This window comes from Sturnus vulgaris, chromosome 1 (genome assembly GCF_052056855.1).
Source record: "Sturnus vulgaris isolate bStuVul1 chromosome 1, bStuVul1.hap1, whole genome shotgun sequence".
Classification (NCBI taxonomy): domain Eukaryota; kingdom Metazoa; phylum Chordata; class Aves; order Passeriformes; family Sturnidae; genus Sturnus; species Sturnus vulgaris.
Window position 1 is genome coordinate 18,228,560 of NC_142243.1, and position 121,896 is coordinate 18,350,455.

The 121,896-nt window shown below is 36.7% G+C and overlaps 1 protein-coding gene across 1 annotated transcript; it reads left to right on the plus strand.

The window, feature by feature from the left end:
* Positions 1–13,101: 13,101 nt before the first annotated feature.
* On the plus strand, positions 13,102–121,652 carry DNAJC1 (DnaJ heat shock protein family (Hsp40) member C1). Its single transcript, XM_014882147.2, has 12 exons — positions 13,102–13,437; positions 50,780–50,881; positions 51,626–51,672; positions 57,746–57,911; positions 58,784–58,881; positions 59,932–60,025; positions 69,402–69,492; positions 79,128–79,294; positions 106,351–106,470; positions 119,306–119,354; positions 119,803–120,281; positions 121,428–121,652. The coding sequence occupies exons 1-12, from the start codon at positions 13,273–13,275 to the stop codon at positions 121,494–121,496; spliced, it is 1,647 nt and encodes a 548-aa protein (XP_014737633.2). The 5' UTR covers positions 13,102–13,272; the 3' UTR covers positions 121,497–121,652.
* Positions 121,653–121,896: the final 244 nt, after the last annotated feature.

Sequence of the window (121,896 nt, forward strand, 5' to 3'; positions counted from 1 at the left end):
AGTAGGCACATGCAGCAAGTATGCTGATGTGTGATGATGATTTATAGGACAGATTGTTTTGATCAAGTTGTTTGAAATGGCCCTCATAGTCGTACCCACGTTCTGTCAGCAAGTGAAGGATTTTCCACTTGGATTTGCTTTTGAAACTCCACAAAGTTTCTTCCTATCAGGGTCTTGGTCCTTCTTGCCAGGTGAGATGGTTTTATACCTTCCAACCTTTCTCCATTCTTCGTTTTTCAGTGAAATAAACTTCACAGTTATTTCAGTCAGGAGGGTAGAAAGATAGTAGCCTTTATTTACAGACAGGCATGTACATCTTTTAGATGAGTCTTTTTCATGCTTTTTATTCATCCTAAATACCTTCCCAAGCAGTGTCAGCATTCTCTCTCAGATGGGAGAGGAACTTCTACCAGCTATTCCCAAGTTACATGCTCCCAGGACAGAGCTGTCTGGAATACCTTCGATACTGTGTCCCTTGCACTAACACATACATTATCTGGCTAACTCGCCTTGAGTACAGTTATACTGACACTCTTTGACACATCTCAAAGAAAAGGATACAGATAAGCTGCCTCTCCTATGTTACTACTCTATTCGATTTCAATATGTTCTGCTTTCACTTTATGTTTTTGCTTTCTGGACTTCATAATTTGCATTATCATCTAGTATCTGACATTTCCAGTCCTAAAAAAGATACAGTATTTCATTTTTTGAAACCACTGCAAATATTCGATTTTCTAAATTTTGTCTTGTCTAGGCTTGCAGTTCACATTCCCCACAGCACAACTCCTATGAGATGAGCTTTTCTTGTTTATACTCAATATAATTAGAAATTAATTTCAAAAGTATTTCTTGGACTTCAAATATAGTATAACTCGTTTATGGTGTCCAAATATAAATCGTATGTAGTCTTTTCATATCCAAAGTTATAATCTAGTCTTTACTCTTGCAAAATTTCTGCTACAGAAATTCTTTCTAGCTCTTCTTTGCCTCTCTTCCACCCTTGTCCACAGACTTTTGAAGAATTGTTTTACTTCTTACAAATATAATGGATTTGCCCACAGGCTGCTTGGGTCTATATTTTATTTCAAGCCTTTGTGCAGTCTTCTATGTGACTTCTTGCAAATCTACTCTGACTGCATTTTGTGGACTTCTCTGTAGAGCCTTCAGTTTTGTTTCACAATTGCATCTCTTTATGGATTTACAGTTTAATACATATAAAGCTTCACACGTCTCCTTTTTGATTTCTTAGGGGAAACCGATCCCTCTGCAGCTTTACCTTTCTGTAACTGAAGAATAGTCTTCATTTATTTAGTGCTGTGTAACAGCTGTCTTGCTCTTTCTCACCTGCACACGGGCTATTGGTCTAATCTGGTGCATCTGAGCCCCAGCATGTTTTAGGCCACTTTTTAATCTTTTCAGGAATAGAAAAGAATTGTCCTGCTTTGATCAGTTCTCTAGGGTTTTTCTGAAAAGTTAGATGCATAGTGCAGTTTTTACTGGTTTCTCTAAGATATCCTTTACTATTTTTTCTCCTACTTGTGTGTCTGTTTTGTTGCTGGTACTGCATTATCTTCTGAAGTGGCAGTGAAACAGGGCTCCAAATCAAGACTCAGAGGTATAATAATTATCATAACTGAAGAGAAACTAATGCTGGGGAAAGATCCGTACGTTTTACTCCATCAGGTGCTCAGCACTGACTGAGTGTAGCAAAAGCTAATTCAGACCAAAATTCTTCTTAAGGTGCCTTTTACTGTGAGTGCTATTTAATGTTCGGAGGTGTTACGTGCTTAAGACTGTCTCTGAAGTTAAATGTAGAAGGAGTGAAATGGTATATTTATGCACCAAATTTAAAAGACCAAGATTAAAAATTGGCTTGTAATGCCTTACTGTTTAGAAGTTCTTGCATCCAGTTAAGTTATTCAATGTTGTTTTTTATGGAGATATTCCAGAAAACTGCTTTTAGTTCTGGAATGACTGATCTCTTTCTAACTGAGTGAAAATTGGCAAGCTTCAGATCTACAAGAAACAAAAAGAGTGCAGGTACAACACTTTGCTATAAAAAGATTTAATTAAATACTGTGTTTCTAAAATCATAATAGCTGAGAAACCACCATTTTGTTTTACTTACTGTGAAAAGGCAAAATGTAACCAGAAAACAGTAAGATCCAATTTGTTTATTCCTCAGCTACAAAATCTGCTTTCCAAAATAAATCTTTATGCTACTTCTTTCTCCTTCTAACAAATGTTTTGGTCTCTTGCTGGCAAAAATGAAAACAGAAAGAAAGACAATAGTTTGTGAAGAGTCTTTTCACTTGGGAAATACTACTTTATAGTAACTGTAGTATAATCTGTCATAACTCCAAATATAACAGACTAGTACAAAAAGAAAGCAACAATGGTAAGTGCCTCCCTGGGCGTTTAATGGTAATTACAGCTCTCTGGCTGAGCGAGCTGATGGCTAAAGGCAATTTAGACATTTAAACTGACCAGTCTGATTCCTTTCTTTTTAGGTTGAGATCATTCTGTAAAAAGACATGTAGATTGATGGTATTTCCAAGGTTTTCTGGAGTGGAGTGCAGTTTCAGGAGACAGCCTTCAAAAATATGGGTAAAAGAGTGAAAAAATCAACCACACAATAACTGAGGCATAATTAAGTTATAGCCAGGAGAGCATCATGACCACCATTTTACAGTTTACTGCCATTGCTATTTTTTACAGTCTTTAATATGGAAGATATTGTGTGTCTGTACATGGTGCTGTCCTGTACATACTATTGTTAATGTTCACTGATTATTCTTTTCCATAAGACAAATACATTTTTAATGCAAATTAACAGGTTATTATCTTCAATAGTGAGCCATGGAACAACAACAGCAGTAGGTTTCTGTTTATAAGAGTATTTAACATTTTCTACAAAGACACACAGAAATTCCAGTTCAGAAGGGACCTATTGCTGCACTTGTGCTTTTTTTCCAGATTGGTTTTGTTTTCAATATTCCTGTACTTTAAAATGACTGCAGAGATGATGGGATTTTGGCACAGCAGGAAGTACTGTAGTTATGGCAGTACTGTCATTTTGGTGAATTTTAGTCCTGTGCCCAGTGGGAACAGGAAAAGCAGTGTGGAGAGTGGGGGAAGAGTTTGCTACTGGGCCTGAACACGGCACACAGCTGTGGCAAGTCCGCTTGCTTGTAATTGCAGAAAGGCCTAGGTTACATTTTTTAATACTCCTGGGAAACCAGACAACACTAACAATCACATATGTACCCAAAGGGGTAAGGAAAAATTATTCCAAATCAAAACAGAGATGAAAAACCCCCACAGTTAATATTTTTAAACAGAAAACCTATATTTTCTTTATCTTTTATGTTTCAACATACTGCATTCTTCAATGTCATATTTCAGAAAAATACAAGGACAAGTTTCTTCTTTTTCCTGCCAGGAGCTACAGCATCCAGAGAGTTCTTCATTGCCTCTGTCAGGTCTTCAGAGGGCAGATGGTCACAGATGCACCTCCTGTTCCACTGACCTCTTTTGGCTTTTTTTTCATGTCCAGAGTGCTTGATCCATTCTCAGTTGGATCTGCTGACAGAATAGGCTAAGTTTGACCCAAAGTAATTTAAAAGAAAAGGTAACTTGTTAAAGAAAGGTTGGGAAAGTTGGAATATATGATTTTTGGCTAGAACTTGTCCATCATGACTAGCTTTTGAAAAGTTACCTAATACTTGTGCCCAAGCTGCATGGTCTAAATCATTGTTTTTCTCCACGAAAAGTCAGCAGGAGTTGCTGTTGGCACACAACAGCAGTGAGCAAAAGGGGCCTCAGCTCTGGGAGTTGCTCTGCAGGTGTATGTGCCAGAGGAGGACAGATATGCTCAGGTCCCTTCTCCATAGCCAAGGCTGAGGCTGGCACAGATGCTGGAGCAGGGGCTGGAGCAACATCCCTTGGAACACAGAGCATCCAGCATAAAAGTTCTTCATCTTGTACATGGTCATGTACAATCAGCCACATGAGACCAGCTCAGTTTGCAGCTTCACCTGCCGTGTGTTTGATTTGCTGTGCCTGTGCTCTGCACAGCGTGCACATGCACTGCTGTCAGCTGGGACCCTCCCGGTTTACACCGACCATCTCCAGCCCTGGCTTCCACAGGACGGCAGTCACGGATGCCTGGTGGCATGGATGATCTGCCACTGGCCTGCGAGTTGTGGGAGGGCAGCCTGTGACCAGCAGGAGGTACCACGGGGAGAATTCCTTCTGCCCTTTCCTCTAACGTGCTGCAAGTATAAATCACCGACTCAGCTTAAATGATGCTTAAGTGATATAGTGGAGCCCTTGGCTGGCCTGGAGGCACGGGTAACAGCACTTGGATCTAGCACTGATTAAAATTCTGCTAGCCTGGTGTTTGTTTAGTGTTTTAAAAAATATTTTGCAGCAAAAATAAAGATGAAAAATATAATTTAACTATAAAAGCAAATCAGGGATGAGTGGAATAAGGACAAGTGGGCTGTTCTTTGACATTAATATTTATATTCAAGGATATCCTAAAGGTGTGCAAGGGACATCAAATTCCTTATTATTTGCAGGATATAAGAGAGTTTTGAAGCTTGCATTATGGGATTAGAAAGGAGAGGATATTCGTTTGGCCTCTGCAACACAAGGGGAACAAATTAGTGGATCTGTAATTTAACTAAGCATTTCCATCAGCACAGCTGTTAAGGGTGGTTACTTTTCCCAGTTTTCATAGATAGTTTTGATGTTGGGAGGATTGCCATGCTATTGGGAGGTTTTTGCCTTGTAACTTTTTGATACTTTGTGTTGAAGGTATGACTCATTTGTACTACCTACATAGACGTGGATTTAGATAATACCACTGTGTATGTTCCTACTCCGTGCTCTGCAAGCCACCTCCTCAGCCTGCCAGTGACCAAGAAATGTACCAAGAGCATCCACTAAGTGATTTCTTCCTGTACATGCCACATGGAGGAGAAGTCAATATTTATACCTCTCACTTGATGGAATTCATTAAATATATTTTGCTAAATAACACTCTATATTACATATTCCTTGTCTAATATTTGCCCACAGAAGAAGTATTTGTTATGTGAGTTGAATGCCTAGTTAAGACCTAAATGAGTACAACATATTTAATATTTATTTGCTAGCACAATACAGTAGATACAGGGTAGATTAGAGAGAATGCAAATAGAGGAGGAAGAAGAAGTGATTAAAGGGCACAGATGGAACATGAAATATTTCTACATGGCTACAGTGGTTCTGAAAAAAGTAAGCAGCAAGAGAAGTCCAGTTATTTAGGTTTTAGAATTTGAAAGTCAATAATTTATAGAAAAAAATAATGTTTAAGGAGACTGTAAATTACTATTAGCAGCAACCATACTTTGTCTAAAAATGTGTTGCTTCAAAAGAGCTCCAGAAATGAGCCACTTCTCATCAGATCTGGACCACTTGGGATCTCCACGTTTAGGGTATCTTTTGTCTTCAACGACAGATTCTTAGTACGAGAAATCTTTATTTTTACTTTTCTATTGTTTTAGTCTGTGATGTAGTGAGTAAAACTCATACTACAGCAAAATCTAGTCACAACAACGGCAACAAAATCCCCATGTGGTTGAGAGCTGTTAAAGCTCTGTTAAAGACTGCTTACTAGAGAGATTGTATTGGCTAATGGGATTTTGTGAGAAATTACCTTGCAGAATTTTTGGCAAAGAAAGTGCTTTGGACAATAATTTGTTTTTCAGAAAATAATGTTTTGTAATAAGAGTAACATGCCCTGCTCTATTTTCTGAAATATGTTCCTTGAGAGCAAATGGAAATTACAACTATGCAGGCAGAGGAAGGATTTTGGCCATTTACGTGGTTTGAAGAAATCACAAATATAATCCACCACCAGCAAGATGTTGTGACATGTTTAACACTGAACTTTTAATTTAATAAAAGCAAGTGAATCATGAAGTAAATATATCTTTACTTGACACGATACAAATGTAAGAAAAGCTATATCAGACATTATAATGCTTATTTTAGCAGATATATGTTTGCATTTGTAGCTGTGGGCAGGATTTCAAAGGTGCCCTTTGGTAAATATAACCATGGAATAATCAATCCTCATTTCTTTTGGTTTCTACCAATGTACTTTTTCTGCTGTGTAGTTGTGATTATTCAATCCAGACTGGTATTCCTAGGAACTTCTTTTCCATGTCTGCATATACTGGAATTTTGTGGATTTCAATTGATTTTTTTTTCAGTCACAATTAAGTGCACTGTTACATTTAAAGGGGAATGTGAAGAATTTACTAGGCTTTTTCTTAGAAAGACATTTGTACACATATATCATATTAATGGTCTTCCTATATTTAGTTAGTTCTGCTGTTTTTGCACTGTGTAATCAGAGTACAACTACTTTGTTAATGCTTGTTAATCCTGAAGTGTGAAAACTGTTTTAACTTGAAATTTAACTTCATTTTATGAAGAAAATATTTTGAACATCCTGAGCAAATTTCAAAGTATTATCCTCAATTTTGAACAGGACAGCGATTTACCACCTAAAAACCCCCTATGGTACAGAAACAGCAATTTTGAGTAAATAGTGTATTCTATGTTCATCCATCACAGCTTTCAGTTTTCTCTCCGAATGGATTCAATCATTTTATTGAAAAGATATCCCACAAACCAAATGCTGTCCATGATTAATTCCTACATGTGTTTGCTGTAACAGGCTCTTCTGTTACCCTGCTGGCATGTTGTGCTGCTGGTTGCACAGTCTCTCTATGCATGGTCATACCAGTTTATCTTATGGTGATGTGGTTTGGGGTTTGGATTTACCTGATTCTTTTTCTTTTCTCCAATATTTTATGCTATTAGGTACTTTCTTGGGAGGGTGCCTTAGCAAATGTCACTAACATACCTACCTACCACATTAATAAATGGGAAATGAGTGTTATATACTGACAAATGGAATTGTATGATCTTCATAGAAAATTTCCAGGTGATATTTAATTTTTTTTTCATTTGCAAAATGAAATTCTATTTTTATTTATTCCTAACATCACCTCATGTCTGGTAAAGCAACAAATAGGAGGGACCAAGCAGAAACAAAACAGCACTGACATCATTGAGCAAGGAATTAAAATCAGCTGAAATAGAATGATTCCATGATTCTGTGGTAAGTGTTATGATACTGTTTACAATACTGGGTTACTTTGTTACCTGCTTTAATGCCTAGATGGTTGTCATTTGTTTCTGCACAAGACACAGCACCACGTGTTCCTGACAGAGGTGCAGAACAGCCGCTCTCACAGAGGACCAAAGCAGCGCTCACATCACAGCCATCTTGTACCACCTCTTCTCGTCCTCCAGACTGCTCTCCCTCCCAACAATTCTCAAATATTAGAGCAGTCAAAGTTGGGAAAAATGGTAAATATGTCCCTCTGATGTATTTTTAGGTCGGCACACTTTTTGGTTTTAATTACATCTGCAATTACTGTGAAGTAGAAAAGGACCTCGGAAGGGTCATGCACCTATGAAAGCAATATAAATATGTTCCCTCCGGAGAAATAGTTCTTTGCCCCCTGGTGGTGAATTAATTTTGAAAAATATTACAAAACACTTTTAGGAAAATTTATTTGAAATGAAAAATAAATGCTAATTGCTTCATTGAATACAAGTAATAATGAACTGCTAAGCAACATTTAATGTTCAAACATAATTAGGAAAAATCCTATTATGTGTAAGCTCCATCAATCTTTGATAGTCACTGCAGAATAGATTAAAAATAGTTTGAAAACTGCATGAAACCTTCAATACTTCAAAATCATGTCTCTTATTTTGGGTTTTTATTGGGAGGGTTAACACAAATGTCTTGAGAATGTAAGATAGTCTTGCCATTCGTACTGGTAATGAGTTACAGAAATTATATTCATCTGAACAGCGTCTTTACATCTGTCCTTTTCTGTATGTTGTCCATACATTGAGAGCTCCCATTCTGGGCCACTAGAATAACATTTCCTGGATTAAACTTTTAAAATAGCTGTACATATCTCTAGAAGTTGTCTAGAGGTTTTCAGCTTACATATGCTGAGCATCTCCATATGTGAATAGACTACCAGGATGTCATTCTTGGAATAGTAATAATAAAATTAACACTGGTAGTCACTCACTTACAATTTTAGCCACAGATCATTTTGAAAGGTGTCAAGAATTCATTGTTTAAAGTGATGCCATTAGCCTTCTAATCACTGTTTTTGTTCTATCTTTTAATTATTGTGCCTCCAAAACTTCTGCCTGACAGTGCTTCCCCACGTTGATGTTCTTCAGAAAAAAATACATTAAAATTTAATGACAGACTATTGTCATGTTATGCAGCAAAACATATATTTATGCTGGAAAAAGGCCATTTATAACGATCAGGGCTTTCATATGTTGGCTTTACACTGTTAGGATATGGCTTCATTCTGAAGATGATCTTGCTTTTCCTATTGCACACTCGGAGTATATGACCATATCTTGTGTGATGGCAATGTGGCTTCAGGTAGTTTTTGAGTTTGGAAAACAGCATCAAAGGTATGGCATGCTCAGCAGGCACTATTGGCTGTTGGCACTAATAATGCAACATGAAGAAAAAGGAAAAAAAAAAAAAGAGTAACGTAGCTAAAAGAGATGACTGCGCTGCCCAGACTAGGCACAAATGAGCTATTTCCTAAATAATATTCTTTCATGCCTGATGGACTGCAATAGCTTTCTGTTTTTAGCTCTGTTGCTTTTGCTTCTCTTCCCATTCCCAAATTTCTTTCTCATTACTTCGGCTTATGTCTGGCCTAAGGTAGCAGCTGGTGTACACAAATGGCATATTCCCTACAAATCTTTCGGTGGACAGGGTTGCTGTAAAGTGGTCCTGTTCCCACTGCCACACTGGATGTCATCTTCTCCCGCTATCCATTCCATTCGCCTGTTCGCGTGGCTAAACGCTAAACTGCATCTGCAAAAGGATGTGACTTCAGGAAAAAATCCCTTAAAAAGGCAATAAGCAGGCCGCTCGCCGATGGGGATGGAGCAGCGCGGCGCTGCTCGGAGCGGGGCTGCCGCAGCCTCCCCGCTCGGGCAGAGCCTTCTCTTCCGGGGCGAGTGCTCCGGCGCCGGGAGACAATTCCTGCCTCCGCTCTGCCCAGCCCTGCTGCCGGGGAGCAGCTCGCCTTCAGCGCTCCGGCTCTAGCTGTACAGAGGGGGTTTTTTCACGGTGGAAAAGCCAGTTTAAGTCGGGCTGTTTCGTGCCTGCTCTGCCCTCTTGTTCTTGCTCCCTGGTCGGGGCTCGCTGTCCCAGTGATTGTGCGAGTGCAGCTGTTCGTGGCTTGAGCCATTGCATCAGTGAAACATCTGAGTGTTCCTGCGCGTGTGCTCGTGTGTCTGCGCGAGTAGTTTTGTGGAGGTTTTTTAAAATTTGTTTGTGTTTTTTGTTTGTTTTGGGTTTTTTTTCTTTTAAAGCTGGATCATCTCAGTAATTTGATTTATAATGTGGCCCACAAAGAGTCGAATTAGCACAGCTGAGGAGGCAGCAAACAGCGGCGCAGAGGTGGGAGCCAGCGCCTGGGCTGGGGGGAGGGAGCAGGAAACCCTTAAGCCAGCTTTGTGAGCAGAGAGAAGTGCGCTGTGGCTGTACAAATCCATGCCGAACACCTACACTCACCAGCCAGGAGACAGAACTGGAACAGACCGCAGAGCAGCCAGGCTCTTCAATTGCTGGAGATAAGGCTTTATCTTTAGGAAGAAAAGGGGTAGTCCCTTAATAAGCTCTTTCCCCCAGACGTCTGCTATTCTTTGAGACACCGAAATCGCAGGCTGTTTAGCTATTCAGAATATGATCGAGTGAATCCTACTGGGCTTACGAAGCATGTTGGTCTTTCAGAGCTGTTAAAAACGCTAATAATAACTGGTTCATGCCTCGGGTCTTTGGTGCTACTGTCAATTAGTGTCAGAAGAGAGATTTAAACAAATTATTTCTATATATGCTTCTTTCCCTTACGTTTTGTAAAGTAGACCTTCATGTCCAAGTGGACCTGTTTCAGAGACACCTGTCTGCATGTGTGGGCGAACTTGGGGCACAGGAAGAAAATGCTATCCTTGCCTTCATAGCTCTCTATATTCTTAAGTTAAAGGAGCTGCCCAGCTGCAGAGACTACATACAGGATTAAAAACTGTTCTCTGATCCTCTAGAAATTTTAATGTCATGGCTGAGTCACAGGAAAAAACACTAATACTTCCCAACAGGAGTAATTTTAGCCAATGATGAAAAAGCCATGTGTAATCTTCTACCTTCCCCTCTACCTTTGTGTCAGAGTTTGCAATAGTGAGATTTAAATCGTCATCACCAGTCTCCCAACTCACCAGCCTGTGATGTCTCATGTGTAGTTGGCCTCATAGAGAGGCCGAGCATTGCTGAATTTGATTATGTTTGTTTTATATTTTAAGTCTTTCTGTGAAGGCAAGAGACAGAACTGACCTGTAATTTAACAGATTTTTTTGTAATTTTTTTTTTTTTAATATTGGGGAGGCCTAATGTGACTTGGATTAACTGAAGCACTGGAAAGGGGGAAGTACTCTACACTATTCATTCTCATGACTTTAAAGAATAAAACTGAAGAATGAGGAGATGTCATTATTATGGAGGCACTTATAGCATTTTAATAGTATTTTCAGCATTTTCTTACCAAAATTTCAGTATTTATTCTTGGAGTACAGAAAAATTTTAATGGAAACATTTAAACTCATCTCATATTGCAGAATTTTTAAAAAATCCCTTTTGGAAATGTTCCATGCAGTATTAGGCCTTCTGTTCCAATGGTTTAAGGAGCAGAATAAAAATGAGTTTCAAATTTCTCACATTGTTAAAACCAACTGGAATAATTTAACTATTCTGACTTAAATTAAGAGATCTCTTAAATATGTATTTTAGATAATCATAATCCCATTAACATTACCACATCTTTTTTCTCCTATTATTCTTTCCAAATTCACATTCCTCTTGTCTAAAAGAAGTCCATAATTTATGTCAACAATTCTGAGGTATATCTTTCAAAATAGCTATTATCTGTTTTCAGAAGCATGGGTGCTACAAGGCACCTGCAATTTGTTATCAGTGTTAGGACTGGTTTCCCTGGTCTCAGTAGAATGGAATAAGTGGCCTGTTTTTATCAGGGTTTTGGAAGGCTTTTTTAACAGTTTCAACAAGAGCAGCTAGAGGTGGGTTTTGAAAGGAATAATTTTTCATAACAAATTCCAAATGCTAAAAAATAAGGTGAAAATAACAAATGCTTCTCTTCAAGGTTCATCATCGCACTAGAGCAACTTAACTAAGGAGACTTAGAAGCTAATGAGGCAAGAAGGAGTAGATATGAAAAATATAGAACGAGTCAGAAGGAAAGGAGAATTTGGAAGTATTTATTTAGGGGAATGAAATACCACTAATCTCACATTTTAAAAAATCTTCCACCTGGTTTAAAAATAATGCTACCTTATTAAACTGTTTATTTACGCCTGGTTTGTGAGGATACTTTGCATCTTTACATTTTGTTCTACAACCTTACAAGCAGGTAATGTTTTGAATTCAAAGTTGTTATTTTTGTGCAATAAAGCTTCAGACTTGAAAAGAAGGATAATGTAAATATACATGGCAACAAATTTATAATGTGGATACTAGCATGGAAAACAGAACAGATTAACAAAGTCAGGACGTGGGAAGAAACTGATCTGTACCAGGTTCAGTTGCTCTGGCCAAACAAAGCAGCTGATAAATTAACTGGCCCATGACTTTCTCTTTGCTTTGTCATTCTCTTGAAAACGACTTTTTTTTTTTTGGCTTTGTGATCAAGTCGAAGGAATCTTTTTTAAGATGGTAAGAACGAACAGTGCACCTTTTCGTGAAGGGTAAGTTAAAAGATTCTACGTTAGACGCTGTTAGCTAAATTATAATTTCCTAGCAAATGGATTTAGGACTCTTTTCAGAAAGTGGAGCCGGAGGCAGAATTGTGATCCTAAAAGCCCAGTGGGCATGCATATGGGATATGGAAACATGAGTTTAAATATCAATCTAATTAATATTTAAGTAGTTTATACAAAAGGGAACAGTTTAAATAGTAGAGAATACCTAAGACTACTCTATACTTTATGAGTTGGAAAATTGATAATGGCTACGTTGGTTCAAATCCCTACTCAGAATTGAGCACAGTGTATTTTAAAGCCACATCTTGATATTCCCATGGAGTATCCAAGGAAGCGCTCTACTGTACAGTGTTTCTGTAAATGGTAGCTAGCTCCTCTTAGGTAAATACAGGTGCAGATAAGATTGGCATTTGGGATTTCTTTTTCTTAAATTGCAAACCCTATTTTTAAAAATTTAGTTCATGGATGTTTTTGAGATGAGTGAATCTGTCTTTTCTTAAAAAGATTCCCATAAGTGAGTTATTAACCAGGCCTAGTTTCGAGAGAAATGAAACAGATGGGGTGTGCCGAGGAGTCCGCTCGTGCTAGAGAAGTGATTTAATGACGATAATTTGTATTGTTCGGCCATTAAGTTTCCATCTAATTTCTCATCTAGCGTCCCAGGTGAAACATTTCACATTAATTTAAGCAAGGAAAGAACAAAAGGTCGGGGAAAAACACTTTAAAAATCGGGTTGATTTTGGTTTTCTAACAACAGGGTGGAGAGATTTTAGGGTAAAATAGGTTACAGGAATCAAACACGCCCGTAAGGAGTTAATGAAGACAGAAAATCAAAAGACGATTTAGCGCGCGGGGGACCCGCTAGCCCCGCAGATACCGGGCTTACACGGCCACCGCGGCAGCCGCGAGGGACCGCAGCCATGCCCGTGTCCCGCGTCCCGTGTCCCGCATCGCGTGTCCCATGAACCGTGTCCCGCGTCCCCGCTCCCGCTGTTCCTGGCGGGAAGAGCGCGGGCGGGGGGAAGGGCGGGGCGCGCTGTCCGCGCGCACGGCTCGCGCCCTTCCCCCTCCGGCCTCTCCACTGCGCGAGCGCCGCCGGTTGCCGGGGCGCGTGACGTCACGAGCCGCGGAGGCGGCGATTGGCCGGGCGGGGAGCGCCCCCCCCACCCCTCCCCCGCCGTGGGACCGCCGGGGCCGGGCCGGGCCTCGCGCGTCTCCTCAGTGCGGTGCGGCCGCCGCGGTGAGCGCGGCCTCCGCGGAGCCTCCCGGGCACGTTCCCGCTCCGCCGCCGCTCCGCTGCCGCCACCGCGGGCGGGGGTCATGGCCCGCCTGCGGCCCGCGCCGCGCCCTCGGCTGCTGCCGCTCCTGGCGCTGCTGGTGCTGCTTGCGCCCCGCGCCCGCGCCTGGGACAGCGGCGACCTGGAGCTCTTCGACTTGGTGGAGGAGGTGCCGCGGAACTTCTACGATTTCCTGGGGGTGCAGCAGGTGAGCGAGGGGCCGAGCCCGCCCGTCGCCGTCCCCTGCCCTAGCCCGTTCCCGCGGGCCCTGCCGGGCCGGTCGCCGCCGCCCGGCTCCCCCGGCACAGCTGCCCGGCTCCCCCGCCGGCCCTCGGCCGCTGGCCTGGCGCTGTCACCCTCCTCCTGCCCTGGGCCCCCGGGGATCGGGGCCACGCGTCTCTCCCTTTCCAGCCTCCCCTTCCCACCGCGGAGGCTCTGCTTTGCTTCAGGTACTGCTCTGTTGCTTCTCCTTCCTGCCCCACCATGAATCACCTCTCCCACTGTACCTTTGTGTGTTCCTACTGCCTGTTGCTTTTCTGAACATATCTCATTTTCTCCAAATGCATCTACAGCTAGATAAAAGTAGCTTCTGGGCTTTTCACACTTCCCATTCATATCGCCGGTGTGGCAGTTTCTCACCTTTCCCTCATTCTGCATAGCTGCTAGTTCCTTATCTTAAGATTGTGCATCACCATGTGTTGTGGCTCATATTTTCTCTCACTCGTGCCATGTGGTAGACTGTGACCCTTTGCTGTGTTAATGGCTTGTAGATTGTTACATTTGTTTACTTTCCATGTATCTTGGTTATTGTGCATGGTTTTCGCCTCTCTTTCGTAAGTAATACCTAAGGCTATCTTAAATAATTTTTAGAGTAATTTTTCATGCCAGTGTGGTCAAGACAGGAACTCCTGTCAGGAACATTGTTATCCCATGGTTCTTGTGTACATATTTGATGTGGTTGCTGGTTTCACTGCCACTTGGCATCTTCAACTTGTATCACTTGTCTGGGCTCCCCTGTGGTGCCCTTTCTTATCTCTAGATGCTCTGCTCTGTGTGTGACCTTGCTCAGTGTCTCTACGTGCATCTTAACAATTTTTTTTTTTACTTTCTTCCAGTCAGTATTCTTCTCCTCAATAATGAAATACACAATTCTTTATATGCTATTACTTCACCCAGAGTCTCTAAGACACACTTTGCTCTTTCTCTGTCTCCTAGTACATTCTGTACCCCTAGTACCTTCTCTCTCCAGTGCTACATTCTGGTGAGCGATCCTATTTAAATGCATTTCCCTGCCGCTTTGAAGTTTATTCTGATGTAGTTCTTGTAGATTTTGAGAGTAATGACTGTATTTTCAGGTGCATTTCATTAAGGCCATGTCTAAAAAGAGAGGGAAGATATCTGCAATATATAAGGGTCCAGTTTTGGAAACTACTGGCTGTGGTTGTTCTGACTCTGTTTCATCTCTTTCTTTCCTTCAGTCCTTCTTAAGCATCCAATGTTTTATACTATGGAATACCGTCATCTATACAACACAGCAAGCACTTTTATTCATGTTTCATTTTCAAGACCCTAAAAATCTAGATGTTAATTCTCAAAGACAATTTTAGTGTTAGATGATGTAGGATGCAAAACTCTGCTTCTGTTAAGTGATGTTCAGGTCTGGTATGCAACTGTTCGTTAATGTCTTCCACAATCTGTACCTTGCCCTGTGTGTTTAGCAAAATGTTAATTTTAACAAGCAAGTATTCTTCTAGTTCACATTTCTACTCCTAGTCATAATGGAAAACTTGTATCACTTGCAGTGTGAGAGCAAGGAGAAAGTTGGTTGAAGTGCAACACAAATGAAACCAAGTGTTTTTTTGTTTAAAGTGTACTTTTGTTTAAAGCCATCGCTCATAGTGTCATTATAGCCAAGATTGGAAGTGTACATAGTGCTGATACTTTACGCATGGAGCAGAATAAACCTGTGAGCGGAATAAGGGAGTATGCAGTATTGGAAGTTGAGCTTCAATAGCAATTTTTCAGATTGGAAAATGCTGTGTGGATTTACAGGTTCTTTCACACTGTATTCTTTTTTCCTGCTGTTTGCTTCTCAGGCTCTGACCTGTATCTGAAACTTCCAGCACGGTCCTCCTGTCGTTCTGAAGGGATGTTGTCTTGCAGTGGCTCGCTAGGCAGCTGCTGCTGTGTAAGTTACCTTATGAGAAGGGTAATTGGTCTTGTGCCAGCATCAAGGGATGTGCACAAATCTCAAGTGTGTTGTATCCTGCCCTGGATGTCTCAACACAAAGCTGTCTTTTGCCACAATGTCTCTGTGTAATGTTTGCACGTTTCTTTAGGTCTTGTTCTATTTTTTAATATTATGGTTTAATGGAACTTGTTCATTTTGTACGTCATTATTGTTTTAGTTGGGATGCTTTTACTATTGTGCTGTAATTTCACTTTTTGTCATTCTGATACGAGAGGTTTCCTTCCCTGAGTTCAGGTGGTTTTCTTGTCAACAAGAGTTGACTGTGTGTGTGACAATAGCCTTTTATGGCCACGCCTTTGAACTGTTCAATTATCTTTCATTCATCAAAGCTTGCTTTTCCTCCCACTCATTCCTATTTAATTGCCTTGTATCATGTCCTGATAATCCCTTCTTCCTTCATGTACTTCTGGGAGAGGGACTACTTCTCCATTATGCAGGATCTAACTTCTGCATCTGAGATATGGATGCTCAACTGTGTTTGTTAACAGTAGTGTATCAGGGCTGCTAGATTTCTTCTAAACATGTCATCTTGTGTTTTGAAAAAATATAGGGAATGACTCCAATGCTTCCTTAACGCATTAAAGCAGCTTAGGTTTTGATGGGAGAATTGTGGCACTGATTGTTGAACCCATACACTATGTCAGAAGCTGATGTTGACCACAACTGACAAGATGCAGAAGGCATTGTGGGAAGTGCTGTAGCTCTCAAACATGCTTTAGTGAAGTCTCTGGTGTGTGGATTTTTTCACTCCAATTGGAGAGAGAAATTATTGGGGTTTTGTTTTGTTGCTGCTCTATGCTTGCAGGAATATGGATTTTGTGTTTTGTCATTTTGAGGGCCTTGTGGAAACTTCCTGACATTGTCAGGTAACTCATCCAGCTCAAGTAATGTGTTAGGTTTGAGCTGCCTGTAGTGTTTTCTGATATCAATGGCAGAGATAGAGGATGATCTAATCAAAGTGATTGTGTGGTTCTGAATGTGGAATGACTAAGAGTAAGACTGTGACTGTTTTGGCTGTTGAATAACTGACTTTTGCTCCTGATTTCAAATGGGCATTGACTGAGCAATCTACAAATACTCATGGAAATAGCTGAGGTTGGAAGGTCCCTTCTTGTCCAACCTCCAAGTGTTAGGGCTAAGCACCTAGATTAAAAAGTATCTGATTTTTATACAAGGACACAATCTATCTATTTGGGTTTTTCTCAGATCTAATAGTAACATAGCATGAGGAAGTCTTGCATTGTTATATTATTACTATTGCTGTTCTGATCAATGTGGGAATTGTTCTACCTTCCCTTTCTTTGGTGGTTCTTAAATTGATGATGTATTTAACTTAAATGACTCATTTAAAACATTGCTGTTTTCAAGAAGTTTGACCTAGCAGAATGGGGATGTAACCTTTGGCTTGAGAAAAGATTGCATTTCCCTATCCCCCAAGTGATTACTGAAGAAAATAGAATCATAACCTCTTGACAGATCTGATGTAATACTAATTTCAGTAATCACTTCAATATAGCCGGTTTCAAACCAATAAAGGAATCAGGACCAAATAGCATTCATCTGAAAACTCAGATGAAGGAGCAGAATTAAACCAGAGGCTATGCAGACTCAGTAATATGATGGCCTGTTACCTGAGAATGAGAACATAAAAATGCAGTGTTAATGTTTTGGAAAAATTCCAGGAAGATCTGAGGAGCTACAAGCTTGTATGGTGGACAAAGGAATGGATCAAGTTAATGTTGTCTTACACCTTTTAATCGTTGATACCTTCACGAATATGATATGCTTTGGATAAATCAACCTTGCATCAGCTAAACCTGTGGATCTCCTTCTCAAAATATGCTTCTGACTATAACTTGTTAATATGGCTTCAAGGGAATTATTTGTTTTTCCACTTTTTTTGCTTGTAGCCAGGAAGGCACTACAAGCCTCTGAATGTCTTTTGAAACTTTGTGATACAGTTCTTGGATACAAAGGATATGAAAAATAAATTTTTAGGTAATGTTTGTGAAGATGTATTAGAGTGCATGAGCTGTATTGCTGGAATTGAGCTGTGTGGAGCCGTGTGTTGTGTGTCAGGACCAAGGAAGGTCTGCATAAGGCTTTGGCTTTCACTGGTAATCACATAAGGAAAGGGGTTGATGTTGAAAGTTCTGCTAGGCCTGTGCAGTGTAGGGAAACAAACACAGAAAGGTTCTCTGAGCACTCTTTGAGGTAATGGAGGAGGCCCTGAGAACTCAGGTTCTTGAGGGAAAGTTAACAAAGTAGGACTTGCTGGCCAGCATGGTAGATAAATATATAACCTGAAAAATGTTGAGAGGGATATTTTCTTCAGTACTGGCTTATGCCTTTCTTATGGCACATGAGCTTTATATTGAACCAGGCTCTCATGTGTTCACGTGGCTTTACTGTAGAGAACTAAGAGCATCATATCCACTGCAAGATGATGGTTTGCTAGATGATGCTGCAGCACAAAGTCAGAACTGTGTGTACAGAACCTCATTTTGGTCTGACAGCCTGTGAGACATTGGTATGTTGGCAACTCCAAGAAAGTGCATGACATGAAAACCAAGGAGTTGGATTTCCATGGCTGTGGGAAGCCACAACCTCTCCAGATGATGTGGATGTGTTGGGCTAATAGGCTTCTTTCAAGAACGCTGGAACAGATGAGCTGTTGTGTACTGTGTCAAGTAGCAGGATCTGACAGGGTTATGTCTGTAGAATGCAGTGTTTGGTGCTGCAGAATTGATGTCCATACTGTTTGCATTTCAGGGATTTTTAATTTTTTTTTCTTGTTGTTGAACTAATTCCAGGCTGGCTGCATAGACTCAATGCCTGTTTGTGTTGAACTCTTGGTTTCACATCTGATGGTTCAGTTCTCTCTGAAAGGAATCCTGTTAACCCACTCCAGGACTGCTTAATGTGCAGTCAGTAGGTACAATAAAGAAGTTTGCTTTACACATGCACTCTTGGGCTGCACTAAAAATATGAGGTAGCTGCACCTTTAAGACTATAGTTTCTAGTAAATGGCTGACACTGAATTTTACCTCTTGGTATTGCTCTGGAAGAAGAGGGATGAACACCACAACGACTGTGTGGCTTTTATGGTATTATCAAGTGTTACTGGAGATGGAAGAAAATTCTCAGTAGGATGTTTCTATGTGGTCTATTTTATGCAAGTGCATTGTCTGATGGCATGCAATGAATACCTCACCACAGTTCAAAAGTTGTGAATTTCTATGTTATATAAGTAAAGTGCTTGGATGTAGATTTAGTAACCTATTTTCCGGAAATAATGGCAATCTTGGAAGTTGTCAGTGTGGCTTTGTCTGGCCCTGCTGCAGTTCTGGCTTTGAATGGGTTATTGTCCAGAAAAAATCTACATGAAACTATTTTTCCTATATAACTTCTGGGGAACTTCGAGTGTATAGATTGGTCCCCTCATGTGGGAAGAAACAGCCCTCCCTCATGTGCATCTGTCCAAGGAATACTCTTAAGTCCTCATCAAGAACAGCCTGTACCCATGCAGTTCTGTCTTTCCTGGCAGGCAAGGTACACATAATAAAAGCAAGGAAGGAGGGAAATAAGGAGAGGTAGCCTGGAAACTCAGCAGTTTGTTCTTCCCAATGACAAGCTGCATCGCTCTCCATAGACATATATTGGTTGCTCTTCTAACACTTCAGACTGTTCTCCTCCCTGCTGCTTTTTAAGGTTAATGTATGTGGGTGCAGTGCTGCTAAAATCATGGAGTGTGCATCATCTGCAAACGTTTTAGCAAAAATCTGGGTTAGTGACAGTGGTTCAGTCTTCCAAATTTTGGAGGTATCTGATCAAGTGAGACAAAACTTCGCTTGCATGTGATTATAACATCACTTTTTCAGATGATTGTGTCAAAACTATGAGCTGTAAGCTATTCTTGCTTTGTTTTGTAAGATTATTTTGTCTTGCATGGCAAGTAAGATATTCACTGTGACCTTCAAAAGTGTTGTGCTGTGAAATGACATGGACCCATGTAGCACCTTTGTCTCACTCACTTCTGACAAAGCAAAGTTGTTTGGCTAGTAATTAAACATCGTGTCTAATGTCTCAGCCTGTTTCAAGGTTGCTTTCTACTTCTTGTTCAACGTATACGTTAAGGAGATCTAAATTGGAAGGCATTAGATTTTAACGCACTGTCAGTTGCAACATCAGCGTTCTCAGTTAGAAAGATGAAATGTTTCCATTTTCTTGCTCCAAGCTTTCAAAAATAATTAACTTCCATAATACACAACTGGGTGATAGTAGTAGCAGACCTTTATTTGGACACTGAGGGATTTTAGTAATTCTTGAAACTGTATTTCTTTTAACCACATGAATATGCTGTTGGCATTGAGGCAGTAATTGTCCATTGCACTGGTTCAAACAAAAATAGCATCAATAGAAAATCCAGTTTTGTTTCTGGTGGCTTTAGCTGTAATGTCAGTTGATTCCATAAAAGTAATTGTGTGTTTTCTCTCAGTATGTTACTGGGACACAGTTCTGCATGCCTAGATGATTTAAAACTTCCTTTCTGAATCTCTTACTTGTAAATTATACATGGAACTGAGATTTTCAGCAGTTCTGGAAACTCTGCTTGTCCCAAAAGATGTTAATTATTAAGGTTGTGTGAAGTCATCATTGAGATTATTCACTTGGATCCTGTAGAACAAAGTTGTTTTGATTTTGAGTAGTTTAATGGCTTGTAAGAGTCACCATAGGGAAGTGCTAATGATAACTGCAGCATTTGTAACTGGAAATGGTGCAGGATACAGGTTTCTGTGTGTTTTGGGGTTTTTAAAAATTGCTGAACTTACAGGTAAACTGCTGACAGATAATGTATTCTATTCTGTAAGTGCCCTGCCCTTATCTCTTTGTTCACTCTTGTTGCATATAAAAATGATTGAGACATCTAGACATGTAAAGCTTGTATTTTCCATAAAAATGGCTTTTCTGCATTGTTGCCTATTAAATTTCTGCTTGGATTTTGTCCAAAATTTTTTTTCTTTCATTGTTGTCTCCTTTTTCCAAGACACTAAAGTGCTTTGGAATCTACCAATTTAAGTAGTTTTAAAGACACTTACTCTTAACTTTCCCTGACAATTCATTCATGTAGTACTTTCCTGATTTCTTACAGGTTATCTTTTTCTTCTCTCTTTCTGTTTAGGAGGACATACAGCAATAGGAAATTACTATGTTTGGGACCCAAGGGAACTGACAGTATGTAAAGTGCAGTAAAAAGGATAAAACAAGCAGTCTTGAATTTGTTTGGTTTTGGGTTTTTTTGTTTTTTTTTTTTCTGTCTGCAGCAGCAATAATGTTTCAACTCTTTTTCTCTGTACTTCTTGCTTCAGTCATCCTTTAAGGATGTATCTGTAATAGTTTGATCTTCAAATTGCAGAAATAAAAAATGTTTGGTTTTTTTTTCCAAGTAGTTCTGTGTTTGATCTGTAATTCATTGAAGGGATTGACCAATTTCTTAGTGTACAAGTGTAGGTAACCTGTGCTGGTGGCCTTTAGTGCTTACAAAAGGCTCTACATTTTATGCTTGTTCGAAATTCATCTCCTTTGCTGAAGTTCTAAGTATGTGCCCATGTTGGTATCTTAAGCAGCTACGTAATTGATCTAACATGGAATTTGTAAACAACTTCCCAGTGGGCCTTTTACTACCTGACTGCTGTGGATTGTCTGTAAAGCTATGTAAAAAAATCGTAGAGGCAGCCCTAATTTCATTCTGTTGAATGATAAAGCTTTTATGCTCCATCTAGAATCATTTTACAATTAAGATTAACATGGTTTTCTAATCAGATCTAGAGAAAACTGTAGCTTTAAGGGAGATATTTGGAGGTATCTATGGTGCTATTTTAACTTTTAGTATGTGGTAAAATTTAAAAAAATAAAATGAGAATTCAGCATATAAGATGTTCCTTAATTGGCTTGGTGCTCCTTGTGCTCTCAGCAGAGCTGGTAACAAAGAGTCTGTGGTGCTGTTGCACAGCTGAGCCAGTAAGAATGAGAGTATAAGTGATAACAAAGGGGTTTTTTTTTGTCTCTAAGAATGGGACTGATAGACATTAATTTCCTCCTTTTATTCATTTTAATATCTGAAATGTTTTGGTGTTCCACAGAATCCTAGTGGGCTAACAAAATTCATGCAGCTTATGAAAAGCTGCAGTTTTGCTTTTGATTTGCTTCTTAGTCTTTGTGCTTTTGCTTAGCTGGATGCTGTGCAAGTTCGAAGTTTGCTTCTCTTTTGTTTTTTTTTCCTTTGCAAAATTATTGAGTTGTAATTTTTACAACAATTGTAAAATTGTTGAGTTTCCCTAAATTATGAGGTTTGGGGTTTCTGGGTTTCTTTTGCTTATTGTTTGTATACCAGTCTTGTTTGGATGTAACTAAGTCTGTATAAAAGTGATTTGTAAACAGTCTCACATACGTGGCAATGTGTTGTACACGTGGCTTGTGTTACACAGTAACAATTTAAAGCAGGATTGTGTGTTCCTGGGCTCTCATCTGAGGGTTTGCTTAAGTGCAGACTTCTTAAATGACCTGGTTGCAGGCCTTGCAAACTGTTCTTACTGATGTCAAATGAACAGTGGGTGAGAAATGAAGAAAGTTCATATGCAGTCTCTGATAGATCTGAAACTCATTTTATCAATGTTAATCTGGAAAATCTGTGGAGGAAACCAGAGGATGCATAGGAGCTGTTGAAATAAAGTCACTTGGGAAATCCTCTTATGACTGAAGAGAGAAGGAAGAACTAGAGAAGTCCTGCCATAAGTGCTGTAATTATGAAATACTGCTGTCTCAAATACTGTACTTTCACTTGTTGAAGGAAGCATTCAGTGCTGTTGAGGACAGGACAAAGTTGTGAAACAGCCTTATTGCACTGATTTGGGTTGAATCGCTTCTCCATTAAGGGACAATGATTGTTTTTACCTACCCCTAAAACTATTGCAATTTATTTTTTAGTGTGATTGATCAATGCTTTATTAAATTTTATTTTTTCACTAAATTGGTTTTGTCAAATTGATCAGTTTTAATTCCATTTTATCAAACTGATTTAGACTAGCTTTTTTATTCAATAATCACCATTTCAAACTCAGTGACTTCTCAAGTGTTCTTCTATGGGTTATAAAGGTTGTGATGGGAGAGTAAAAGAATTTGTCTGCCCTTGAACTTTGTGACAGTCTAAGTCATATTATGAATTGCTTTACTGGATGTTGTGTCTAACAGCAGCTGCTAAAATGTTATAGTACAACAAGGTCTGTAAAATTTAATCCTATATGGAAGCCTCTTCCCATTTCCTATTAAGATTTCTTAAAAATCATATTTAATTAATGTATTTCTTTCAATTTATTAGAAGCTTGAAATAAATGTGTTTTCCAGTCTGGGTCTACCTATCTATTGAATAAAAAGTATTTATTCTGTATATTGTAACTCGTGTGGCTTGTAGTTTCTGTTCTACTTCAGAATTTTCTATTTCCACTTTAGTAGCCTTTCCACACTCCATCTAAGCCAACAACATTCAAAACAGAGCAATAAATTCGAATGTTGGCTTGTGTCTGAGAATGGAGTTTCCATAGTTGAAATACACATTGAAGGGATCAGCCAATCAGTTGTTTTTTTGCAGCTTATGGTGGTGAAAGAACTAACTTCCTCCGTACATAAGTTTTGTACTGTATTTGAAAATAAATAGTAGCTGACTTACATTCATTCTCACTTATATAGTAGAGTTCCCATGCTGGAGCACACCATTAGTCCATTTAGTAAATATTTTTGGTCTTTGTGTTTTCTGGTTGAGTAATACTAGGTGCTTAATTAGAAAGCAGTTGTGTGAGCTTTTGGTTTTGTTTTAAAGGAAATAAAAATGAAACTAGTTGTCTGCTGGAGAGACAGAGCCTTAAGCTATCAAGGAGTTACTGACTTAAGAATTTAATCAATCATGAGTTTAGCCTTTCATACACTTATATTTACTTTTCCTACCTACAAACGGATATGATCTGTAGACACCTTAATTTTCTGGAGGAGGTGCAGATCTCTGTTTAGTGAGCTTAGATTAAAGGACAGTAGCTGGTGTATCAGTTAAAAATAATGTGATTTTAAATCACTTAAGAATACTAAACACGCTTGCCTTGTCTGGGTTGTAGATGTTTAATAATAGTCTGGAGTTGTCTTGAGCAGTGCATCCTGATGTCTGTGAGAGCCTGTTTCCATTATTCCATCATCCTCTTGCTCTCCAGTTAGAGCAGTCCTCCATGTCATCCATAAGCTCCTTGGATACTTTCAAGCAATGCTGAATGCTATCAATGTGCTGTCTGGTTTCTACTCTTGTTTCTTATTATTTATGCACTTCTCTATTATCCTTGCACTTCTTTCTTTAGTAAAAGCAGTAAAGCCAGTGGCAATAGATGGTGTCACTAGGGAGCACATGTAACCTAACCATGTTTTGCAGTCCATTTGCCCCCTGTACCTTTCAGCTGCCACAGTTTTTGATTAACAATGATCAAAGGTACATTCCTGGTGGTACCTTTCAGTCTGGTGCTGTACAGTGGATTTGTAGAACTGTCAGCAATGTGTCTTGGATCACTCAGTGATTTATAATTGCCAGCTGCAAGCTCTGCTCTGTGTAGGAAAGGTATAGTTTAAGGCAACAGTCTTACCTACACTAAATCTGATCTCTCACTTTTTTGCTAGATCACTTGGTTTGGTATTCCCTTGCTTGTGTCTGGTACCTACCCAAAACATTTAGTATCACTGCATGCTTGGCTCTTCACGTTGTCTTTGAAAACGCTGAATGAAGCCAGTCCCAGCACCAATCCCCCAGCAGGAGACCTTTCAGCTGCCTCTTCTCTGCCCTGAAGACTGGCCATTAGACCTTGCTTTTTGTATCCTGTTCATTAATTTTCTATTTGTAAGACTTTTTCCTCCCATCTTGTGTTAAGTTAGTCACTTTAATAGCCTTTGGTATGGAACCTTGTCAAAAGCTTTTTCAAAATTGCTGGGTCCCTGGTGGCATTTTCTTTGCAGCACTGGCTTATCTTCCTCACTTGCAGGTGTGCAGTTTTTTATATAAATTTCTTTCAACAATCTCAGGTGATAGCTATGGTCCTGACTTATTATCTAGTTTGTCTGTTTGGGGTAATAGGTCTAATATATAGGTCTAATATAATTCAAGTTGAATTAGCTTCTTTTTGACCTGCAAAGAATGTGTTGGTGTGGGAATCTCTTGAAGATCTCCAACAGGGAAGATTCATTAAGTGAATTATTAAATTACTTTGCTGTAGATTTGTTTCTGAATGAAACTTTTCATAGTTTTGTCATCAAGCAGTCTCTAACGCCCTAGTTTTGATTACATCTGAAGAAATAAAAGGGTTTTGAAAAGCAAATAAATTGCCACTCTAGTTTTCTTGGACAAATGCATAAGTCCTCAGTAACATGCTGGAAAGAAGTAGGCAACACATTTTTTAGCCATGCATTCCATGAATTCTAATGGAACTGGCACAAAAATCCACCATGTTACTGTTGAGGTTATTTATCACTAGAAGGAAGAATAACTGCTGTTACGCCGTTTTTCCTGTTTGATTAACTGCTACACATGAATGATTGAGCACATTTTCATAGGAACTCAGGCTTTTAACTGAGATATCCATAGGGAGTTCAGGAACATATTATCTGCTTCTGGTCACTGCTTTGGTTACTGGCCTCAACCCTGTAACATCTCAGTGATGGACTTCTCTTTTCAGGCAGTAAGACAGAGGGCTGGGGCTTGTATTACTACTCTGGTTAAGACTTCAGCAGAGTTGGTTTGTGTCCTGTTATCCTTGCTCCTCCTTCCTTTTTGACTTACAGTTCCCTTATACCATAGCAAATCTGTGGATTTATTAATCCTGCAGCTAAGTACTTACTGTGATGTACTTAAGTATATTGTTTTGGAAACAATAAGATGATTTTAATCCAGTTACTAGAATTGTGATGGTACCACTTACTTGCTATATCTTTGCTTATTCCTACTGTCTAGGCAAGATTTTGGTATTTGTTGTATAAATCACAGTGAAAACTTCAATTTTGTGTTTTCTGTCAGATGTTGGCATTTTTGTGAGGAGAAATATGACAGGGTTTTATGAAATACCCTCACTTCTAGAAGTTTTTAAAATGTAGAGACTTGCTGAAATAACTTTTGCAGCAGGGAACTTGTTTGAAATAGAGGAGCTTTAATTGAACATACTAAAGCTAAAAGTTGTATCAGATAAAGGGTATTGAATTTCAAGGTTTTAGTACAGTTATTTATTGTACAATCAATTTTCTTTTTCTTCTAAATACAGTTGATCTGTTTATTGTTCAGGGACATAATAAAGTTATAGTTCTAGGTCCTATTTAAAGGCATTAAACCCTGTCTCTAATCCTATGCGTTGCTTCCATGCTGTGCATGCACCTTTGACTATCATCAAGAGATGAGAATTTCAGGTAGTCTGTGCTGTTTGCTAGCATCTGCATGTCTGATGTGGTCCATTGAGAAGTCAAGTTTGAGAACACAGAGAAACACTATCTAGAAAAAAGTGTGGGATCATGAAAGATGAAATCAAACTGTTTTCTGGGAACAGTAGTTTTGTAGCTACAATGTAGTGGGTGCAGATGGAGAGTTTAGTAGCAGAGGTGTTGGTGGTAAATACTTCCTGGTTCGAGTTCCATTTGGGATTATCTCTTAAAGGCTACAGTTTGTCTTAGTGTGACAGCAAATTGCAAGATATAGTTAGCTTTATCTTGATTTTTAGGTAAAACTGTAATATTTAATTATCTCAGTCCCTGAAGATGTATGTTTGAGTGGACTGTATTTACATACAAAATGTTTACATTCTCCAACAAAAAGGAATAGAGTTGGAGAGAAAAGCATTTGAATTAAAAATCATGCCCTAACAATAAAGAACTCTAATCTTGATATTATATTTCCTATTTTAAATCATGCTGTTTTAACGTTTTCAGTACAAAACATTTGTTGGCATTCATTTCATAATATCCGAAGTCTTAAAAATACATTGGGACACCTTTTTTAAACGTGCTCTTGCATAGGTTGCCATTTTGCATTGCAGAATGTTGACTTCCCTTGTAAATATATTTGTGAAAATAAACACTGCTTAACATTGAATGTGGATATCCATGTTTTTATCTAAGAAACATTCTTTCTTCTTCTGTATGACTTCTTCAAAGTTCAGATTTTTAGCACAAAAAATACTTCTTTTGTAAGAGAAAATGACTGGTATTTAGACAACTGTTAACAGGAGCATATCTTCTTAAATTTCTGACCTAGAAGAAGCAGAAGGCTGTAAAATTTGAATGTCTTTACTTCTGGAATATGTAAGATGCATTCCTGTAGCTTCTGTGGTCTTTTCTAACAGATTAACTCAAAGACACTGTCACTGAATTAATGGTATCCCATTATTATCAGGGTATTGGTTATCCTGTCTGCTGTCATGAGATATGAGAGCCTTACATGACAGCTGGTTAGATGTGATTGGATTGATACTATGGCCAGGAAAGACAGTACTGGACTAGGTTGCTTTCTGAAATTGATTTCTCGGTCAAGATAGAATTGTATCTTGATCAAGTATTCAATATTTTGCAATTCAGCTAAGACAAATATACAAACTATTTCCCATTCCAGCTGCAAGGGTAGAACTTGCTGTTGTCATACAATCAAACACCTGCCCTGCCCCCAGTTTGCTTGTGTAGTCTCAGAGTGTTTGGCTGCAAGCCTGAAAGGAGTACATACATTATAATCATTGCTATGCTTCACCTGAGTACAAGATTCACAGGATTATTTAGTAAGATTAATATTTTGACTGTTCTTAAGGGGTAGCTTACTCGACTAGGGTTTCCTCTTGGACTCTCCATTGGCAAGGGGTGGATGGATAAAAAGACTCACACAAAAACTCTGTGTTCCCTTTGACCCCCCCCTCCCAGTCTATTAATGGATTTAGGTATGAAGGTAAGAATGGCTAAAAAAATGGAATCTTGTATGAGTTGGCAAAGCTGAAAAATAACAAATCGTCATGATAAAAATCTAGTCTTTTGTCCAGTTATATAGTGAAACCAGTATTGCCAGTTAAAGATGAGATGGCATGAGTCCCGTAGTGGTGGTAAAAAGAAAAATTAAGACTCCATGAAGGACATTGATCTCAGGTACTCTAAAAATATGGAAAAATCCAGTGAAATGTGGGAATTAACAGATCTTTCCCCCTCCCTTCCTGCTTAACTGTTTGATTCTTAATTCTTTTTTCGTGTGACTGAATTAATACAAAAGGTATTAACTTCTGTGCTAGGCTATGGTAAGCATATTTGAGATAATGTTTTGGTCTAGAAAATGCTGTTCAGACTCTCAGCCCAAGACTTGTGCTCTGGGATTTTAGTAGTAGCAGATTCATATACTGGTCATAGGTGCCTTGAAAACAGGATTTGTTTTCACAAGGATTCTGCCTTGCAATGACTTGGTTAAGGAAAAACATCATTGCATGAGGTGAAATAATACTCTAGATGAGCTATACTAGTGTAAAATCTATCTGTAAAGCTGATGCACCATGCAGGATAGCACTTTGCTGAGGCCCAACGCTCTGGCAAGAGGAAGGAGAGCAGAAGAATAGAGTGAGCCTGCATGTGCTTAGAATAGCAAGTTACTCCAAGTTTCTTATGGTCAGTCTTGGTGACCTATCTAACAGACTTGAGGTCTTCAGTATTAAATTTTTAAGATAAATATCTGATTGGTGATTTTAGCAAGACTTATTGCATGTGCCCTGGTATAACTGTTCTAAAATTGTGTTTCTTTTCAAGCATCGGGAAAAGTGCTGCAGTTTCTAATATGACCCAAGGAAAGGAGCTAATCTTCAAGAGATTAATTGCTGATCTTTTGATGACATTTTGAAGTTGCATCTTGCTTATTATGCTGTCCTTTGGTTTCTGTTTAAGTTGGACCTTGGTGGTTTTATTTGGATAAAATATGAATGCCTACCCCATTTTCTGACAAAACCTGGTTCAGATGATATTTTGCATGAGTTGATCTTCAATTTCTAGACCACAGCCTTTCTTCTAGAGTCCCAGTGGTAGTCCCATCTTGACAGAGAAGAGCTAAGGCAGGTTTTCTTCTGGTTACCACGATAAGACCTGTGGCCCCAAAAAGGAAGATGATGCTTCCATGTAGACTTCCTGCATGTATTGTTTTAGTTGAGCTTTGTTATATTCTTTACCCAGAAAAGATGCAAACAAAAACTCAAAATGACCTACACTGATAATTTTTCATTTCTGCAGTCTCTTAATTTCTCTCTAGATTTTAAACAGATCTTCCTACGAGGACTTCATTTTCTAGATTAATATTTGGCAACAGGTTTACAGTTTTTGCCGCCCTTTGCTTTCTGGACTTTCTGGTGGTTTTGTTGATGTGTTGTTATTTTGCTCTTTCCCTTTTTTGCATCCTTTCCCCCCCCCAAATGAAATCCCTGTCTTCAAACTGTTAATCCTAGAATAATGATGGGTACGAGACAATTAAGTAAACGGTTTATTTTTCTTTAGTATGCCTAAAGCTTTGTTTTTCACCCAGCCACTACTGAGTGTTTCTTTAATGAGGGCGGTGTCCGAGGTCCCTTGTGGCCGCAGCTGAGAACTGCTGTGCTGGTTGTGATGCTCTTAGTGTTACAGCTTTGTAAGTACATCCTAGGAACCTTCTGCAATGCAGTTCTGGAGCTAATGATAATTCCATATTCTTTGATGGCATTTTCCATGGTTTCTGTGCTAGTTGTTTTTTGCTTTTCTTTCTGCTGTAATTTTTCGAAGCCACAAGAATGAGCAGTCTGATAGTCCTCTCTGTTCTGCTGGAGTTATACTGTACTTTGCTTTCTGAATTCCTTTCCCTTTTTAAAAATTTGTCCTCTCGTTAAGAACCAGAGTTATCAATCAGGGATACTTTACAGGGATAGCTCTAACTTTTAAAGTATCTTTTTTCTGGTTACTTTTTCTTATCAATGTATTTGATTCTTCTGAGATATGTGTAATCAGTTCAAACTACATGTAATCATGTTTGGGAGGAAAAACTAAGGGGTTTAAAATTTCTTTTTAATCTCCAATGTCTTCTATTTGTCACTCCTAATCTTTGAGGTCATCTTTTCTCTTTATTGTGTGGTTGGTTGATTTGTTTTTAAATGTATTCCTGCTGCCATCAAATTTTACTGTGACTTTCACTGCTCATCATAAATTCAGACTGCCCTTTCAGCTTGGAGCTAAAGTGGTTGCATGCACCCTGGTTAACTTACATTTCAATTACTTCAGGAACACCCTCTTTGTCTAATCCCTATGCTTTCTGTAACTAAAATGACTGTCTAAAATTGGTTTTGGCTTTTCAGCTGGACCTGGAGATGAATTGCCAAGCAACAGGCACTTAATGTTGCCTTGATATTAAAGCTACATGTGGCTTTAGGCTGCATGTTACAGTTGCCCATTTTTAAAATCCTGCTATTTTTTTTAATCCTCAGGTTGTTTGGCATTGTTAGTGGTGCTTTTTTATTTGTTTGTTTTTTGTCTTTGACAGTTCACTGATTTCTGTTCAGTTTTTAGTCTCTTCTTATTCATGTAATTCCTGAAGATCTGTTTTTACTTCTGCCTGCCAGTGTCAGTTCTGTCCCTCCTTTCCCAGCATTGTAGAAGTTTCCCAATATATACTTGTATTATTTGTGGCTTTTAAAAGTAATTCTCAAATAACTACTTGATGTGTTCTAAATTTCAATACGTAGGTGTGGTATCAATTATTCTTTTGAAGGAGGATTTTTTACAACTGTGTTCGAAAATTGCTGGTCTAGAAACTAAGTATCTTTGGATGAGCAGGCTGGGTTCCAGGGACAAGCAAACACAGAAGTCAGACCTTTCAGACTGACCTCTTCCAGCTGGAAAGTTTGATTGTCTGGAGGTTGCTTTTTAAATGGCAAAGTTTTAGCAGACTACTTTGTGTGAGCCTTCTTTTCAGCAGAGATCGCTCTGCTCAGAAGTAGGTAAGCGGCCACCCAGTACTTACACGTATCAGGTTGAATCTGTGGACTGGTGGACAGAGGGTTTGATAGAAGTAGATCAATAGTTCTTTCTTTACCAATTAAATAATGCTAAGGCATAGAATATCTCTGCTATTGAAACTGGGTTTTCGTTTCTCCCCCCCTGCCCCGTTCATTTTAATTTGATGCCTATTCCTTTTTCTGTTTTTAAACTTCTGTAACAGAAATTGAATTTCTGAATTTTTGTTGAATTTGTTTTGCATGTGCTGGTCACTATTCTGTCTAACATGAAAATGCCAAGAAGTCTTTGTACTTTATCTTCTGCTATGGGCAAAATACCCAATTAGAATAACTGCTGAGAAGAAAAGGTAGTGAAATAAGATTGTGTGCATGCAGGAGCACATAGAGCTTTTAGTGCAGTGACACTGAATGTGTGCTAGGAGGTTTATTTCAGTGGTATTCCTGGTCATGGTGGAGAGCTTGTGGGCTTTCTGTAACTCAGAACGCTATATGTGGGAGTGATGGGCAACCATGGGAGTAGTTGTACCATAAGTCATCGAGGGGTTGAAATTGAAATTGTCAAGGTCTTGCAGCCTGGCTCCATTCTGCTGTTACTTTGTTAGTTCTTTTTCCTATTTATTTGATCTGGACAAACCCTCCCAGTTTTTTGGTGTGTTGTGTGCTTGTTTCCCAGCAGGTAACTTGGGATTGTAGAGCATTAAGGCTTCTCCTGACATAACAAATGTCCACAGTTGATTATAGCTGTGGTGCACAAAGAGACTGACATAGCTGCATACTTGCTGCATTAGACACTGCTGGAGAGATGAGCTGCTGTTTCGCTCTTTCTTTTGAGACACTGCCAGCAGGCAACACAAAGTCTGAGGAGATGTTCGTGCTGTTCCTTCTAATTATGTTATGAAATTCTTCCTAATTGACAAATTAAATATTTTTAAAGTGTTAAATGTTATGTATATTATTTATTTTAAGTAAATAAATTCTTTTATTGTAATGCTTTTTTCTAAATTTAATGTTGAGGAATATGGATGTAGATTTTTATTCTGTGCAATTTGAAATAAAAATAAAGCTTACCAAAAGAGATTTGAAACCATTGTTGAATTTATTGTGTGAGGCACTGTTGTGCTCTGGAGTAGATATATCAGAACTTCAATGTAAAGAATACAAGAAGATTTTCAGTATTCAGTAATTATAGTTATCTCTCTACCATACTGATCATTTAATCTGATGATTGAGATTTTACATTTTTAAGTTCAGTGTGGGTTTCTTACCACTTGATGGCAGTGAAGGAGCTAGTGTTGCCGGGCAAAGGTTCAGGGCAAGAACCCGTTATGAATAACAAAAGAGGAGGTACAAAGGAAGCCTCTGACATTTAATATTGTTCACATTTCTAGGTGATATTACATATACCACAAATGACAGTAGATGGAGAAAAGCCTCTAGATGGAGCTTCAGTACTTTCAATGGGGGAGAGATTTTTATACTCAAGTGGTTTCCTCCTGTTTATAATAATTGTTTCTAACAACAACTTTCCCATGTAGACCTGGAATGATACCAGACATTATCAATAAGTAATGTCAGTGCTTCTGCTATTATATGCATACTATGTGAAGAACATGTAATTCAGGCGTTTTTCTCACACCTTCTGCTCAAATCCTACAATCTCTCAAGATTCTTAGGAATTCTCAAATACTGTTAGAATTGTGTGTTGTAGATTAAGGATCGACATAATTCTTCAAGGTTTTGTAAAAAAAAGATCGTTGGATTTCACTGGTAACCAAAAAGACAAACTTGAAATACCGTTCACTGGAAACTACCCTGCAATATTTACTGTTGTGCATAGTCTGGTCCCATTGAAGAAGTGTTTGTTGTAACATTAAATATTACAATGCACGAATGTGTGTTTGAGGCGCTTTATTAGTGAAGGTTCTTTTGCACTTCCTACACCCATGTACACCTCTTGCCAAGCTGGTATGGGGAAATGAACCATATAATGGCCCTGCTGTAGTAATTGGCTCCACATGGGTGGACTCTAGTGCACAGACAAAACCTTATTTGAAGTAATTGGTGCTTTGTGTAGGTACAAGGGTCTGTACATGCAGATTTATTTTGGATCCTGGGTCAAACCTTGGCATTAGTAAAGGTTTCAATTTCATGCAGTGTCTTTGACGTGTAAGTGATTTTGAATGAGTATCAAAAACATCCATGCAGATTCAACTTGAACTTTTTTGTTAAAATACACATTGCTAATGTTTTGCTGTTATATTTTTGATTGGATGCTAAGTAAAGAACTTGGTTTGTTAAGTTTCTGTGTGTGCAGCCTGTTATTAATTTAAGAGAACATCAAAAAGCAAACTCTAAATTTGCATAATTATTGAATGTTTTAATCATTATCAGCATTATTCTAGTTCTATAATAGTACTATATAAACTCACAGTTGAAAATAAGTTAAAATTTCCAGAGCTATCAAATACTTATTTTGGTTTCAGATGCCATTCTTATTTTTAAAAAGCATTAAAGCACATTATTCCTCATAATTAGTATTATTCCTCAGATTAGTGTTAGCAATTCAAATTGATGGATTGCTGTGCTGGTTTAACGTAATGGCAGCCAGTGCATACTTACTGGGAAAAATTCAAGTTTATCTTATCAAATAAGTAGCAAATACAAATTCTGTCTAGTGGTAGAAAGAAAAGGTTAGAAGATGGAGGCAAAGATAGTGCAGTATTTGGAATGATGGTTTTGGTCAGGGGAGACTCATTTGCTGGCAATGCCCTTGTGAGACCGTAGCATTTCATCTATGGCATTCGTTTGTTGTGTGGCATAAAACGGTATTGGAATGGGTTTCTTGTCAATGCTGTTTTCAGTAAGATTTGTTAGAAAACCATGTAATTTTACTTTGCTGCATAGTATGGCTTCATTTATTTAATGTCATTGGAAAATCTTAGCTACTGTGGGGCAATACAATTTTATAAGGTGGTGCAAGCTTTTCTAGCTGCTACTGTTCAATTTAGGGGAATCTGAAATTTGAAAGATACAAGAAAATTAGGGCAGCATTTGGAACATGAAATCTGTTTTAAGAAGTTAGTGTTAATCTTACTGTATTTTACTTGCCAGGATGAACAATATAAATGCCAAAAATCAGATATGGGAAGAATACATGTATTTGTGCAAAATAAATTTTCTTTTTCTAGGTGATTGTTAAGAATTTTAGCAAATGTAACTATAAAAAAAAATCTGGTTTGTTTGTTTGGGGTTTTTTTCATCCTAGAGATAAACTTTATCTAGCTGATGGTCAGCTTATTCAGGAGTGCATGTTACATGACTGCATGCAATTTTTAAATATTGTGTGGAAGAAATCACATTTATAAAAGGAGAAAAAAGGGTGTGAGTATAATGCAACTCTCATGCTTCCTAGAGGGTAACTAGTTTGTGCTAAATAGTTTCTATATTAATCAGTGCAGTAGTAGCAATTCCCCAGAAGCAATGTGTTACTTTTATTTCTCCTTATCTGGTAAAGAGTTGCAGATAATAGTAAAGGTCTCAATTTCTAGGTTTTATCTCTGTGGAAGTCAGCAAATTCATATTGATCTTTTTAAAATCCTCTGGCCTTTTTCTTTTACTGTGCTAACACTTGGGATAATTTTTGCCCTAAAACTGTCTCTTAGTTATATCTTTATATTAACTTTATCATTAAAACTTTGCAGTTTGTTGATGGCATTTTTATTTATCCTTGACTGCTGAGCAAATCCCAAATGGTCACTTCCTGTGTGGGCAGAAGGAACAAGTCAGTTCTTGGAAAAGGCATAAAATTGATCAAATTACCAACCAATATATGGAGTTAATATCCTTGAATATTCCTATGTTTACTCTGATGTATTTTGAACAAATAATTAATTCCCTTTATGTAGGCAATACTTTACTTTGTAATTTATTAATAAAAATGCCTTACCAGAACTGAAGACTATTGTGGAGTTGGTTTTCACATTTACTTGCTTTTTAATAGTGCTAGAGGAGATTTGCTATTCAAAGCCACTGAATTACTGAAAAGAATCGGAAGTTTCCCTTCAGTGAAGAGATCTTCTAAACAATTCTATTTTACTTTGTTATAGTTATAGAATTATAGAAAAAAACCTGATGAAACTGATTATAGAAAACTGTAATGATTAGCATTTCTTGTTGAAGTGTTTAGTGAGAACAGATTAAATATGAAAAATTTAAAATTGCTCATAGAATTAAATCTTCATGTTTTGTTTTATTTTGCCATAAGAGAGCCTTTCAGAATTTGAATTTCTGTTGCAACTTATTTATGCAGTGAACAGCAAGTTTTTTGTGAGCCCTTTTTCAATACCCACTTATATTTCAGACCCAGCTAAAGATATCTGTAGACTTATTTTGTAAAGAAAGCAAAATTTTTCAGTTCATAGATATGAGTCTGAATGAAGATCTGTAAATATTATTGAATTAAAGTTTAGCATGCCTATCAGTTTGAGAGCATAATTCCATCATTATTTAGCCAGCAGCCACATTTGACTCCCATGTAAGTACATGCATGAATCCTAGGATTCCTGAAAACTTGTGTAGTTGGAATTTCAGTATTTAAAACAGTGTTGGTTTCATTGCATACAAATTCTGATTGCCCCATATGGGAATAGTATAGTTCTGTATTTTAAGTTGTTCTTTTATACAGTGAAGAAAAACTGCATCAAATATAAAATACATGAAATATTGTTTCAAAAATATTACTACAATACTTAGAGTCTTGGGGCTCTTTTAAGGAAAGGCTTGGATTAGTCATGTTTATTCAGCTTAGTGGAATTTGTCTTCCAGGGTATATAAAGCTTTTCAACTCTTAGTCAAATATTTTACATTTAATGTGATAAATTGAGATGGAAGCAATATAAAGTATTGTATGTCTTGTATTGATAAATGCTAACAATGCCATTCACATAAGTAAAATGTTTTGGATTATTTATAACTTCTCAAATGTGCCTCACAAATTATATTTCAGTAAGATTCCAAATAATTTGGTTAAAAAATTGTTACAGTTATTTGTGATCTAAAAGTAGACATCTCCATTTGTTTTTCTGGAGCATCGTCTCGTGTAGGGAACTTGTGTTGAATTATTAAGGAAGAACTTTGTTGTACCATAAGAGAATTAGTAATTAAAACACTTTACCACTTTCTCCTGTGGCTGCCATTATTTTTAGAATCTCATTACTTTCATTATACTTGAGAGATTTTGCAAGGTGCTGGGTCTTGGGCTGCTTTGTCATAGATGATAAAAATACATAAGCCTTGCAGAAAGTGCTTGGTAAATACTTCTGGATCTTTTGAGACAAAAAGTACATTTTCCTGTAAGAGAATCATCAGTTGCATGGACACTGTTTCAGACCTGTCTGTCTACACCCAGGCTCATCTGCTTCAAATGCAGTCTCCTTTTCCTAATTGATGCCCTTGCTTTACTGATTTCTCCAAGCCTTTCTACAATGCTATTCTGGATTTTAGTTCTGTGCAGGCACCAGTACTACTGCACATCTCCCAGAAACCTTACACTTTTAAAGAAAAACCCATTTTATGTTGTGTTTGTGTTGAGATTTGTAATTTGAAATAGGCAAGTTGTTAACTAGCCAGATTGTTCTGCATTTTAGTGGAGCCTGTTAGAATCAAAATGATTCTTCAGAGAGCTGAGGTTTATTTAGAGGAAGGGGGGAAAACACTGCTTGTGAGTTAGTATTATAAAGCAGGTCTGCATTGGTTATGCAAATTTTTTTCCTCTCCGAATCTGCTCGTTTCTCTCTGTCTTTTTGTACAGCAGCTATGTACCTTAATATCACTTTTAAAAGACTAGTAACAAATTTCTGGGGCTGCATACTCTAAAATTAGGGAATGTCAGTTTTCAGAATGTCTCAAATCTTAATTTGGTTTCTTTGTGCTTGTTCATTGTGATGATTTTTAATTCACTACATTATATTCTACAGGGTCTTTACTTATTCAGGCTCAGGGAGAGATCTGGCCCCAGTGCAGCTTCAGGCTTATGTATTGAAAGAGACTGTTGTCTGTAAAAACTGTTTAACCTGTAGATGTTGAGGGTATGTAGAGAGTGGGAGAGAAGATTGCGAGGGGCGGGGGGGAAATGGTTTCATGGGTAAGCTAGTCAGACGAAAAGTGCCCTTGAGGATTGAATTCTGTTCCTCTCTCTGCCACAGAATTCCTATGTGATGCTCGGCAAGTCGTTTAAACGAAACTTTTCCCAAGTGGTGACTAATTGATTTGAGTGCTCTGCAATTCTGGTTGCATAATTTGAGGTACTAGGGCCTTATATGCAGAAATGCTGAGGGTTTGCAGCTGCAGCTGAAGTCGATTAAAGTCTGTGCCCTGAATGTATGAAATGTTGTTTGATACTGAGCACTTGGAAAAATATCTGAGATAAAATTAGCACCTGAGATTACTGAGGATTTTACCTTAATCTGTGCCTCATTTTATGATATATTAGAAAAGGCAAGTCTCTTATCTCTTAAGATACTACAATGGTGAATAATATTGATGAACTCTGATGCCATTGAGATGAGCTTCAAAACAAATAACCACAGCTTCCAAACGTGTTTGAACAGCATGCAGCTACGAGCAGATGAGGCCACACATGAATAAATGCGTGGAGAAAAATCCTGAATAGCTGCTCGCTGGGTAAGCAGTCATCTTCTGTGTGTCACATAAAGACAGAGTGGCAGGAGTAACGACAACAGATTGGAGTTCCTTTTCAGGGAGTCACTGAGTTCTTCCCAAATCCCCTTTACTTGTTTGGAATATTCATTATTGTTTGTAGCATGTATTATCTTTATCTTATTGCTGTTATCTCCTCATTTGTAAACTGTAAGTTTACATTTTAGATGGAATTAAATTCAAATTAATCTCTTATCTTTAGTAATCTCATTATTTTTAAATCATCTCTTGCTAGTTAAAAAGTTTCACCCTTTCTCTTGATTCAAAGAACAAAAATAGAACTCGACCAAATATTTTTATCCTTTAGGTCTGTTTGCTCTTTGTTGACATTGCCACAGGGTATTCAGCTTCCACTGCTGGCATCTGCTTAAAGTTGGCTCAGGGTTTGTGTGGTACTAATTGGGAGAGGGGAGCTGGATGAGGAAACAGATTAATTTTAGTCCTTTCTTCCTGCTTCCTGGTTTCTTTACTTTGAAGTAGGTATTTCTGTTTTGTTGTCCAGTGGTACTTACTGGGACAGATTTTTTTTCAGAACTAGTTTTGCAGTATTTCTGACACACTGTTTTGTGTTTGAGTTTTCTTCCTTCTAAAAAAGACAAGTTATGAGAAGAAGAAATTGCATCCGGTGGGAAAAAGCTCTCCATGGATTAGATTCCATGGCTGGGATTACGACACAGAGGGAAATGCAGTTTTGGTGTATTATTATTAGTTGCAGGATTGTCAGTAACCGAATGTTTATTTCCATTGAGTAGCTGTGCACTTGCAGTCTTTTCCTCTCCCCTGTGTGAAAAGTTACCTACTGATTATATTTTTGCTTGTATGTTGATTTTTCTTTTAGTTTTGACTTCGCAACTTGAAAACTTGGATGAGAACCTCCGCTAGAATTTATCCTTGCTTCATTTAGATCTTACCTCATGCATTTGAAATATTCTACATTTGCCAGTGTTTCTAACTTTAGGCAGCAGGACCACAGTTTTATCTCCCAACTTTCACTGTTATCTTTGATGCTGATAATCTTGTAATCCCATGTTGAGAGGCGAGTAATGAATTGGTAGTAGCCACTATCTTCTACAGTCAGTTGGCTGAAACAGATTTCTGGTAGCACAGTTAATGGGATGTAACCTGTGCCAAGTTTTTATTGCTGCTCACTCAACTGCTGATTCTTCTTTTTCACAGGCATAGAAAAAGGTTTTGGTTTTTTTTGCCTTTTGCAGTGTTTGTCTTGCTACCAGCTCTGCTCACCCAACTTTGTAGATCCTGCAGTTGGCTATTGCTCTCTTTTCTGCTCTATCTGTAATCCTTCCAGGATTACAAGGAGGTATCCTTGAAATACAGGTGTCAGATTAAAATGCCTCTTATCTGCTGCTTCTGTTTATGATGGTAGGGAAATGAAAATGAAAATGGAGGAGGCAAGAGATTTCTTTAGTAGTTCAGTTTCAACTCTGCTTTTATGACTTGAGGACAGGTCTCTATGGGTGGACAACACATGATGGAAGGTAAATACAATCCATACAACTGCTACCTGTGAATATCAGTGGCTGAAAAACTGACCTTACATTAGCTCCTTAACTTATTTTTCTCTCAGGAGCAGGGAGCATTCCAGTCATGACTTCAGGGCGAGTATTGAGTAAAGGCTGTTACTGTGCCTTTCTCAGTGCTCTGAGGGTGGTGGTGAGCTATCTATCTTACCAGCACAAAAGGTTTGTTTTTGCTGAATTATTTTTATGTAGCAGGAGAGAAGCAGGCACATACATGTGGTTGATACCCACTGCCTTTTGTAGTGGTGAGGCTGTTGGGTCTTGCACTCAGCTGACTGAAGAACGCTTGAAGCAGATCAGAAGTTTTTCCTACATGCTCATCTTCTCTGCTTCTGTTCCTTGTGCGGACCTGTGCTCTGTCTGTCTTTTTGTCTTTGTCTGTGTTTCAGAGTCTGGTTCAGCTCTTGCAGACCAAGAGAGGAGGCAGTTTATGGATCAGCAGGAATTACCCCTCCCTCCTTCCCTGATGCAAAAGATGCCTCCAAAGTACAGGAGGAGAAGAGCAATAGCAGCTTGCAGGGAGTGGCTTTATGAAAAGCAGGGAAGGGATCTTTCTACCCCTTGCCTGGACCTGTGTGGTTCAGTTAAAACATTTTGATTTGAAAAACACAGAGGGCAATTCAGGGAACAGCGTGCCACTGTGTGTAACAGTATCTGCCCACAGCTGCCATAAATCTTGAGAGGTAATTATCTTCCTTAAGGATTATTTGGCTCATTCACACTAGAAATAATGTCAGAAAAGCATTTTTAGAGACCATAATACCAGTTTTCCATACACAACTGCTACTGAATGGGAAAGGCTGTCTTCAAGTCAGTCCCATTGTAAGTCATTGCATATATGTGGCTTTTAAAATATGTCTGCAATTTAAAAATTTTAACATTATTTAGACTTCAGTTTCTTATAAATTAATTTTCTGTGTGAATTTTAATTGATGGTTTCTAATGCTAAACTTGATTTCTTTATTCATGTACCTTTGGACATCAGCTGCCTAATTTATGACTCATACAGATTCTGGCAGATTTTGCCAATAGCCTTTTGTGATGATAGTGTCCCCTGCCTCCTACCCTGGCCCTTGATCAGATTTGCAGTATTTTATGCCATCAAACTGCAAGCTGAAGTGATCAGACAATGCTCATGATTTCAGCTCATTTAGTTAGGAGTGTGCAAACACTTAGCAACGTGGTGGGCTATAGTTGTAGTAATCTGTGAAGCTTATTGGAGTTTAACTAAGATGCTTTTTAAGTTTTAGGCTGGGATGTGTCTTACATGCAGAAATTTTGCTGATGCTGGCATCTGAACTAAAGAGAGCGATGGAGGGCATTCCTATATTCTTTCAAGGAGGCTATGTACTAACTCAGCAGTGAACTACTATATAGGTAGTGGCATGTTACAACCTCCCTGAGGTCTTCTGAGTCCCGAGGTAGTAATAGCTCATTAAAATGGTAGTTAATGAGTATAAAGGGATCATTATACGACTCTCCTACATGACGGGTAGGGCTAAATCCTAACTAGTTCAGTAGAAAGTATTCTGAATAAAGAAGGAAAGAATTTAACAAATGCTGCTGGTGGTTCTTTATAAACCTAGCTGTTTAAAGCAATGTTTTTGAGAAAAATATTCATAGAAATACATTTTGAATAAATTAATACTGTTTTAAAAATGTATTTTAGGGCTTTCAGAAGTATTAGTATCCTGTATAATCTCTAAGTTAACTTAACATAGTGTAATGAAGCATCTTTGATTAAAAATATGCAGCGTTTTGCCACTTCTGATTAGTTGGGTTTGAAGTTAAAAAAAAAAAGAGAAAGATTATTTTGCCTCGTAAATGCTTATGTTTGATGGTTTTTAAGATCACAGAATATTCTCAATTGGAAGGGACCCTCAAGCATCAAGTCCAACTCTTAAATGAGTGGCCCATAGCTCAGGATTTGTAGGCATTTTCTGTCTTATATGCCAAAAATAAATAGTGGAACAATATTGCCTTGTGATGGGAGAGTGCCATTCCCCTAATATGGTTTTGTTCATGGAAAATATAACCATCTCACACATGAGGCGGTATCTTGTATTTTTTTCATTTAACTATGGTTATTTTCTGGAAAAAGGTACTAAGAATTAATCCAAACTGAACAATTTGGATTTTGCAGCAGCGAGATAAAAAACTTATTGATCTCAGTAAACGTTTCATGTCTTCTTTCAGGCTCTAGGAGGATAAACAAACAGATGAAAGACTCTGGACCCGGGTACACCTGGATCTCACAGCTCAAGTTCAGTGGACAGAGCTATTTCTAAGTGTCCTTAACCTAAGCAAAATAACATTGCTTCTACAAAATGAGCCTTTCAGTGGTATTATAGGAAAAGGAGGGTGGAAATATGATATGAAATATGAAAGACATTAAATGAAAAATACGTAAATATATTGTAAACATATATAATATGCATAAGATTTAGAGAGAGGCGCTCCTGCTTTCTGTCTTAAATGAAGAAATTATGCCTACTGTGCATGGATGTGGTTTACTACAGCAGCTCTACCTTATCCTAATTTATGTATTTTTGTTGTAGCCTTTAAGGATGTATTTATAATAAACCAAACACAGATCTTTTTAAAGGAGTAGTTTAATTTTTTTAAAAAAACGTTTTCCTTGTAGAAATTTTTCTTGTTTTTCTTATTCAGCTTAGTCCTTATTTTCATCTGACATTGTCAAGATGAAAATATAGAACGTATCTGTTCTGTATTGCCAACTTTCAAGGTTAAAGCTGGTAATGGATGGAAAAGTATTCTAAACTCAAATTATATGGATGCTTTACTCGTAATCATCTGCTGCAGGATGACTTTCTTAGTTTGGAGCAGCTGCGGTGTAGCAGGAAAAATAAGCCTAATGCCTAGTGGTGCAAGTCATGGAGTGGGATCCCATGGGTTTTCACAGCAAAGAAGTGTTTCCTGCCACCCCTTTTTATTTGCCACTCCTTTCGAGGCCCTTTTAGGTTTTGTGAAAATCTCATGGACTCTTCCGGCATGAACATCTGTCATCTTCAGTGTGACAAGAATACTGTCTTTCAGCTAGGACCTTTTAAACTACATAAACAGATGCAGTAAATCCAGTTAGAATATTTTCAGAGTAATTACTAAATGGATCATCAAAAGGGTATTTAGATTCTAAAATATGAGACTGATAGTGACCTACTATACCCTGCTGTGACAGAGCTGGTTAAATCTAAGTCCCGCCTGATAAATGTATGCACGTCTTGCTTGAAAAGGAGACTTCAGCAGTCTGTTCCAGTGATATGCTAGTGTTGCTTATGGGATGTTTTCCTGGTACCTAGCTTGAATCTTCCTGTATGCCAGCTGACTGATAGTGCTTAGCCCTGGGTAGATCAGACAAAGCAATAATTAAAGTTTTCCTTTAAAGCTACCTTTTACATATTTAAAGATGTTATTTTCTTGTGTCAGCTGCCTTGTCTGTAAGCTTAAGTCATCCTAGTTCTTTTGGTTTCTCTGAACAAGTCACTATTATTCTAGACCTCTTATTAGTAAGATTTTTTTTTATGTTTATCTGAACATGTTTCTTGCTGTCTTTAATTGTATTGTTTGAACTGGACGCAGCAATCTGCTGAGGTCTTACGACTGCTGCGTGACATGGCACGGCTGCTTGTTGCCATACTGCTCGTGTCACAGTGCTGTGCGGCACAGAAAGGCAGCATCATGCCTCTGACTCACGCTCAGCTTGTGATTTACTGATCATTTCTGCCTAACTGCTTTTTTCTGTCCCATGTTTTTGTAGTTGATGAATTCTGTCCAGATGTAGACCATTAGTCTTTCACTTAGGAAATAATGTTATATTTTGTACAGCAATTCTCAATTTTGTCCAGATATTTTAAAATTCTAGTTCTCTTTGACTGCATCATGTAGGTTTTTCAGGTTGGTGTTAACTACCCTATTAATCTTGATTCTGTAATTCACCTGTCAGTTAAAATACTGAGTGTGGACTTGGAGCAAGCTTCATAAAATCCTGTTTGATACACCTTTTCATTTTTGACTGTTAGAGTCTTTGACTATTCAAGGTATGATTTATTTTCTTTCCATTTTGTTTTGCACTTGCAAGAGAAGCTTTGATATCCATGTTTTTATCATTTCTTTAAAAAAGATTGTACATTAAAAGCATTACTAAAGTCAGTGTACAAAAATGGTCACACTACTCTTTCCAAGCTGATTTAACTGTGTTCTTAAAATGTTTCATGAAGTTGAGCAACAATTGCAAGTATAAATTAGAGCATTGTATAAACATTGACTGCTGGGGACATAAGGTTATTTACACCTGTTTTTAAACTAGTGTATGTGTGTGTGTATATATGTGAAAATATATACGATGGATGTGTCTGAGTGTACGGGCATATAAATTGGTGTCCTTCACTGCTGATAGGCTGAAGAAGTTGCTAATAAATAGTTAATGTTTGTTCTAGAAATTAATGCCTGTGGGGATTACTCACCTTGTAAATGTTTGTTGATGCATAAGATAATGGGTAGGTTTTTGAAAACTTGTGTGGAAGGTAATTGTGCTCTGTTCACTTCTTGTGACACTTCTTTATCATGTTTTCAGTCATACCTCCTATATCTTGTCCCTCAAATGCTGTTTCTTCATTTCTTGGCCATTAGAAGGAGGGTAATAAACACCTTACAAAAATATGAAAAGTTTTAGCAATTGAAGTTGTAGTCACAGAACTGACAGTAACTGTTTAGGTGACACAGGAATTCAGAATTCAGTAATTAGAAGCTTAAACAATTTTAGGAGCATTATTAATTTATTTTTTTTTTTTAGTAGTTATTTAGTTTTTGTTAAGACCTAAGTCTGTAGTTGTTAGAAATCTCCCTCCAAACATTACCCTTGAACTGAAATCAGGGAAGTGTTTTTTGAGAAAATATCTAGGTGTGTCAGAGTGCATGGTTCAGTTCTGGTGGAAAGATGTAATGAGAACAGGAATAGCAAAAGGAGGAAGAGGTAAAGGTATGGTATGGATGTAGCTTTGCTGATTTTCTATTTCTCTTTAATTCCCTACCCTAAGAAAAGAAGTTGGAAACATTCTGAAGCAGAAATGTGGCAAGAAAACTATATAAACAGTCAATCAGCAGCATATTTTTGGCATTACATCATGGGAAGGGTTGGAACTTGTCAGATGCAACACCCCAAAATCTTTGCTCATGCTCCACAGTGGTGAATGTGGACTGCACGCAGCTGTCCTTGGGTATAGTGTCACCTCTTGTCAATCAAGGGGCTCTGCTATCTGAGAGCAAAGGCATTAAGCATGAAATGCACTGCAGGAGTCACCACATTTTGCTTTCCCTGGCAACCTGGGCTGCAAATGCAGTAGTCTTTCTTTGTAGCAACTTAGTTCCTCTGAAAATGTTGCAGGATCTGGAATTTTGTACGTAATGTTTTTATGTGAGAGATGTAGGCTGGAAATCTTGGATGAAATAGGCAGATTTTTAAGAGAACTCAGTAGAAACAACCTTCTTTAGACTGTAAGGTGTTAATGCACACATGTATATATAAATATATACAACTATCTATATTATAAAAATATGTAACACATGTAAGTATGTAAACAATAAATGTAATATATCAAATAATATTGTTTGAGGAAAAGCATGTGAATTAAGTAAAGAATATGTTCTAATTCATTATTTTTGAACTATCAGAATAAAAAACTAAATGGAAATAAAATACAACAGTAGGAAGAATTTTTAATAAGTCAATATTGTCTTGAGTTGTCCTAGGTGTTGTTTGGTAGCCTCTATCCATTGTGAATTTGAAGAGTAATTTTAAAACTGTTGAGAATTTATGAGTTTTCTCTGCATCTTTGAGACAAAGTTTATGTCAAAATATAAACTTACGGTTGTACATGACACTATTCTCTTGGACAATCTAATTTTCCCCTAAGTAATCAGTTTCTGAAAAAATGCAGAAGGTAAAATGGTTGAAAGGAAGAAAAAGAAAGTATACATAGATACTGTTGTTCAAGAAAACCTAAACCCATATAATTGTGCACATATGCTGAGGAGAATACTTTTTTTTGGTTCTCAAGCATGAGACAGCAGAATTTTCATTCATTTGGCATGCTAGGCTGAAAACAGAGTCTTCTTTCATTTGACACACTCCCCTGGAAACAAACATGCCGGTGAAGGGATTGTGCTAGTTATCAGAAGCTTAAAGGAATACATTGTGCTGGTTTGTATTCATTTTCATTTCATGGATTGCTTTAAAACTTAGCAGCATAAAAAAGCATTAAAACACCTTTTTAGCTTTATTTTTAGTTCCTGTGTATTTCCCTGCTGTGCTGTCATTCAGTTTAAATCAATGGAATGTTGTCATTTGGGTTTGCAGCAGAGCAGATCTCTCCTCCTGCCTGTGTATGCTCCGAGTATTCATCTGTAGATAAGCAGCAAATCTGAGTTTAACTCATTTTACATCCTTGGAAAAGATGAGTGTCTTAGAAAAAAGCTCAGTAAAAATAAAGGGTAATTGAACAAAGGTTATGCAGTGAGAAATTTAAGCCAAAACTCAGCTGGTATCTATTAACTATGAAAGTTCTCCGATAATGCTTGGTCTTCTGGGAGACACTTGTTTTCCTTTCCTGGACTTATATTCTTCAGGATTGCCAGCAGGTCCTTCCCACCTCTGGAATTTTCTACAAGATTCTATTTCCCTCATAAATGTTTTTCCACATGTGAAGTTGGCAAATTCAGGTGTACTTCTTGGAACTAATCTGGTCATGGGAGCTTAAACTAGTACCAGGCTGCAGTGAGTATATGTGAAGTACATCTGCGAGTGGTATTGAGGGTCTGTGTCAGTCTGTGCTAAACCAAAAAGGGGGTAAAGAATAAGGAAGAAGAGTCACAGCTTTATGGTTTCCATCCTAAGAGTTACCTTGAGAGGGGTTGTGGAGTCACAGCCGTCACTGTTCTGTCCCCATATAATAAAGAAACACTAAGGAGGTGATCACCTTGAGTTCCTTAATGCTGCTTAAGGAATGAGGACAGTGGATATTTAATCGTTGACCTACAGTTGCATTTGTTTGTTCTCTGACACTTCAGGATATTGGTTTTCTGTGGACTTCACATGAAGACAAACAAATAGATAGTATCAGTGTTGACACAACATTTAATAGACGGTGGTAGCTTCTGTCCAGTTATCTGCGTCTGCTTGTTTGTGAGTTTGGTGGGACAGGCTGTACATCCTGCAGTTTGAAATCATAGTAGAAAACCGGGTGATTCTGAATTTACAAAGTTTACTTTGTTTCTTTTTCTGTATTGTTCTGCTTCATCTTGTACAGCTGATGCTCACCAGAAAGAAAGTAGTGACTTACACCCTCTCTTCTGCACAGAAGTACTGAATGAAATATTTTTATTGAAGGAACCCAGTATATTTGAATTGCTCTAGAATTTTAAAAAAAGAAGAATTATAGAATACAAATGCAAAAGTTTCATAGGTTTGATTTATAATTTGGGAAAGCTAAAAAAGGCCTCATGAAAGCTTCCCTCCACTAATGTTACTTACAAGTTCAGACTTGAAATACAGTCAGTTGGTGCTCTATACAATTGTCACTTTTTGCTTCAGTATATATATATATAGCTATATAGTATATAGCTTCAATAACACGGCTGTGGAAAATTCTACAGTCATTCAGCAGCACTGCAATGAATAGATATACTGATGTCATTTTCCTTTCACCCATTAACCAGTGATTGGACAAACTGCAAGTGAATACAAACGTGATTTCTATCTGCATAGTTGGTTCCTGGACCATGTGCCTTCCCATTGCTAATAAAGATACTGCCACCTATTTGAAGACATTGGCAGGCATATTTAAAACCCAAGATGAATTGTGCACATTTACTGCGTTAGAAGCAGTTGCTAAATTGTGAGTAACTAAGTCTTGTTGTGTAACTGCATTGCACTCAAGGGAACAATTTAGGTTTTGAATTGTGTATGTTGGTAAGTGAAAACTATGTAGACATTGATTATTTTTTCCCCTTGACCTAATCACTGTTTGCCTATGGCAATATCTGATATGTTATGTGTTCACCAAGAATTGTCTTGGGAACACAATGAGGCTTTTTTTTAGCTTCATTAGTAATCATAGTTTCATTAGGAATAGAAGGCAATGGCGTAATATGCTTGTACTGTGTACTACACCAGTTGTTTGATTTATTGTAAAGGTGGACTCTGTGGTACTCTGAATTTGTATAGTCAGAGGAGGAGACCAGATTTAAAACTTCATACATCTTGAACAGGAATTTAATTTTTAAAAAATGGAAGGCAAATGTACATTTGTATATTTTATTTATTTTTTGTTGTGAAAAATTCCTTTCTGCATTCCTACTTATATATTTGTAGTATGAGAGAACTTTCCTTGGTCATACTAAAGAACATGGAAATGATGCTGAGTAAAATAAATTTTAGTAATGTGTTTTTCATTGTTAGAATTCAACAAGCTGCCAAAAGAACATTATAAATAGGGTGAAGAATGTTTCCTCTTCTATTCCACTCTTTGAATATGACATATATTGTACTTTAGACAAAAATGTGAAAGTCCAACAGAGAACCTTAAGAAATGTGTTTAATTTTTGACATTCTGTTGATTCCTTCAAATGTTAATTTTGTTTCTCTACTAAAATACTTGCTTGAAATATAAGGGATTATTAAAAAAAAAGTACAAGATTGAACTTCTAACTTCTGCCTAGAGGTCATGTAACTAGATACATGGACACTCTGATGAAGTGTTGGGCATTAAAAAACAAATACGTGCATATTTCCATGCATAAGAAGCCAGATTGTGGCCTACCTAAGTGTAGACTTGTGGTTTTGTATTTCTGAGAACTAATTCTAGCACAAAACAAAGAGATGTTCAACCTTGGAAGTATGATGGGACAATATTGCTTTGAAAGAATAGTTACCATGAAAGAAGGTGATACTCGTGATGTTTGTATCCACGAGGGTGACAGTGTGACAGGCTTATTTGCCATAATTGGTGGCACAACCTCCCAACCTAAAGCAGTATTGGAGAAATCAGTGAATGCACTTGCTGGCTAACAACACCAGCTCCTTCTGCTATTAACTGAGATGCCTCTACAGATTTTACTTTTCCCTCCTTAGATGCAATTGAGATTTCAGTTGTAAACAAAGCAATCTAACATGTTGTTTCTTTAAAACAAACAAAGCCTTAGTGTGGTCATGGCTTTCTCAAGTCTCCAGACTTCTGCTGTAAGATGTAAAATAATGTCTTACTCTGCAGTAAACACTGACTCCTAACTGTGTGTTTAAAATCCTTAGCTTTTATAGAAATGTTACTGAAGGTGGCCAGCAGAGTCAGGTCTCTTAGAACAGCTGACATCAGTGTGGGAGGTACTTCTTTATTGGTTGGAAAATAATCATTCTTTATAGTTTATTTTGAGTCATACGGTGGTAGGAAGCTCTGTAGAGATTAGATTCTTTTCTCAAAAACCAACAACTTTTGTTCAGGGAAGATCCTAGAGGATCTGGAACACTGCCTGAAGATGCCTAACATTACCCATAAGTAGCATTAATTGGCAAAATGTTTGGAATATACAACGGTCCCATGTTGTGTTTGGGGTTATTGTGGGGAATGGGTTAGCAGGCAGACTTACTGCTTTAGAAATTAATATGTGCCAGTTGTAATGAAATAATTGACAGTAATATCCCATTATTTATTTGATGATATTATAGTATGCTCTTCAACTTTTTAGAGGCTTAATTACAATAAGCTGATATGCTGATAAAGATCACTTTCATGGTTTAGATAAAACCATGGCCTGTAAACTATTTCCTGTTTTTTATTTGGGGTAGTAGTGTTTAAATATTTTGTTAGAAGACAAGCTCTTGTTGTTTTTGAAGTGGCTGACTGGGTTGGTAGATGAGGGGAAACAAAGCACTCTCTACATTATTTCTGGTAACTAAGATGAACAATCTGGGTTTGTAAATTTATACATTTTTATTTCAACTTCTCAAGGTGAAACAACATAAATATTTAAGCAACTTTATTATTTCAGAGTTGTCTTGGGATCTTTTGCTTTGCTTAAGCATTGAAAAGAAGAACTATCTTTTGTCTTGATCTCTTACACAAATAATCCCGCTGCTCCCAAATAAAACTAAAGTTTCAATACTTCAGATAAAACTGAAAACGCAGTTTCTTCTTTTTTGCTTGTTTGTTGTTTGAAGTAATTGGAAGGATATTGCAGAACAGCTTTTAATATGCTTTTATCAGGTTTTTAATTGTTAATCATGAGTGCTCCAAAAATAATACCAAGCACATGTAAATGTATGGCAGAGAAGGAATAAGTTGTAATTTATCCAAAATGCAAATCTAGAGGTATTATTTGTCAAGATTATCATGGTCTCAGTCCCTGATTTTTAAAAGGTACTTTTACATCTCATTTCCACATGTATTTCATATAATTCTATTAAGTCTACGTCTCAAGGATTTAATGTTCTTTGAGCTTATAATAGATATTTAGTCACTGTATCTTCCTTCCCCTTAGCTGAGAGTTAAAAATAAACCTATAAAACAATGGCAATATGAAACAACTCATTGGCAGTAATCAAGCTGGAAGCAAGCTGCTGTTTGAGCAGAGGACTTCTGCTTCGGTGTGCACATGCCTTAGAAGTAGATACTGGAAAAGGAAAATTTTAAAAATTATATGTGGTCTTTTCAGGGGAAATCTTCTTTCAGTATTAAAAACATTTTCCTTTGACAGAGTAGAGACTACGGAAACTTCGGCCTTTTATTAGGGGAAAATGCAAACTTCCTTAAAATATAGTTTCCACGCTGACTTTCCACAAATTCTGCATTTTCCTCTGCTTTTCTCCTTCCCTTCGTTCAGTCTTTTTCTATTTATTCACTCTGGGCCCAAACTTGTACACAGCGTTTAAATAGCCTTATGTTATAAAACCGAAAATTTTAAAATTAAAGTAATGATCTGTAATAAAAAGCCTGGCAGACTAATTACAGTATTGCATTAATTATTATCTTATTTCACTCTGTTCCACAGCTATTTCAGGTCTGTGTTTTTAATCCCTGTTTACACTGTAATTTTGAGAGTGAGAATATATTTAGGAAAATATATATAAAATCAAGAAATAAAAATTGTCAGATAAGCAGTTAATTTCTAAAGTGCTGCCCTGGCCATGTTAGCAGTAAAATTCAAGTAGTTCTGTTTAACTGCTATGCTTTCTGTATCTTCTGGTGAGGATAACACCTATATGACAGAGTACAAGTCTTGATATCTTCATTTCTGGATATCTTTACAGCATGTACCAAATAGCAGTCATTAATTCAGAAATTTGCATTTTTGCAGCTTAGTTGGTACATAATTTTGTGTTTTGAGTTTCATCTTTCTCCCAAAATGTGTGCAATTCTTATAATGGTTAAGGTAAAGATTGATGTCAGTCCTACAGTATAGCTCCAAGACTGCAATTTGAAGCTACTTTAGAAAAATACAATTCTTTAGACATGGTGAAGCTGAAGTTGAATGGAAGTCCTATTAGGAGTGAATTGCATGTAAATATTAATAAGGGAAGAGTTCCTAGCAAGTCCTGAGTTTGGGAAATTGAGCATGATAATTTGCTGAAATTATGTCTGTCTTGAAGATATGCAGATGCAATAATTTTCAGTTTTCAGCTGAACTTTTAAATGGTGCAGAAGGTGCCCAGGCTCGGTTTTAAGCAAGAAAGTGTTTGGAAGTATTGGCAAATGTCGTTGTAATGGGTGTATGGTAATGAAAGGAGTTAAGATGAAAGATGAATTGGGCTGAATGGCTGTTAAGTCATTTAGACTGGACTGGTTGCAGGTTTGGTTGTTAGCTGTCTCAGATTACATTGCCTTAGTTCCTACACTTGGTTGGCTGTCTTCAGATCCTCAACAAGTTCAGGGAATCGGTTTCTCACAATTTGTTTTGTTTTCCTTTTTTCAGGATGCTTCATCTGCAGACATTCGGAAAGCATATCGAAAGCTTTCTCTAATTTTACACCCAGACAAGAATAAAGATGAAAATGCAGAAATACAGTTTAGGCAAGTAAGTGCAATGTGTGTCAAGAAAACAGGGGAAAAAAGAATTTTTATGTTGATGTTGTTTTAGTGAGAACAGTGGTACACCTTTGAAATTAGTAAGTTAAACATTGAATTACATATTTGCTGATGTAGCTAGACTAAAACCAAGTAAGTTTTTTAAAGTTAATTTGTTCAATAATGTGTATTTCATATTTACCTATATATTAAAAATAATTTGAGCATAATACTTATACTCTTAGGAGGAAAATATATTTTGCACTTCCAAAAGCAGTGGGGAAAATTTCTGATCAGTTCTCAACACAAGTCCTAGATAGGCACAATTTAATGAAAATAACTCATTTTAGTTATTTTTAAATATTTATAGAGTGAAATAATATGACTGTAATTAGCTCTACCTTTAAAAATGTACCTCGGGCTAAATTCAACTTACTTAATTTTAGTAAGATCTTCAGGATGAAACAAGGGATACCTTCCTGAGACAAGACTCAATTTGACAGATGTGAGGACAGGAAGAAAGTCTTGTATAAGAGTTGTTTGTTTGTGTCTGATGACACTTTTTATATTAATATATTATTGTTTCTTTTGCATGCTGGGTTTGCTACTTAGTGGTATAGGGAAAAATGAAAATTAGTAAAGGTCATTTGTTGGTAAATGTAAATATGATACTGCTGTTCAAATTTTATAAATTCAATCATGAAGTAAAATCTTTCTGTGTTTTCTTTTTTGGTGTTTTGTTTGTTTGTTTTAGTTGGTGGCCATCTATGAGGTTTTAAAGGATGAAGAAAGAAGGCAGAGGTGAGTTAAATTGCACAGGTTTTTAAATAAAGCATTCATACTAGTGCTATGTTCAAGCCCTATTTGACTTAGTTGTAAGACTTCAGATTATTTTTTTGCATAATTTTAGTTAGTAAATTCTATGTAATTGTTTAATTAAAGATTGTATGTGGCTTAAAGGGAAAAGTGGTATTTTTGCATGACATACTATTTTTTCTCCTTTAAAACTAGTACCGAAAGACATTTGAAAGCTAATTGTTATTTCAAGCAGTTAAAAAAAATACTTAACAACTGTATCAGTTTTTTGCTCAGTTGTCAATTTAAAAAAACTGATTAAAAATATTGGCCACATATTCAAACGCCAGTCATACCTCCTTGTATCAGCAAAAGGATTGTTGCATGATATTTAGGGATTACTTCTGTTGTATGTTGTCTTCAGCATTGTTTTCTGTTGCTTAGTTCATAGGAGATTTTTTTTTTTCTTTGAGATGTATCATCTATAATAGTGAAAAATTTAAATATTTTTTAAATTATTGTTAGTTGTCCTTTCTGCTTCAGGAACAGTTCCAGCAGTACTTGAAGGGATAGATTAAAGAACTGGAAACCTGGGGCTAATTTGCTTTCTGGAAGATTATTCTGAACTTTTTTTTCTGTTTTTAAACAAATAGGAATTTCAACCAATGATTATCTGAAAAACTGAGACACTGAAAGACTTTTGCTTTTGGGTTGGTGTTTTAGTAGATCATCTTTCAGCTTACAAGTCTTTAAACGGGGTTTTATGAGACATTTCTTGAAGGGATTTTGGCTTTGTAGATGTCTTGGCAGGAGTCCAGGGTTTATAGAACAGATTATCTACTTTTTTGATAATCCCCTTTTCAAGTGTCATGAAAATGTACTTCATAGAAGCACTTTTGGAAATTTGTGGAGTTTTTTATTTCATCCGTCGAAGGAGAATTTAATTGTGAAATTATACTTAACAGAAGTTTAAAAAAATGTTAGCTAAATTATTTCAGGCCACTTAAAGTGAGCTATCCCCCAGATCTTCTTAATTTTTTGTTGCTTGCATACACTTCAGAGTGTTGCTTCTCTGGAACTTAGTTCCATCATGGAACTTGTAGGAATCTCTTTGCAACAGTAGTACAAGGTTTTTGCACTAAACTGTGATGCAGTAGCTTGCAAAAATTATGGTTTAAGCCTTGTATACATTACGAATGTGACTAGCTTACTCAAATAGTGTTAATTAGTGCATCAGTGATTATAAATGAGAAGTTAAAGCCAGTAGTAGATTGTTCTATCTTAGATTGATTTAATTGTCACTAACTTATTTTGTACATATTTTTCTTGCACAATGTGGATGTATGGCTGATACTGATTTTATAGTTCAATAAATAGAAATGTGGTGGATTAAACAGTGTTTACTTTCAGAGAATTTTCTGGAAATAATATGCAGAGTTTAGAAATAACCTGTAGAGCAGAGCTATATGGTCTCATTGCTTTGAGAAGCCCTGTATTGATCAGGTTTGTTGCACAGTGTAATGATAATCTCTCGGCTGAGCTGGTAAACGGAGGGTGGCCTGTAAGGCATTGTTGTAGCGCGTCTCTAATACAAGCCTTCAGTAAGTGTGATAGGAGCTGCTCTCCCTGTTACATGGGTTCTGTTGTAAGGTAACTTGAGGCTTCCTTGCAGTTGTACAGCAAAGGAAAGGGTGGGAGTTACTACTTTTTAGAATCTTTGTACTTTAAATATTGATATTTGGCTTTGAATTGTGTGAGGTGATGGGCATAGTGGAATAGGCTCAAAGCTTACTCAGTGCTCCTGCACTGGCAGAAACTGCATGCAACCTTACACTGGCAGCTGAGCTGGGAATCCCTTCACAACTGGACACCTGGATGATGCAGGGCTTTATACCACGAGAGGAGAGTGAGCTGCAGGCTTCTACTCCGTGCAGTGAAGTCAGCTGTACCTGGCTCTTACTGTTCCTCTCAAAAGTGATGTAATCAATCCTGGTGAGTGTACAAAGAGCGGAGCCAGCAAAGGCAGGAATAAGGTCCTGCACTGTACGAGAGAGTGATGAACTCATTTTGAAACAATAAAACCCCTTCTCTGTGAATGTCATTCTTGGTGAATGTCAGTGGTGTTGTTCATTTGTGTGAGTACAGAAACAGTTTTTTAAAAAGCCAGATCTGTTGGCCAGCTACATGTAACTATTTTTCTAAAACCTCTTCATTTTCTTATTTATCAGTGAATTTTTACTTTATCTGATGGCAGAAGCCTTTCTTAAAATATTACAGTTCCTCTACTGACAATGATATGACTGGGCTTTAAAATACGGTTTTCTATTTTGAGAAAGTTGGATAGTTGCTCATGAAGTATACCAGTATCATTAGTAGTACTACATAATATAGTAATACTACCATGTTAATACTTCTCTCCTACACACTTTTGACTGAAACATGATCAGAATATTCTGACAATAAACATACATGCAGCATCATTTAATGTAGCACTGTTTAAATTAAACATACGTGCAGCAGAACACAATATTTTATGTTTTGTATACACATTCCAATGTGAAATTCTACATAAAATTTTATCTTTAGGGTATGTAGAGATAGGTTCATTTCCTGAAATACACTTCACCTTTAGGGTATTTATTGGTAAATCAACTTGACCGTGATAAATTTTATTAGCCTTTGATTATATTAGTTTATGAACAAATAGATAATTTTATGCACTTCTGTTAATTGTAATTAGACAAAAAAAAAAAATCTTAGATCTTAATTTCATTGTTTGTTACCTTTTTAAGGAGCTTTTTTTCCTATCAGGCCTATCCTCTGTAACAATGTCGACTTGATTACTGGAAACATTTGCAAAGGGATCAAAATACACTTGTGTTGAGTAAGAAAGGTGTCTATCTTAGTTCTCATTAATAATTAAATATCTGTATTCATAGGTATAAATTGTTCTGACTGATGTTGTGCTGGATGTCTTTGAAGCTTGAGGAAAATAGGCCCCCTAAAATAAAAACCACCAGTGCAATCTTTCATTAATTCAAGGTTATAGTATATAAACTGTATTAGATCTCTGAAATGATTTGAAATATGAAATGCAGTGGTTCTCTTAAAGGGAAAAGTAAATTATAATTTTATTAAGATTGATGATACTGTAATTAGCTACTGCAGTTAATGGGTTTTTTTACTTGCAATGTAATTGATTCACAAAGAACTCTAAAAACTATTTTACAAAATTTTACGGAAAAAAAGAGAAATATTAATAATCTTGTAATTTGTTACTTACTGTATAGGACTACCAAGTCTTTTATAGACTGCTGAGTTTTAAAATAAATACTCAACATAGTTCTAAATGGGAAATGTTTTTGGCTTTCTGTTTCTGTACTGGTGCTTTGGGGTTTTTGTAGCTTGTTGACTGCTACATTTCGGAGACAACTGGTAGGCATACTCATCTGTGAAAAATTTGCTATTTTCTGTGTGCATATATTTGTGGAAAAACAATGCAGATGTATCTTTTCTTTTCAGGTTTGTTTTTTTTCTTTTCCTACATAGAGTTACAATTAATATAGGTTGCCAAAAGAATGCTTTGTAATTAAATTCCAAATGTAGTTCTTGATGCACACGGATTAACTGTCTTTCATAGTCAATATAAGTGTCTATACAGGAATTCTTTAATGAGAAACTTGCTTTTAATTAAATCACATTCTAAATTTGAAAATTAAGATTTAAAAATTATAGAAGCTTCTGAGTTTCAGTAGGATCATTTTCCAGTTGAAAACCTAAAAATCATTGATATCTTTATTTTTCAAATACAGAGCTTAATTACTATTGAAAGCAGTGATTTATCTTTTAACAGTATATATTCTAAAAAGTGGGTTATAATAGAAGCTATCTTCCCTTAAAATGGCCAGTCGTGTGAGCCATAATGCTCATTGATAGTAAAATCAATAGAGCATTGATTCTGAGACTTAATCCGTGGAGACTGTTGTTCAGAGCAGCGGACATAGCCTGGTAAATACCGAGTGCTGTTTAAAGCACTTAATGCAAGAAGCTCTGCTGTCTTCATTTATTTTTTCTTAACAGATAATGTATAATAGAATGTGGTTGCCAAATGTTAGTTTGAAATCTTGGTTTGCATATTACTGTATTGTTACCATCAGCATATATGGATTTTATTTAATCAGTTGCCACTTTTTCAGTATATCAGTTAACAACCCTTAGTATTTAAGAAGGCGACTGCTTAAGAAATGTATAGTATTAAATTATTAGTATTAAATTAGATTCTATGTGTATTTCTCTGAAGATTTCAAAGGAAGAACATCTTATGTAAAACCTTTTTATCAATTTGTTTTAAAGATGGTTCTGTTTCTAAAATATTCTGTTATCACTAAAATCTTGTAAATGTGTTAATATTTTTAAAGGCTAAAACTTCTACTTATTTCTTACACAAAATTTAAGCAGGAATTTTAATTTTAAAATAACATCATAAGCCATTTTTCTGAACAGTTTGTATTAAGGTATCAGTATTTAATTTGTTCTGACGTACTGGGAAAGGAAAAAAGTTATTAGTTCAAATTTTACAATAATAGATGTTAACCGTAGTATTCTCATAGGTGTAATGGAAGATAGAATTTTGTAATATGAATTTTACTTCTGGTATCATTCAGAACACAGCAGAATCTTGAGGTGTTAAATCTTTTATGCAGACATAATGATGCCAACTTGAACAAATGTTTTATCAGAAGTTAGCTTTTCAGATTTGCACTATATTAAGGTATATTTTTAATTGAAAACCACTGCTTCTTTTTCTGCTTAAAATGAATTTGCTTATAGAAATTTTTTTTTAGTACATCTCCAAGGTATCAATTTAATAACTATCAAAGTAGCTAGTGCAGTTGTTGCATTTAAATTGATTTACATGTCAAGACTGGCAGTTTAGCAGCTGCGCTATTATTCCTGGATTGGTCAATTTACTTGAGAAAAACCTACTACTGAGTTCTACTGACCTGCATGACAATATAGGCCCTATTTCTATTCCTGTAATTAGGCCTGCGACTAACTCAGAATATTTTTAATTAAAATATTTTGGTCAATGTGTTGCACCAAATTAGGCCTTTCAGTGCAGATTTAATTCTGGAAATGGTGTGATTAGAATATGTAATGAGTTGTGTTCAATTTGAGATTAACAGGTTGTGCATCTTGAACATACACGTTTTTGAGTTTACTGTAGAGATTTTTGTTTGAAACTTCACTCTGAAAAGTTAATTTTAAAAAATCTGGTTCACACGTCTGTGGTTTATTTTTAAATTGATCGAATACTGTAAATAACAGACCTCAGACATGCTAAGATATTTCAAGACATTTGTGTGAAGGAAAAGGGATTGTCATAAAAGAGTTTCTGTACAGTTGGTAGGGTTAGTAGTGAAACAGTTTTAAAATAGATTGATTTTGAAGGCAGTGTTTCAAATAGAAAATCAAAAACTGGTGAACTTTGTTTTCAAACATCAATATCAGGCCTCTAATTTAAACTCTTATCTTACAAAGAAGGTATGATAAGTCTGGCATGTTCTTACCTAATGGATTTTGTGGCACTAAAGGACAAAACGAAAAAGCAGAGGTACCTCTCCCCTCCCCCCAGCACTTGTGCGTTTAATTTGTAAAAGAAAAAAGGGTTTCTAGTGTTTGGGACATTTGTTCTTGACTACCTATTTAGTTGTTAGTGGGTTGTTACTTCCATCACGAAGACCTGCCCACTGATTACTGAGCACGTAGAACAAATCGACATTTCTTGAAGTCTCTTACTCCAAGAGTGAATGAACTTGGAGGGGGAGGGGGGTAAGTGTTGCAGGAACATTTGAATTTTTTTTTTCCCTGCCACAGTGTTTGGAGCCTGTTTGTTTCCACATGCAAGCCTATCTGCTGACAAAACAAGGCACTGCTCTCTAAAAAAAAAAAATTACTAAATGATCTTTTGTGTGTATTATTCAAGCACTCTGTGGATTATCTTTTGTTTTATAATTGGATGGTTTGGCTTATTTCATTTTTAGCTCTCCATGAAAGCCTGTTATGTTTGCTACTGTAGGTATGATGATATTCTGATCAATGGACTACCAGATTGGCGACAGCCTGTGTTCTACTACAGGCGGGTGAGAAAAATGAGCAATGCTGAGCTGGCATTACTCTTGTTCATTATACTCACAGTGGGTCATTATGCTGTGGTTTGGTCAATCTACCTGGAAAAACAGCTGGTAAGTATTGGTAATAAATCAAACTTGCTTCAATTATTAGTACTGAATTTCCTGTAGAAGTTTGCGTATTATAGAGATCTCTGTCACTTCCCCTGATTTGAATTTGGATTTTTCATATTTTAAAGTTATTATATTTAAAATTATGATAATTACAGAATGAGATATTTAACATCTCAGAAATAGTAATCTAAAAACAATTTATTTTTTCTAGATTTGGTAATAACTTGCAAGAGCTGGTCCTGTGTTTTTAGCTGGAAGGAAGAAGAAAAACATTTATAATTTGTTGATGAAGAATCATATGCTACTGTAGTCATATCTAGGGTTTAAAAATAATCAGGTTTTATTTATCTAAAAGTCATACTTGCTTTGCCTTTGTTCTAAGATAAATGCTTTTTTGTTTTGGGTTTTTCTTAACAGGATGGGAATTAGTAAGCTGTATGAATCACATTATTATTTGATAATTTTATTTTTTGTTATATAAAAGTCTGTTGCACTTAGTAGACTAAGAAAAAAAACTGAGCATAACTTGCAAATATTCATACATTAGCATCTATTTACTTTTTTTATTTTCCACTGCATTATTGAAGTTGATGAATGAGAAAGGAGGCAACTTGAATGCTTTCTCCTCTTAGAAAACTTTGATTGCTATGGAGATACACATGAGTGACAGAACTGGACTTCATGTGTGTTTAAAGACTGGATACCATGGCAACAGTTATTGTTAAGATAGATCATTTTACTTAATCATGTAGGACCCCAGATACATTTGCATAAATGCTACTCTACTGTTTACCCTTCACAGAAGAGTCCCAGTAACATTTGTGGTTTACATGCTAATGATAACCTGTAACCATAGTTCTTTCTACATCAAGGATGAACTGCTTAGCAGAAAAAAAAGGGAGAAGAAGAAAAAAACAGGCGGCAGAAGTACAGATGAAGCCAAACTTGCTGCTCTAGACAAAAATGAAAGGTGGGAAAGAAGTCTCTTGTTTTCTGTATTTTAAAACATTCTGTCAGCTACTGATTTAGTTCTCTTATTTTCTTTTTGCATCTTTGAAATACTCTGTGAGAAAAATAACTTTATTTGTAGTAACAGCCATTGCTGATACAAAGTGTGCCAGTGCAGATGTGTTTTCAGGTTTAGTTTTGTAAATAAACACGTGGTGTTTATTCAGCGGATCAATAATCATTGAAAGATTAAGGCTGAATTAAAAGCATATGTCTTACAAAATGGTATTATTTCTACAAGTTGATTTAAAAAGATTTTTAGTACTTTTTCCCTCTTTAAGGGTTTATGCCTTTGATTACAGTTAACAAATTTCAATTTATTTGAACTTTAATTTATTACTATTCCAAGCAAGGTGTTTTTATGGGGTTTTTATGCTTGTCTAAATAAATGCTTTTTATCTGATTAACTTAAAAATGAGCATGTTGGTAAAGGCTTCTAACACATTGTTTGTCAAGGAACACACAGGGAAATAGTGACTTTCAGGACACTCCAAAAGATACCACTATTTCTTCTATTGATTCATAGAAAGAAATAAAGGGTTTAAATAGTTCACACAGCAGGGGCATGAACTGGATCAATGAGGGATGGAGATCAGAGACCATTCTGCCTGTCGTCTTTCCTGATGACATCAGTGAGTAATGCTCCAGTGAACTGCAAATGACATTAATTTTTATGTATTGTTTTGTTTATGCTACGGTCTTCATATCTGGTTGTCAGCACTTGTGAACACTTGGCTGAGGCTTGAGTGGTTTTTTGGTTTGTTTTTTACTTAAAGTGATTATGTGGATTATGAATTTATTTTCTTGTAGAAAAGTCCTTTTAGGAAATGAAAATACAGAAATTAGAAATTAGCTGTTACATATTTTGCGTTAAATATTTAAAATGTATCTTTATAGTTAGATGTTTTTATGAGAGTTGACAAGTGCTAATCATTTTAAAGGATAATGGGAAAGTTCTGGCTTGGAGATTGTGTGACAATAATGAAAAACCTACAATTTTATTTGACTGCAGGGTACTGGACAAACCACAATGGCATGACTTACTTCCGTGCAAGCTGGGAATATGGTTCTGTCTCACAGTGAAAGCTTTACCTCAGTTATTCCAGGTAACAGTAATAATGTTAAATTGTGTTACTTAATTTTTCTTGATGGTGTTATTATGGCTAATCAGATGTGTAGCACTTGTTCTTAATTAATTTTTGTCTCAAACAGGTAGCATATATATGTGTGCATATATATGTAAAGAAACTACTCTTTAGAGGCAAATTTGATATCATAAGTTCATGGAAATATGAATGTGTTTTAAATGCATATTAATCTTAATGAGCTAGGAAAGCAGTTTCTGTTAGGCAAAACTACAGGATTAAATGATGGGAGAGGGGTGATATATATCCATCTCATTAGGAACAGCAATGTTTTATAAGTGATGCTAACAAAAGTACTTTAATCTCAAATCAGGAAATGCTGTACTTTCATAGCAAATTTTAATATTCCATTTAAATTTGGGGTAACAGTGAAATTACTTTTTATGATGGAGTTTCTTTCTCCAATTCCTGGATAATGATACAAATTGATACCTGAAATTCCTGAGGTAAAATAACAAAGGTATGGTTGCAATTTATAAATATCAATGTGGCAGGCTTGCTCACAGTTATTGTGTTTTAATCTAATACTATAAACTGTAAAATCTAGCTGGTATTCAACCAATGGAAGTATTGTCAGATCAGTTACCAGAAGAGTTTTTTAATATCACCTCTCTTTCTTTGCATCTTCCTTAAATACACTGTTTTGTTTTTAATACCTTTGTCACTGGTAATATAGGTCAGGCAATGTGAGGTGGATTTTACTTTGGTTTACAGAAATATTGAATATTAATTTAAAAGTATAAGTAGTAGAACTTGCCTCAGTGTTTGGGTTTTGTCTGTGTTCAAGCTAAAAAACCACTATAGTTATAAAACTTATCTTATTTAAACCCTTGTTATAGTTATAAATGCAATAATGCCTGATCTTCCAGTATCCATTTTTATAGCCTTTAACTTTTCCTACAAACAGAGGCAAAAGTTAATCTCCCTATCTCTTAAAATTTTAATCAGAACTTTGGGGCTGTTTTATTAAAAAAACCCTTTTTTTTCAAGTTTTTAAAGCAAGTTGATTATGCTTAATCAACTATTGTGTCCAAATTAAGCTTTGATGTTCATTCCTCATCAAGGTGAGTCAGATAGAAAATAATTAATGTCAGCAAACTCTGTTGCTGCATTTTTGAAACTTTATTCATAATTATACTACTTTACCTTTTGCTTTAATTGCAAAATTTTTAAAAATCACAACAATATAGTAAGATTAGTGAATAATTTAAAATTAGGACTTCTTATGGGCTTCTTATAATTTTTATGATATTAAGATAGTGTTATGTCAATATAAGAGGTTTCAGGTTTCCTACTCAAAAAGCAGCTTCTATGCCTGTCAGAATTGGCAGAAAAAAAATACAACAAAAGTGATGTTTCATGCTTTGTAGAACTTAGCCCTTGTTTGGATTCCTATTACATTAAATTAGTAGTACTGGAAAAAAAGCTGCCCAGTAACTCCTGGAAAATTGGACACCATCAAGCAGGGGTTTGGTGGCAGAGGAAGCATGTTGTAGAGGAATTCAGAGCAGGAAGGCTTTGAAGCGAAGAGCAAGGAAAGAGATTGGGGTTCTAGAGCAAATTGGCCCGTGTATAAATGACACTGCTGCTTAGCTGCAGGGTTTGTTTTGTTGTTTTTTAACATGACCCGCTAGTTACATGAATTAAAATGCAATAAACCGTAAATAATCTTCAATGGTAAAACTATTCAGGACTTCAGATGACTGAAATAAATTATTGTAGCTTATTATTTATTAATTAACAATGCTTAAAGAAGTATCACCTCTTCTGAAGAGCATAAGAGCAGCAGTGACCTTATGTTGGAGCTGTGTTCTGAAATGACAGTTGAAAAGATACCTGGTATGTTGTAACTACCTTGACAGAGAGACCTCTGGATTCTTTTTGATTTTGATATATATTTAACATTTTGTGATAGTGAACAGCATGGAGCAAAAAGTTATCTGTACTTGTAAGATTATGTCCTGGTACAGAGGTCCTGTTTTAAATCTGAGTGCTTTTTTCTTCAGTACACAGGTTTGAGATTTCAAGGTACTTAATGCTTTTAATATAAGTAAAATCACTAAGGCAGAAGATAAAGGATCCTACAGATACTGAGTCGTTTTACAAGTGGTTGACATCAGGATGGATGCTACAGATTTTAGTTGTTTATTGTTTTAATCTAAATTATTTCTTCGCTCATTTAAGAGCCAACAAATTGTTTTCAGATCTCTCTCTCGTTTAGCTGCATCTCTTCCAATTGTAGATGAATTTCTAAAAATGCATCCATATTTATACAAACCGTGTTTGGGACAGGAAAGAGGAAGAGTTAGCAATACTTTTAACTGAATGTTGCTCTGCCATTGAGTTTTTCAAAGCCCTGCCAAGTAAAACAGCTTAACTATTTCCTCACACTAATGAAACAGAAGCACCTGCCTGTAGCAGACAAGTTCTTCCTCAGAGGAGACTGCATTAAAAAACCCCCAAACAAATCAAACATAACAGCATAACAACAATAGCAACAAATAAAACTTTTTAGCCCTTCTTCTATTGATTTTTTTTTTAACCTAACATCCATCTCTCCCCTATTAGTTAATGTGAATATTCTTCTTGCAACAGCTGTGTCTGAGGATTCAGGTTGCTGAGCTTCTGCTCATGCCTGGCTCTCATTTATCCAATTGAGTGTCTTTCTCTTACTTCCCTTCCTCCTTCAAAATGTCAGATTTCAGAAGGAGGCACTTAAAATAATTAAGGTGGGCCTTTACTGAAGAAAAATGCTTTGTTTGCATGCCCTTGTGATGGCCTATGCCATTTTATTGTAGCCTGCATTTTATGTCAAGAAACTGGAAGAAAAATGTGAGTGGAAAATGAGAGAAACTAAGAAAATGAACAGGTTTTTTAAACTGTTGACAATTGTATTTTGATAGAAACTACATAGGTTTTTATACCCACACATTGAGTTTAGTTAAATTTAGGAGTGAAAAAAGCATTTTTAAGTTTGTTTGAAGACGCAAAGGAAGAAAAATACATAAAATGTATCATAAATCAAATATGTGTGCTGTGAAAGAAACATTAAGTGGAGTGTAAATTACATTGCCTATTACCAAGTTTAATTCTTGTAATGCAAGATAAGAAAAAAATGGAGAAATAAATTGTTTCTAAGGCCATTTTAGTTAATGCTTTCACGAGAATGACCTGGAAAAAGGCAATAGAAAAAAAGCAAGGGGGGAAAAGAGCTCCCAAAAACTCAATTAAAATGCTTATTGAAACTGAAATTTCTTCTTAGAATGAAATAAACTAGCTATATGTAGTGTGCAAGAATTTCTGTTCAAGTTCTGTAGTAATATAGAATAGACAGTTGTGTTACGTATTTTTATGTTTTGAGGGAGAACTGCCATAAGTAAATTGCAGTTTATTCCAAAACCAGCTGACTAAAGGGTGGTTTTTTTTGGATGTTCGGACATATAACTTAAGAAAAGTGGTCTTTTTGAAAAATGTTTTTTAATTGTTCTTCACAAAATTTTTCCTTCAGAAAACAGAAGATAGGCGTGTTTCTTAGTGGTGCTGTCAACTTTCCCTCCACACTGATGTGGTGAAGTTTAGCAGTGAATGTCTTTATTTTAATACCGACTGAATTATGAGCCTGCTGTTGTCCTGAGGGTAATGGAGCAGAAAGCATTTTTGTTTATTTCAGACAGAAATGGTTTCTTGTTAAGAAAAATAAATTTTCCTCCTCCTATCTGTAATCCTATAGGTGTAGAGCACACACACTTACAGTGAGCTGTTGGGGGAACTGGTGGCTCACCAGTAATGAGAGGGCAGTTTGAGCTCAGTACATAGTTGCACTGGGTATAACCTGGTGAAATTATCAACAAAGCTTTCAATTACAATTGAAACTTGTGTTTATAAAGACCTCTGTATAGCACAAAGTGAATTAAAACAAAAAAGCCAGTAATTTATTTTTATGTAGACTACCAGATGGTAATTACTGTAGCTGATTTAGTAGTCTGGAATAGATTCAAACTAGTGACCCAGAGGTGTTTAATTTCTTGGCATTTTTTCCTCAGGTTTTCTTTTAATCCATGATCACAATTCAACACCTGTTTAGAGATGGTTCAGCTTTGGCCTTAAACGGATTGGCAATGTGTCATTAAACTCAAGAGGCTTTGCCAGCAGGGCATCTCCTTTGGCAAGTTAGCTTCCAAGCAAGATTTGATTAGGTCAGCAAGTGTATTTGTGAGTTGTTTCTGTTTTCACATGTGGCTTTATATAAAATTGTGCGAGATTAAAACAAAATTTATTGCATTTAATAACGTATGCCTTAAAAATATTTTTAAAAAAATTATTAAAGTCTGTAAGGTTAAATATCTCTTTCCCAACTTTACAGGGTTTTGAGGGTTTTGACATGTTCCAATTTACTGTACAGCACCAACGTTGGTATAATTTGTGGGGAGTTAGCAATTGCAGGATGTGTGGCACGAGTGATTGCCCATTTACTCTGTTTCTTGCTATTTCGCAGCTGTTGGGAGAACCAAAGTAAGGATGAAGCTCTTGACCCTGAGGTCAATTAGAAGCTTAGAAGCAGGTCAGAGGAGAGTGGATTGTAAAACAAGTATTCTGGCTGTATGCAAGTGAGCAAAAATAATTTGTGTCTAACAGGATACTGCTTGAGGCTCCGGAGGAAAAATGTGCTGCAAAAATACTAAAAGTTTTAAATAACTGTAAGACAATAAAGAAATTTGCTGTTAGTTGCCTGCTGTGCTATGGCAGCTTCTTTATATCACTTACTGTAAGTCTACATGTCCTACCACATGAGTGTGAGTAACTCGTGTGTACGAGTCAATACTGGCTCTCAATTATTGCTACTGGCCTGCTGTGGTATGAGGCTTCATGGGGTGTGAAATGGGCCCCAGAAAGGCCTTGCAGCACTGACCTCTGTTTCCCCTTCTGGCTGCCTTTGTCTCGCCACTGGGCACGTGGAATTCCCAGCAGAGACTGCAGTGGCACAGCCAGCTGCTGGTCACACTGAGGCTTGGGAGCCACGCCACAACTGCCCACGGGCTGTACACAGCTGAAGAGCCTCCCCACACCTGGGATTATTCTACAGGCAAAGCACGATTTTTTGATTATAAAGGAGAAAGTAATGCAATTCCTATTTGTCTACTAGATTGCTTTTGGGCAAAGAGGTAAAAATGCCAAAAAGAAGTATAAATCATAATGTTCAACTCTTTTTGAAACGTTATTTCTTAATATAACACATTGATATCACTAGTTCAGAATCCTATTCAAAGAGTATTTTTGCTGTGGTGTAATGGCTGGAATTTTTATTCCATAGAAATACCAAATTGAAGGTTGTCTGGTGGAGTAAATTTAATTTACCTCTTTTTTCTCTCTTTTTAATATAAACTGGATACAATAATTCTATGCTCAAAAAGACCAAAATTGGTTCAATACTCCATAAAAGTTTGTTAGGGTTTTTTTTGGATGTAATAAAAATTAGTCCAAGGAAAATTATTTCAGTATACTGATTTTAAGTATGCTTGTGAGAAAGTTTTCAGTTAACTGTGAATTTTGTTTGTATCAGTCCCTTACCCAAAGAACTAAAATGTAAGCTATTTCTATCACAAAATCTGAAATGAAGATTCTCATACAGCAAGTTGTTTCAAGTTGTTTGCTCTCTTTCTCCTAATCTCCAGTTTCTTTTGAGGTAGACCAGAAAGCCAGAAGGATTTAATATTTACTGGAGAGGAAAATACCCAAACAACGAAAACCCAAAACCCACAAAGCAAACAAACCAACAAAGCCTCCTCGCCCTCCCTAAAAATCAAGGAGAAGCCCAAATTACTCTTACTCAGAATGGGAGTTTTTACTTCTAGAATTAGTAGTTTGACTAAATGGTGTTGATTTAAAAGCAACAAACAAAAAACACCTAAAACCCGAACAAAACCTCAAACCCTAAAACAAAGAAAGGAAATAAACCCTTGAAAGTTCAGTATCAGGAATTTCTGTATTTCTGCATAACTCAGGCTCAGCTTTGTCTGGGCAATCTCAATTTAATAACATGAGATGATACTGATATAAAGAGAGAAACTATATTTTCAAGATTTTTTCAGTATTCTTCATTCTTATTTGTGATTAAATATGAGGGCAATCACAGGATTTTCCTATATATGGCAGTTTAGATATAATTTAGAAATACCAGTAGCAGAATTTTGCATTTCTAATACATTATTTTTTCGTTCTGTTCCTTTTTGGAAAGTATATATTTGACTTTATATTATATATCAGCCCTCATCTTTATGCTTAACTAATTACATGTTATGCAGCTTTAATGGTGAGAAGAAATAATATATCTGTTTTGATGTTTTTTTTTAAAACTTCTTAAACTCCTGTAAATGAGAACATATTTCTGATTAAGTAAGGTGGAGTTTTAGTGAGAACTGTTCCAGGCTTTGTATTTGTGTCTCTTTTCTCTGTTTCTTTCCACCCCAGATGTACAAAAATACAAAAATACTTTTCTTATGTTTATTACCTCTTGAAGGTGAAGTATACATTAAGTATAAATTGTTGATGTTTTGAGCTATAAAATCATTACTGAATTGTGGGGAAGGAGCATTAGATTGGAAGAGACTGTATCTATATTGTCGGTGTCTTTAGGGCCCTAAAATGCTTGTATTGATACAAAATGACTGCTTAAATTTATCACTTTGGAAAAGTAAAAAATCTGAGCATAAATCTATTTTGAAATACTTACACTACCAAAACTGAATTTTCTTGAAAACAAATATTCCTGTTTAGAGTGATTTAAAGCTAATGAAGAATAAATTGAAAGGAACTTGTTTACATTAAGGCAGAAGTTTTCTTCAAAGAAATTCCTATGTTAAATGGTTTTCTAGTGTTTTTTCGTTTTGACCTATAATACACATAAAATTTGTGTCTGTGGTTAAAGTCTTTACTCAAGTATGCCTTTTAATTTTCTTTACAACCTGTAGAGCCATTCTTATTTTTCTGTGGGCAGGATTTGAGTTTCAAATCTTCAAAATCCATTTTGAGTAAAGCTTTTTGTTGGGTTTTTTCTTTGCTTTTCTTTATATGTATACATTTATGTATACTTCAAAATGTGCAGTTTCCCCTTTTTTTGTCATTATGGTACTAGCCATAATAATCTTACTGGTAAGGTAAAAAACTGATGCTGCCTTTGTTACCTGCATATTACTCCACTTGTAGTGATAATCCATTCTATATCTATAAAGCAACAATACAACCAAATTTCATTTACGTGCTTCTGACTAGTTTTCTTTGTTGTTCAGCTATTGTGTCTCATTTTCATCTGAGCCACATTTCCAATTGTTCTGTGATTGACGTGCTGGAGAGATTGACAGTTACCCCCTAGTGCCTGCTGTCTGGAGATCCCACAAGCAATAATGGATTTTACACCAGAATTTAGCATCAAATATTGGCTTTCAGTGTCAAATGGGTTAAATTTAGATGCCAGTTAATTGTAGCCATTTTGAAATCATAGCATTAAACAAAAGCGTTTTTTGGATATCCATAAATCTGAGTCCTGTGTATGCCACACAACCCAAATGTCTCAAACTCAGCAGAAATTAACTATTGCATTTATGGCTGTTTCAGTTTCTTAATTTTGCAAGTAGGCCAAACCTTGAGAGTATAAGGAAAGTTTCCAGTGTGGTAAGAATTCTTATTTCAAGTTAACCAAAAAGAGAACCAGTGCTGATCCTAATTTTGTAATTTGAATATCTCTCCTCTATGTACATATCTGCTGTTAATCTTAGTCCTCTTGTAACTACACTTTTTTTTTTTAAGCCACTACTCTACTTAAAGAATCCCCCTTTTCCCAATCCTAAAACTATTAGCATGTGAGATGCTCTCCTGTCACGTTTCAGAAGCAAAAAGTTATGTAAACCCTTTAAAATTAGTTTTGCGTGCAGAGATTTCCTACATAAAACTGGCAAAAACCCCCCAAACGTTCTATTTCCTGTACCAGTTTAAAAAATATAATAAAAGAGTAAGAATGAGTGTTTTGGAAGAAGGTAGAACTTTACTGATCTTTTGTGGGAATTTGTCAGAGTTTTTTCAAGCATGCTGGCATGTATCTATGAGATGTCTCCAGATCACTACAAAGTTCTACTCGGAGCTTGGTCACTGTTCCTGTCATGTGCTTTCCAACCTCCTTCAAGTAGCTTTGAGAGGGTAGATGCAGGTATAACATGAAGAACAACTGTTGTATCTTTGCAGGGAGAATGGGATGATTTTTTACCATTAGAGTCAGCAATAATGACCGCTTAACTCAGATTTTTCTTTTCAAGATTTCTTAAGGTGTCTTATTTCATGTTGGTGATACCAGGTTTTGTTTGCAAATATAGTTGAAATGATAAAAAATATTTACTACCATTTAACAATACATTCTGCATTCAAATTTAACTTACCCTTTATCTGTAAAACGCAGGACTGTTAGTGTAATAATGTCAAAAAGTATTTTTGGGTAAAAAGATCTAAGATTAGGTCTCTAATACTGTAATTATTTTTTATGTAATACAGTAGATATTCTGCATGCTTGATAAAGATAAATAACAATTTCTGTTTCAGCATTTCTATTATGGATTCCTTGTTTTTGAATGAGTAAAGAAGTCTCTTAAACTGCTGAGAGTACAAAAGCTCTCCATATTTCTTGCTTTAGCAGTCTGGTTGTTCATATTGGAAAGCTTTCAACAGAAATCTCTAATTACTCGTTCATCAGACTTTGGAAAGGTGTACCTTATTGTGATATATGTGTGACAGGACTTCTAGTTTTACATGTACATTTGCTTTATAGATTTCAGATTAGAATCTATTCCTTGGAGGAAAAGAAAGTATATTTTCAACACTTTAATAGCAATATAGAAGTTGGTAAAAAAAAAAAAAAAGGGAGAACAAGTTGGCACATGCAGTTAGTGTTACCTTAATGAGTTCACATTAAGGTGATTGCTGCCTAGCAGTTGCCTTTGTTTGTCCCTGTGCACACTACTCTAATTAAAAACATCTCTTTCTGCCTTGAACTTCCAGATTGCTGATTTGAGCAAAGTGGGTGCATGGTCTCTGCAAAGCTGTAGGTACTTTGTCTAACCATTTTGCTTTTCAGGTTGTCAATGAGCATCATAGTCTATAAGATCAACGCTATTACATTTGAGCCTTTATTACATGGATTCTATGTTTTAGACTGAAAATTGCTGTAATTCAAGGAAACAAATCTTTTTTTTTTTTTTTTTTTTTTGTGAGGTTAAGTGAGAACTTAAAACAGAGCCATTGCAATTACTTGTTTGTATAAGGATGCTAATGCCATTGCAACATTTTCTTAAAGGATGCCAGACAATTATATGTAGAATATAAAGAAACAAAAATGAAGGCGAAAGAAGATGCCCTGGCTAAGGCTGAACTTGAAACACTTCAGAGTGAGTTTTTACCACTGTCTTAATAAACAAAGATGTAATACAATATACCTTCTACATTGGATGTATATGAACAGACATTTTTCTAATCTTCTAAAATACGTTCTTTATATATTTCTCTACTGCTATTAAATTTAAATAAGCTTTTAATTTCGTGGCTAATTTTGCAGTAGGCTGCTGGTTTGTTCCTATAGAAACATACAAATCAAGTGATCAGTTAGATTGTAGCAAGAAGAATGCTGGAAATGTTATTTTACTGGAGGGGAAGATCTCAAATGTACTATATATTTTCAGAAGTGACCTCTTGGGTTTTGGAGCATTTTTGTATTCTCGTTGTTTGTAATTTTTTTTTTAAATAATGTGTTTTAAAATTCTTTTGTGCATATAGAATTGATTTTTGTGATAGAAAGTGACAATAATTTGAATTTCCAAGAGCATGGATGCAGACTTGAGAGATGGATTCATGCTGTTGTTGAAATAAATGCTTTAAAGTTTTTATACTCTTATAAAAGACCAGAGAAAGCAATTAACATTTCCTTTAATAAAGTATTCGGAATAATTATAGGTAACTTTTCCTTTCCTTCTTTCAGTTTTTTGCTTTTGACAATGATTAAACCTACCCTCTTCTGAAGACAATTTTAATAGTTTTTTGACCGTGTTTGTATGTGCATGCTTGCTTTATTTACTGTACTGAAGTGCATGTTTTTAAGTTCCTTTATTCTGACAAGTGCATTTAGTGCTTTGTGATAATTTACTAGCTTGGAGTAAGCATAAGCCTTTAAGCACTTAAAATACAGCTGCATTATTTATATTTACAAAATAGCTTAGTTTTGTAAAATCAGCTAAGAGATCCAGTTCCAGAAATAATTCCCAACTTATCTGTAGCTGAATCTATTTTGGGAAAATGGGTAACATTCAGCATCTCAGTGAGCATCATGGACCCAGGCCAAATCTAGCAAAATAGTGCATTTAATGCTTGTTAGGAAGGCCTGCCATTATGTTTGAGATACCTACCACAAAATGAGCCCTTGAAAAGGGTCTTGAGTCAGGTTATTAAAAACTTGTTAAATTGTCAGATGGTAATGTATTACCATTGTTCAAAATAGCTGGCATGCATTCCTCATTGAAATCTGTGAACTACTGTTTTAAAAGAACTGGTTTTTGAAAACAGAAGTGCAGATGAAAGTATCAAGTTATTAAAATCATAATGTGTACCTTCCTGTGTGTCACTGAAAGGCCACATGTGAACTTTTAAGTATTTCCCTGCTGCCAGGTGTGTTGTGAGAGTCGCCTTTTTTGTTGTCACCCCCAGTAGCAGTGCCCACCCCGACAGGCACAAGTTTGGTGAGTTTGACCTTCCAGGTCACCCCGACCTCTCACAGAAGCACCACCCTGTCCCCTGTCATGCTTCTGGGTGTGCCACGGCGTGACTCCCATGTCTGCCGGGTGACACAGTGTCACTGACGTGAGCCGGGGCCAGCTCCTCACCAGTCGCACTGGCTGACATCCTGCCCTCGCCTCGTAGGCTTGCTGGCAGGGAGCAAGGACGCTTGAGAATCAGCACCTGTAATTAGCAGTTTGAGATTTGGCGTGGAATTATTTGGTCAGCCATAGTAGTGCTATAGCTGGGCAGCAGAATGAGCTGTCAGTTACCTTTTTTTCTAATAAATAAGACCCCCAAGAGAGGAACAAGAGATGCATCCATGTTACTGTAGGCAAAAAAAAATCATTTTTTCCTGAAGCTTGCATGCAAAGCATCTGCTAAATTTGCTTATTTCATTATGTTGCTCTGCATTGTCACATCACAATTAGCATAGAAAGGTTGTAAATCACCAAATGTACATTTTGTTTGCCCCCATTCTTCTTAATTTTAGACACGATCCGTGGGATGCAAGGTCATAATAAAGGTTCCATCTATTTAATTGAGTAAACATATCTCATTCTGATTAGCAATAGCTGGTTTACAGTGCTTGTTTTTTCATGCCCTAATTGCTAGTTTGCCCCCTTGCCTGTCTGCTTTCCCACTGAAACTGTGCAGTATTCTGTAGGCAGCTTGAACTAAAAGTAGGGTATTGGAGAGGAAAATACAGTTTGCTAAGCAGGAAAGAGAGGACAGTATTGAGATGTCATTAAAGTTCTATTTTTGGGAAGGAGTGTGAAAAAATAATTTCTTGGTAAGTCAATATTATGCAGTTTTGATTTATTTTTCTGGTACTTTTGCAGCACTTCTCAATCTGTCCAAAACTGTCATTATTACATTAATAAAATATAGCAACTTTACCTTACAAAAATAGAGCAACTTACAATACAGTCTTAGGTTTCTAGGAAATATGGTTTTGTAGGCATTACAGAGAGCTGTGTATTTTAGGGACAAAAGTAGAAGTGGTACAGATGGTTTACATTACATTTTTTGATGCATTTTTCACATTTAGATGTAAGAACACAAAGTTTTATTTTTAAATGGAAGTGCTTTAAATAATAAACTTTCTTCCAACTTCTCTCTCTCCTGTTGTGTCACACGTGTCTGATCTTTGCATCAGGGAATGGTTCTTTCTTTCACAATGGACACTTATGGGATATAAAGTACAGTAGGTATTAGCTGCACTGAATAGGCATTATTAAACTAAGATGACATAGGCACACAATCAGGACAGATCACTCAGTTTTTAAATTTAAATTGCAAGGTTTGAGTAGTTATGAGTAGAAATTCTAGCAGCTCTCAGGCTGTTTTTGCATGGAGTACTTCTTTCAATTATGTCCATTTTTGGGGCAGACACATCGATTTTTCTTTCTTATGCTTAGCCTTGGCAGTTCTCTTACTTTCTTTTTAGTTTGTTTTCCCTGAGATTCAATATGAAAACTTAAATTTATTTTAAAAATATACCTTTTTAAAAAATGCTGCCTGCTAAGTATTGCAGGTGAACTCTTCATTGGCATCCCAGTTACAAAATATATTTGCATTGTATATCCAGAACTCTTGCCATGATGTACAAGGCATCTGGAGCAATCTATGCCAAGAAACTTTTGTTTCTAGTTATAAACCATGTTGAATAGTATGTGGGTTTTTCTGCTTTTTCCTTTTCCTGCTTTAACTGAAGTACAAAACTGAGCCCTGGCTGCTTGATGAGCTGCCTTTCTGTGTTGGGCTTTTCTGTGTTTCTTTGTGTCTCTCCATAGGGTCTTGGAGCACTCTTACCCAAGTGCCTGCCACCAAACATCCAGAGCTGTAGTGAAACCTTTAATACATTTGATGAGGTTTAGTTAGGCTTGGTTGGTCACCCTTTCCTGGCAGCTTGAAATACAGCATGCTACTTGGGTAGCTTTCCATGAAACCTAGGGATAGGAGACATCATTAGGTCTTGTAGTATAATGGGTTTATTTCAGACTCTTACAGGTGAAAATCAGTGAAAAATACTGATTCTCTTGACTTGTCTTGTTTGACTTGCACCAGTGGTGCTCTTCAGGTTTGCACTTCCTTGTTACTCAAAATATAACATTGATCAGTAAATCTTGAGATGTCTTCTGTTCTTCATATTTGTTCAGATAATTAATTTTCAGATAAATAATTAATTTTGCTGTTACATAGTTGCATCCTAATTTCAGTATGAATTTCTCCAGGTTTTGCTTTAACTTCTTCTTTATTAGCATGCCTGTGCCTAAAAAAATTTTATTTATCTGCAGGTTTTCTTAATATAAAGCCTTTCTTAGGCCCTTAGTTTCTGTGGATCTTCTGTACTTGATTTAATTTTGTAATGTATCTAGAAGTATTGGGCCTTGGGTTTGTATATAATGTTCTAAAATTTGTCATCTTCTGATCATAAAATCACGTGTCTTCTGTGGTTATTACAGAATCACAGATACATTAGTTCCCAGTGCTCTGATAATTCATTTCCGATTGCTTGTTCACCATTAATGCAAGCCCTGCTATCAAAGGTTCCTTGCCCAAAGTCCCTTCTAAGTGCAGATGTGGCGTAATGCCTTAAACTGTGTAATTTTCAAAAATGCTTTTGATTTGATTGGTCCCAGACTACCAGCCAGTCCATGTTCCTAATTCTCCTTGTGCTTTCCTCTTCACTGTAAACCATTTGGACCAAATATATGGAATATAGCACTATACTGAAAGTTACTTAACTTTTACTTCCAAGTAATTGATAAATATCTTGGGTAATTGTGTCTAGTATTAATCTCTGCCAAAATGCAGTGTTGACATGGCTGCTCAGTAATGATTTGCTGACAGGAGGGTTCAGAGAAAATTAATTTATGCAGTGCATGCTTTTTTGGTTGGTATGAATGTGAATGTTCTGATCACTTAATTGTTACCTCTGAAGCCTAATTATGGCAAGCTATGTATCATCCATTTTACTGATTGTTTTGGCAGGACTGCTGAAAGAATTTTGAACTTTCAAGCTTGTGTACTTTTCCCAGTTGTTTCAACTAGGCTTGTATGGTACCTCGCCCCACAAAACTTCCCTTAGACTTTATGGAAAATATTCCACAAAAATACAATGCATGAGTCTCATTTGAGAGAGACATGCATGCTTCATTACATGTTTGTTGGAACACAAATTAGTGCTTAAATATTGGAGCCTTAATAATAAAGTTTCTAACCCTTTTGTATTTTGGGGGAAATTGGAAGTTTTGGGAAGGGTAGTTCTTCAGAAAAAAAGATGGAAGTCATCAAAAGCTGTAGCTTGAGACTTTTTTGTAGTTGAGGATACATTCATCCCTGAACATGTCTTTAGTCAGTTTGCTCAAAAATAAACTAGCTTGTATGTCCCAGTATAGAAGATGTATATATCTGTGTCTAATTCTTCATACATTCATATAATCCCCTTGACTTGAAAATAGAAATGTGTACTCTTTTTTTTGTGTGTTTGCCCCATATTTGCATTGAACATAAATTGCTCCATTTTTTCAATAGACTGTCAAAACCTTAGTACAATTTTTTTCCAGACTTCTGGGTTCTTTGTGTTCTGTCTAACTGTGTTACTGTACATGTAAGTGAATTTTTCTGTTGTCATGTCTTCAACAATTTTAATGCTACAAATGCTTTGGTTGTCTTTCATAGTTACATAGGTAAGTGAACTATGTTGAAAAAAGAGATACTGATTTGCCAAAAAGATGTTTGCTGTCTACTTTTTTGTGTGGTCATATTTATTGTTTACTAATGCATGAGATATCAGGCAGTTTGTCCCTTTGATTTTCAAGATATCACTGTCTTTTTAAACTGTATTTTCTGTGAATTCTTGTTCATGCTTAATGCTTAGAAGCCTTGCACAGAGAGAGAGCTACAACTTGATTTGCCAGAATTTCTTTGCAGAAGTTCAGTGCTTAGTTTTGGTTTTATTTCTTTCTATGAAGGATTTACACTTTTTTTGGTGGAAAAATTCTCTGAGTTCTTTGTTTAGATCAGCTAATGCGTAAAATCAATACAAATTTTTCTGAAAACTTTAAAATGCAGGACCTCTGATACTTGTTATGGAAAAAAAATCATGATTTTATTACATGCCACTTGATCCATAAAGTCTAGCTGATTCCTTATCTGACACCTGATGTATCTTAAAGCAAATAACCATTAGCTAGATACTATTAATTCTGCCAATGGTAAAATTAGTGTAGTAACAAGGTGGAAGAACTAATGAGGAAGATCAAAGTGTCTGATTATGTGCAAGTAATTCATCAGACTTCAAAACCCAGATCATGGCACCATAAACTAGTGAAATGTACAGCTAATAGAAGAACAGTATTGGATGCCTTTAGAAACATAAAATTTTATACTTTAGGGGAGTTAGCTAATTGTTATCTGTAAAGTCTGGGCATCCCAGTGATAGGTGTGTTCATATGCTGTTCAAACATAGGGGACGTAGCTGCATCTCTCTTTTTTTAACTCTTAAATTGTTAAATACACAGTAGATTTTATTCTTCTGGTAAAGAACTTGATAGTTCAAATCTTTAAAGTACTTTTAGAAAATTAGTATTTTTGCCATATGAATTTGGGAAATGATAAAACAAAATTCCTTCTGCTAAAAAAGACTAGAACTTCTTAAAAATTATAAGTCATGTAAAATACTGATCTGTTGACTGGATTGGTTGATAGGAAACAATTTCCATTGTGCTTATGATCTTGGATTCCATATACACAAAAAAGTCTATTTTTAAAAATTCTATTTAATAGACTAAAATAGTTGCTACACTGTAATTTGGCAATGAAAGTACATAATCTTCCCAGAAAATATTAATGAGAGTAAGCTATTAGTTTACCCTGTTGAAGGCAGGCTCTGTTTTACCAAGATTGTCTTCTCTCCACAGTGTTTAGTTGTATGAGTGCCAAACTCTGCTTATAGTGAAGGTTTGCTGGATATTGGTGCCCACATAGGGCACTGTGGTCTGACTGGGTCTCCAGCAGACACTGAGCTCACTGTCACAGAACTGAGGAACCTAGGAAATCTTTTCTGTATGTTTTTCCTGCATTTTAGATAGGTTTGTATGTAACAATATTAAAACAATATTTGAGACTGGAGGAGAAAAATGTCTTTTTAAAGCCTGTTCTGTTACAATGGATGGCCTAAAACGAGCACCATTGGAAAACAACACTAAATATTAAGAGAACACTTGTGTTTCAAAATTCGGAATCACAACTGCTGTTGTCAGTACTGTCAGCACGATCAAACACATCCTTACTTTAGGTCATAGTGGTGAGCAGCTGCACCAACTTCCTGGCTGTCTGTCAAGCCTTAGCAGATACAGGATTCAGCTGTCCAGGCATCATCTACGATTTGGGAAACCTGATCCATATTCTCTTCAGGGCAAAGTGCCTGGTCAGGTCGGAAGTGTCTTTTAGGCTGCCAGTTGACTTGCTGATAGTGAAAAGATAACATGAAAGAGGGAGGTATTCTTCCTGAGTATCTCCTGTGGACTTCTGTTTGGGTCAAATAGTTCCAGTGGTCTGTTTTGCTTTCTCCATATTAACCTGAAAGAGCACCAGTACTTGGCTGCCTTAAGCTGAGGCTTCATATGGCTAAACGTAACTTCTGAACTTCCTCTGTCTAAAATGCTTTAAGATGTTACCATTAAACTGCTTTTTATGTGTTTTCCTGTTCTGAAAAGTGGCTTTGAAAATTTTGAGGTGCAACTCTTCTTGACGGGTTATTGGGAGCCCTATGTCAAAGCAGCTGTGACTTCAATTCTATTTATTTTTTTTTTAATCCAATATGACAGCCATTGTGGTATCAAGAGATACACTGAACTCCTTCATCTTTTTGTATATGCATGGAAGACAGTAGAGATAAGGTTTTTTTTCATTCTGGTTGAGTGCTTGTTTGAGGTTGTACAGCCATCTTCTCTAGATGGGATTTCTCGTTCCTTTGATAGTCAGCAAACAGCAGGGTGTCTTATCTATGTTAGGTCTTCCTCTGTCACTTAACTGCCTGAAGAAAGCCTAGATACTGTCTTTGATACCTCATTTTAAAGTGGAGCACAGTGTCCTCTGGAAATAGTTACAGAAATACTTCCAAAACTACAACAAGAGCCTAGATGACCTATTTCAGGATATGCTCTTCATTTTTAAATGTTAGTTAGAAGCGTTCAGGCTTTAACTATTTGCATATTTTTTAGAGGTAAAATTAATAAGCAATAGCTAATGGGGTGCAAGATACAGGAAAAGCCAACTGTCATGGGTTATCTCCGCTGTTAAATAATTCCAAGTGAACACACACAGTGTGCTTGATTATATTGAGAGATTGAAATAAGGTGGTGAAAATTGTCATTGAAGTTAACTTCCTAGAATATTTTTGCCAGTATTGGTGTTTGCTCTAGAGAGCTGGTAAAGTTATTGCTACTTTCCCATACAAAAGATTCTAGAGATTATGCAATTAAATTTTAAGATTCTAAGAGATTAAGAGATTCTAGAAGCTGTTATACATGGCGGTTTTGGAGAAAAATAAGATAATATTTAATAGATGTGATTTGATTGTAAAATTCACCTTTTGAAATAGACAAAAAAATTGTATCTGTGTTGTCTGTACTAATATCTGCATAGTGAGACAAATGCTGGTATTACATTTTTGGGTTTTCACTTAATTTTGAGGAGTATCTGTAATTTCATTATAATTTCTACACTTCCCTACAGAAGGATGTTAAAAAATTAAAATACAAATTTTAACTTTTTATTTCATTTATTGAAATTTGACAGGTAAAGTTAAAGATTCTTTACAAAGACAGGTCTCTGAACAACGTGCAGGGAAGCTCTGAACAGGGAAAAGTTTAAAAGTTCATTAGTCATCCTGTTAACTTTCAAGATCTGTATGACTTTTCTGTTAATTTTGGACTTGAAACAGTTCTCTATCTCTTTGTTGTTTTCTTAAATACTCAGTTCCTAGGGTTTGTCAAATCTGTGGAGTCTTTTTCAGTGTACTGTTTCTGCACATATGCTTTTAGGAAAAGAAATTCTGCTGGAGAGTCTGTAGGGAACAGTCCTCTCTCCTCTTTAGGAATTTTTTAAAGAGATTTTTCTCCTCTGAAGTATTCGGGCGTGGTTGCAAAGGCAGATAAACTGATCACACAAGTGTGGTTCTTCTTTTCTTTCCCTACCACCTTTAAATGACTTGGATTTTTTTTCTATTTGTTTGAGTATTAAGAGTAGTTTTCTACTTGCTTAATAAATTGAAGTAGTTTGCTGAGTGATTGGATGGTTGTAGAAACACAATAGAGAGGAGCACAAAGACAAGAATTGGAGAGTGAAAAGGTGGAGTGTAGAACTTCCCTCTTGATTGCAGTGGAGTATTAGATCAGCTCTTTCAGTTTTAGGAGCATTTAGTCATTGTGAATACAGCATATTTTGAATACAAGAGGAAAAAGCAGAAGATTCCCACTGGGCACACCTGAGGTTTCTGGATGCTTTCTGAATGTTCAAGCTTCTTTCTGCTACTCATCTTCTTGTCTTTCATAAAGTTCTGTCAATTGTCCATTTTAAATCTTACTTTTGAAATCATCTTATATAGTGGATGCATTTTCAGGTGCTGGGGTTTAGGTTATTGTGGTCCTTCCTTCCTTTCCCATGAGTTTGCTGTTCCCATTTAATACCATTTGAAGTGCAGAGAGAGCAGAAAACAGAAATCAGTGTTAGAAATGAGGCCCAACATTTACATCTTCCTAAATGTGTAAGTGCTAGAACAGAACTATTTGTGGTTGGAGAAATCTGAGAATAGAGAAGCCATCTGTTGACTCAGAAGCTTCTATTTAGCATAGCTGACCATAAATTGTCTAAAATTCACCTTTCTACCTTTGCCAAGTTCTCTGAAGCTAGCTGGACTTCAGAATCTTTTAAACAGCTCCTGTGCTTTTGCCTGTACTAATCTTCTTTGCCAAGTGGTATAGCAGTAACAAGAGCTAACTTATCTGACATAGTTCAAATGGAAGAGGGGCTAAGTGGATGCATTGCTATTTACTTCTAATAAAAATAAAATTATTATGCAAAACTCTAATTGTATTTCTAACAAAGAAATTGAAGCCACTTCCTCAGTGGAAGTTTTAAGATAGGATTAAGAGTTGAGGAGTTAAACCTGCTTCTGAATTATTACCTGCAGTAATGCCTACAGTACTTGTAGCATTACTTTTTCTTCTTTTTTGCTTTTATATAGAAGAGAAGAAGCCTAAAGTCAAGAAACCAAAATTAGAATTCCCTGTATACACAGCTCTGGAATCAAGTGCGTATATACCATCTTATGATCATGGAACTTCAATTGAAGAGATTGAGGAACAGATGGATGATTGGTTGGGAGGCAGGAACAGAACTCAGAAAAAGAAGGTAGGTTCAAAATCTTTCATGTTGTTACATATTTTAAATGTTGATTCATTTGCTTGCCTCTCAGGAAAACAGAATATTGTGTGTATACCACCACAGTATTCATTTACCATTAAAGTGTAGAGAAGTATTAATTATCTGGCAGAGATATAACAGAAAAAATTATATTAATGTTCAGTGTAATTTGTGTAATGATACTGGAAATGTTGTTATAATAGGATGTCGTTGATTAAGCCATATGAAAGCTCTCTATGGTTTCTAATACAAACACTATTCTTGTTCACTAGAAATTAGTAGAACATAATGCTGTCACGTTGTATGAGTCTTGGTTCTTTCTCTTAATTGCAGTTAATAACATTTTGCTTGCAAGAATAGATTCTTCTCTATTAAAAGAAAAGCAAAGGAAAAAGAAGAAACCTTCTCTTTGTAATATGCAGATGTATTATCTTTTGATGATAGAACCGATTACGTACTTTGTGCATTTTATCTGATGCATGGAACAGTTCTAACAATTCAGTTTCGGCCTGTTGTTAAGGTTCTTTCTACTCAGAGATAAGGGTTCTTAGTGGCAGTTAGTATAATTGAGTTCTGGTAAATTTTATTGAATCATACTAACTTGAAAATGTATTATTTTCATGTTGGAACTGAGAATAAACACTGTAAATTAGTCTGCTGTCTTGAAAATCTGCCTCCCTTGGAAGACAGGTGTGTTTGAAGTAAAGTTGGGTTGGTTGTGTGCTTGGTCATCTGAACCTCAAACACATCTTCCCCTCCCCAAAGACAGAAATTGAGTCAGTCTTTTAATTTACATGAAAATGGAGAAACCGAATAAGACTAGGCCTATTCCATCTATAAATTTACAGCTTCTCACAAAATACATAGAAGTTGTGTCTTCAGAGATACTGCTAGGAGAGCTAGTTGTAGGTCCATCCTTCCAGATATCCTCAACAAAACTTGATTTTCTACACTTCCATCTGGATGTTCAGTATTGTCTCATTGCTTTGATAAATTAGTGTATTTTTAAAATCATATTCTGTTACAAAAGGGGTTTATCTTTTAGGGACAACCAGGCAGTTTGTAGGTATGCTGCCTGGGTAAAGTGTTTGACCTGAACAAACTGATGAGTTGTGCTTCCTTTGTTTGACAGCTAATATGTTATTAGGGTGCAACATCAACATTTAATACAGTTGTGGAGGGAAACAGATTCATAAACTGCACAAGGAAACAGAGAATATATGTCACGGGCTCTAGGAGCCTAGAGGAGCCATTTGTATCTAATAGGAGAAGGGCTGTGTCATATGATTTGTAATAAGCTCACTGGGAAAATGGTTGTACCACAAGTGAATTGTTCCTAACAGTCATTTGACACATTTTCCATTTTAGAAATAGATATTTTTCATGACATCATGGAACTGGATCAGCATCCCACTTCTGCTTCATGCACAGATGTGAAACCAAGTGGTGTGTAACGTCCACCTCTCAGTTCTGCTTGTTTTAGCAAAATGTTGCTCTGTCATAAATCATTTTGCCATCAGACCTTTTCTTGGGATTGTCATTCTTCACTCATAAGGAAGCCTGTTAGCTTCTTTTTTCCCTGTCTTCTGTGGTAGCTCAGGGATGTGGACTGTGTACCAGCCAACAGACATCGAAGTAGCTTGATAAAGTAGTACATTACTTTGTCATCCTTCCAGGAGTAACAAGTGGAGTTGCTTTCCCTGCTATTGGTATCCCAAGTGTAGGTGATTACAGTAATTTAATATTGTTCTTCAGCTGCTCTGCACCATTGATATTTGTACTTTGGAGGTGCCTATTAATCCATGAACTAGTGTTTTGGAAATGCTGTACTGTGCAAAGTGCCTAATTTGATAGAAAGGTTAGATTAGGTTCAGTTCTTAGGTTGATTTAATATTTTTGAATACTTTGAGTTCTTTTTTTCCTTGTGATTTATTCTTTTTGATTACTGCTTCCATAGAATTTAAGTATCAAAGTAGATAATGAACAGGTTGTAGAGAAGAAAACAGCTTCCTTCTTAGGCATTGTAAGATGATCTACCAAGGGAAGGAGAAAGAGGAATGTTTTTTCTTTCCATGAGATTATATAGCTGGATGAAAAGATGCTTACAGCATTGTAAAGTTATTTTTCTGCCCAAGTTTGAGAATGCACTGAGCTTATGTCCATAAGGAGCTAGTCTTGGCATGTTGTTACTTTTTAGTTAGAACTGAAAATTAAATGAAATAATAAAAGAAAGCAAGCCGTTGGGAAATGCATAGTATCAGTATTGCAAAATGGAGAGGTAATTTTTCTGTATTTCTTTGTAGCAGTGATCCATTCACCTTTAGTACCTTTTTAGTGTAGTTTTAATTGCTGTACTTTTCGGGAAAGAAAAAAAAAGAATACTTAAAGGAAAGATTAGGTCAACAGTAATAGTAAATTCAGAAAATCATATTTATGAGGGAAGGTTAAATAGTTGGAATTTTAGACCACAAAAAAAGGGAGGCTGTGTGGGAATAACGGGATACAGTCCGTTCCAGTTTTGTTCTAGGTAAAATTATAATAATTTATTATGACTTACTGCCTTTCATAAATTCTGAGAGAAAGAAATACTCAATTTTCTTTGCAACCAGGATGCTTAAATTGAGATTTGGGAGCACATGTAGGTGCAGGCACATACCAAGAGCATGTTACCTGTATCATTTATGAAACCTTCCATCTGTCCTGTTCTTGAACTCAATCTGTTGGAAATAGTGTGAGCTGACTCAGTTGTATTTGAGAGCATGGAAATGAAGTATTGGGACTCTAGAGAGGGTTTTTTTTTTGGTTGGGTTGGTTTTTTTGTTTTTTTGCTATATAGGAAATCATATACTTACCTAAGACTAAATTGCATATTCATATAGTGCTGGCTCTACTATTCATGCAAACTGCATATGAGTAAGAACCTGGGAGGAATTGCTAAAAGCTTCTTCTCATGCTGGTTAACAAAACTCTTCAAAGCAAAACAAGCAAAGATGATTTTTGTTTTATCACTGAATGTTTGTGCTCTGTTTCTGAAGAAGAAAAGGTCTGAAAGATCTTACAGGTTGTTGAGATCTTAATTTACTTAACTCAAGTTTCTGAATTTTTTTTTCCTGGATCTCATTAAAAGGTGACTGGAAAACTTATTCTATGTATGTTTATTAGTAATTAAGGGAAATTTAGAAGGAATGGAATTCCTTTGAGATGTAGTATTTTGTAGCCTGAATATGTTGTTAAGCCTCTATTGCATTAGTTAGTAGCCATTTAACCCTTTACTTCCCTGTTGAGCAACCTATTATGTGGAGCTGCAAAAAAAAAGGAACTTATTAGAGGACATATTTTGTTACATCTGATCTTGTTAAATAATTTGTGCAAATATTCATGCAAGAATATGTGTATTCACTGTTTTTGGAATCATGCTATTGATGAATCATTTCTCTCAGTGGGATTTCCCTCATACTCTTTGTTCTGATTTGATTTTATGTGATTTGTAACACATGTTGTTTTCATGAGAGTTCATTGCTTATGTGAAGAATATTGTTGTTGCATGAAAATCTTGGCCTTCAAGAAATCATTGGGAGATTTATCATTGTCTTCAGTGGGACCAGGATTATAATTCCTTTTGGTTTACAGATTCCTCATCATCTCCAATGGAATCTCCATTTCATATCATTATTTCACTCATTCATCTATGAAGATAGAGTTCCAAGTTCTGTCTCAATAACTTGTGAATACTTTTGACCTTTTGATATTTGCTTGCTCTGTAAAGAGGAGATAAAGGTGGAGAAAGACAGTGCCTGATCCCTTCCAGCTGGACCAGATGTATGGATAGAAAATGATGTTTCTCATTATTTTTGTTTTTCATGTTATCCTGCGGCACTTCTTGGCATTTGGGTGTTTTTGATATTGCAGGAGCACCTGGCTTGATTTTACGAAAGCTGAAGTAGTAAAAACTTTTTTGTGCACAGAGCATGGGAAGCTTAGCATAAGTCACTTGTATTTGATATACTGTTAACCTTTAAATTAGGATTATTAAAAATACTGTGAAATAGAAGTATATGTAAGTATACCTAAGCATTGTTTTTACACAGTTTATTTAGATGCTGGAAATGAGGTAGTTACCATTTTTTCTTAATTATTGAACTGTAGACTCTGATTATTCTGGTAGTGAACTCCTTTCTGGTTAAAATGCATTTTGTCCTTTTGTTTTTCTCAGCCTGGGCCATCAAAGCAGTGTGTTTCAGATACAGGATATTGATATCTGATTGAGCTTTTTAATCATGAAGTTTTATTTGAAAGCTGGCTGTGGAACAGGGATAGAACTTTAAATGTACAGAAGAGATCTCTCTGCTTTCTAATATCAAAAGGCAAAAAGCTATACAAATGCTTTTGTTAGTTTAAAATATATAGGTTTGACAATTAAGTCTTAGTCATTTTATAACCTTGTGCATTTTATAATTGCCAGCTAGCCTGCCACCTGCTCTCTTCTGCCTTGGATCTTCCCACATCTGTGCTGCTTTGAAATCTGAGTATGCTTTTTCTTTAGTAGCAAATAATGTGGTGCTTGTTCTAATCAGATGTCATATGACAGGATACCTGAATACAGTTTCCAAGCTTTTAAAAAATGTTAATTTCTTAAACAAGCAGTTTCTATCTTAGCAGGATTAAGGTGCTGTGTAAACCAGATGTTATAATAAATTAGTCTTTGAGGGGAAGGGTTATTCTGTTCTGGTGTGCAGCCTAGCACAGCTAGCTAGTTCCAGCTTTGAAATAATTTTTCTCTTTCTAAGCAATGAAGCAAATATGCTATTTGAAAAGTGTGTCTGAATTCTAAGGCGCTTTTATTCTTGGGATGGGTACTAATATGCAGCTATCAGTCTGAGATTCCTCACAGTGTGAGTTACTGGGCCTTAATCCTGGCTCAGAAGGATTGCTGTAGGTGCAGAAAGTAAATCTGTGTTCCCATTGAATATAAGGTTCTGTATTGAGACTGCCAGCAGCCATACATGTTAGTGTCAGTTATGAAGCTATTCATTGGAGCTAGTCTAAGTTCATAATACATTTTAACCTGAGCTCCAAATTCTCATCAAATGTTGATGACTGAGTCATTATTGATCTGGGCCATATTGAATTTAGTAACCCTGAGGTGAAAATCTCAGTATTCTATTACCAAACTCTTAAAAATGTGATGTTGCTGAAAAGATGCTTCATTAAAAAAAAATAAAATAAAATCTGCATTAGAGTGTTACTGAAAGTGTTAAGAGTTCAGACTTTCCTGTGGTTTTTTATGCTTAGTGTCACTCCAAATATTGCAGACTCAGCCTGAGCAGAATACTGGAGTTTGCATATTAAGAAGACTCTACAGTTTATGTTGCATAGACTACTCCTGCAGTCGGCATATTTATATTAGAGTTATTACTATTAATGAAAAATTATACACATGCTTTTTAAAATAATTGTTTAAATCTACCTATTTTCTTTGGCTCCTGTCTGAAGTCAGTGGACAGGTATGGAACCATGTATATATTTTTTTTCGATGCAACAGAATTCTAGTGATGAAATATTGGTAAGTTAGAATGATATCATCGTTTAGGTTTGAAAAGACCTCTCAAGATATCTAGTCCAACTCAGCACCACCATGTTCACCACTAAGGCACATCTAAGTGCCACATCTGTCAGTTTTTTGAAAACTTTCAAGAGCAGTGATTCCACTGCTTTCCTGCGTAGCCTGTTCCAATACTTGACCAGTCTTTTAGTGAAGAAATTTTTCCTAGTATCCAGTCTAAAACTCCTCTGGTGCAATTTGAGACCATTTTATCTTCTTATCTCATCTATCTTGACCCTCCTTTTCTCTAGGTTAAACAACCCCAGCTTCCTCAGCTGCTTCTTATCAGGCTTGTGCTCCAGACCCTTCCCCAGCTCCATTGCCCTTCCCTGGACATTGTCCAGTACCCCAATGCCCTTCCTGAATTGAGGGGCCCAGAACTGAACCCAGGATTTGAGGTGTGGCCTCAGCAGGGCTGAGTACAGGGGGATGGTCACTGCCCTGCTCCTGCTGGCCACGCTGTTGCTGATCCAGGCCAGGATGCCATTGGCCTCTTGGCCACCTGGGCACTCACTGGCTCATGTTCAGCTGCTGTTGACCAGCATCCCCAGGACCTTTTCCAACTTGGATCTTCCCAGGCACTCTGCCCCAGCCTGTAGCACTGCAGGGGGTTGTGACCCAAGGGCAGAGCAGGCACAAGCACTTGGCCTTGTTGAAGCTCAGACCTCTGGCCTGTCGCCATCAATGCAGCCTGTCCAGATGGCCCTGCAGAGCCTTCCTGCCCTCCAGCAGATGAACACTCCCACCCTGCTAAGTGTGTCTGCAAACTCCCTGAGGGTGTCCCCCATCCCCTCACATGGATCATGGATAAAGATATTAAACAGAACTGGTCCCAGCACTGAGCCCTGGGGAGCAGCACTGGATGTAATTCCATTCAGCAGCACCCTCTGGGCCCGGCCATGCCAACAGTTCTCTGTGCATCCAACAGAGCAGCCATGGCCAAGCCATGAGCAGGAGATGCTGTGGGAAATGGTGTCCAAAGCTTTCTTAAAGTCCAGGTGGGCACATCCAGAGCCTTTCACTCATCCACTAAGTGTGTCATCTTATCATAGAAAAGGAGATCAGGTCAGTCAAGCAGGACCTGCCTTTCACAAACCTGTGCTGGCTGGGCCTGATGCCCTGGCTGTCCTGCACATGTGATGGCTCTCAAGAGGGTCTGCTCCATGACCTTCCCTGGCACCAAGAGAGAGTGTGGAAAAGGTATCCCTTTGTTACATGTTATATTGGTGATGAAGAGAACAGGATATACCAATAAAATAGTTTGACATCTTGGTTATTTTAAAATGTTTATGTAATTTTATATTAATGATTCTATTCCTGTTTCTTTTCCTCCTTGCTAGCCACCAACTCAGCCTAATGAACAGAAGAAAACCAGAAAGACTTTTTTCAATTTTTCAAGCATTTTAACTAACAACCAAGAGCTTGTTGGTTTTCTGGCTAATTTGTTTCTCTTTATGTGACTGTTGAACCAGAACAGTGTATTTCTAGGAAATTAGTATATTCAGCATATTTCTATCCAGTTGGTATATTTTTTATTTTGTTTAGAAACAAGAAATTTATTTACTTTTATGTACTCTTTGAGTCATCTTTCCTTAAATGCAGGCAATAACCTTATTTTCAGGCTTCTATCTTGAGTATTTAAGTCTCTAAGTACTTTACTTTGGACTTGAATAGCTTTAAGGAGAGAATAAATGTGATTCTAAAAAAATATTATTTTTAATTATTGAGTTTTCCTTGGAGAGGATGACCCACATATTTAAATCTAGAATAAGGCTTGTCTCCTTTTGAGCTGTGAATATCAAATCATTAGGGTCAGGAATCTAATTTAATCTGCAGTATTAAACATGCAAGGCTTTTTAGTCCTTGATTTTTTTTAAGAAGAATAAAATGATAGGATGATGATATATTCTTTTACTAGCATCTCAAGTTGATGATTTCAATGTTATGGCAAATATACTTCAAAGAACAAATTGTATTTGTAAACACATAATGAAATAATTAATTTCTTCTAGCCTTGGTTTCAGAGAAAATAGTTTTTATGACTGAGACAAATGCTACAGATAGTAAGCATTAAACCAAGAGTTAGAGTTTTGCCTGAAATAGGTCATGACTATGTAAAGACTCTGAATAAATACGAACTGAATAACTGCTATGTAAGTATGTGTAATTTATGTGTTTTCTTTTTTGGCTTTCTCTCTTTGACCTTTAGTTTGGCTAGGTTAACAAAGCATAGGAAACCTTATTTCTTTATTTATTCTTGTATTTTTAAAGAGTAATGGTGTGTTTTTAGATTATAGATCATTCAATAATATCCTGCTTTCAAATGTCCCATGCTCAGACCAGTTAGAACTGCAATTGAGAAAGTCATGCTATAAGCATTTAAAGATAATATTAAAATTTATCTAAATTATATAGAGAAATTATTTGAGATCACACCCAGAAAAATAAGGGGGTTTGGAAATGGTATGTTTCACAGCACAACCAAAATTCAGTCTAGATTGCAAAGGAAACAAAGAGCTAAAATATATATTTCCCTAAGGACATTTCCTAAAGATAGTAACAATATGTTATATAAACACTTATGCACTAGTTAAAGACATAAATCAGCCATGCATGTGTGTTGAATTAAGGCAATACAGTTGACATTTGCCTGATATTTCCTGATTTTGATTGAGTTTTTAAACTTTCCTTCTAATTAAATATAGTGGCATGGGTTCTTGTCTTGTACAGACAAGAGTAATACACTGATTTCAACACCGTGCTATAGATGTTGTGGTGTCAAATTTTAGCTTTCAATAGTTTTCCAACTGAATCTGTGTTCCAGAAAAAGTGATTGATGTGACTGGCTGCCATAATTCAATCTGACTAGTTTCACACATGTACTTTCAGTATGTAGTCCTCAGTTTTTTGAGTCTGTCAGCTGAAAACTATCAAAGAGCCCCATTTAATTGTGCAACGTATTAACCTGTGAGGACAAACACAGTGTTTTTTAAATGCAGCTCTGTTTCTGCACTGGGCAGTAGTGTAATCTCAATTCAGGCACCTGCCTGGGTCCAGTATATTACATTAACTGTCGTAGCTCAGGTTGGACTTGTTAATCTAACTCAGGTCTCGAGTCCTGTTGCATTTCTGAGATTAATATGGTAGTCGTCTATCACAGAAAAAGATGGTAGTTGACAGAAAAGAAACCTCATTCCTGTGAGGAGAAACTGGAAATTGAGCTTTCCCAGTCAATCCTTGAAGATCTGACTTTTGTCATTGTCGGTGTCTCTTCTGTCCTAAAGGTCATGTCCATTTTACATAAATTTTCAGGAAAATATGGGGTGCTTTTGTAATTAATAGTTTTTGTTGCACCAGTTTTGTTTTCCTCTCAGCCTGGGCAGATATAGAAAAACACCTGATGGGATTGCTCTGATTCAGCCCAGTTGGAGTCAGAGGCTGGTAGAAATCCTGATTTCCCTAGGTAGAGTTCTCTCACTCACTTCCCAAAACAAAGTCACTCTTATCTCAACTAAAAAGGAAGAGTAAAGAAGCAGAAGGAAGTAGTTGCACATATCAGGGGTAGGAGCTGGAAGAAGATATGAAAGCTGGTTATTCACTGTGACCTTGCCCCACTTGCCTGCCCATCCAAGAGAAGGGAGAGAGCAATTCAACAATCCCTGTATCCTCACATTTTTGGCGACAAATGAGAGGCAAGGATCTTAAATATCCCTGAAATGGGATTTTCACAGGATCCACCACTTAGGGATCAGAAAGAATTTGCAGTTTATAGCACTGACTTCTGTAGTTCAATTCACTGCTGCTCTTTTTGGCTTTTTAACATGAATTTGAAAAGTGCAAACTGTTGCAAAATAGTTACTTACTTTTCTTCATATGATTTTTAGCTATCTATAAGGTAGAGAAGGAAGTTAGCTTTAAATAAATCCAGTTTTAATTTCTAAGTGTAAATCCATAGTGATGTTTCTATATCACATTTTCCAGACAAACCAATTAAAATCTGGTTAGATTCAGCATCTTACTTTCTTTCACAGTGCATAGTGCTGTTGGTTTCCTTTCCTTTTCTTCCTGGGGCCATAAATATAGTGCGGTTTGGTCAATTTTTTTAATAGAAATTACCCAGAAACTGTAATCTATGGTAAACTCCAATTACTAAAATTAAACTGAACAGTGTGAGAGATATTTGGCTTTTGTTATCATACTAAAGATAAATACGTAATCCTGCCTTACTAAGGAACAATTTAATCCTTCTGATATAAGCATTTTGTCACTTCAGAATTTTCAGAGAATCTCAATACAGTTAATTAACCATTTTTATATAAGTTTTGTCAGGCAGGATTCAGTCTTGAAAAGATCACCTTTAGTCTTTAAACTCTCAGTTCATACTTGAGCATGCAATTGTATTCCATTTAAAGGAATAGGAGTTGTGTCCAAAACCATTCTTATAAAATGCTACTGCGTGATATATTACTTATCCAAACCTGCAAAAGAGGAGAGCACTCTTAAAGTTGGCAGAGTATGAGAAATGGTACATTGTAGTAAGGTTAGTTTATCATATTAGTGATGGCACATTCTGTAATTTCCAAAATGCATAATTTTTTAAATACCGTGACTTGAGATGCAAACTGTGAAGGAGTGGATGTTCTTGCATCATTTGCAATTGAGTACTGTGTTTTTGCAGCCCCCAGACTTTCACAAAGTAAGCATGTATTTACAGTGTGCATTTACCTGATGTGTTGTATAGCATCAGATTTTTTTAAACAGACTTCTTTAGAGAACATCAGCATTCTGACCATCCAAATTTCTCCTGGTGGTGTTCTTTTTAATAATAAAGTAAACTCTATGCCTGGGTTTATTTTTTTTTTAAACATACAAACATGAACATGGAAAACATAATACTTCGGTTTCTACTATTTACTTGGTGATATTTGTAATTCACATTGGAAATCTGGATTGGAATAGGTCTGGAAAGAAAATATATCATTAGAGGATCTAGGTTTGTAGCTTCTATGAATGTATTTCAGTTTGTTTTAATGATACTGGTCTCAATGACTGGATATATATGAGTAACTGCAGTATATCACTGCCTTGAGCATTTTTTTTATTGTCCTTGGTTGGAAAATTTGCCTGGTAATGAGAAAGTGAGCACAGGAAGAATGAGACTGACGTTAATGGGACATTTTCAAATGGCCACAAATTATGGGAAGGAAAATCTGTGCATATGGAAAAAAGGCTACCTTTGATTTTTAATTAGTGCAAACTTTGTGGTTATATTTGGGAATTTGACAGGCAGCTCACTATTTATATGTTTTAACTGGTTTTACTAGTGTTCCCCTTATTTTCAATTACATGTATACTATTTCATGATAATTAACAATTTTGAATTTTGGGAGGTTTTTGGCAGTGCTCTGCTTGAGGTTGTCATCACAGATTTGTGTTTTATGAATACGTGAAAATTTCTCAGATTCCCCCCTACCCCCTTCATTATTACTTGACAACTTAAGACTGTTGGAAAACAGAACTGAAGCTGAGTTTAGTATGGGCCATGTTCATGACATTTTCCAGGTAGCCTATTTAGGGTTCTAAATGCATATAATGTTTCTGAATCTTTCAGGCATATTCTGCTGGGACAGTCGATTTTTTCGTTTTCCTTTCCTTTTCTTTTTTTTTTTTTTCTACTTCATAGCCAAGATTCTCACTTGTCTTGAGCCATGTCAGAACATCTGTTAGGTTGTCAGCTATTTACCATTCTCCTTTTGTTCTCTACAAAAGTGAACTTGTATGTTGAGAGCAAATCTCTAGTTTTGGTATTCTTCATAGCAGAATGTTATCATCTTTGGACATCTTGTCCCTTTGTAGAAGGGTGCTGAATTTTTCATTTGGGTTTTAGCACACTTATATACTACTGGATTCCACAGTATGTCTACACACTTTGATGTGCAAAGTACCTCCTGCATTTGAGTTAAATATCAAGAGATCAGAATATTTAGGCAGGTTTAGAGCATTAGAGAAAGATAGCACTGCTAGTAAAAGAATTTAGTTGCATTTGATGTGAAAGGAAGAACATTATTTAGACATTATGTGTAGTGGAGAAATACTTGAGAGGGAGACAGTTAAAACTGTATTTGAAGGAAGTCAAGGGACACAAAAAGCCCCCTGATTTTGGATAAGCTATTTAAGATGGCTGAAGGTAGGAGAAATATGTTGCCAGCAACAGACCAATGTAAAAAAAACCCCACGAAACCAGAAAAATCCAAATGTTATTGAGGTAAGATCTTGAGCTTATGATAAATTGTGCCAGGAAGCCTGACAGAAAAGCTGGACAAAGGATAGAAGAGGGAGAGGAGGACAGCACTGCAGAGCAGTCAGCAGGATTAGCTGTGTAATAATATCTTGGTCATTATGACACCATCACAGGATACTTTTTTGAATGGTATTTAAATACCATATGTTAATGTTTTCAGAATACCCATAACATGCCATGTTGTACTTAAAAGAAGAGTATGCAGCCTGATGCTGTAAAATATTTGACACTTTCATGAGTAAAATAATAACTTTGGAAGGAAAAACACTCCTTATTTGTAAGGATTAATCATATGCTTTAATATATCTGCATGCCCTTGGGCTTCTCCAGTGAATTTAGCATGGCTAAAGATTTTTAATGTGTCAAGCAATTATGAAATAAGCTGCCACATGCAATCTGTTGATACTTACTACCCTATGCACTTATTGAAGTTTATGAAATTTACAAAATTCTCCTGAAGAATTCATTGACCTATGTACTCCAGAAGATTTTCAATTTCATGTTTTCTATCAAATGGAAAAACTTTTCAAACTGCATTTAAGAAACCAAATAGAGTGGTGTTTGAGAGCGAATGAAATGAAAAGCGTTCATTCTCCTTCTTTCGGAATTTGTCTCCACATTAATGTATCACAGGCCAAACCTAATTACCTATTCAACCTATATTTTATTTGATCTACATGCCTCAGTGTCCTACAATCAAATTTACTGAAGAGCTTCTCACTTTTTTCTGCATTAAAACAATTGCCTTGAAGCAGCTAACAATTAAAAAATAAATGAGTTAACACTTTCTGCTAAGTGCTACCATTTAAGTTGTAATATGCAATTAAAAACTACATTTTAATTTCTGTTCAATTACATTGACTTAAATACTAATTTTAGTGTTATACTTATGAACCATTTAATTGTGACATTTTTCCTCTGGCATGCATGATGCAAAAGTAGATTTGATTTTGAGAATGTGGCAACCTTTTCCCCCTCATGGTTTGCTGTAATGACAAAAAGAAAAATAATTACTTGGGCATTGTGTAAATATGATGGAACAATTTAATTTCAAAAGCCATAAAAATATGTTGGAATTAAAATTATTTTTCATGTTTTTAAAAACTACCTATTTCAGAGGATGAATACTCAGATTGCTTTATGGTAGTATAGATGGGTATTTGAAACTTCCATGCATGTACTTGGTCATGTTAACAGCTATAGGTTAAGGAAAGCTTTGTGTTAAGTCTAAACCCAAAGCCTGAAGTGTGAAAAATTACATTGTAGAGCAGTGGCCTTTTTCAGGTGTGTATTGCTAGATGCTTTACTACTTTGGCTTTAGCTCCTTCTTTTAAAAAGAAAATGGTTTGAGTTGATGCATTGTGAACAGCTAGTTAACACATTTTTATGTTAATGCTAGAGAGAGCTTGCTATGTAACAAGGTCCTTATCAGATTAAGATTAGATTAAGACTTTTTTCCCCCTCTGAACCCTCCAGGTTCTTTTAGCATGCTGAAAGTCACATCGAAACATTTTCTAATGTCCAGAATAAACTTCTGGTAAATAATAATAAGCCACGTGCTCATCCCTCTTCTGTGATGTGTTACTCTGTTCTGTTAGGCTACTGGCTGTAGGGATGTGAATATAATCAGAAAACTGTGATTAAGGGAAACAAAACCTGGCCTGAAGTGAGATTGTATCTCTGGAAGGATCTTATTTCATCCATTTGGTAATATCTTTTGTTGTTTTGATCTCTGAATAACAGTGGAAGTTTATAGTGACCCTTCTGCCAATAAGACTGGTTCTATATCACTTGCAGTTGATGAGTTTCCAGCTTATGTATAAATTGAAAGTATCATGCACTATATTTCATGCCACCCCAATTATATTACCAGATTCATAAAGTTCTTAAGATATGCTGGTCTTTGCAAAGAACCAGAATTTTAGAGTATAATTTTTTTTGGTGTTCAGTCCTGTTTCATGAAAAATTGTATCTTAGGTCTGAAATGAACCTTAAGAATGAACCTCTAGTTGTATTTCTGTTACAGAAGTTCAGGTATTGCCATGAACTGTGCCTCAGTTAGATGCTGTGGTGAGGACACAGCAGCTTCACTACCAAAAACGGCTCTTGGTATCTTTTAAAGAGACTGTTGCTGTAAAGGACATCACAGAACAGTGTTGTGGGTTTGGAATGCTATTTCCCAATTTAGGGTTCTTACCACTCCAAACCATGTGCTACTGCTTGATCACTCCCCCCCTCCCTGTGATGGGCTGCAGAGGAGAATTGGAGGCGCAAAAGATAAAGATTATGGGTTGAGATAGGAACAATTTACTGGAAACAGCAATGAGATAAGAAGGTGAACAGCAACAATAATGACAGAATTTACAGGAAAAGGTGAACACATGTGATTGCTCAACTCCCACAGAAACTCCCTGACAATACCTGACCTCTGCCCCTGCCAACCATAAGGGAGCCCTTCCCCGGTCCCCATAAGATGACATGAGGTGTTATAGAATAACCTCTGAGTCCTAACCATGCTTCATTCTGGCTACTGCAAATATTAACCCTGTTCTGGCCAGAACCATAATAGTCTTTCAGTTCCAGCCTCCTAACTTAGTGTCTTCAAACAGCAGTGTCAGCATGACTGGTGGATCTGCTTCGGAAAGGAGAAAGAGTATAATGTAAGAAAACTGTAGAATTTTAAGAAGTATAACTTTGAAAAACATTTTATTTTTCTTAACTATTTCCTGTTTGATAAATCACTTGAACCTTCATCCAAATTCAACTGTTCTAACGGGTCTTTGTGGCTCAGCATGGAAGAGTGGTTGCAAATGTGAGTGTCTCTCTGAACATCAGGAATGCTCTCTAATTGTGGGAGTGGCAGACCACTGGCACAGGTAGCCCAGAGAGGTTGTGGAGGTCCCTCCTTGGAGACAGATATTCAAAAACTGTTCATGATCCTTTGCAGCTAGCTCTAGTGAACCTGCTTGAGCCAAGTGTTGAACCAGATGACCTCTAGAGGTGCCTTCCAACCTCAGCTGCTCAGCTCCCTGTATTAAGTGGTGTGTATTTACTCATGGACTTTAATCCTAGTCTCAAACAATTCCAGGGTGATGTCAGCTTTAACTGACTGTAAGAAAGTATTCTGAGAGCAGCATCTTATTCATCAGATATAAGTGATGTCTTGTATCTTCCTGATCAAGTAAAACTGAAATAGAGGTGATTCTTCCAAACAATTCTAGTTAAAGAAAACTAGGGGTAGAAAGTTCATTAGTTCATTTAGGCTTCTGATATTTGATTTCTATTTGCATGCTATGTAGGGAGTAATTGCTCTCTGACTTTAAATGGAGACATTTATGGTCTAACCTTTTTTTTTTGGTTGTGTGTCCTTTTTATATGTGCTCATTTTTTCTGTGTTTTATAGAATTGTAATTTTTATCTGTAATCTCTTTGAACCTTTGAGATCATGAAAGGGCTTCAGCATTTAAGTGAAGCTAACCAGTATGTTCTGCCACTTAAAAGGCATGACAACAATTTTTAGAATGTAGACATCCATGGAAGATTTTTCTTTTTTATAACGTAGTAAAAAAAAAAAGAAAAATGTTGAATAATTTTTTTTCAGAAGCACCTAAATCACTGAGGGAGTAACTTTTTATTAAAATTATCATTAGTTGGTATAGGAAATTCAACCAGTTTGTTAGGTTATACCAATAAGTAATAATTTTTTTATATTTATTTCTTATGTAGGTAGATCTGCATTTTTTATTGCTAGGAGAGTTCTACTTAAAATCTGGTATTTTGGTGTTTGCTACCAACAGCAGCCATTGTATATGCTGGTAATCTGTAGTTTTAAGGGGATATCACCAAAAACTTATTCCCCAGAACTTCTCCTAGATACAAACCATTTATTTTGGTACTTCATAATTCTTCAGTGGGTGTACTGAGGCTGGCTGCCAGGTCCTCACCCAGCCACTCTTTCACTCCTTATTCTCAACACAATTGGCTGAGAAAATAAGATGAAAAAGCTCATGGGTTGAGGTAATGGTATGGAGATCAAGCAATCTATTGGTGGTACAAAAACTAGACTTGATGGCACAAAATAGACTTGGGAAAAAATTAATTTATTGCCAGGTAAAATAGAGTTGGATCGTGAGAAATCAAGACAAGACCTCTAACACCTTTCTCCCAGTCTCCTTGAATCGAAAGCTCACCTTCCTTCTTTTCCCAATTCTTCTCCTTCCTCCCTGCTCCCAGTGGCCCGGACAGTTGGGGTAGGGAGCATTTAGTCAGTGTGTAACAGTTCCTCACTGCCACTCCTCCCTTCTCACACCTTTTCCTGCTCCAGTGTGGGTCTCTGCTCCAGCATGGTCTATTCCACAGGCTGCCAGAAACTCTGTGCCCTCCTCTGACCTTGGTGCCTGCAGGGCTGTTCCTCACACGTCCCCTCACAGTGCTGGGCAGCACTTTGCCCATTCTGAAATACAGTGCCACCAGAGGTTCCCAGAGGTGCCAGCTTGGCTCACGGGCTCAACTGTGTCTTGCAATGGGTCTGCAGTACCCAACACAGGACAGCTCCTCACCTTCTTTCAGAGAGGCTGCCTTGGATACCAAAATTCTGCCCACAGTCAGCTGATAAAAAATTCTCTGTTTTCTGTCAAATTTCTAAAGATTTTTGCAACTAAATACTGTTTTCATTCTTTTACATCCCCTGTTTTTCAAGATGATGTAGCTTTAACCAGATTACTTCATATCAATGACTAGGCATTAACAAGTCATTGTTTTTGAGCACTTGTAGCTCTATTGACAAGAAAGTATTTTTATTAAAGTAATATAAAGTTGTTTTTGAGGTATTCTTGTTCTGCAAAACCTCAGAATTCTGCTTAGCTGTGCCTTCCTCTACAGATTATTGATTAAGAGCTGGAGCATTTTTAAAGTCAGTATTCAAAACTCTTGGTTCTGAATTCTTGAAGTAGGAATAAATAATGAGTAGGAAAGGCGAAAGAAAATCAACTCTGAATTTTTTTTTTTTTTGGTCATTTAGAGATTTACATTAAAAAAAGGTGTAAAATAGATATAAAGAAAATCTAGAAATTACTGAAGGATTAGAAATGGTGTCTACTGATACTTGGAGAGGGACCTTTATGGGAGAAAATACTTGTTATTAAAGGTTTACTTGGTCTGGGAAGGAAGACAGGGAAAGGCCAGTGGCTGGAAGTGAAAGGCAGAGATGTTGGAATGAATGTAGAATAATAGCACTCATCTTGTGCTTCATTTTCAAGTCTCTGTTTGCCACCTTTTCTGTAAGATGACTGATTAATACTGTTATTCAAGTATCTGCAACTTTCTGAATATAGTAATAAATTCAAAAAGTGTCTTACTGCTCCTTGTAGCTGGTTCTTAATTTGATTTATATTTAATTCTCCTCCTCTTCCTTCCCTGCTTTTTGCCTGTCTTTTTGAACACAAATTCTTCATTCTTAAGGTATGGCTTATTCAAATCTAGGAATACCCTGGCAGCACCAAATAACACTGCTGAAGGTGGTGGTGGGAGAATCTCTAATTCATTACAGCTTCCTGCTGAGGTTAAGTAAGATATGTGTGGATATATTTTTATGTATATATATATATATATATGTAGAGAGAGATAGAGAGGCACATCTTAGGAAATGAGAGAACTGAATAGTAATTGCTTTTTGACCTGCATTAGCTGTGAAATGTACTTGTAAATAAATGTTTTAGTTGTTGTTTCTGAATAGATGGCAGCTGGTTTTGTTTTTGATAAAATGTATGGGATGTGTTGTATTGGCATTATATGTTTATGGACATGTTTGCATTTTGGTTTGTAATATGCTTAAACTCTCGGAGTTGAGTTTTGGTTTTGTTTTTTTCGATGAGGGGATTGATTTTGTTTGTTTGTTTCAATGCTTACAGATCATCTGTTAACATGCAGTTAGGATGGGTTAATGTATAGCTTGAAGGTAAAATAAAATTGGCAAAATTGTGAATAATTAATATGGTGGCCAGAGGAGGAATCACAGATATAACCATTTTACTGGAATTAAGTTGTTTATGCTGCTTTGGGGGTTAAGTGTAGCGAGGAGCTTCAGAAAGGGAAAGGCTTACGCAAATCCAGAATTAGGTAAGCCTGAGAACAAAAAATGACAACTTTTTGTTTTACCAAGAAATAGAGAAAGGAACACTATCAAGGATTTCGAAGAAATACTGGATGATCAAAATATAAAGCAGTTTCTAGAAGATGCTAGGGCCAAAAGTCCTTTTCACCTATGTTTACTAAAGAAGTTTAGAGACTTTTGACATCATGTATTGAAGACAAGTGAGAAGGGACTGTTTTAGATTGAAGTGTTCATCTGAGGATGATAAATAACAAATTGCTTGGAACAATGGTCTTCACCATTCGTTGACCTGAAAAGAACTCCAATATCAAATCCATTTAATACTGCTGTTAATATTTTAGCAATTACTTAAATGAGCCTTGAAATGAAAGATAGAAATAGGATACCAATTTTTGAGCTTGCTTGAGGATTCTGGGAAGTACTGACTGGTTAGCATGAATTCCATACTGGGTAATTTTTTTTAAGTTATGAAATGAATGATACTATTAGGAATGCCAATTTAAAAATAATAGTAGGAAGTCAGTGTGAATTTAAAGAAAAGTTATGCCTTACTATTAGAGCTTTACAATGCACTTGGATTTTATAAAGGTTTTGACAGGTTCTGTCAGCAAGACTTCTTATAGACACAAAGTAATGTTAAGATGGAAAGGAAAGTCTTTAGAGTAATGCTTGTCAAGAACAAGAAACAGATATATTTTTGTTATTGCAAAATGTCACTAGAGGAGTTTCATATAAATCTGCAAGGATCTGTTCAGTACTGGAAATGGTCTATAGTGCAGTGAATTGCAAGGGATAACAGAGTTATTCAGGGCAGCACTAATTGAAATGTCTGTGAAATCCTCATTCTCAAACAGGCAAGGTCTAGAAAATCTCTCCAAGGAATACTATCTTTTCCTGTGGACTCTCTTCAGCTGTGGGTTTAGAAAGTAAAGAAATTGGGTTTAGAAAGTAAAGAAATCACATGACTTCCTGGTAGTGAGGTTTTTCGTGGGTTTTATTTTTTAATGTGGGGGGTTTTTCCTTCTCTCTCCTATATTGTGTCTGAAGCTGTAGAGCACAGCAGAAATATATGGGACAGAGAAATGAAAAGGCATCAGGGTATGGTAAGAGAAACTGAATGTGTAGAAAGCCAGCTTATGATGTTGATTTAGAACAAAAGTGGGATGAGGAGAGTGGACAACTTCATCATTGGCTTTGTAACCAAAATGGATTCAACTTCATGCTTAGGAAGTCGCTAATCCGTGCTGGGGACAGCTGTGAGGATAGAATCTCTGTCCTAAAATATTTGCTGCTGCATGTGGAAGATCTGATACTGAGGCAGATGAAACTTCATGTTCTGTTCTTAGGATCTCACTCTACTCTAGGTGCTGTTGTCTACTTATGTATATTGTTTTATATTTTAATGCTCTTAATGCCAAAGGCGTTCCTGTCTAAGGAATAGTATAAACAAAAAATGGTTTTGGTTAGGTTATTATTTTGACAACTTTATAAGAGAAGACAGTTACTTATATCTTCATGTTTACATGTAGTTGCTTTGAAAAATTCTAAAACTAATGTTCCTTTAAACCTCTGTAATATATTGTTTAAGATTAAATTATTTAAGTTACTGGGACCAGAGGATGTGCAACACAGAGTTCAAAGAAAATTTAAGGATTAAATAATTCAAGTTACTGTTTATATTCATGGGTGCCTGGGGACTGAAATGGCAAATGTGTCATTCTGCATATTTATTAAGTTGTTACTGGAATTCAGGGAGCTTTACAGGCCTGTACTTTCAACAACTAGAGAAAACTTGAAAAAACTGATACAAAGAGAAGAATTCGTGAGCATCAGGTAAATATGACCTGCAGGGAGTCCTGAACATTGTTTCTATAATGGGAAGTCCTGCCTTAAACCCTTTGTGCTTCATAGAAAGTTTAACAAACATGCAGGGAGAAGGTCATCTGATTGATAATGCCTGTTTATTTTCCAGAAGGGTTTGAAAAGGCTCATAGTTTTCTAAGGAAAGAAAACAGTCATGGAATAAGAGAAAGGCTATTTCCCTGACAAATAATTAATTAAAAGATGGGAAATTGAGGGTAGAAATAAATATCTCTTTCAATAGAGCAAGATTCTTTCAATAGAGCAGTGAAGTTTGGCTGAATTTCTGCTAGGAATTTTGCTATTCAATGTATTCATATAGTGAAGATGGTAATATGGTAAAGAGATGATTCTTGAGGTGAGAGAGTTTATCAATATGTATGTGAGTTTATCAGTGTTGTGTGGAACAGTGAACATGAGAACAAACACTGAAGAACTGCAGAGTGATCTTAGGAGTTTGACTACTTGGGCAACAAAATAGCAGAAGAATTTCCGAGTATATAAATACTTAGTGATGCAAAGGTTGATACAGTGGATGACTGTCCAAACTTCATGCACAAGATAATGAGCTCTGGGCTGACCTTGATCCTTGAGGAGTTATCAGAGCTGGCTTCATTGGAAACATCAGCTCAGGATCATTCCAAAAACCAATGCAAATTGTCAGAAATTATTAAGAAAATAATGGAGAGCAAAACAGAAGAATCACATTCCACTGTATAACTTAACATTAATCCTGTTCTGTGCAGTTTGGTACCTCATTTCAAAGAGGTTGGTTACAATGGCATTGCAGGTGGTTTAGAAAAAGGCATAGTGGGAAGTATTATGTGTAACATGGCTTTACAGCTGAGTAGGTCAGACCTCTTTAGCCAGAAAGAGTCAACTTAGAGAAGAATATTCTTCAGGAGTATTTTGAACAAATTTGTTAAGTGACATGGCAGTCAGTAGATGCAGACTATTTGGAGGTGACTCTCTGAAAGCCAAGAGCCAAATGTCATCAAAGCTAGTGGGAGCCAGGTTCAAACACAAAATAAGCTGAATTCTTAAATTCTTACATAGTGAGTAGCAGATACGTGCTGCTCCTCATGAACATGATGTTGCAAATCCAGGAAGTTTACTTAGTTTCATTGAAAACTGGAAAAAACTGAAAACCAGATTGAGATAAATAAATCTAAATAGATAAAATATATCAGGTTGAGATGAAAATAATTGGAGTTGGGAGAATATTAGGGGAAGTGTAGGTAACCTATATGCTTGCCTTCATCTAACTCCCATATGTGCATATGGTCCCTGTTTTTTCAGAGCAGGGTGGGACTGGAAAGAATGAATGAGAAACATAATCTTTCTTGTTATCACAAAGTTTTCTGCTGCTGCACTCCTTAAGCACAAATGATGAGCTTACTGACCTGCTTTGACCATTGCTCTGAAACACCATAGCTGTCTTTTTGTTGGCTCGCCTAATAAAAGCAGTACTAGTGAAAGTTGGATGTGAGTAAGAGCTTTGAAGGACCAAAGGGTTATATATGAACATGTGACTTTGAATATGAGTTCAGGTCATTAATACCCTTTAGCTGATCTTGAGAGCTTCACAACAGATCTTTAGAACTACAGCAAGACCTTTTGTGTTCAGTTACAGCTAGATCACAATGCCAAATGTGTATTAGACTAGATAAAACAAGGCTGACTTCAGACTTCTTACAGGTAAAGCACGAAATTGTAACAATATATAAGAATATTGTAATAAAAATAAGACATTATGAGCAAAAAATTAAATCAGGAAAACGTTCACATTCTGTTCCTCAGTTACTGGACCAAAACACTGCCATCTAGTAGGTTAAATGTTTTCTGATTTGCAAAATTGTCCACAGTTTTACTAGGACCCTTGGTCTAAAAATATTTGTATAGGTATTTTTAAATAGATGCTGCCTCATGTTTTATTTGGAAGATCATGGACTAGATGTGCTCAAAATCAGTGAATCACCAAAGTTAAATTAAGTGTAGCACAAAGTTCTACATAGATTGAAACGTTAGCCAAACTTCCATACAACAGTGATTTTAATTGAATATACAGTATATTGATGACGGGAAGAAATGATCTAAATTTTAGATCTAAAAATTTAATCTAGAAAAATCAAATTATTTCCATGTCAAGGTACTGCAAATGACTGAAAGTTTTCTTAAAAACTCTCAAATACCAGCCACTTTCCCATTTTATCAATAAAAGCATATATAGTTTTATACTTATTAACAGGATTAAACGAGTCACGCTTATCTTGACAAGAAATGCTTTGTTGTCTAAAAACTTGCTTTTAATGTAATTGAAAATAGCGTTGCTCATATTTTAAAAAATCCTAATAGTGTAAAACTGTCATGCTGAAAGAGGTAGGATGGAATTGCCAAGTGCAGATGCACATGTAAGAGTGATTCTGAACAATAAACCGCATTCATATTTCTTTTCTATAGAAGGTGCATAGTGGTTTGAGTGAACTAATCCCTCAATATTGCCAGCTATGTACGATAAATCACGCGAAAGGATTATTATTTATGGGAATGCTATGAATTTTTTTATATCTACACTTGTAGCTTATTTTCATTTTAAAGACTTTAGACCATAATTCTCTACTTTTAATTTTGTATTCAGTATGGAGAGTTAATCCCAGAATGGGGCTTTTTGGATGCAAAATCTGAATGCTTGTATAGTAACAACAGCTGTCCCCTCACCATGTGGTGTCTTCCACTGCTTTACTGTAGAGATGAATTTTGGCCCAGTGTTTCAGTAATATTGGACACACATGGTTTTAGGTGACAAAGCAGTATGTTTATGCATTCATTTGACTCTCGCAGTTACAGTTGGCTACAGATTAGAACAGGGAGAATACATTCACACCATGACCACCCTCGTAGCTGCTTGTAGTACTTGGATCACAGTAGGCGCTGTTGCATCTAAAGACACAATTAACTGTTGCTGAGGAATTGCAAATTCACAAAAGCTCCTTTACAGCTTTTGCTTTTGAGAGTGGATTTTCTAAAAAAAAAATAAAAAAAAAAAAAGCCAGAGATTTTCCAAGTTTAGAAATGTTTTAGATCTTCACATTCTAAAATTATTGTCAGCTTGAAATAAGACTAAGAAGTTGATATTTTAATGTAGCTAATGAATTCGTGTGCCCTGAATAGCTGTGTAATTAACTACAGATCTATAGAATTATTGTAGTTTTGTCCATTTTTTAGGAAGATAACCTCAAGAGTTCTGTAATATTTACAAGTGATTAGCAAAACTGTGAGCACAAATCAAAGCTTACAAAAAAGTCTGAAAATAGAACTTAGCAGAAATCTTACGACATCTGTATATCACTGAAAGATCATCTTGATTTCTACGTGTAATTGCTTAGATATGCTTTGGATATGGTAAGACAGAATAGCTGTGATTGTAGCTGTGAATCTATTTTTTAAAAAAAACACAAACAAACAAAACCTCCACCAAGTTTTAGTACCAATTAAATGGAAAATTTCAGTAAACTGCATATTAACCCTAATTTTGAACTATGAAATTTGGCTGTTTTTTTAACAAAAGGCTTTTTGCCAGGACACTTTAGAAGAATTCATTATTTTAATTATAGTGATAAGAATTTTTATAAGTAGAACATTAGGCACTGGAAATCTTTCTTTACAAAAATCCCTGAGAAATATTTTCATATACAATATCTATGTGGAGTATAATGTGATAAAGGTATATAGTAAATTAACTTGTTTAAACCAGTAAAAGTAATAAGGCTATTTTGCAATGTGGAGAATTTTCTATGTATGTCATTTCTTCTGTAGGCCGGGGTGTAACTGTATAATGCAAGCAATGCATGTGTGAGATCTCTCACATAAACACAAGTTACTTAAGCGTCTTGTGTTTGAATCATCAGAGGTAATACATTTTATTCTTGTATTAAAAACTATGAATGTTTGAGGCTTTCAGCATTGAATAAAGGACTACATGGATCCAAACCAGGACGATTGATAAAATCCTTGCTACTATTGGCTATTATTTACTGTCTTTTAAGTGGCAGGTTGTATTTATGCCAATTTATCTGCTTCAGGGAACACTCTTGATAGCAGAACAAAGTGAATAAAAGTAGTTTGCTTTGCAAATGAATGCAAATGGTGAAGCCTTTCGGGAAGCCCTTTAACGGGAGCAATGCACTTTGATTATGAGTGAAGCTGCCATTTGGACATGGTGAAAAGAGCACGCTTGAACCATTGATTGGGGGAGACAGTAAAAAGTCAGGAAGGGCCCCGTTAAGCTTGCAGTGCAGCGGGCGGATGTCAGTGTGGTTAGAGCACAGTGGGAGAATGACAGGCAGGATTAGTGTCAGGGAGAAGCTTTGCTGTAGTTGTGGAGATGGTCCCTGGGGTCACTCACCTCTGACTGTTGTTCTGTGCTGATGGCTCTGTAATGCAAACCGCTTGATATGTGCCTGTTCATTATCGGAAATGGTGATTAGAAGAGGTATGTCATAAAGAATTCCTTAAAAATATAGAAAATGGCAAACTGCTGATGATAACAGAGATTTGGCTCTGCAGTCATTGCCAAAGATGCTGCAAATGTCAAAGATGGTTACTGCATTTTGCCTTCTGAGGCAACCGCGATTTCATGCCTTAAACTGCTCTAATTGTGTGTTCCTTGCTTTGTTCACTTCTGTTTGGCCGTTATGAAGACAGTCATTGTTAACAGCGTGGCATGTAGTTAGAGTAAAACATTTTTATATCTTTTGGTTATTGGGTAGTAGAAGCATCCGGTCTGGTTTTGTGGCATAACTGCATTTTAGGGAGGGGGGAGGGGTGTTGTTTAATTGTCTTGATGGAATATTAAAGTCAACAGATTTCGTTTTTGGTTCATTCTAGAATGCTAAAACACAGGATGGTAACAGTGACAAAAAGCTAAAATGACTGTTCTGTTTCATTTTGACGCTTTTTTAATATGTCAAAATGGAGATATTCTCCATGTTTTTACTGAAACAATATTAGATAGGCAATTAAGTAAAGGTTTAAAACTTTGTGTCTTAAATTGTGATTTAATCATGGAATCATTTAAGTTGGAAAAGGCTGTTCAGATCATTGACTCTAACCATTATACCAGCACTATGAAGCCCAGTAAGTGTCACGTTCACATGGTCTTTTATTAAATACCTCCACCACTTCCTGGGCAGCCTGTTATAATGCTTGAAAACCCTTTTGGCGAAGAAACTTTTTCTAATATGCAATCTAAGGCTCCCCTGGCACAACTTGAGGCCATTTCCTCTTGTCCTAGATCTTATTTCCTGTTAAACAGGCCAGTCCACACCTCGCCAAAGCTTCCTATCTCGTGTAGTTACAGAGAGCAATAAGGTTTCTCCTGAGCCTCCTTTTCTCCAGGCTAAACACCCCCAGCTCCCTCAGCTGCTCCTCATCAGGCTTGTGCTCCAGACCCTTCCCCAGATCCATTGCCCTTCCCTGAACTCTCTCCAGCACCCCAATGCCCTTCCTGAATTGAGGGGCCCAGAACTGAACCCAGGATTTGAGGTGTGGCCTCAGCAGGGCTGAGTACAGGGGGATGGTCACTGCCCTGCTCCTGCTGGCCACGCTGTTGCTGATCCAGGCCAGGATGCCATTGGCCTCTTGGCCACCTGGGCACTCACTGGCTCATGTTCAGCTGCTGTTGACCAGCATCCCCAGGACCTTTTCCAACTTGGATCTTCCCAGGCACTCTGCCCCAGCCTGTAGCACTGCAGGGGTTGTTGTGACCCAAGGGCAGAACAGGCACAAGCACTTGGCCTTGTTGAAGCTCAGACCTCTGGCCTGTCGCCATCAATGCAGCCTGTCCAGATGGCCCTGCAGAGCCTTCCTGCCCTCCAGCAGATGAACACTCCCACCCTGCTCAGTGTGTCTGCAAACTCCCTGAGGGTGTCCCCCATCCCCTCACATGGATCATGGATAAAGATATTAAACAGAACTGGTCCCAGCACCGAGCCCTGGGGAGCAGCACTGGATGTAATTCCATTCAGCAGCACCCTCTGGGCCCGGCCATGCCAACAGTTCTCTGTGCATCCAACAGAGCAGCCATGGCCAAGCCATGAGCAGGAGATGCTGTGGGAAATGGTGTCCAAAGCTTTCTTAAAGTCCAGGTGGGCACATCCAGAGCCTTTCACTCATCCACTAAGTGTGTCATCATAGAAAAGGAGATCAGGTCAGTCAAGCAGGACCTGCCTTTCACAAACCTGTGCTGGCTGGGCCTGATGCCCTGGCTGTCCTGCACATGTGATGGCTCTCAAGAGGGTCTGCTCCATGACCTTCCCTGGCACGAAGGTCAGATTGACAAGCCTATAGTTCCCTAGATCTTCCTTCTAACTCTTCTTCTAGATAGGTATTGCATTTGGAAACCTCTTGTGAACTGGGACCTCCCCAGTCAGCTGGGTGTGCTGGTAAATGTTTGAAAGGGACTCAGTGAGTACTTCCTTCAGCTCCCTCAGTTGCCTTGGATGGATCCCATCCAGCCCCGTGGACCTGTGTGTGTCAGGTCAGTGACCATTTTTGCTTGGATTATGGGAGCTTCGTTGTGCTCTATCTTCCAGGGCAGGGACTGGGTACATGGAGACCAATGGGTCTTTTCATTAAATGCTGAGGCAAAGGGGAGATATGAATTACCTCACTCTTCCTTATCCTGTGTCATTGTTTCTGCCTGTGTCTAGAAGAGGATGGAGATTGTCTTTAGCTCTCCTTTTGTTGCTCATGGATTTGCAGGATTGTTGTCTTTTACGGCAGTAGTCAGATTATGTTCTTATTGGACTTGAGCCCACCTAATTTTTGCATAACTCTATAATCTAATAAAAGTATTGTTGAATATGATCTTTACTGCATTTTATAGTGTTGTGTTATGTATGCTGTATTAAAGTTAATAGAAATTAAATGTGTTAGTCTACATAATAGACAAAGTGCAATTTTTTGAGTGTTCAGGAGTTTTTGTATCTTACTGTTGGTCTATTGTTTTTATCCATTTTCAGCAACAAGACACGGAGAAGATGCCAAGATTTATTTATTTTACATTATTAGATTAATTTGTTTAAAGATTTTTTTTTTTGTCCGTATATTACCTTGCAAATAAATGTCCAATATTCCAGTGTAATGAATGTTATACAAATGTTTTACAGGCACCTGAATGGACAGAGGAGGACCTGAGCCAGCTGACAAGAAGTATGGTTAAGTTCCCAGGGGGGACCCCCGGTCGATGGGAAAAGATTGCTCACGAATTGGGTCGATCAGTGGCAGATGTGAGTTCACTCAGATTTGCATTGTGTAGAGGATGACAAACCAGAACAAGACAGGCAGTGTAGAAGGCAGACGTATATGGGGGCTGACATTGTCTTTTGAGAGAAGCTACAATCCTTTTAGGACCTGGAAGTGAACCATTAACTAACTATGCAAGAAGCAGATGTCAGCCAGTCTCTCCCTCCACAATTAACAGCTGTAACTGATCAGCTGGATGGGGGATTCTGGTGCTTACAAACTTCAGCTACTGTAACCCAACAGCAGAAAAACAATGCACTGCAGGTTTTGTAGCAAACTCCTTTCACTGCAAGTGAATGTTTGTGTGACTTGGTTAAAGATTACATCTCTATTTCAAGCCAGTCCTTAAAAAATGCATATGAACTAATGGTGTTTAGACAGGTGGTTTCCATTAATTAAGCAGAAATATCTTTACAAATTTTAGAACAAGTAATGTGTATGATACTATTTCAGTGCCTTTTTCTGTATTATAGCATGTTTAAAAATTATATTATGTAAAATAATTCATGTCCTTGTTAATTTATATTTTATAGTATGTACCAGATACCAAAGCAAGCTTGTACTTATGTTTTGTAAGTGTTATGATCTTAAAACCCTTAGGGGCTAGGCTGTAAAAGACTTTTCCTTTTCAAGCTATAGATCACTAGAACATGATGTAGTGTCTGCTGAGGACCATTTGAAAGCCCTTTCAGCTGACCCTATTTTATAGGCTCTGTAGGGGTTAATAAGAATAATGTTTGAATCTGTTCATGTACATTTTGAGATTAGATGTTCTTTATTTATCATATTTCAGGAATTATCTTAAATAATAGGAAACAAAACCACTGACTACAGTGAAATATGAAAGCCCTCTGGGAAATCTGTGTACTTCTTAGATTTTTTTTAATTGTTGATATAATCATAAAAATATATTTTTAGAACTTGCTTTTAAAGTTTTAATGCACCTATACTGTTCTGATACATGTACTAAAAAAATAAGTTTTTTGCACTATACTAATTTTAGAGCAATACATTATTTGCAAAATAGTGTATGTAAGCAAGAAGTTACTAACTAGCTAATCAAATTAAATTAGGGTTTTTAAAGTTTATTGTGTTCAGTATTATTATATTTCTTGAAGTACTCACAACACTGAACTGTGGAGTGATTTTCTTAAAAAGATGCTACATTTTATTGATATTAACAGCAAAAATATTTCACATATATTGGTAGTATACAGAGTTCATTGCAAAGAGCTTTGGAGATAGGTTTGGAAAATTGGATTATCTTGATACAGATAGTACAGACATGTGGAATGGTTCTACATACATCCATCACAAAACTAACACTCTCTTCAGATTGCCTTTTGCACCCACTGTCTGCTTTATTCCTTGACTTGGGTATATTTAGAATACTTTGCATAATATATTTGGCCATCATACTTGCACATATCCAGTACTGGAAAGAAAAAAGCAAAGCTCACTTGTTTCTTCCATTAGATGAGAGGTCCTCAGCAACTTGCTGTTTTGTTTCAGTCAGTAGGAAGGAGAAATGAAAGAAGTGTGATTGTTCTAAGAGCTGTCATTTTCTTGTATGAAAAACGGGATTTCCAGGATTTTTATGTGTGGAGAAAGGTCTGAGTGTAATCCCTTTTATTTCTAGTATCCTGCAACTATATTATTAATGTAATTGTTCTCCACACAAGTTTTTATTTCTCTAAAAATTTTCAACTGCTGCTAATGCTAGGTCATGTTTCTTGGCACAAACTGACTATTAGAGTTTCTGCTACTTTTATCATTGCATTACACAGAATTGCAGCAATTAGGTATTACAAGGAAACAAAAACGAATGTTTTACAAAATGAATGTTTTAAACAAAAGCTTCATGAGAACTTCTTTGGCTCTCAGATTGTTACTGCATCAGTACTAGAAATGGTGAAACTATAGAGTAATTCAGATATATTCATTCAGTAAGATTTCAATATTCAATAAGATGTTCAACTTATCCTGTATATTTCTTGAAGATAACATAGAATCTCAACTTATAGCAAGGATTCTTACTTTGTTTGGGCAGCACCATAATTAGATAAGAAATGGTATGGTGAAGCTGCAGGAGAAACTTCTGGGTTGTTAAACTTTGTGTGCAGTAAAAAAGGTGTTTGCATGAGCAGGCAGCATTTGCTGCCCAAACAGCTGTTCCCTGTTTCTGCTGGGAGCAGGGCAAGGAGAGAAGTTTTGGTGTACAAGGTGCTGCTTTGAAACAGCTTGTGTAGCAGAGGTAGGGAATGCCTTGCTTACAGCTGGTTTAACAGGAGTCAAGCCAGAGAGGGTTTGAAGTATGTATTATCTAGCAAATGCATTGGGTCTTAAAATAGAAAAACATTCAAGGACGAATTTGAATTTGGTTTTCTAATATTTTCTAGTATAGGAAATATTTTTTAAAAACTTGAGATTAGTGTCTGCTTCCTTCTTTTCCTGCAAAGCATCAAGAGCAGTAAGGCTTGGTTTTCCTTTGACAGTTAGAGAATTATGACAGAAAGGATTGATAAGGTACAATGTGCTTGTTTCCAAGGGAATTTATGCATTCAAACCTTATTTAATAGTAGATTAGCTAAATAGGTATTAATAAAAATAGTTCAGAGTAACCCAGTCCAAAATGCTGTCTCCATTGTTGCTTCTGTCTCAAAGCTTTCTTCCACAGGGAAAAAAAAAAGTTAGAAAAAAATCTCAAAACTCTTTAAAGAATAAACTGAAACTATTCATATATATCAGAAGAGCATCAATGAAATTCACTCCCTCTAAACACCCCAAAGAAATTCTGTCTTAAATTTATTCTTTTTTTAAAGAAATAAATTCCTACTACATCCAACTGTTTCCACTTGCCATTTTTAAGCAGTGTGAAGCAGCGACTTGAGGAGACTTTTCTGAACTTTTTTGAACTTCTTGACTTTTTTGAACTTTTCAGCTTCATTGTGTTGTTTTAACTTACTAAATCCTTTGTTTGTTTATGGTTTTCAGTATTGCACTTAAACATTTTAGTTTGATAGAAAAAATCCACATGAGGATAATAGGTTCTTAAAATGCTATCTACAAGGAAAGGTGGTGAAGGAATTCATGTTGTTGAACTAAAAAAAAAAAAGAAAAAACCGAACTGAGAATATAAGTACTCAACTATATGAAAAGAAAACCATAATGAGGAAGGGTTTTGTCCACTGTATTCGTTTTACAGGGTATGAAGTTATTGCCTCAGATTTAATCAGAGGCTGCAGAGTTAGACACTGAAGGACAAAGAATTGCAATGGAGATGATAAAGCAGTCGAATAAGCTGCTGTGGAGTCTCTGTATTTGTGGGCCTTTAAGAACAGGTTACACAAACATCTGCAAGAAAAAACATCAATATAGTTGTTCTGCCTGAGGTTAGGTCTTTCTCTTCATATGGTCTATGATTACACTAGCAAGTGCAAGCTATCTGGGAGGAAAAGGGGAGGAAACAAACCCTTCCCTACAATTGGAAGCATGTGTGAATTCACTTTTAAAAACGTAGAATTAAAGCCAGATAGTCACCATAGTTGGTCAGTAATCACTGCATATACCTTAGCTTGACTTCTTAAATTCAGTAATTCCTAATAGTGTTCCTTTAGCTTTTTTTCTTGTCTACTACTATTCAAGTTGGCGTTTTGTAGACATTTAGTTTGTTATTTCCCAAAGCACAGCCTAAATAAGGATTACTGTAAGGCCCATTATATGGGTATGTCTACCAGGTTCCCTGTCCAAACAAGTACATCCACCCAGTGTGATGCAGGCTGCTGGGAAGGTGCCAGCCAAAATCCAGCAATAAACAGCTACCTCCATGCTGTAGTATCCCTGAGCTCATTCAGCTCCACTGTCTCTATTTATGCTGCCTCATGTGATACCAGCATAAATATCTTTGCAGCATATTCCTGTGCTTTTCACCTCAGAGCTAGGATAGGCTGGCAGCCGTGGTACAGACATATTGTAAGAAGAGTTACTGCTTAACTTCTGTCATGGTGAATGGAGGACATGTTTATCTTGTCTTTCTTCAGGAAGACATCTTTTAACAGCCAATGACTAATCGACCCAAAATAGATGAGGTTAAGTTGTGCTGGCTTTATCAGTATGTTTAATTATTTAAATTGATAATTGTCACTTCAGTATATGCATATAGGGAATTGAGCAATCTTTCCCTATAAAGATGGTTTTTAGCTGGCTTAGTATAATGAAATCTTATTGCTTTCACAACTGAAAGCTTCTGCAGCTTTTTAAGTAATTTTTATTGCAATTGGCTGTTATTGTAAACTAGGTTTTCAAGTATTTTGATTATGAAAGGGAAATGGAGTTCAGTTTACTCTAATCAGGATTCCTGCCTGCTGACCTGGTTACCTGTACCACTGCTCTCTGTCATCCTCCAAACATCTGTTCTTTGACCCATTTTCCTTGCTGAATTTGTTGCTCCAGGGTTAGTTCTCATTCCTGTCTGCCGGTACTTAAGGAAATAATTGACCTTTTAAAACAAAATAAAAAAGTTATGTTTGAATTTCCTAAGGACTCTACAACACTCTACAACATAGTATAAATAATGAATGGAGTGGAGTTGCAATACTACTATTTCTGCAAAAATTATACTGTTTGATTTGACAAATGCTAAGCCTTATGAAGATTTATAATAATGATTGTCAGCTTTTGTTGAATTCAAAAAATTGAGAAAAAGCACTTAGATGTGAAATTATAGAAGTATATTGTGCTTGACAATACCAACCTTTATAGATAAAAAGTTTAAAAAAAATATTTGCTGAAAGGCATAAATTAATTTCAGTAACTACAAAGGACGTTCAAATTGTAAAAATAATAGAGGAAGTAAAAGCTGTCTGGCATGCCAAACAGACTTTAATGTGATTATTAGGTACAGGTTTTTTAAATTAAAGGCAAAGCAATCTCAGATTTCATACTTGTGAAGTAATATCATTCACTTGTCTTACAGGATTTAAACTGATTCTGTTTGCTCCTGCAGCCACTAATCTCATGCATTTGTGTTGCAAAAACAGACTGATTGGGATTTGCTGCTTGTATAGAAGAAACTGAGGTAGACAGCCAAACAAAAGCCAGGTGGCAGACATTCTGAATTACCATGAAACCTGAAAGCATAAGGTTTGGGGGGGTGGGTGCTTATTTTGTGATATCTCTTGTATGCCCAAGCAACAGTTTCAGCCTGTAAGTCTGACTGTGTGAGTTCATACTCATTACACTTTATATGCCATTGTAAAATAGATTTCTTATTTTTGACAAATGCAAGGTTATTACTTTGCTAACAAGAAAACATCTATATGAGAAATGGTCCATATGTAAGAGCTCATGAATTTATTAGGTCTTTTGCTTCTGGAGATTAACTGTTTTCCTAAGACTGAAATGTTTTATATTTCATTTTGTGTACTGTGTCTGTGTTAACTCAGTTACAGTGCAATCCAGTTGTGGATATTTTGAAACATTCACCCCTAGCAGTTTGCATATATTTATGTAATCAATAGTTCTCCCAGTTGTTTATTGAAGTATAAAGACCTAGATCGAGGTCCAAAAGAGGTTATGAATATCTAAGATGGGTTTTAGATAATATATAGGTCATGTAGATCCCTCAATCTGAGTGAAGTCTTCAAAACACCTGTCTAATCCCACAGACACACCAGAGTGATTCTGTTGATACTTGGAGGGAAGAAAAGGTGGTTGCTGCTCACAGTATTTTCACTGTACAGTTTTCTTCTGTACATCCCTACAGTTGCCCCTGCCATTTTTACAGGATTGGGCAGTACAATGCCCCTTATAAACAAAATGGATTTTTGTCTCATAATGCATGACCAGAACATTCTTCTCCAGAAGAAGAAAATATTCTTCCAGAACATTTTTTTACAGAAGGCTGTGGGGCAGCAACTTTTGGTCCAGATGGATGGCTTGTGAAGGGGTTAAGCCAGTGATGCTGCAACTTTTTATAGAGTGGCATAAATTAATGTCTCATAAAGCTCTCGGTGAGCTGGATTTGAATTTCATTGCAGAATTCAAATTTCTGACTGTCAAAAAGGTAATGCATTTTGCATCATCAGTAACAAAATAACATGTCCAAGTAGTTGTTGCAGTGGTCATTTGAGTCAAACTCCTCTCCTGCATAGGATAGAGCTAAAGACTCTCTCATGGATTTTAACTGACAGAAAACAAGCACAGTATGAAGTCCCCAGCATTTTTGCAAGTCTAATTGCAAAGTTCTTCCTCTTGTGTCCTAAAAAATGCGCAATTCTTTTGCTGCTTTAAATTAACTGTTTGGGGACTTAAACTGGAAAAAGTTCTACATCTGGTGATTTAGGTCAAATTAGCCTTTTTGGCAGTCCACATCTTAAACTGCCTCATAATTAAACTTACAGTTGTCTTGGGGATTTCTGTTGCTGTGGCAAAGTTCAGAATCACACATGGCTTCAAAGTCATAAGCATAAGAAAACTGTATTGGTGCTGGCTGCAACTGGTGATTCTAAGCAAATTCAGCTAAATTCATAACATGTTTTGTAGTTCTTGCAATAATGTTGTCCTTAAAATTCTCATTTGCTGTGTTAGTATTAAATCCAACCTACACAGTGGCTAGAGATTAGTTACATTACGAACTTTTGGGAAAGTTTGTAACACTCTGCTAAGCTAACTGTTACAAGAAGTGCCAAAACAAAGATACATCTGATTTGAAATACTTATTTCAAGTGGTCTTGTAAGTTACAAATGAAGATAGTTGGAAAAATGGAGAATGATTTGGCTCAATGCCTCAGTATTTGAAGCTTCCCCAATCTGGTAAAACTGAAAGACCATCTTAGAAGCTCTTTTAGTGTCTAAAAGGGAAGTCATTGTATAAAACCACAAATTCTGAGTCACATGGAAATAAAAGAATGGCTCATTATTGTTGTTGACTTGAGTCAAACAGTGCTAGAGACAGTTGTGGCTGATATGAAAAAAGCTGTTTAGATTGGAAGACAATTCAGTACAGGAGGTAGTATTTTGGTTACAAGAGGAGAACCTTAAATTTGGCAAGTTGTTATGTGTGGTTCTGGAAGATCCACAAAACTATAGATCTGTAAAAACCTACTACTTTGACAAAGCTGAAAAGGCATTAAAATCCTTCTGTATCTGTAAGAAAAAATGTGATTACAACTCAAATTAGCCTCAAAGATTCCAGAAATTTATTACTGCTTCATAGTAACCTCAACTACTCACAGGCTGTCTCCGCATTATTTTTTCCTGTAATTCCACAGATCTTGGCATTTTTTCATTGCATAACTAGACGGGGAGCATGCAGGAAGATAACAACTGGGTGCAGAAGACTGCTACTGGGAGCAAATTTCTGATAGTTAATGCTGAGAAATCATGACATCTTTAGTAAATACTTAGAGAACTTCTGCTCAGGAAGATGCTGAGAGGAATAAAAAAAGTTACCAGACCCTCCTGTATTCAATAGCACCATAAGGTCATCCTTCTTTGCAAGAAGTTTATATACATTTGGAAAGCCAAGAGATGTAGATTTTCTTCCTCTACAAAGGAAGAATTATTTTTTCAAAATTTCTGTTATTTTCTCAAAATATCATTAGATCCCAAGAGCCAAGAGGTTTGTACTTCTGTGACTATCTGCTGCAATCCTAGTCAAAATGCTATCCTAGATAGGTTGTTGCCCACAGAAGATTCCCAGGAGACAGCGAATGGTGAAGGCTTCAATGGCACATGTGTGCCCTGCAGAGCTGGGCTGGGGTGGTGCTGGAGGGCTCAGCTGAGCTGGTGGGCTGGTGGCTGCTGCTATGAGAATGGGGAATTGCTCTTCATCTTTTGCAAAAGGGTCCTGTCTCTCTGTTTAGCACCAGTAGGATCACTGTACCTGACTTTACAGGGTTTTCCCTCTAGGTATGTCATAGTTCTGTGCTTTTTTTATGTCTGCCTTCCCTGCAGCGTGAAAAGTACCCTCTCATTCATGTGATAGCAAAATTTGCTTTTGCCTGTGCATCTAAGAGGTTTTTAAGCTGATTTTTTTTTCCTATTTATCTCTGAAGTATCAATTGTCCCATCTGAAAGAGGTGGCAGGTGTCCAGGGTAATAAGAGATTTAACATCTGGATGGTCATGATGAAGAATGTTTTTTACTGCTAGGTGTCTTGTTAAGTAGCAACCAGTCTTTGTGATCTGGACTAATTGTTAGCAGTACAGGAGAAAACCAGCTCTGTCTGGCTTTCATCACATAAAATCATCCCACTAATCCCACTTGCTTTCGATAGAATCTTTTTATAGTTGAAGAGCTATTGAAACTGAGTTCAGAAGGGAGTTCTCAGAAGCAAATTGTTCCTGTGGTTTCTTTCTGTAGGTCCCATAGTAAGATAGTTTGATTTCTACTCCAGCAATTTGATTGCTTGCATCCAGGTTTTTTTTGTCATCTTTATCTGTCTAAGGAAATCTGTTTCACTGTACATGATATTATCTGACTTTATTTGTGACTTCTGCTATCCCTGGTGGACTACAACATTTAAAGTTGATTCCTATAAAATAATGCAGTGTGTCTGTTCAGCAGTACAAATACTTGCAGGAATATGAGATCTTCTGTCTTCTGTTTTAAATCAATTTCACAGTCTTGATCCTTATTATTTAAGGTGTCCCCAGACCCAGGATTTCTTAAGGGGGTTGGCTGATACTCTGGTGAAAGCTGTTGTCAATAACAGCAGGCTTTTACCACACCTTCTCACATCAGGATAAAACTCATAATTTAATATACATACATTTTAAAGCATTATGCAGGAAAAATAGCAATAGTAACTACAAGAGAGTATTCTATAACTGCTTCATACTTTGAATAAGTTTTTCCAAGTATGTTATCTGTTAACTAATGAAAAAGTAATATTATTATATAAGCAAGCTATGATGAGTAATTGAGTAGAGAAAGCAATAGAGCAACTTATGTTGCATAACTTAGTGAATTTTTAATGAACCAGTTAAGAACTAGTTTGTAAATAACACTATTCAGCCCTGGAGAGGAAATTTAAATTGATATTAAGGATGCCAAAAAGCATTGAGGAATAGGCAACAGAAGAGTCTGCAGATTTGAGTGGCAAGAACAATGATTAAACTCCAACAGATCAAATTGAAATACAATTTCATATGTTCCATAGGCTGGATTCCTAATAATCCTCAGCAGTTTAATACCGACATGTTAACAATTCTTGCCCTGTGTCAGCATCTGGAATGACAATGACAGTTGAGGCTGATGGACACATAAATCTGAAGCTTAAATAAGTGATACCTGAACTCTCAGTGAACAGAGCTGGAGTAAACATGAACTGTACATAGCACCTGGAAAAGGACTTGCAAACATGCCTATGAAGAAGAAAGCTGACAAAAATAATAATAGACAAATAATCTTCCCCTGTAACCTGTGAATGATGATAGTAAAGCTGTGGGAAGCTTGATGAGTTGTCAAACTTATGTCAACTGAAGGTGCTTGTTCAATGTTTGAAATAGTAGATTTTCAGTATCTAAACCATACACACAGTTGTTATTTCCAGCTTACCTGGTGAATGTTCAAATTGAAAGTCCATCAAAATATGAACAGTTATCATAAAGCCTTCAAAAGATAAAGTCTTGGAAATATTAGATGTGAAGAATGGAGTAACTTAATACTTGGGTTTGCCAAGCTATAATGAGTGAAGCTGGCCAACATAAGATAACCTATGAAAAGACTGTTATTCCTGAATTTTTTGCATGTAAGGGGAAATTCAAAATGCAATCAGATCTGGGAATAAGCCAAAATCCTTCATTGGTCAAACAGAGAGGTACAGTTTAGATTCCAGTCCAGTTAGATGGAACATGCAGCAAAATTTGTATCTATTATGAGATACATACACTAACTGAATTTGGGGCCACCTGTCTTGTAAAGAAAACTGAAATTCAGCTGATTTGCACCACTTCCTAATCAAAGTCTGTGCTGCACGTGTAGTCTCAGCTTGAAAGATAGAATAATAATTGCTGACCTCTGAAAACGCCAGAGGTTCAACAGAGAGAAAACTGAACTCAGTTGACACCGAGGCAGCAGCTCATGGTACCTGTCTGCTGGCAATTCATTCTGCTCTATTTTATTCAAGGAATCTCTTCTCCTGTCTTTTTCTTGCCTTCGTGTCCTTATGAGCAGGCTGTAAATCTCTAAAAGACCTACTTTAGAGATGGCAAGATAGTTTAGAGACAGTTTTCTGGAATACACAAAGACAGATAGGGCCTTGTCATATTTACAATGAATCCACTGTGTCATTGCAGGAAGCTTGAAAAGCTACTTGTTTGCATGGCAAATTCTTCTCCCTCTTTTGAAAATAATCTATTATAATCCAGTTTATATAACATGATTTCTATTTAAGAGATGCATAGCAGGACACCACTAAGGATCCATTCTGTTCAGCAGTGAAGAATGATTTCCGTTCCTCTCAGCCTTTTAAATCATTGGTACTGTAGAGACACTGCTAGAGATGGAATACAAGAATTTTAATTTCTATCATTTTAGAATATAAACTTTTTAAGGAAGGCAATTTCTACTAATGGATCGTGTTTTTCAAGGAAGATCCCTTCTGTTGTTTCAAAATTGGGATCACAGAGATCCCAGAGCTGTTAGTGCCACTTAAAATTATCTGTTCATATTACAGTATTCTGACATTTTTCTTTGAACAATTAAAACTGTATCGTACTGCAAAAGTAGAAACTGGAGTTTTCTGTGCCAGATGTCTACCTCTGGATAAAGGTTTGGTTAATTAGAGTTGGGATTTCATTGTTCACAGAGTTTTCATTTGAACTTAATCATCCCAGAAAATGAGGCCTAATTTGTAGGGAAAATAGACCACTTTGCCTTGTTAAGTCTTGCTGTCATTTCCTTAAGGAGATCCAGCATGAGCCTATTTTTACAGCAAACTGCTGCAATTTTGTGGGCAGAAAGGTGGGTGGGAGGAACCAAACAGACCAGACTAGAAGCAGATGGTACCAAGGTATTTTAACTGTTGAGGTGCTCATTTATGAATCTTGTAATAGAACAAAAATCCTGAATCTTAATATTTCATTCTTCTCACAGCACAAGGCTTTACAATGCTCTGGCAGGTTTGCTCTCTAGTGCTGCTCTGAGTAAGGAATAATTGTTAATGTTAACATTAGGTAGCTAAAACTGTTAAGTCTGTGCTGTGGCTCAGGAGACCTAAATGACTTCTATTGTGGTTAAATCCCATAAATCCCACACAGAGGAATTCCTGACTTTGTAAGTGATGCATTTTTTATATTTGCTCTGGGCAGCACACTACAACAAACCTTACACTAAATGGATGTTAACATCTGAGGTCTCAGGTTCAGAGAGCAGAGAGCACAGAGAACCCATCCCATGTAGTATCATGTTTGATTCAATTGTTTGCCTCTTCACATTTTAAATTTGATTTGGGTGGTTCAGACTACTTGATTTCAATTTCTAGCTTTTTTAATAAGTTCTCACATTCAAAGAGAAGCAAAAAAAGAGAAATTGTTATCTACTATTCATCAAACATTTTCAGTAATTAAGAAGATTGCATAATTCTTTGAGTACTACATTTTAAGATGCTTTTTTTTGTGGTACCTGAATTTGGGACTGTAGGCTGCTACCTAAAAGGAGCTACAAGAGAGCTGGAGAGGGGCTTTTTACAAGTGCCTGCAGTGATGGGACAAGGGGAAAGGGCTGGAAGTTGGTTTAGATGAGATATTAGGAAGAAATTTTTTTACTGTGAGGGTGGTGGGGCACTGGAAAAGGTTGCCCAGAGAAGTCATGGATGCCTGGAAGTGTTCAAGGCCTGGTTGGTCCAGTGGAAGGTGTCTTCATGGCAGGAGGGTTGGAACCAGATGATCCTTAAGGTCCCTTTCAGCCCAAGCCATTCTATAATTCTGTGGTCATTTTATATAACAAAGATGCTAAGTAATTAAATAATCTTAATTTTAAGTGAAGCCTGGCTTGTTGTCTGTAGTGATCCAGAAATGTAGTTATCTGTAGTGATCCAGAAATTTGGCATGAGGAAACTCCTTGTTCTGGGTGGGGAGAAAGCCTGTTTGTTGGCTTACAAACAGAACAAATTCTGAAACAATCACTTTTTACTCTAAAAAAATCCAAAAATGCTAAAACTAGTGTTACTTTTCTCCCAGGACAGAGGTTTCAGTATACCTGGAGAGGTTGAATCAAGCAGCTCTCTATCCTCTGGACTATCAGTACTAACTTTTGCTGCAGTACCAGGACTCAGAAGGTGTCCTTGCTGGTCTTTGGCAGTCAAACTGTGACCTTTTGTTTGGGGACTGAATGCCTGTCCACTTGTATTATCATCTAGACCTATGCGGGTTATTTTGTTCTTTTGTTCAGTTCTGAGAAACTAATATATAGAAGATAACACATTTGGTTCTTTCCCCCCCCCATCCTTGTAGTATTTTTAGGCCAGAAAATTAGGGTTTAATAAGGAAAGAAAATAAAATTTTAGTATCAACTGTGGTGTATTATGGTGATAGTAATAGAAATGTGTAGCATTTATGTGCTTACATATGTGTACAAATGTGTAGTTATATTATTTTAATAAGCGAGGAATGGTTTAGAAAGAGCAAAATCTAGAAGGTTACTTTAAGCCAGTTTGAACTCCACATAAGAGCAAATGCAGACAAAGAACAACAGCCTCACCATATTTACTGTGTCTTCAATGTAGGTGTTTTGTGGTAAGGTAATAATTAATTCTTCAGTACCCCCAATGATATAATTTTTTAATAGTCCTTCATTTTTGTTGTTTTCATGCAGGTTACCCTGAAAGCCAAGCAGGTGAAGGATTCTGTTACACATACACCAGGTGTGTCCTTATGAAAATTAGAGTTTGGGTGATAGCTGTGCCTTTTTGAGTCTGCTCTGCAGAGAGATTTTTGCAACCCTGCCTTACTTTGAGGAAAGAAACTGCTAAGTATTCTGAGACAACATTTCCCTTTAGCTACATCCTCCCAGGCTTTCTTATTTTGTTTTTTGTGGGGTTTGGTCATTTCTTCAGGTTGCTCTTTTTTATATCAGTGTGGGAATTTAGTAGCACTTCCCATAGATCAGATAGGCTCCTAATTGGCAAAGTTCATCACCTTGATGATCAAGTGGATGCCTTGATTTCTCTATTTTGTTTTCTTAAGCTGTCAGTCAAGAAGAGTTTTTTGTCCACTCTGCAGCATTCTGAGAACCTTTAATTTGTGGGCAGTTCCCTGCTTGTTGTGGGGTGTTTTACTTTTTCAGAAGTGTAACAGCAGTGCTTCTAACAGGTACCATTAGGCTCTCGGAGCTTAAAACACTGGCACACAATTCCAAAAATTTCAAAGTCAACGTGAATCTGCCAGATCACATAATCACCCAGCGAGAAAGGGAAGAGGAAGTGGAGGAGGATGGGAACTACAATCTTGTATCAGAGCAGATGGACATCCAGACAGATCCAAAGGAGACCATGGCAAGTGAAACTAGACACCGCAGACGAAAAATTGTCAAAGCACCTGAAACGGCTCCGCCGGCAACAAAAGAGGTACCAGAAGAGAAGGGCAGAGGGAGACGTCAGAAAGATTTTGATAACACTGAGCAAGAGGAAGAGAGTGATGATGAAAGCAGGAGAAGGGAGAAAAGCCGTGCCCCAGAAGAACTGTGGACTCAAAATCAACAGAAACTTCTTGAAATGGCCTTGCAGCAATATCCAAAGGGAACATCAGACCGCTGGGATAAAATAGCAAAATGTGTTCCTGGAAAAAGCAAGGTATGACTTGTTTTGACTGAACTATAGAATAAATTGAGGGGAAACATATTGGTACCAATTTATGATTACCTTAAGAATGAGGGTCCATATAGAAAAGTGAGGCCTTTACTTGGCCTCTCAGTCCAGACTCAGGTGACCTAAAGAGCACTACTGTCACATTTATTGCTTATTTAAAACATTTTTCCATTTATTTCAGCTTGTTTGATCTAATACAGAAAATGTTGAAATGACTCCTGTTTCATTTAAAATACCTACCTCTCCTCTGCCTTTCAGATCTTCAATTGCAGGACAAAATTAGATTTTAAAACAAATTCTGATTCAAAGTTAGTAACCAAATGTTGATGAACTGCTTTCCTTATATTTTCACAAACCTTTCTCAACCCATCTCAATGAACAAACAAAATAAGTAATCCATCTGCAAGTGTTAAATGCTCAATAATCAATCTAATGTTCTTTTTGTAAGTAGAATTTTTAAAAATAGCATTAATTATCATTGATATAGATGGTCTGTACTAGATTTTCCTAACAGTTGTGATAGCTTAGTTTGCTTGCTTCAGCCATTGTAGCTGCAGAAAAGCCCTGTAACATTTGTGCCAAACACAGTGAGGGAGCGGGAAGTGCAGTGGGGAAGGACTTGGGCGTCTCTGGCTCTGAAGTTCTGCAGTTTCTGGTGTCAGCAGATGCTGCATTAATGACCTCAAAGGCTTGGCTTAACCTGCCTGCAGTGTGCATCACACCAGAGTAACTGTTTTAAGTAGATACGGCAATACAGCAGTTCCATAATTGCTCTTGCAGTCATTGTCAAGAAGTACTGGGCAACTGTTTCTTGGGTTTGTGTGCTCTTCAAACAGATAAATGAGCCACTGAGAAATGTAAATCGCAAGTTCATTTTTCTAATCCCCTCTTCACTAGATGTAGATTTCTCAAATTCAGTGTGCAAGTTTAAAACAAGATAACTACTAACCAACCAATCAAGAAAAAACCCAACAAAAAAATAAACAACAAAAAAGCCCAGACCCAAACAAACAAAAAGCCCCTACACAACCCCTAGAACCCAGCTGCTCTTCTAGAATAAAGTAGCATGTATAGAGTTAAAGCAGTACTAAAATATCAACCTTTGAATAATACTTTTGTGTTTCCTTTCAGGAGGAGTGTATAGCAAGATACAAGCTGCTTGTTGAACTGGTACAAAAGAAAAAAATGGTTAAAAGCTGAATGTTGTGAGCAAGAAGAGATGTAGCTCATCTTTGTCAAAATGAGGTTTTAAATCTCATATGCAGGAAATTGCATTTTTGTACCTCAGTATTTCTATACGTCATGTGCCTTAGTAGAAGAAGATATTAATAAATCTTATACAATCTTACCTGATTTGTGTGTCGAAGAATGAAGGTGTGTTTGTATTGAAGAGCTGCTTATGCAAATGTGTGATGACAGTCTAAAAGTGAGCAGAGCTTCAGGATAACCCCCTCTGATAATCACATACTGAATCTGGTAGCTTTACAGCCAATGGATATACAAGTGTTTGTTTTGAAAGAGAGAATTGACCTGAAACTGCTAAGCAAGTATGAGAGTAATGAAACTCTGCACTCAAAACATATTTTTCTTTCTTGCGCCT

Bases quoted from the DNA above. Each gene is read 5' to 3' on its own strand.
- DNAJC1 (XM_014882147.2), top strand. From the start codon at position 13,273: ATGGCCCGCCTGCGGCCCGCGCCGCGCCCTCGGCTGCTGCCGCTCCTG. The intron at 57,912-58,783 runs GTAAGTATTGGT...TTCTACATCAAG, and splicing joins TCTACCTGGAAAAACAGCTG to GATGAACTGCTTAGCAGAAA. The intron at 58,882-59,931 runs GTGGGAAAGAAG...ATTTGACTGCAG, and splicing joins GCTCTAGACAAAAATGAAAG to GGTACTGGACAAACCACAAT.